Source organism: Cyprinus carpio, chromosome A2, assembly GCF_018340385.1.
Source record: "Cyprinus carpio isolate SPL01 chromosome A2, ASM1834038v1, whole genome shotgun sequence".
Classification (NCBI taxonomy): Eukaryota; Metazoa; Chordata; class Actinopteri; order Cypriniformes; family Cyprinidae; genus Cyprinus; species Cyprinus carpio.
In genome coordinates, this window is record NC_056573.1 from 10,198,833 (window position 1) to 10,343,011 (window position 144,179).

General features: G+C 36.9%; 8 protein-coding genes across 18 annotated transcripts; 6 read left to right on the top strand and 2 right to left on the bottom strand.

Annotated features, from left to right (window-relative positions):
• Positions 1-4,325: 4,325 nt before the first annotated feature.
• LOC109074022 (2-lysophosphatidate phosphatase PLPPR4-like) lies at positions 4,326-20,250 on the top strand. Its single transcript, XM_019090082.2, has 7 exons — positions 4,326-4,828; positions 9,974-10,159; positions 12,646-12,775; positions 13,041-13,236; positions 14,606-14,663; positions 14,797-14,970; positions 16,966-20,250. The coding sequence occupies exons 1-7, from the start codon at positions 4,751-4,753 to the stop codon at positions 18,457-18,459; spliced, it is 2,316 nt and encodes a 771-aa protein (XP_018945627.1). The 5' UTR covers positions 4,326-4,750; the 3' UTR covers positions 18,460-20,250.
• Positions 20,251-36,963: 16,713 nt separating this feature from the next.
• On the top strand, positions 36,964-45,836 carry LOC109053521 (paralemmin-2-like). 2 transcript variants are annotated; one of them, XM_042771877.1, is made up of 9 exons: positions 36,965-37,094; positions 39,601-39,652; positions 39,961-40,041; positions 40,140-40,258; positions 40,998-41,112; positions 41,196-41,220; positions 41,327-41,443; positions 41,887-42,762; positions 45,217-45,836. In XM_042771877.1, exons 2-9 carry the CDS (start codon positions 39,608-39,610, stop codon positions 45,255-45,257), a joined length of 1,419 nt encoding a protein of 472 aa, XP_042627811.1. In that variant the 5' UTR covers positions 36,965-37,094; positions 39,601-39,607; the 3' UTR covers positions 45,258-45,836. The 2 variants fall into 2 exon arrangements, with proteins under 2 accessions (XP_018926444.1, XP_042627811.1); XM_019070899.2 differs by lacking the exon at positions 45,217-45,836 and having other exon boundaries at positions 36,964-37,094; positions 41,887-43,227.
• A 1,053-nt stretch (positions 45,837-46,889) lies between these two features.
• Positions 46,890-53,873, top strand: si:ch211-153l6.6. Of its 7 annotated transcripts, none has more exons than XM_019070906.2 (4): positions 46,890-47,063; positions 50,633-52,676; positions 52,766-52,854; positions 53,071-53,873. In XM_019070906.2, exons 2-4 carry the CDS (start codon positions 50,744-50,746, stop codon positions 53,164-53,166), a joined length of 2,118 nt encoding a protein of 705 aa, XP_018926451.2. In that variant the 5' UTR covers positions 46,890-47,063; positions 50,633-50,743; the 3' UTR covers positions 53,167-53,873. The 7 variants fall into 7 exon arrangements, 5 of the variants coding, with proteins under 5 accessions (XP_018926451.2, XP_042627820.1, XP_042627816.1 ...); XR_006161918.1 differs by lacking the exon at positions 46,890-47,063 and adding an exon at positions 48,514-48,828 and having other exon boundaries at positions 52,738-52,854; positions 53,044-53,873; XR_006161917.1 differs by lacking the exon at positions 46,890-47,063 and adding an exon at positions 48,514-48,828 and having other exon boundaries at positions 52,738-52,854.
• LOC109053544 (putative ferric-chelate reductase 1) lies at positions 53,853-60,486 on the bottom strand. The gene is made up of 15 exons (XM_019070927.2): positions 60,038-60,486; positions 59,771-59,910; positions 59,181-59,275; positions 58,887-59,031; positions 58,620-58,802; positions 58,408-58,506; positions 58,098-58,245; positions 57,148-57,261; positions 56,746-56,861; positions 56,456-56,542; positions 54,963-55,060; positions 54,780-54,838; positions 54,508-54,651; positions 54,209-54,267; positions 53,853-54,027 (listed from the first exon to the last, which is right to left on the bottom strand). Exons 1-15 carry the CDS (start codon positions 60,294-60,296, stop codon positions 53,935-53,937), a joined length of 1,839 nt encoding a protein of 612 aa, XP_018926472.2. The 5' UTR covers positions 60,297-60,486; the 3' UTR covers positions 53,853-53,934.
• Positions 60,487-61,013: 527 nt separating this feature from the next.
• Positions 61,014-89,579, top strand: LOC109053523 (glycogen debranching enzyme-like). 4 transcript variants are annotated; one of them, XM_042771907.1, is made up of 34 exons: positions 61,014-61,135; positions 62,025-62,168; positions 65,700-65,910; positions 66,009-66,178; positions 66,676-66,879; positions 68,629-68,810; positions 68,912-69,023; positions 69,101-69,227; positions 69,326-69,428; positions 69,503-69,600; positions 69,713-69,852; positions 70,700-70,887; positions 71,923-72,046; positions 73,498-73,661; positions 73,742-73,843; positions 73,942-74,097; positions 75,108-75,258; positions 75,452-75,576; positions 75,888-76,000; positions 76,812-76,946; positions 81,279-81,409; positions 81,525-81,661; positions 81,819-81,952; positions 83,475-83,650; positions 83,827-83,929; positions 84,320-84,545; positions 85,129-85,240; positions 85,331-85,466; positions 85,591-85,703; positions 86,193-86,404; positions 88,111-88,208; positions 88,297-88,384; positions 88,469-88,602; positions 88,963-89,579. In XM_042771907.1, the coding sequence occupies exons 2-34, from the start codon at positions 62,090-62,092 to the stop codon at positions 89,078-89,080; spliced, it is 4,602 nt and encodes a 1,533-aa protein (XP_042627841.1). In that variant the 5' UTR covers positions 61,014-61,135; positions 62,025-62,089; the 3' UTR covers positions 89,081-89,579. The 4 variants fall into 4 exon arrangements, with proteins under 4 accessions (XP_042627841.1, XP_042627836.1, XP_042627849.1 ...); XM_042771902.1 differs by lacking the exon at positions 71,923-72,046 and adding an exon at positions 72,304-72,427; XM_042771915.1 differs by lacking the exon at positions 71,923-72,046 and adding an exon at positions 72,304-72,427 and having other exon boundaries at positions 61,077-61,135; positions 62,057-62,168.
• Positions 89,580-93,986: 4,407 nt separating this feature from the next.
• On the top strand, positions 93,987-95,689 carry si:ch73-14h1.2 (putative defense protein). The gene is made up of 5 exons (XM_019070939.2): positions 93,987-94,107; positions 94,247-94,436; positions 94,649-94,773; positions 94,999-95,093; positions 95,328-95,689. Exons 2-5 carry the CDS (start codon positions 94,247-94,249, stop codon positions 95,500-95,502), a joined length of 585 nt encoding a protein of 194 aa, XP_018926484.1. The 5' UTR covers positions 93,987-94,107; the 3' UTR covers positions 95,503-95,689.
• A 216-nt stretch (positions 95,690-95,905) lies between these two features.
• Positions 95,906-118,078, bottom strand: LOC109053559 (ADAMTS-like protein 2). Its single transcript, XM_042771938.1, has 18 exons — positions 117,895-118,078; positions 114,693-114,829; positions 112,680-112,755; positions 112,355-112,454; positions 111,890-112,038; positions 111,278-111,401; positions 110,675-110,755; positions 110,400-110,575; positions 109,854-110,271; positions 108,361-108,700; positions 106,988-107,091; positions 106,782-106,908; positions 106,423-106,636; positions 105,400-105,555; positions 105,133-105,303; positions 104,178-104,354; positions 101,505-101,649; positions 95,906-96,411 (listed from the first exon to the last, which is right to left on the bottom strand). The coding sequence occupies exons 1-18, from the start codon at positions 117,991-117,993 to the stop codon at positions 96,290-96,292; spliced, it is 2,916 nt and encodes a 971-aa protein (XP_042627872.1). The 5' UTR covers positions 117,994-118,078; the 3' UTR covers positions 95,906-96,289.
• A 3,858-nt stretch (positions 118,079-121,936) lies between these two features.
• LOC109053545 (olfactomedin-like protein 2B) lies at positions 121,937-129,292 on the top strand. The gene is made up of 8 exons (XM_042771919.1): positions 121,937-122,346; positions 123,054-123,320; positions 123,661-123,768; positions 125,068-125,220; positions 125,651-125,840; positions 126,783-127,205; positions 127,307-127,483; positions 128,374-129,292. Exons 1-8 carry the CDS (start codon positions 122,203-122,205, stop codon positions 128,970-128,972), a joined length of 2,061 nt encoding a protein of 686 aa, XP_042627853.1. The 5' UTR covers positions 121,937-122,202; the 3' UTR covers positions 128,973-129,292.
• Positions 129,293-144,179: the final 14,887 nt, after the last annotated feature.

Below are 144,179 nucleotides of genomic sequence, written 5' to 3' on the forward strand. Positions count from 1 at the left end.
GCAAAAGGCCCTAGAGTTGTCAGGGATCCTTTCAGTGAAATGTGTGTAATGCAAACTGCAGCTACTTCATGAAAGCCAAAACAGTAGTGAAGTGTAAAAGGAGCAGCGATCATTTAGACTTTAGTGTACCATAGCGATTATGCCAGAGATTGTCTTACTATAGGGAAATGAGAGGGTCTGTACTTACTATTGGAGAAAGTGTAACGGTCAACTTGGATCACGTGTGCCATAATAACCAATCACATCACAGCCTTGACATCATTGAATATCAGTCAGAGTTGTGCAACACTCAATCGCTGTTTACGGATAACATAGGAATGAATGAGACGTGCCGTAAGCTGAATCCCACCTGTCGCAAAAAGTCAATGACTTCTCTTATTCAACAGCATTTTTTTTTGGTGTAAACTCTAAAAAAGTTAGATCCAAAAGTATTGTTTTGTGTAAAACATGTTGAAGATTAGCCGATAGGCTGCCGATTTATTAAATGATAAGCTATTTATTCAGCATAGTGAATCCTCTCCTCCATTGACACCCATTCCCATGTACTGCCAAAGCAAAAGCATTAGTATTAGCCATTAAGCGTCTTTGGCTAAAGGTTACAGGCTTGCCTTCTAGTGGCTTTGGTTATGCTCAACAAACCTCTGTATTCTGTTAAACAGGTTGGGATGCTTCCTGTTCAGGTCTTTTGTATGTGCTTTGTCAAATATGGGACTGTTTTACTCAAGATGCCTTCAAAAGAGATACCAAAGATGATCATAATGTCCATTACACTGTTACGAATGGGTTTGTGTTGTCGCGCACATTAATGTCAAAATATACTGGTAACCAGCTTTTGACTTTGGCAAAGGGCCAACACAGTCTAGAATAAGATGCTCAAATGGCTCTCCCATAACCAGAATAGTCTGCAAAGGAGCTGGCCAAATGATTTGATTGGGTTTACCAGCGAGTGGCTAATTACTTTGATTGGCCTGGTTTAAGATCTGCTGTATCAAGATATTGTCATTTATGTCATACTTGCCAGCTCGCTGGTAAACCAAAAAGATCATATCTCTGGGGCTACCAGCAACTCCACCAGTTCTGGAAACCATGGCTGATTGGGCCATTTTGGTGCCACCAACAGAACAGATTTTCTTTCCTCTCTGATTTTGCAAAGCAGGTGAGGGAGAAGTTTCACTGGAGGAAAGGCATACTTGCATGATTTTGGCCAGCTGTGAGCTAGTGCCTCAACCCCCAGGGGAGATTGTGTCAGTGAATAAAACAGTGGGCAGTGAGGGTTCTCTGCATATGCTTCCATGCATTTCATGAACGTATGATGGGCCAGAGAAAAACTGAAGGGTAGGACCATGAATTGATATGCTTTCCCCTCGAATGCAAATCTCAGGAAGCGCCTGTGGTGAGGGGGTTGCTACTGTAAATGTGATAAAGAGAGATAAACCAATCTCTCGGTCTGATGTGTAAGAGGTTTTGCCTCAGCATAATCATTTTGAATGAGCGATATGAAAGTGCACAATTCAGCGGTCTCTGATCTAAGATTGGGCAGAGTCTGCCCTCTTTCTTTGTTACCAGAAAATAACGACTGTACAGTAGAAGCATCTCGCAATTTGCAAGGGGTACTGTCTATACAGCATGTTTTGCGAGAAGGTTGCGTATTTCCTCTCGCAGTACTGAGGCATTCTGCTCCCATACAGTGGACATTAACATACCGTTGAAACATGTCAGTTTTGGGAATAACTGAAGCGTGTAGCCATTCTTTATTGATTTCATAAACCATACTGATACACTCCACTCCACTGTGTGTTAGGCATGGTAAACACACAGTGGAGTAAGCATACTTCTTTAGTGGCTCGTCTTTGGCACTGGTGCAGCTTTCCTCCTCTAAGGGAATGCATCAGGAATGCGGCTTTGTTTCCGGTGCAGGGGGTCTACTGTCTCTGTCAGCGTGGGGCCTCTGGCTCTTCAAGCCCTGATGATGCTTCATCCACGGCTGTCTTGGCTTCACCGTCGGTTCATACTCAAGCCGAACAGCAGGAGAAGGGATGTGCTGTCTTCCTGCGCGCTGTGCTGAGGAGGAGCGGGAATGCAGGAAGGAAGTGACTAATGGCCTTTGACTGTTTCTACCCTTCAGCGAAGCCCTCTGTGAACATCTCCACTGCCGCGCCGAAGAGACCTGAGGGATTCATGGGTACGTCTAGAAGGGCAGTTTCTCTGAGTCCTTTAACTCAGTTACGGTAAGCCACAGGTGACGATCTAGCGCCACAAGATTTACCATGTTGTGGCCGATAGTTTGAGCTGTCACCTTCGTTGCTCTGAGGGCCAGATCCATGGTGCATCGGAGCTGTTTGAAAACTTGTTTTAAAACCCCACTTAGTCAGCGCCATCCACAGAAGACAAGAGGGAGGATCCCGGATTGTGCATTCGACTGGTGAGCGGCGCATTCCACGACTTTGCTATCTCGTCGTGCACCTCGGGGGGAAAAAGGGCCGGGCCTACGCAGGGTGTCCTTCCAGCTGTGGTCCGACTGGAAGTATCATTTGTCCAGATGGCTTCTGGCTAGCTTGGCAGGAGGTGCCCATTTCAAACCAAGCTCATCCACTGCCTTGGACAGGACACGTAGGAGCTTGACATCAATATAATGGAAGTCTAGTGGTGTATCCAGTAGAATGCAATGTAATCCAGTGGGCTGTTGGACCATTCCTCTCTCGCAGACTAGGGGTGGGCGCTATACCGGTTTGAAAGTGACTACCAGTATTATGTTGTTCCATGCAAAATAAACCTCTGCAGGGTGATAAAGACTACACTGTATAATTTTCCCGCCTGTCATGTGGCCACTTGCCTGATAAGTAAATAATTGAGAGCAAAATATTAATTGGGTATATTTTAATTACCTCAACATGACTCGCAGTAGCGAGCGCTCCGTTATTGGTTGTAGAAGTTGTGGTTGTATCAATAACAGACCACTAGATGGTGCGATTGACGAATCAGAGTTGTATTTCAGGGAGTCATGTAGAAATATACTTTAAATGACCGATGCATGTTTCTGCTCTAAGCGTCTACACCAGACGAGAGTAGCCTTTATGTTAAAACATTCAAATAGATCATTGAAATTGACAATATTCACAATATTACAGTGTTTACTGTATTTTTAATAAATACATGTAGCCTTGGTGAGCATAAGAGACCCCCCCCCCCAAAAAAAAAGAAGGGGGGTGAGGGCTTAAAAAAAATTCTCTACAAAAGGGGGGCCCGGCAGAAAAAGTTTGGGAACCACTGGCCAACTCAAACACTTAAACACTGGCCAACTTTTTTTTATCATATCACAATATAATATCGTTATCGCCTGGACAGTGTAAAATATCATGATATGAATTTTAGCCCACCCCTAACGCAGACGCTGCCATCGAAATGGTATCATCCTCTTACTCAGTGCCCTCCATAGCACCGAAGGAGTTTGTTCTTACCAAAACAAAAAATAAAATAAATAAATAAATAAATACATTTGCTTCCTGTATATTTTGTTCTCATGGTACAGTTTTTTTCATGTATGCTTATTATATTGCAAATAAATACATAATAAATAAATAATAAAAACTTATTGACTGAGGTTATTTTTTATTTTTTTATTTTTTTTTTTCAGTGGCTGATCATTTGGAGCATTCATTCATTCAGGCTTTTTATTTATTTATTTATTTATTTATTTTTTACCTTAAAGTATATTCCTGTGCGCACCCCGCTTGCAAACTTTTGCTACATATTGATATCCAGTGACACATCAAGTAGAACGTACGAATAAACAAACTGAATCATGTATTGGATTTGGGGCAGAGAAAATCATGATGGGATTGAGCACTTGAAAGGCTCAATTTGTGGAGTTTATGAAACGTCATTCAGTCAGTTAAAACAGTAGCTACCATATTTGGCTCTGCTTTAAAGCTTACTTGTAAAATAAAATTGGAAGTAGAAAAAGACCTTATTAAAAACTGAAAGCAATTTATTTTGTATATTTAAAATATTTAGTCATTTAATATCCAGTAGATGGCGCGTGAGTGCACTGAAACAAAATTCAAAGCAGGATCATGTTAATTTTATATTTCTTAGCTTTCTTAGCTTAGGTTTTTTTTTTCTCCATATCCATGATGTTTAATAGTCTAGCGGTGAATATGAGGTATTTTACAATGCCGAATGCCTCATGACTTGTTACTTGCATCCTTATCCAGTATATCAGTAATAAAATAAATTTACGCCTTATCTACAACCTCTCTGAGCCGTGTTTTGAGCAATTTGACAAGCACGATAGTGTGAACAAGCGTGAACGCCCCCACTTCTCTCACACTGACACGCACACACGCGCACACACACACAGACACACGTACGCACGTGCGCGCGCGCGCGCTAGCTTCTGGTGAAAATGGGTTTTTGGCACACCTCTGACGTCATCTAGTCAGCATATTGCCTTTAATAAGAAGGTTGAAGGTTGGCTTGAAACATTAATTGGTGTCGGACATTGTTAACATCTCCATCGGCCCGTCCTTAGGGGATGGTGATTGTGTTGTCATGGTTTCAGTCATGATGTCGGCAGGTTTGATACAGCATCTTTCCGTCTGTCTGCATCCGCAGTAAAAGCGCACTTGGGGATGGAGAAAGCGACAGCCTGAAGGAGCGCAATTTCTGCACACGGGGAGAAATTACACCAGCTGGGCTTCAGCGTTCCTCTCTTCGCGCATCGGGTTTTTAAAGGGACGTACCGTTTATCATGTCTGCGAAGGAAAGACTCAAAGGCAAGATGACCAAAGACAGCGTTACCTTGCTGCCCTGCTTTTATTTCGTGGAGGTGAGTGATTCTAGAACACACTGATAGAGCTGTTCTTGTTGTATTATGTCTAATTAATAGAAGAGAGTTGATGGTGGTCTTCATTTACAAGATGGTCACGTTTAAAAATCAAAGCAATCAAGCAGACTGGAACCACAGTGTTCATTCTGCATGACTGCTCGTTAACTTTGCATGCATATTGTATGCAGTTCTGGTCGTGAGAAGGGCAAATCCATAACACTTGTTGTATATCGTGTTAATCTTAAGGGAGTATAAGTGATAGTGATACAAATTGTGTTCTGGCTTTTGCGCATCCATTTTTGGCTTGCTTCTTGATGTCAGCCATTCAAAAACAATATTTTCCTGATTTTAAGATGCAATATGCATTGGCACAGACAACATGGCCTTAGCAGAGTAATACTTAAAAACCAAAGTGAAGAAAATCATCCACACTGATAACAGGACTGTAAACCTTCTGAAAATATGTCTGTGATTTAAACATTTATTTATATTTAAACATTGCTTTCTGTCACAGAATTAAGAGGGCACTATTAAATATAGTGGGATTGGATTATGGACAGTTATTAAATGAAGGCCAATCTGACATGGCCTAGATATCACAAACAAATGAGTGCTGATCACTGGTGTCATGGAGATAATGGTAGTGGTCTTTGATCTGTCTTGATTACTTGTCAAGCTGCAGTGCTGAATTCCCCGTTTCTTGAATATTAAAGACTATTAAAACATTCTGTCATATGTATTAAATGTCATGGTCATGAACTATAAACTACTGCTTTTCTATTCTGTTTAAACAGTTCATTTTAGAGAATGAGGGGTATGATGAACTACTACATGATTTTTATATTTTATTTTTTTTCTAATAAGATTTGTGAGTGCCTAATTGTAAAAATGGAATGAATGACACAAGGCTTTAATCAAATGTGATGTTGATAAAGGTATAACTTTGTTTTCATTAAGATTCATGTATGATCTTTATGTCATGGGTAGTGAGAAAGATTTCATGATACATACATGTTCCCATCCAGACATCAAATGTAAGGTCCTACAACTTACCAGGAATAGTCTCAGTTTTGTCAAATCAGAGAGAATCAAAGCTTATTGGCTGCACTGAAATGAATATCATGTTCCCATGTGTGACCTGGTTACCTTCTATAGAGTAGCCTTGTTGCAGAGACCTTGTTTCTGTCCTAAACTGAGAACAAATTAAAAATGAAGTAATTTAATATGCTTCGCTTCACTAATTTTGCCTAATTAACTTCCCTGTTTCACTAATATTTTTCAGTTTACTAAATGAACTACAAGATGGCCAAAAAGTTTAACTTGCCTTCTCATGAAAAAGATCTCAGTTTAGGTTTCAAGTTATTACGCCTTTGACATTCTACACTGGTGTCTGGCCAATACTTTCCAATTTTCTATACAGTATGTTCCCACGATTACTTTCCTAATGATGTAAATATCAAATTGTTTCTTGTTCAGTTGTTCAGCCATGATTAGCTAGCAAGGTTAATTAAAAGTTCATAATCTAATTTTAATTTGGGCATTAGATACAGATGCATTGATATTAAAACACAGATAAGCTGATAACAATTTTAGCACATAAACAATAAATAGCAGGTATTTAAATCTTACACTGTTTTATATAATTACATTAAAAGCTCTAAACATCATATCGTATCAATATTGTGCATCCCTACTTTATTTAAAGGCATTAGCACTCTTTACTATTTAGGTTTGTTAAAACTAATTTAAAAATGTATTTTTTTAAGAAAAGGTAAATTGTTGCATTATGCAAGTTTTGTTGGCTTAAAAACAAGAATAAAACTTTGTTTACCTTTGTTGTGTGTATATAGTATGCAAGTATTGCATTGTAAGCTCTGTGGTATTGTTCTAATAACTTAAAATAGAAATGAAAAATGAAAAATGTTAAAGACGTTCAGTTGCAATTCACTGCTAAATATCTGTAAATGCACAGTCAAACTACAGAATTAATTTGTTTACTACAGAATTAATAATAGTTATGGGTGGACCATTATAGACTGATATTTTTAGTTTGAAGCTCCAATTGGTCCAGTGAAAATGTCATAGATGTTATTAGTATTTGTGCTAGAAGATGCAGAATCACTAGGAATTTCGACCACAGGGGCTTTTTCTGCAGATGTTCTCCCCTGTTTAGAAGGGACTTGATTACAGTAATTAAACCCCCTACCCCCACTTTTGATCTTCATGTTGTCCGCTCAAGTTTCGTAATTATTCAGTACGATAGCATATTTCCACTTTGCGTAGCACAGCGCAAAATATTTCCTCCTGGAAGCTGCAGCAGCAAAGACATCTCCAGTTGATCCTTGTTCATTGAGATATTATTGGGTGAACTGTGTCAATGACAACAGTAATTCTAGGATATCTAAAGAAGTTCCTTGCATATTCACCTGAGAATACCCTTCATTCTCTCGTAATCACATATCTTCTGTCTAACCTTAGCGTGAACCCAGTACCGTTGACAAGTGTGAAAAGCCTCAGGGGATGGAACTCCAGCATAGTTTCATCCAAACCCTCATTATATTTATCGGCACTCATTTACCAGCATAACGCTGATCGTAGCAGTTAGCTTGACAAGCACCAATACACAGCCATTGTCATTTAAGTTTTTAGAAGCAAGTATCTCCCAATGCATTTTACACTTCAGCACCAACTGTTTTTTCTTTTTTAGGAGAAAAAATATGGTATTACGAACAAGTATTATTAAATACAGGATGATTTAAAAGGATAGCAGCTGATCTGGGGTGCATTTCCCATTAGACAACTATAGTCACTAGCTCTGCTATTACTAACATATTTAATGATCATTTTTGTTCCCGAAACCATTGTTCAAATGAACATTTGCAAACAGCATCGCAAACTTACCAGGTTGGAACTACAGCTCTTGAATTATGGCTAGAAGCGTTGTTTCTTGTTAGTAGGACATGAAATATTTAAATAGATCATTCTCTTGGGCACAGCAAGCAAGCTAACATGCAGTGCATTCTTTACTGTTCAATCCATTTGAATATATATACACTCTTAAAGCAAAATAATTGGCTTCTATTGTTCCATGAAGAACCTTTAAAGGGTTACTCCATCCCAAAATGAAAATTTTGTCAAAAATCACAATAATCACTTACCCCCATTTCGTTCCAAACCCGTAAAAGCTTCGTTCATCTTCGGAACACAATTTAAGATATTTTGGATGAATACAGGGAGGCTTGAGACTGTCCCATAGACTGCCAAATAAATAACAGTGTCAGTGTCCAAGAAAAGTATGAAAAGCATCGTCAGAATAGTCCATCTGCCATTAGTGATTCAACCGTAACGTTATGAAGCGACAAGAATACTTTTTGTACACAAAGAAATCACTAATGGCAGATGGACTATTCTGACGATGCTTTTCATACTTTCCTGGACCTTGACACTGTTATTTATTTGACAGTCTATGGGCCAGTCTCAAGCCTCCCTGTTTTCATCCAAAATATCTTAAATTGTGTTCCGAAGACGAACGAAGCTTTTACGAGTTTGGAACGACATGGGGGTAAGTGAATAATGACAAAATTTTCATTTTGTGATGGAGTATCCCTTTAAAGTTCTTTATGGTGTAAAAAAAGGTCTTCAGATTCTTTTAATGTTCTTCACACTAAAGTTCACACCACCGGCAACACGCAGCAACAAAGCAACATGATCCCCTGCATTTTCAGTGGAGAGCTGGCGACTTGCGGTGACATCAGTGACAATGACCATTGAATGTAGGTGTTAAGTGACATGAATCACACAACAAAGTTAAGAAAAGTTCAACTTGATGCAAATGAGCAGCAAATTTCACAACCGACAACCAATAGGAGTGAAGACTTTGTCAATAAAGGCCTGTAGTGCAGGAAAGATTTTCGCTGTTTTATTTGATTTCACTGTAACCACATACATGGATTTAATAAAATGACTGTCGTCAGTCTTAGGGAGTTTGATTTATACATTGATAGTTTGTGTTGTTAATATTTGATTCAGTGAGCAGTTTAGCATTGTTGCAGTTCATATGTACTGTTTCCCCTGTATAATGTTGATTATTAGTGACAATTGTTTTTTTATTATTATTATTTGTCAAATTCTAATGATGTTTTAGTAATTTTTGAGCACAGCTGTAGTTTATATAACAGCACTCTGAATGCTACTTTAGCAGAATGCTAATCCTTTCAAGTCTAATGAGAATGTTCATTAATGTTTTTAAATTAGATTAGAATGGTATATTATTTTTCTGCAATGTGTATCATTTGTGATTGCATTTTATAAACATATGGCCAGATATGCAGTCTACCAATAACATTAGAGTGACAGCATAGGAAAGCCCACAAGCGTCTTCACAGTACAGAGACTAGCGGCATACAAAGTGGCTGGCAGTGTGAATTTTTAAGAAAAAATGGTTCTTTTAGTAACTTTATGGCATTGCTGCGAAAAGCTCCATCCGGAACTTTCATTTTAAAGAGTCTATATAATATAAATATTTTAGTGTGTGAACAATCAGCACCGCTTTTAAGGAGTGCACTTGTGCACAAACGTGTAAGGAAACCCCTGGAGTATGACATAAGAGAGAACCTTCGATGAATCCAAAAATAATACAAAATGACAGGGAACAAAAATGTTACCATGTTCGTTACAGCAGCATCTCAGAAGATCTCGAATCAGTTAATTAGCGGAATTTATTGCTCTACCACCTGTGTGTGACATCATTAACCACAGTCCTATATTGTTGAACCAAAATAGTTCAAAAGATGGAGGTGTGACCATGTTACTGTGGTTTTGTGAAACAGTTGTGAATAGTTGGTTAGCTTCTCCAACGATGCACTGTACTAATCAGTGAGTTATATCCCAGGTGAGTTCAATCCTTAATGTGAGTACCTCCATTGTGCTATAACTGGCTGATTACCATGTCAGTGGAATAATTACCTCCTATCATGTTAGCAACTGTTTGCAAATTAGTGTGGATGAGTTAAACTAACTATGGGACAGTGCACCATTTGTGTAAAAGAATTTGCATAATTTTTATTGCTGTTCTCTACTCATCTTGCATATTTAGTAAACAAGACACATCTAATATATCATGTTCCTTCTGTTTTATCTCTACAGCTCCCGATTCTGGTGTCCTCTGTGGTCAGCTTATACTTCTTGGAGTTGACAGATATTTTTAAGCCAGTGCGTTCGGGCTACAGTTGCAATGACCGGAGTCTCAGCATGCCTTACATTGAGCCCACAAAGGAGGTCATCCCCTTCCTCACGCTCTTCAGTCTGGCTTTCGCCGGGCCAGCGGTGACGGTAAATGCAAGAGTGACACTTGCACTTTTGTTTAGTCTAAAGGGCACTCTTACTTATTCATGCACTAGTGTTTGGTCTCAGTTTAGAGGGGCAAGAATGAATATTTAAGGTTGTGACGGTAAATGCAAGAGTGACACTTTCAATCTATTTTTTGATGGTCAATTATTTCCATTTATTTAGCAGACTCTGTAGTCACCTGAAGTTTCAAGCTAAATAGTTGCTAGCTTTGCACACAGGAGCACTATATTTAAGTGAATATTAAAGACCTATTTTACCTGAAGTTGTAAATAGTTGTTAGCTTTGCACACAGTTCATGTTAAAGACCCTATGAAATTGATGGATGGCTTTAGCTTTTTACAGTGTGTCATTCTTATTCTATGGTTTGTTTTTTTGTAGAAGCATCTGTGTAGTGCAGGATGAGTCATCATTTTTTATTTTATTTTTTTGATGTTTTCAAAGCTAATAAACAGATGTGCATATACATCTATAAGTAATTAATAAAACAGTAGTATATTTACATTTATGCATTAAGCAGATGATTTTATCCAAAGTGACATAAAATGGAACAAAAGCAATTTGTCAAAGAGCAAATTTGTCAAACTAGCCTAAAAATTACACAGTTCACTTAAAGTATAGGTTTCTATGCTTTCACCTCATCTAAATTGTTGTTGGCATTTCTATTTGTGTTCTCTTTCTTCATTTTTATTTCTTGCTCTTTGCCTGACTTGCATGTTGTCTTCTCCCCAAACTGTCAGTGAAGTTTTGACTGCCGCCCACCCGGCATGCATTTTGAACATCAGCTGGGCGACAAGGCGCTAAGCCTCTCCAGGCATGTTGTGAATGTAATATCAAGACCCTAGGTGATGAACTCATGAGTCTAATAGATTTCCCTCAATTGCATTTTACCATCTGTATACATGGTGATGTTTACAAGAGTGTCATTGCAGCTCGGTGGAAATATCTCCAAAACCTGATGTCACATTTCTTCAGAGTTTCAAAAGTTGGAAGTTCTTTTGAGAGTCGTATTTTAACTACACTTCAATAGTTTGGGGTCAGTAAGATACAGACATTCTTTTGAATTTTCTATTCTTAAAGAATCCTGAAAAATGAATGTATCATGGTTTCCACAAAACTATTAAGCAGCACAACTGTTTTCTACATAGCCAATAATAGCAAATGTTTCCTGAGCACCAAATCAGCATATTACAATGATTTTCAAAGGATCATGTGACCCTGAGAACTGGAGAAATGGCTGCTGAAAATTCATTACTTTTTTACTGTAGTTTTGGTCAAATAAATGCAGCCTTGGTGAGCATGAGAGACTTTATTCATAAATTTCAAACTTTTGAGTGGCAGTTTAGCTTTTGAAAAAAGAGGTCACTGGGTCAATGACTATTTAGGCTGTCCAAAAAAGAAAAGGAAACAAATCTTTAACAATTTCAACTCTTAGCAATATACTCTTTGTATGGTTTTGAAAAATGTTTTAATTCATTTTCAAGATAAGGTTGAAAAGCTTTCTGTCATTGCCCCAGTTGCTTGTAATATTCCACTATGGTTTTAAAGTTTGTTATTCCAATGTTGGTCTCATCAACATCATCTTAGAATTGCCTCGAGCTCACTCCACCTAAATTCATCAGAGAGCAGATTTGTTTAATGTTTAATGACATATTTGTTTCATCAGCTTCCCAGCACGTCGCTTGGGTGTTTTCATCACATTAGGTGCTCCACCATTCTGCCCTAATTAATTTTGCAAGGTGGCTATGCTCATTTAAGTTCTATCATTGCTGCTTATCCTGTGCATTTTGCATTTGTCAGCCACTGTAAATAAAGTCTGCAGTTGGTCTGCAGTGAAGCATGTACAAATGGCCACCTCATCTCAAACATTTGAGTCATCATTTTGACTTCTGCTTCATGTTTTATCACTCAGCAAAACTCTCTCTATGTTAAATCACCCAAATGAGTTTTGGGCCTCGGTACTGTATGGGTATTATGGCTGAGCCTTTACTAGCAGGCGGTGTGTGAATGTTTATCCTGCTGATAGCTCCAGCTGTTATGGTAGTGCCTGCTGCACTCGAGTGCTGCACTTGACTGTAGATGTGTGGCAAGTGTGATCTCAGAGGGGTTTGATCACTTGTTCATTTCTCGCACTCTCTATCACGTCCTCAACTGCAGATGCCCCCTTCAGGGGTTTCTGCTTTTCATTTACATGGAATTAACAGTTTAGTCATTGCAGTAGTGGAGGCCTGGATGACTTTCAAGACACCTCCTTCCCTCAACAATTTTTTAGTTTTGGATGAAATCCCTCTCATATGGCTATGAATGAATGGACAGACGGATTGGAGTGATTACTTTAATTACAGTAATGGAGTTGATGTGTCAGTGACTGTATTAAAAATGACCCCTGGAAGCCACTAAAAAGGGGGTGGGTGGTGGTATAAGGGGGGTGCTGTATGTTTGGGTAAACACAGATGACCATCTTCCCACAGATTATGATTGGAGAAGGGATCCTGTACTGCTGCTTGGCCAGAAGAAACATTGCCATCAAAACAGAGGCTAACATAAATGCAGCTGGCTGCAATTTCAACTCTTACATCCGAAGAGCTGTGAGGTTTGTGGGTGGGTGTATATATTTCTGATCTTTGAAAGCCATATAGCTTGTATAAATATTATTTGGAATACTTTTTTGATCTTGGCTCATTCTGTTTGTTTTATAGTTTTGTACTACTGTATATTGAGTTTGATATTAATAATGAAAGCTCCATCCATTGTACTGAAAGTTTATGAAGTCTTCCTGCTCCTTATGAAATGTAGTAGCTGCTTTATATGACTGAGGAAGAAGCTTTGTGTGTATTTTCTTTTGTGCTTTTTGTCTCATTTTCAGGGGTCCATGTGTTTGGCCTGTGTATCACAGCACTCATCACAGATATTATCCAGCTGGCCACAGGATACCATGCCCCCTACTTTCTCACTGTGTGCAAGCCCAACTACACCAGCCTCAACACTTCCTGTGATGAGAACTCTTTCATTGTGGATGACATCTGCTCTGGGCCTGATCCAGCGGCAATAAATGCTGGCAGGTCAGAAAGCAGTATCTGTGTCATATTGTAGTTCGTCAAGCCTAATGCATAATCATGCCCAAAAAAGGTCTAAATTTGGACTAAGTATGACATACTATTTTGAAGTCAACGTGAAATGTTGTTGGCAACCCATTTTACTTCCATATTGTGATGCATTTTTAAAGTGAAACAGGATATTAAACCAGCAAAAATAAAAATAAAAATGCAGGGCAGGATATAATTTTATCCATTGGGAATTGTTTGAATGGGCCTTTTATACCAGAATGGAGCCATATGGAATGCGTGTTTGCCAAATAGTGTGTAAATAGCTGTGTGGCTAATGGTTAACATTGTCAGATAGCCTGTGTGATCAAAGAGATGTCAGCAGAAAAGGAAAGTTGTTTTAGAGTCAGAGCAAGTTACTGTTACTAAATATTTATTTATTAAAGATTATGAAAATGGAATAAGGAATTTTTTTTTTTTTTTTTTTTTGAATAACATCAACAAGTTAATCACAATTAGACAGCTAGAGATCAAGATTTCTCATCAAGAATCTACAATTAAAATACCTATGTCATGCAATGATTCAAGACTTTACTAAAAGCTCACTCTGAAACTCAAAAGTCAGATGATGGAGTGTGGGTGATTAATAATATACCCAAACAAAGATGATTTGACAAATGGCTGACCAAATTTAAATTGACCTGCTGCACAGCAACTCTACTTACAGTAAAAATCATGGTTGGATCAATAAATTTATGTTTAATCTCTGCTTTAAAAGGTGTAGATAAATGTGAAGGTAGCAGAATGAATGTGGCGCTGTCCTCTGGCACATGGCATTCCTGTAAAACCCACACAGACTTCAGTCTTGATGCTTTGCTCACAACCCGGCTGCCCATTCCAGCACACCCACACACATCCATTTGCGCAGCTCTCCTTTTCAATCTTCCACTCATTTCATGCACTCTCAATAGCTGTGATTATATGTTGTGCAGACATTTTGTATAACGTAAAAATTAGACGTAAAGAGGGTCAGTTTGGTGTGTGTTTGTGTCAACGAAGACTTACACTTCTGTTACGCATACTGAAATGTGTCTCTAGAACAGGGGTCTCCAACCCTGCTCCTGGAGAGCTACCATCCTACAGATCCCTGATCTAGAATATCTAGCACACTCTAGCATATTCAGACATATCTGTTGGTTTTATGAGAACATTCTTGGAAATAAGAAGCTCTGATGCTTTTTGGTGCACTATATGAGTTAGAGCACTATGGCATTATTATCTGTGGCTTTCCATTCCCATCTGTCTTTTAGCATGGTACACTACTTCAAATGTGTTCAGTGTGAAAAAGATCTAATGATCTGACCATGCTGTCTGTCTCTCATTACAGGAAGTCCTTCCCATCTCAGCACGCCACTCTGGCAGCTTTTGCGGCTGTGTACATCTCCGTAAGTAATCCACTTGACTCATGGCACAGTTGACTCAAGCGATATGTAACTGCATGCCAAATAATCCAACTGTCCTTTCAATTCTTAAGCATTTTCATTAAACTTCAGTCAAAAGGCTGGTCTCCTTCCACAGATGTACTTTAATGCCACTCTGACTGACTCATCCAAGCTCCTGAAGCCACTCCTGGTGTTTTCCTTTATCATCTGTGGCATTATCTGTGGCCTGACTCGCATCATTCAGTTCAAGAACCACGCCGTGGATGTCTACAGTGGCTTTCTCATTGGAGGGGGCATAGCCATCTACCTGGTGAGTCCTGTTGTGACAGAAGCTTTCAAAGGCACTGTGTGGATGATAATTCATTTTTCATATTAAAATGACCAGTCCATATTACTCTATGAAACCTGACTCTGGAGAAGAATCACAGAGAATTGGTGAGGTGCTATAAGACAATGCTGTTTTAATTGAGATAAAAATAGCTCACACATGCAAATCCCATGTGGCTTCTTTTCTGCTCTCCACCCCCCCACATTCCTCCCACCATTTCTTTCTTTTCCTCTCACTCACTTTCCTTCTTCCCTGCTCAATCTGCTCTGAGGGCTACGTACACCCTGTGATTTTTAACACCAGTAATAATGCCAAAAATTATTTATGAGGAATTAACGCAGATGAGGTAAATCAGTAAATCAAGTCTTGATTTTATTGTTTGCTTAGCATAGTGTACACTAATCAGGACAAGCAAATTACTATGTAATGCTGTTTGATACTCTGGCTGTCTATAGATCATAGACAATAAAACTACTAAAAAGTTAATGTAGGCTCATGGTGGACTTTAGTCAATGTAGGCACCATATGTATTATTTTTTGGAGAATGAAAACAAGGCTGTCAATCATTCAGCTAATGTTAATGTTGAAAATATATTTTGGCAAAGCAATTACTGGTGCCAAAAAAAAATGTGTAAATAAGGATGTCAATCATTCAGCTAATGTTAATTTTGTTGTGAAAAATGACATAGGACCTTAGGACAACATTGCTGAAAAAATCAAATCTGGTCAGACTGGTCTGTTTACTGGTTCTAGTGGGGTTTGTGTACTTTACAGATGGTCAGGCTGAGAGACTTGCTGGCTATCCAGCTAAAGCTGCGGACACAGTTAACAACTAGCTGAAACATTCTAAGACAGGACTCAACACATTTTAAGACTGTTTCCATCAGCTGGAGAAGATTCTAGTCTTTGACAGTCAGAAGTGAGCACAAACCTAATGACCTAATCAGTCAGTCCACTACATGCAGTGCCTATAGAAAATCATACCCCTTTGAAAGAGTTACTTTATGTGTCATACAGCCTGAAATCAAAACCCATCCCCCCCAACCCAAAAAAAAAAAAAAAAAAAACCTTTTTCAGCTTTATTTACTAAAAAACTAGAATAACATTTTTGGAAAAGTCACCAGTCCCCTGATTTAATACTTCATATAGATAGCTTTTGCTTTAATTACAGCCAGTAATCTTTTTGGATATGTCTATACTAGCTTTGCAAACCTAGACTGGAGAATATTTGTCCATTCATTCTTTGCACAATTGCTCAAGTTCAGTCAAATTCTGTGTTGAGCGGCAATAGACCACTCTTTTCAAGTCCATCCACAAATTTTCAATGGTATTTAAGTCAGGGCTCTGACTTGGCCACTCGAGGACATTCATCTTCCTTTCCTTAAACCATTGCGTTGTTCTTTTCCCGGTATGATTAGGATCATTATAGTGTTTGAAGGTGATTGACCTCGCCAGCTTCAGCTGTCTAGCAGAAGGATGCAGGTTTTCCTCAAAAATTTGGATGTACTTGACAGCATCCATTTTCCCTTCAATTTGATTAGGATGTTTATTTTGCTTTCAATAATGATAATTCTGCCACGAGTTTGTTTTGAAGTAGGTATGGTGTGTTTTGTGTTGTGTGTTGTGTTTTTTTTTGTATGTATGGTGTGTTTTGGGTGGTGTTTTGTTTTTGATTTGCCACACACAGTCTTATTTGTGCTACACAAAAACACACCTGTAAGACTCTAATGCCATCAGGCAAAAGGTGCCATGGTCTGATGATACCAAAATTGAAATTTTTGGACTGAACTCCAAGCACTATGTTTGGCGAAAAGCAAACACACACAACTCAAAACACACCATACCTACTGTGAAGCATGGTGGTGGCAGCATTATGTTGTAGGGGTGTTTCTCTTCTATCTCTATCACGACTAAAATCTATATGGTATCTATTGATTGATGCTGCTGTAAATTTTCTTCATTTTTGCACTACTGTAGGGTCTGTATGCAGTCGGAAACTTTAAACCTAGTGAAGACACATCCCTGAAAACACATGTACATCCTCCTCTCCGACAACCGCAGCCACCGCAACCTCCACCACAGCCCCAGCCTGTGGTGCCTCCACCTGCCATGCGGGAACCTCTGAGACCTTTACCAAACCTGAACACAGATCCACCACGCTTACTTCCACCTAAGAGCCTGAGCATGCGCGAGCGTCCCACCTCAGCTCGCTCCGAGAGTATCCTCCTACGTGGCCCATCCCACAGAGAGAACATGTCCAGTTTGAAAAGGGCAAGCACAGAGGTAGAGTGCATTACGCCACCCAGTCCCCTCTGCAAGGAGAGTTTTGTGACATTCAGTAACACCTTGCCCCGGGTGCACTCAACTGGAATTGAAGAACCAGTGCCTCGTCGCCATGCTGCTATCCATGCCTCCATGGACTCCACACGTTCCAAGCAGCTGCTGTCACAATGGAAGACCAAGAATGAGAACCGCAAGCTGTCTCTTCAGGTGATGGAGGCCGAGGCTGGACAATTGTCTCCCCAGCGAAACATGGAGCTCCGGTGCAGCTCTGAACCCTCAGCCATGGGCTTAGATGGTGAGCTCCGTGGTGGACCTCCTGGACAGTACATGAAGCTAGCTGCTAGTGCTTTGCCATTAGCTAATAATAGCTCTGGTGGCCTAACTGCTGGCGCTAGGGTATCAATCCAGTCACGACCAGGATCATCCCAACTTGTGCACATCCCTGAGGAGACCCAAGAGAACGTGAGCTCCTCACCTCAGGAGGATGATGGGGAGGTGAATGATGGTGGGGGAGGTGGCGGGACTGCACGGTCAAAATGGCTGATGGTGGCAGAGAAGAGTACCGCCTGTCGGACTAACAGCCAGCCACGTATCATGCAGGTCATCGCAATGTCCAAGCAGCAGGGCATGTTGCACGGTAGTCCTAAAAGTGAAGGCAGCACCGTGAGTTGTACCGGATCCATCCGTTACAAAGCCCTCATGGATCAGGAACCCAACATTGTTCGAGTGGAGGCCCACCCTGAGAACAGGCCCATGGTTAAACCACCATCTACAGATGGCAGTGGGTCCTGGAGGTGGAAACCGCAGGAGCGGGGCAGCATCCGGCAATCCCTCGAACTCAACGACTTAAACCGGGACTCCGAAAGCTGCGAGTCATTGAAAGATGGCTACGGCTCCATAGATGGCAACCGGAGCCTACCTGACATGAGCAACCCCCATCATCCCCATTTCCACCATCACCACCACCAACAGAGTATCACCACTATCCGAGTCACACCGGTGGAAGCCAGCAGTGAAGCCACCTCGGAAACTCTCTCCACCACCTCCAGTCGAGACTCCACACTACGCAGAAAAGGCAACATCATACTGCTCCCCGACAGAGGACCTAGTCCTGATAATGCCAGAAACCTGCCTCACTTTTTCAAACCCTCTCCTACACCTCCCCCCATTTTGACTTTCAAGGAGTGAAAGAAATCTCTTTCCATTCCAATCCTAAGAGTTACCTTGCTCTCTGAACTGAAGATTGGAGGCTCTGTTAGGGGACTGAGTAGAGCCGGTCATTCTGCATAGATCTACATTCCCTGACAGTTAGACACAACTGCACTCTCCAGAACATGTAAGGCAACATTGTGCATTGTCAATCTACATTCTGTAGGACTCGTTACTATAACATAAGCACAAAATGTGAAATTTGGGGCTTTTTGGTAAAGGTGATTGTTTGATTTGCCTATTTCATTTGGATTAGCTTCGAATCCATTGTCTTATCGGAATTGTCTGTTGTCTCATGGCAACGTGGGTGCTTTTAAAACTTTGTAAATTTATAAATATTTTCTCAATATAAATATTTGTATGTATTCTGGACAGCTCGATCACATTTTTCATGCTTAGGGATAATAATTGTTTTCACTATGTCGATATGAAATATTTTAGCCACGCTTTAAATCAGACTCTTTAGACAAATAGGAGAATGTTATTGTGATGTTTACAGAGGGATTTAGCAACCATGTATTAACCAAATGGATGTTTTGTTTAGGGGGCTTGTTTAACCATATGCACTTAGTGTTTTGGTGACCATGAATGAGCTATTTTCATTCAAACAGCTGAAAGTGCTCTTTGCTGGCATAGAGACAATGAATTTATAGAGACTCAGCCTTTGGCATTGTAATGCAGAGAACAATACATTCTTCAGACATTAATGTCATATTGCCTTTGTGTAATATAAACTTTTATTTGGTTCCATAGGCCAATGAGCACTATTTCGCTTTGTGCTTTGAGTACAGGTATAATTGTGTTTTATGGCCCATTGCTCTATGTTTACAGTGATGTATTGTGCATCATTTTCTTAGTTGTCCCCCCATTTTGCCTGGCAGAATGGGGTTATATAGCTACTGAGGTGCATCGTCCTCTTCATTTTTAAGAGTGTGGGCATAAACAAATGACTCATACTTCACTGCACATTGCAGAGAAGCATACACAATATGAGAGCAATAGGAGGCCCCCAAGGTACTAGTGGGAATTTATTGCTTATTTTTGTAAACGTCTAAAAAAATACTAATAATCATATTCATAGAGTGCCTCAAAAAATATTATATGCCTATTAGCTAGTGATAACTTAGCTCCTTCTTGCAGTAACTATACAAAAATGTTGCAGATGTAATGATTACGGTGCAGAATTGACAGATGTTCACTGACTTTGCTTTAAATAACCAAAACGGGCACAGTCACGCCATAATGACAAGTGTTGCATAAACTAAGAACTAAGGATTCGTCCTGTGTGGCGTGTGTATTTCTAAACAGTGCTAAACTGTGTATTTGTATTTCTAGCTCATTGTTTACATCCTTGTTAGGACCACATTGTTATATATACATAATATTTGTATATATTATGTAATATATTTATATATATATAAATATTGCCAAATAAGAATGTATGTTGAGCAAGGTGACAGATACATGCAGTTAATTCATGTACAGTGTCATTTTTATGATGTTGGTTATTTTTGATTTTTTTTTTTATTGAACTAAGACTATATATATATACACACGCACACACACACGCATATATATATATTTTGATGTGTCTGTTAAGAATGAATCCGAACCAACACATTTTGAAGTTTCATATATGCTTGTACAGTATAAATGTACCCCACATTATGGCTTTAACCTGTCCTTAAATATGCATGGTGACTTAAAACTGTAAGTACTGTAACTAAAGGATTTGTTTTGTTTTGCTTTGCTTTTCATTATTTTTATTTTTTTGTATTTTTTTGTTTTTGTTGTGTTTGATGGTGATTTGATTTATACTCTATTTCATTCTGCGGAATCAACTGAATAATCATTCAATCTTTTTACCCCTGTAAATAGGTATTTGTAACTTTGCCAGCAAACTGTTGAAATGTGAAAGAGATCAGTGGGTTATTATTGGAGTGTCATAGAGACACTTGCTTTATTAGTGCTCTAAACCAGATATGGTACATCAGAGAAATGGCTTTTGGGTTGAACCTGTTGACAGATATTTGGAAATTTTACCTTGTGGGGTTTTGTTTAGCGATGTATTTTGACTGAGGATGATATGTCTTAATATATATTGAAATAAATGTTTGGTATCACAACCAAAATAAGCATTTTTTTTCACACTCTCCTGCATGGTGTCATAAAAGATCTAAATGTATTTAATCACTTTTTTATATATGGCTTTTTGTTAAATGGTCTGTTTATTTTCCTATTTATAGCAAAAAGTCCTTCTATACATGACAATACCTATGCCCACAGACCACCCACATTCTGTTCACTAATCATCTGATGCATGTTGCAAACGAAACTGGTGAGCACTTTCTCGATCTTGTTCAAATCTGATTTACTTCTCAATTTCTATAAAGGACAGATGATTCTTTTTTTATCAGTTCTGAAAATAAGTTTTTTTTTTTTTTGTGCTAGTCTGTTGTTTTGGTATATTATAGCTCAGTGTAATTCTGTCATGACAACTCTGAGAGTTTAGCATGTTAATGTACATGACAATGGTAAAGTGTCTTAGCAGAACAGATCTGCTATGCTGCTGCTGTGGCAGAGGAAGTAGCAAGACTTGCTACTGCCAATACTTTCACAGACATGCTGCCGTGAGCATGTAAGAAATACTGCTGCTGCAGATTGATCATATATGAAATAATCCCCATATATAATTACATAAAATTACCCCAGATCTATACAGGTGGAGCTGGGGAAGGTGGAGGATTTCTGAAGCGCGCTGCAACTGCTACAGCAAGCACTAGCCAAATATTTGAATGTTGAGCATTAAGCTCATTGACTGCTGTTGCGAATAGAAACCAACCAGCTGTGCCATATGAATAATGATGTGATTATATCAGATTGAGTTAGAACCTATCGGCCTGTGCCATCTAGAGTTTCAAAAATTGCAAGATATAAACTCAGAATTCTGACTTTTTTCCTAATTCTGCGTTTATATCTCACAATTCTGAATTTTTTTTTTACTCAGAATTCTCAGTTTATATCTTACAATTATGACCTTTTTTCTGTTTTATTTGTTTGTTTGTTCGATAACAGTATTTAAAAAATAATTGTGACTTTTTATCTCACAATTCAGACTTCTTTTCTCACTTATTTGAGTGAGTTTATATCTCTCACTTCTGATTTTTTTCTCAAAATTGCGAGATATGAACGCAGAATTGATAGATATAAACTCAGAATTGCAAGGGAAATAATGTCAGAATTGTGAGATAAGCAACCTATCCTCCAACTAATACGCTCGTATAGGTCGTTTGTCCAAATCCCTGAAATACGACCCATCAGAGCGTATACTACAATTGCGCCCCTATCGGCAAAAGGTCGTGTTCATATTAATGTTTTGTACTCTTTTATTTGCACCGTGATTTGCGTTTCGTGTAGCTCAGTTGGTAGATTATTGCGTTATACCTTGATATGCAATCATGCTATCATGGGTTCGATCCCCGAGAATGGACATGCACGTAAAATGTATATGCTCAAAAAATCATAATTTAGCATGATTTCTTGTGTGAGGGTTAGGTTTAGGGGGTGGGGTTAGGTGTGGTCATTCGAACGAATAAGCCTCCTAGTAAAATATGTATGAATTACTGTGAGATCAGTGTAAAAAGTCCACACATTGCATTTAAATAAACGTGCGTTTTGATTGGTAATGACGTTATACGTCATTTCATGACGACAGACGCAACGTGATACTGTCATTATTTTTACGCCCGCTAGAGGCCGCTTAACGTTAAAACGTAAAAATAGGTCGTAATAAGGTGCTTGCACAAACGACCTATATGGTCGTTTTTTGTTGGAGGACAGGCTGGAGATAAAAGTTGCAATTGCCTTATTGTTTTGTTTATTCTGTGGCGCAAACGGGCTTCCATAAAGATTGCATCGGTTTGTCTGTGCTAAAAGCCAGTGAGCTGTAGTATCCATGTCTTTGTGCAAGTATCCAAGCCTTGTCGGTCCTTAGGGCACATCTTAAGTAAACACAATGACCAGCTCCAACAAATGACCGCGCATTTTGTTTATAGCTGGAATCAAAGGTCACCTTTTACTTCACAATCACTTCATCTTAATTTATATGCTCTGTCAAGCTCAGTATTTGACTCTGCGTACTGTACATGTGGAATTTTGGATTAAACACATTCCTCTAGGAAGTGTCGAAAGCCAGGAAAGTGGGTCTGGATAACATTGCTGAATCCAATCAGTGTGTCCTAACTAGGTCAGAAAGCTGACCTAAATTGAGGAAGAGATTCTCCCTCCCTTTCATTTTACACAGCATCCCCTGAAGACCAGATGCATTGTGTTGAGAGGGGAACAAAGCGTGAACAGAGACCAAGACAACGAGGAAAAAGAGGCAGCTAAAAAAACTAATCAAACATTGCTGCACATAGATGCCTGATCCATTACTTTCATTGGGCTGATGCACATCATGTAATTGCCCTGAAGCGAAGAGCCATTCCTCACTAAAAATACTGCAACATGAAAAAACATTATGTCACCTAGCTAATGCAAACAACAACACAGCATCTGTTAAAATGAAGGTGAGCAATGGTTGAGTCCCTTATCATTCCAACATTGGAAAATACATAGTGTATTTTTGAAAATCTTGTTTTTTTTTTTTTTTTTTTTAATGTTTCTTTCATTTATTCCATGAAACTGTCATTTCAAACCTGAAAACTGACAATGTAAAGTACATTGTGTTTATTCTGTGTTATGTGTTATCAGCATGTCATTTGGCAGAAAGAAAATATTGAATGTAGTATGCATCTAAACCATCTGTCTCCTAGATTACTTGACCAAATCAGCATGGAATATAGGTTTATCCCATTGACCAGTAACAGCAGACTGCCTATAATAAGACTGATTTCAGTACAATATGTGCTCCTTTATTTTAATTTTAATTAATGTAAGTATTGATTTATTTTATTTTATTGATTTATTTTAACTGATTGTTTAAAAGCTGTTATAGGGATTCCGATCCTAGATTATGATTGGTTTAACCGTGCGTTCCATACATTAAATTGATCAAAGTGACAATAAATACTTTTACATTGTTTGAAAAAAAAGAGGTAAATGCTGTTCTTTTGAGCTTTCTATTAATAAAAGAATCCTAAAAATCATGCATCGCATATCATGTATCAATGATAAGAAGTGTTTCTTGAGGACAAATTCAGCATTAGAATGATTTCTGGAGGATCATGTGACACTGAAGATTGGAGTAATGGCTGCTGAAAATTCAAAAACAACAAAAAGCTTATTGTGTTCGAAATTGAATTCTGTATAGGTACTACATTTGGTTTTTGACTGTTAAAAAAAGTATGTTTTATATATATATATATATATATATATATATATATATATATATATATATATATATATATATATATAGTTTGAATGTATATAGTATGAGTGAAATTTGGACACCTGTGCCATGTTGTCACTGTCATGTGACTAACAGCATCACTTCACTGTCATTCACACTTAATAATATTGTCGGAAGTAATAAGTCATCCAGGTACTTATTGCCTACTGTTTCATGAATACTATGAATTCGGACATACAGTTGACTCACAAGCTAGCTGTTTTCAACTTCCACGCATATTTGAAGGCAAGGCCTGTATAAGTAAAAAAGCAGGTGATTGGCTCTTTTATCTGTAAGGCGGGACTACAGTGGCCACATTTTGTATTAGTTTCTCCCAGTCTCATATGTACAAATTGCCCATTAACTCCCATTGTAATGTCTCTGCTTTCAACAAGTACTTCATAGAGGTAACTTTAGTGATTATAAATGTGAAAATGTGCAAACTTGCTTTGCATGGATGGTCTAAGCAAAGTTTTTATTCAAAAACCTGCTGAATACAGTCCACTGAGGGAGACAGATGGAGGGGTCATCTGCCAGAGATAATGCATCTGCAAATCAGCTGCGAGAGGGAGAGATAATGTGAAGTTCATTTTATGGCTGTCAGGCATGACCAGTCAAGGTGATGTCAAGGTGGTTTCTCCAACAGAGAGGGACAGACGTGACTGTCAACAACAATAACAACAACAAAAAAGGCTCCACATAGCAGGCCTCTAATTATGCTTTCTATTTTCTGGACTATATTGTGTGTTGCATTCCTTTTAAACTTTATTCAGAGGTAACAATAGCGGCATGGAAAAATTCTTTGTTCTTTTGATGTCTTATAACACAGAATGTGACTTGTTAGCAGTTAACAAGGCACCATTATGTCACATCTAATGAGCTAGAAACAAATTCAAGTGAGCTTTAGACATAACCAAGCAAATATTTAATGACTACAATTTATCAGCAGAATGCAATCCTATAGGAATAGTAGGACCAAAAGACTAAAATGAAAATTCTTCATCATTTACTCATCCCCATGTTGTTCTAAATCCATAAGACTTCAGGTAATCTTCGAATACACAGATGAAAATCTTTTTAAATAAAACCTGACAGGTACCTGTCGCTTCATTAAAAGTCCAGGTAACAAAAACAAACAAGTGAATGAATGAATGTAAAATGAATTCATATGAATCAAGCAGTTTAATCCAAATCACGTGAAGAGACACAATCGCTTTATATAATAAATAGATTTAATTTAGGCATTTATTTACATCCAAATAATAATCAACGCACATTAGAGCAAATATAGTAAACAACATTATGGTAAACAGAGAATCTCTAACGTGTGTGTGATGCACAAGAGCCGATGTGGTTTGTTTTTCTTTGTTTACCATATGTGATACACTATGTATTTATGTAAATTAAAGCCTTAATTAAATCATATAGTTCAATAAACCACTCAATTCATATAGTTTTGGTTACCCAAACTTTTAATGGAGGTACAGAATCCTCTGTTTTCATTAAAAACATCTTAAAAGTAACTCTATGTTTTTGTTGTTGTTGTTGTTGTTGTTGTTTTTTTTTTTGTTTGTTTTTTTGTTTTTTGTAATGGGTGTCAGTGGAGGAGAAAGTTCAGTATGCTGAATAAACTGCTTTTGTGGGAAAACAACATTTAATAAATGGACAGCATGTTGACTAATCTTCAACATGTTTGACATTAAACATTAGATTTGGATTGATCTATTTTTGGCGTTTATGCTGAAAACTCTGTGTTGCACAACTGGCAGAAATTGTGGGGGCTTTACACACGCTTCAGTGGTCTACATTACACACAGTTTAGCATTATGTGATTCATTTACAACAAAACAAAAGAAAATCTAATGGCTTCACCTCAAAAATCTTTTCCTTTTTTGGGTCTTGCATAACAGTGAAATGGAAAAAAAAAAGTATGAAGGCATCAGGTATACAGGATGTTATGTACTGTAAATACTGAATACAGACATGCTTTGATGCCATCCTACCTCTGCATATTGCCTCAGAAAGTAGTATTTTTCCACAATCACATATGTACCTACATAAACAGATATATGCAGAGACATCCCAAGTGCATGTATCTAACATCATCAGGTCCAGCCATTACACAGTGCTATCAACACAGGACAATTCTGTCCTATTTAACCAGCACCAGACGATGAATCTGTGAGGCAAAGAACTGCAAGTTTGCCATCTCTGCAAGGTTACCATGGCAACTCCGCAGCAGACTCTGGATAGAACGAGAGTGTTTCCAATCAATGCTCTTTTTCCCCTCTAAGATGAGTGAGAGAGCACATTGTGTAGCCGATGGCCTTGGCAGTGCTACTTCTGAATCTGAAAAATAACGTATTTTAGACACAATTCATACCCTCATGGTTGATGTAAACAAGGTGCAAAAAGCTTGTGCAGATCTCTTGAGGTTACCAGAAGGACAGGACGCCTACGCTTATCCTCAGATGAAGATTATTTTACACATTGTAGCTCAAGCCACTGAATATTTGCATGTCTACAGTGTATGCCTCTTCTTACACCACATTATAGTGCGAGGCAATAGAGGCAGGCAAATAAAACTTTTAATGGAAGCCAGCCCATTATGGTGAGCCTGGGGTTTAACCGCAAAATGAAAACTCTCTCACGAGCTAAATAAAGAAATTGAATTTCTGTTTCCTGCAGAGTTTTTCTTAATTTAATGGGATCGCCCTGGGAGGCGCAAAGAGCTGCTTGGGAATAGTGATGTGTAAATAAGTTGTAAAAATGTATTCATCCACAACCTGGCATGTAAATGAAGTCGTTTGGCTATTATGATATTAATCTTTCCCATGTGAATCTAGGAGAGACTGTGGATGTTGATGTCTAGATGTTTCCTGTGGGATGCTGCATTAATTTATCTCTCCTATTTATTTGAATCTTTATGGTTCCTCACAGCATGAGCAGAAGAAACAGCAAGTTACTTTTCTAACAATGACATATTGTTTTTGTGCAAAATATGGTATGAGTTGATGTGTTGGTTGCCTGTGACATCCTGTTTCTGCCTCTAATCACACAATGTGACTTTGTATCTCACAATTGCAACTTTATTACTAGTAATTTTGACTTTAAATCTCACAATGCAAATTTACGTCTCACATTTGCAAATTTATTTCACATCATTTTGAATTGATATCTCACACTATGACCAAAATTCTCACAATTGCAACTTTATTTCTCATACTTTTGACTTTATATCTTACAACTTCAACTTTATTTCTAATAATTTAGACTTCATATCTTATAAGTGCAACTTTATGTCTCATTTTTGACTATATCTTACAAGCAACTTTATTTCTCATAATTTCGACTTTATATCTCACAATGTCACCTCATGTCTCACAGTTGCAACTTTATTTTTAAGAATTATGACTTGTATCAAAATATGACCTTATATCTCAAAATTGCAGCTTTATTTTTTTCCTAATTTTGGCTTTATATTTCAGAATTAAAACTTTCTTTCTCCTATATCTAACATTATTACTTTATATCTCACAAGTGGAACTTTATTTATCATAATTTTGAATTTATATCTTACAGAACAACTTTATATCTCACAATTGCAGCTTTATTTCTCATAATTTTGACTTTATATATGTGGCCTAATATCTCACAATTGCAACTTTCTCGTAATTTCGACTTCATCTCTCACAATGTGACCTTATATCTCACATTGCAACATTATTTCTCATAATTGACTTCATGTCTAACATGATCTTATTCCTCACAACAGCAACTTTATTTCTCATAATTCTGACTTTATAGCTTGCAAAATGAAGTCAAAGCACAATTGCAAAGTGCCATATTGACAGCTGGAGCTGCTTGAAGTGTATTAGTAGTTTTGCTTCCTCTGACAAAATCAAGAGGGCAAAGCTTGGGGTATTCATCTGAGATTGCTTAGGGAGTGTAATGCAGCCATACATTTCTTTAAAAAGACAGAAAGTTGTTGCATGAGTGTGCGGCAGACCTGATTTTTGGTTGACACTTTACTGCTGAAAAAATCAATCAGATAATTTTACGGTAATTTACTGAGCTGAATGTGTGAAAACAGCTAATGACACCGGTTTACCAGCAGAAATACAGTAGGAGGGCATCCAAACACCTCCCTCGACTCCAGTCTGGCTGCTGTCTGCCTGTGAATTTGTTGAGCCCATCCAAAATCAAATGTGCTGGTAATGAAGTAGTAGACATCATCATTCAGTCTCATTCATTCTGCTGCAGGGCTGTTTTCTTTCCCTTCCTCAGTGGATGGATCAATCCTGCTGCTTTTTATGCTTCTCACCTCAGTGTGTGAGCACCAAGTCATCAGAACAGACACAAGTTTGTTCACATCACAGAGTTTTGTCTGCTTTTCTTCTGTTTTGTAAAATCAACAGTCCATTTATGCTTTTCACCCTGGGCATTTGTTTTTGTTATGTCTGTTTCGCATTTTTCTCAGGCTTTCAAACGTAACTTCAAAGCTGAAAGGTCATAGCAGGGTGTCATTTCAGCTGAAACACCTGAAACTGGTGATTGTGGAAAAGGTAGGTCATGTGAGACCCTCAAATCCTGTTACAAGGATTCTCAGAGGCTTTGGGAATGCAAAAAGATCTTGCTGTTTATAAGTTTTGGGCCTAAATCCACCTTATCAAGTCTGAGTTAAGTCAACCAATTGAATGGGAGACATTTATTAATGTCTTTTTATCTTAATTTTATGTTGTTACTAATTATTATTTTTTATTATTATTATTATTATTTATCTTTCATGTTGCACATGACGTGGATTTCCCTGCACTCTGAAAAATTTCTGCGTCCAAAATGTCAGAGTGCAAGTTCACCTGAGTCCGAATTTGTTCATAATTGCAGTACAAGTACAAGTCCTGGGTCCAAGTACCCCAACTCTGATGCTTACTAAACATGCTGATCCACTTTGTCAAAGGAATAGTTAATGCAAAAATGAAAACTTGGTGAAAATTGACTAACCCTCAGGCTATCCAAGATGTAATTAGGTTTGTTTCTTCATCAGAACAGAAATTTAGCACTAAGTTCCTTGCTCACCAATGGTTATTCTGCAGTGAATGGGTGCCATTAGAATGAGAGCTGATAAAAAAACAACTGATAAAAGCATCACAATAATCCATCAGTTAAAAGGACATGAAAATCTCTGTGTTTGTAATAAACAAATGTCATTAAAACGTTTTAACCTCTAACTGTTATTTCCAGCTATTGTTTCCAACTTCTTACCATATATATATATATATATATATATATATATATATATATATATATATATATATATATATATACAGCTATTGTTTCCAACTTCTTACCATATATATATATATATATATATATATATATATATATATATATATATATATATATAGATATATATATATATATATATTGGTATATTGGGTGAACTATTCCTTTAAAAATAGTTAATTAATTCCTTGAAATTTAAAATTAAAATTAAAAATGTATTTTCAAAACCTGGCTTATAGGCTACAATAGAACATGTGCCTTGTTTTCTCATTTACACATTGAGTTTAAGGGGAATTCTGTAGATGTAAAACTTGATGTAAAATGTAAAATGAACATTATTTTGTGTATTTGGTGTAATGAAATTTGTTTATGCGGTTTAAGGTTAAAAAAACACATTATTTTCCACATACTGTACATTATTGTTTCTCCTCTATGCCCCGTCTTCTGAAACGCATTGATTTTTACAAATCTCATCGGTCTGAAAAGAGAGGTGTGCTGTGATTGGCCAGCTATCCAGTGCATTGTGATTGCCTGAATACCTCAAGCATGTGACAGAAATGTTACGCCCCGTAACATATTGTGATGCCCTGTCCGGCCAGAGCGATGAGACATAAATATTAAACCCCATTATAAACGTGATATAAACATGATTTCTAGTCATGTCATCTTTTGGAAGGCCAAACAAAGTAGTTTCGCTTTCTCAATGAAACAACATCACACACTGCGGCCTTGAGTGAGTGAAGGCCAGAGGCCTAGAGTGGCGGATTCTACGAAGGAGCTTGCAGCAACCACATGTGACGACCCCGGGCTGGACTCCGCTTCATCCACGGTGAAAGCCGATCCAGCGATCCACACTGCAAAGTTGATGTATTTCCTCAGAGACCAGCACGGATCAGCTCCAGGCATGACGAAGAGGATATCGTCCTCTTTTGGAAGGCCAAACAAAGTAGTTTCGCTTTCACAGTGACACACACAGCGTCTATACGACATGGCTGCGGGGGCAACAACAATACTACAACGAGAATAAATGGTACGCCTTCTTTCTTTGTGTGAACATCAGGGCAGCGTTATGCAAATCTTCCCACATAGTGACGTACTGTAGAGATGTGGGGGGCGTGTTAGAACGAGCCGTTTTAGGGTGTGGTTGACTGTTAACTTTTATAAAGAATATATCTTTGGATTGGAGTCTTTGCAACTTTACAGATCTTCTTTATGCACCAAGAACTTTTAACACTCCAAAGAGAAAGGAAAAACTGAAATCACATCATATGACCCCTTTAAAAAGTGCCAAGAGAACTATATCTCCTTATTTTTAGCTAATGGTGGACGGTAATGAACTATTGTTTACTCTATTGTTGTACTTGCATACATTTTTATGTATATGTTTCTGTACTTTATCAGTGTATTGATAAATCCATTCACAACACACCAAATTCGCCATTAGCAAGTATTTAAATTTGAAAATGAATGACAAACACTCTAGTTATTGGTTTATATGTCATATTTTGTTTCTGCACAGTGCCTCTGTAACATTGAAGAGAAATGTGTATAGTGTTTGCGAATGATCAGCAGGTGGTTATTTCATTGCCTGCAGGGGAAGAAACTGTTCTCATGCATGTGAACATGCAGCAGCCTTTTTGTAAAAAAAAAGAAAAAATTTCTTAGCCTCCCCCCTGCTGGGCAGCACACACACACAGAACTGCACAGAACTGGCAGAAGCCTGTATGTAGGAAGTTGCGCCTTGGCCTGGATGAGAGTCAGAAAAGTTTGGATTGAGTGGTAAAGTAAATGTGTGTTACAGGCTGTGATGGAAGATCTCAAACCCACAAGGGCTGTAGTACCCACGGCAAAATGGATATAAAGCGTTCAATTATGTAAAAAGTTTTTTTATTGTGTAGTCATTTCCAGGTCTTTTCAGTCTTGTATTAGATTTATTCTTCTGTGAAACACAAAAGGAGATGTTGAAATGCTTGAGCTTCTGACGTCCATATAAGGAAAATTGGATTTACATACCATTCAAGATTAATAGTTTTATTCAGAAAATATTATTAGATATGATAACAGATGTTAAATTGATCGAAAGTTACAGTAAAGGCATTTATACATTTCTATTCATCAAAGAATTCTGAAACTACATATATCACAATATTTCCACAAATATTAAGCAACTGTTTTAACACTTCTTAAGCAGTAAATTAGCATATTAGAATGATTTCTGAAGGATCATGTGACACTGAATACTTGAGTAATGATGCTGAAAATTCAGCTTTGATATAACAGGAATAAATTACATTTTAAAATAAATAAAAATAGAAAACAGTGACTTCAAGTTACAATAATATTTTACAATATTACTGTTTTACCTTATTTTTAATCTAATAATTTCATCCTTGGTGAGTATAAGAGACTACAAAACTACAGTACATTAAAAACTCTTACCTATACCCCAAACTTATGTTATAGTTTATAATGCCATGCACCAATATGACAAAAAACAATATACCTGGTCCATACTGCACAACTAGTCCACTGTTTTCAATGTCTTCTGAGATCATAAAATAGTTTTTTGTGACTGAATGTTTTGCCATTTTTCACTGATAATCCCATCTGAGTTTTTATATCTAATTTGTGCTAAACAGCATTTATCATGTGACCTGCTGTATCATGATGGGCAGGTATGAAAGTTACTTTCCACTTTCATTTTATGGAAAGAAGCAGTTTGGACATTCTGCATAACACTTTGTGTTTCGTGTAAAAAATAACATACAACTGGAGTGACATGAGGGTTAGTAAATGATGAAAGAGTTATCTTGTAATACATATACTGTCAGTCACAACCTACAGTATATGATTTATCACATGCATCATTATTATAAGTAAAGTGGGGACACAAAAATTATTAGATTTTTCCAACAGCTTTCAACATTCAGCTTTCTTATCACAGGAATAAATGACATCTAAAAATATATTCAAATAGAAAACAGTTATTTGAAATTTTAACAATATTTTGCAGTTGTGCTGTTTTTATTTTATTTTTGTTTTATTAAATAAATTCATCCTTGGTGAGCATAAGAGATTAAAAAAACATTATTAAAAATCTGTAAAAAATAAAACATAAAAATAAAATGGTAGTGACTAATCAATAATGATTTTATTGTAAAGCAGGTACAGTAAATGCATTAATATGGCTCTCTATGTTATTATAGGCCAGGCGTGAAATGCAACACACAGTTTTATACAATATGTACAGTATACAACATGACAACAGCACTTCTATATCAATGTGTTTATATAAATGACTCTTGAATGGGTTTCTGGTTCGATAGTGTCTTGTCTGATTATAAATAATGTTCATATAATCTAAGAAAACTCTCTTTATAATTGAGATCCAGGAGCAGAGAGAACCAAAGTGCCGGAACCATGCTTACAAGGTATAAAAGACCTAATTTTTTTTCCATCCTTTTTTTTTTTCTTTTTTTTAAAGCATTTTCATAGTTAGCTGCATGACATACTGTGGAGGGCACTAGAGAACATGCAATCCACTGTTGCCCATGTGAAAATTCACCATAGCAACCATGCCACTGAAGCAACTAGAGCGCCATTCACTGAAATAGACGACTCAGCTTGACACAGCTCAGACCAAATACAGTCACATCCCTGCATACTGCAGATTAATCTTTTAATATGTACAGTATACTTTGCATTATTTATAATATAATTAATTATGCATTCAGTTCATTCAAATTGCCATGCATGTTTTGGCACATATTATTTGTTTACTAATGTGCATAATGACAATAGGCATTTGTGTGTGTGTGTGTGTGTGTGTGTGTGTGTGTGTGTGTGTGTGTGTGTGTGTGTGTGTGTGTGTGTGTGTGTGTGTGTGTGTGTGTGTGTGGAAGAGTGGAAGTGTGCATATGTGAATGGGTAGGCAGGTGTAGGTGTGTTATTATCACAACCCCTATCAAAGAACACTAAAGTGTTATTTGGAGCTGCCCCAAAACCCTTTGTTAAATCAAACTGAAGTGTGTGATTAAGGCTACATCATAGGCATTAGCATATTAAAACCATCTGTTCCGGTGGTGAAGCTAATCCATTGCTATGTTTAAGCTCAAATGAGTCTGGACAGACTGAATGACAAGGTGAGAACTTTAAAAAATGAAAAAACATAATGTAATAGTCTACAATAATTCACATTACTGTATTGTAGTCATGCCTGTTTTCCTATATCCACGGCATGAAAATGTTTGAAAGAATAGCTCTTGATACATCGCTGGAGTGAGGCAGCTGTTCAAAACTACTTGCTCTTATATCAACTTTTGCAAGGTCAACACACTTTCAGCATGTGGGACGTTTTATTTCCATGATGCTATTGCACAACTGATTCATCAGACTGCTATCAAGAGCATCACTGTCAGTGTCAGGCGTAAAAGATATGCCGCTGATTTTTCTTTATTTTATGAGCAATCCACCTGTTTTGGGCATCTGATGCAGAGCAGTGCCATCTACTGGAACTTTGAATAAAGCACAATTTATAAATCACAATTATGAAATATTTTCACCTGAGATATGCAAATTATTTTTTGACGTCTTTGAATTCAGATTTGCATGACTGAAGCTGATCAATATATTTTACTTAAACTGTTTTATTTCAGACAATTATAATGTAGGCTTTACTTATTATTTTGCTTTAAACACATATTCCTGCTTAATCTATCATTACCATATAAAGTATTAAAAATATTACACAGTTATATATTTTATTTTATTTGATATACAGTTATGTAATAAATAAATATTTTTATTCTTTGTTTTGTGCTGTTGTTTGTGATTCATTGAGTTTAGACACTTTTTCTGCATATAATGAAGATTTTGTGTGTATTTAAAATTATCTCACTATTGAAACAAGAGATCATGTTTCTGCAAGCATATCATGTTTTCTGCAAAACTGTTGTCCTACATATAACACTCTCTCACTATTGAAACAAGAGATCATGTTTTTGTGATTATATGATGGTGAGATGAGGACAGGAGATAAATTCATTCTCTTGTGCAGGCTGTAGGTTTTAGATTTATATTCATTTTACTAAAAGTAGTACCAAACTCATCTGTCAATGACCAGTTCACTGTGAGAGACTAATGACAGTCTGCTAGAATGCTAGAATGTGGTGTCCATGGCAATAGAAACAACAATGAACAACAGCTTTTAGATTTGCCTTATTCTCATTTGCTGTTGAATATGGGTAACACTAACACCTTGGAATAATCTGAAAATGTTCTTTTTATCACACTGCCCTGTATCAGATATTAGAGCTTCACTAGAAAAAATAAAAAAATAAAAGTTCAGCTTTAGAATATCCACTTAAACTATATAAAAAGTACTTTCTCACCTCTCATTACATTCCTGTCACTGTTCTCTCCCTTCTTAGTGTTACGTCACAAAATGTTCTTGAGAAGGAAGGTCTCACTGAAGTCATCTTGTATGACTTGACAACCGAGCTCGAAAATCAGATGTCCATTTTTATGGGGATGACCAGACTTTGGTTGTCTCACAAGAACCCCACAAATGCCTTCCTGCTGTGTAACATGTGGCACCCATAGATTTATGAGTTAAAAATGACAGGTTGTGGGAAAATAATAGTGTATGCTTATCATAAGGAACTAGAGGTCTCATCTCTAGATGAGCCTGTAAGTCTTCCATGATTGATCTGATCAGTGAATCTTGTATTAGAACATCAAATCCACACTAATTATTCATTCATATTCATAAGAAAATGTATTTTACATTTATATTTTATTATATTTTGTTGGCATTTTTATTATTTATATCATTTAATATAATGATATCAAATATCATAAAAAATAATGATTATTATATCAATATATCATTATCATAATTTTACCATAATATAATTTTATTTTGAAAAAAAAAAAAATCTTTCATGCACATCCAGTTTTACAGTTTAAGAGCAACATTGGCTAATACTGTATCACATATATTTCATGTCACCTCAAAAATAAAAGTCATCAGTAAAACGACAAGTAACAAAATTAACCAAAGTCTAGAATGTGGAGACTCTATCTTAACTTTTACAACAAATATAATGGTAACATTTGTTATCAATATCCTATATGAAGCAGGCTTGCAGTCCGTTTTGTTCTGGAGGTCTCTGTAAAAGCACTGGGTGACCTCAGCTGTCAGTAGGGCATGAGCCTGTGAACGCCCCACCTCACACACCCTAAATATCTAAATGCATGTGTCATATGATCAGAAAGTAGAAAGTATGACAGATGCTCCTGCAGGGAGGCTTGAATCATTTTGTTTTACATTTGCAGTGTCATACACACAAAAGTGTACATTTTGAATCTTAATATTTTTTTTTACTTTAACTCTTTTGGTGAATTGGCAATTTTTTGATTAGTTTTAATGAGAAAAAACTCATCAGCTACATTCAAATAAAATATGCATGTTAATGCTTGAAATGCATGGACCATTAAGGATACTGTGTGTTTATAGGTGATAATTGGGTATTTTAAAGGATTTAGCTCCCTTCAAAATTTTCAGCCTGAAATGAAGACGGACACAGTTTTTGTTTTATCCAGCTGTATTTACTCAGTGCAACTTATAACATCCAAGTGAAAGATATATCACCAACATGTCAAATAAAAAAACAGAATCACTGAGTTGGAAAAAGGATTTTGTTAGTATTTTGTTGAACCACCATTTCATTACAGCATTTAGTCTGTTGGTATATGTCTCTACTAACTTTGCAATATTTACCCACTTATCTTTGCAGAACTGATCTAGTTCAGTTAAATTTGATGGTGAGCATTTGTGGACTGCAGTGGGGGTTTTAGTCTGGGCTCTGACTATAAGCCATGCAAGGACATTCACTCTTTTCTCCTTCAACCTCTGCGTGCTCAGTTTTGCCGTGTGCTTTTGGGTCATTGTCATGTTGAAAGGTAAACTTTCTACCCATTGACCACTTTTTGGCAGAGGGCAGCAGATTTTCCTCAAGAATTTGATGGTATTTTTCTCTTCATTAGATGCAGCAGAAGGAATGTCCCATTCTGCTGCGGGTCTCATTTTCTACAGCTAGTGTGAATAAACAGTATGCATGTAGGAATGTCTGACACTTGACTGCAGCTTATGAGTCGCCCGACATCAACATGATTTGTGACATTGTTTTTCGGCTCAGAAAGCAGCTCTGAAGTGTATAGCCTAATGGTGTTTTGAATGAAGAGACTGCTGTACAATCTAAAGCCCAGTAAAAAGTTTTCAAATTAAATTAAATTAGATAAAAAAAAAAAAAAGCTTGCTAGTGAACCATCCTACTGTATATATTCTGCCTGAAATGCAATAATACACCAAAACATTTTTGTTTGATTTGATATCAAAGTTCAGACTCCCTTTTTTTTTTTTTATTCTGAGAATTTTTGAGCCAAAACTAGACAGATCAGAGATTTTGATTTTAGTCAAAACTCAGTTTTGACTAAATGTAGTTCCTATGTTTTATTATTATTATTATTATTATTATTATTATTAAAATGTTAATGTCTATATTTACTAAATAACCTTTGTGTTAGACAGTTGCAAGGTAAATTAATTGAATATACTTTTTAAGCATTTTATTATGGTGTGTTAAGAAAATGCTATTTCCTAAAGTTTGTTACCCTCCACAGATAAAAAACTCAGAGGCATAAATTGACACAAGCTTACACGGGTGTGGGCTGCCGTCATTCACTTCAAACATTCACTGACGAGACTATAGAGGCTGAACAACTGAACTGGCTCACTGGCATTTCATTGGCTCAAGGGAGGACTGTCAATCATTCCTACAGCACCTGCGCGCGCCTGAGCCATTAAATGAGCGCAGCTTGACGACTGCGCGTGAACTCAGAAAACCCTTCTGGATATCCGTTCGTTTTCAGCGGCCTGGTAAGTGTGTTTTCTGCCGTTTTTTTTTTTTTTTTTTTTTTTTAGTAAGGATACAAAGATAACATAGTGAGAAGGTCAATTAACCGATCTCATAACCTGCTGAATATTTTGAAGAGTTAATTTGCACGTGAGTCGATGGTCTCGGCTCATCTTAAAATGTCACTTTTTTAACGGATCCTGTGGATTTCACCTATTATTTTAACAAGTCATTAAAAAGAGTTGGTCATTTAAAATATTCAGTGGCATTTTAATCATTCATTCATTCATTAACAAATAGTTATCTATTTGTTTTTTATATATTGATGACTTTTGGATACAACTTTAAACCATTTTATAAAGTTTAAGATGTCATTCAAATATAATAAGTGTACGATTCCTGGAAGTTTGTCCAGTCGGGATATTGTTATGGGAGCAGATGCCACATGAGATTTACATCTTAACTGACTGGTGATCAGATTAGAGGAGATTAGAGAGAAACTTCCTCTAGATAAAACTGACAGGGAAACTGACCATGTGCAGGAGAGGCCTGCAGAGAATACAGTATTTACACACTTAAATAATATATCAGTCATATCCATACAATCATATCTGCCATTCAGCTAAGTTTGCTTTGACTCTGTGCTGTTTCTATAAATTGTCAAAGCTAACTTAATCTGTTTGTTGGTAAGAATTAATTTTGTGCCTTTTTCACTCTAATTACACAGTAAAATGCAGTGCAATCTAATTTATTCCTTATTTTATCATTTCACTATTGTTTTGCCGATTTTTGTTTTAACTCTGGCTTTTATGTTTTTTCATTTCAAAACATGTTTTGTGTCAGGGAGAACAGAGAACAGAGACCCAATGGTTTGGTGTGCCACCGTGTTAGATTTATTAGGCAATGTACCCCTGGGTGGCCTTGTTATTTTTAGATTGTGCCTGAGTCTAGTGGAATTCTGGAGCACAAGGGGTTACCAAACTCATCCATGGATCTGTGGATGATGCTTTGATATGAATTGAAATTATCAATCAGATAAAATTAAATTATGTCTCTCCTGGAAACATTTTTTGGACAGTTATTTTATATTTCTTTACATAATGCTAAGCAAGTATAAATGTCAAATAAATGCTGTTCATTTGAACTTTCTATTCAAGGAATGCTGAAAAAATGAATCAAAGGTTTCTACAAAATTATATATTAAGCAGCACAATCGTTTTCATGTATTTAACAATATTACTGTTTTAACTGTATTTTTGGTCAAATAAATGCAGTCTGGGTGAGCATAAGAAACTTCTTTCAAAAACATTTTTTTAAAATCATACTGACTTTAAACATTTGAATGATAGTGTATATACATGTATTAAGTTATCTTTTTTGCGTTAAAATTGATTGCATATTGATAATGCGTTTTCTCTTGTTTTTAATATGTTAATGAAATTAAAATTCTATGCCTGAATTGTGTGGGTTGAGTCCAGGGCAGTGAACAGCCTTATATCTGCAGCAGATGAGCAGGGTTGTGTTGAGTCAGCAGTGACTGTCTATGTATGAAACATGGACAGAGACAGGAAGTCTAGAGTCTGTCTCGCATTTCCTGGGAGAAGAAAAAGCAGCCTGGGCACCTAGAGACACAGGCCCTGCTGTCACTATAACATGACAGTGTGAGTGTTCTAGACAAGTACTTGTGTTGGTCAAAGACCTTAAATTAAAGTATATTTAGCAAAGATATGACTGAAAGTATATCAGAAGTACATGAGGTGAATTTAAATCTATTCTATATAGTAACTAATGGTGCATTGCAGCGTTTCCTGTACTTTTCCGTTGCTAAATCGACCATATTTTACCCTCGATATATATACTGCAAAATAAAACAAAGACAGCATGTCATTAAATTGGGTTGTCTTTGTGGTTGCATGCACAAATCAACACACAGCATAACTATTGTAGCTTTATGAGGTCAGAAAGACTAACTGAAGTCAACTGGAAAAATAATTCTGTAGGAAACATTGGTTCATTCATTGCTTTGTTTGTAACTTTACAATATTGTTTCGTATTCCTGCATTACAACTGATGTGACAATCACAGGAGGTCATATTTGGCCTATTGTAAGAGATATTTAGCTGGAAATCAGGTGAATGAAGCAAGAAGTTACTTCAAAGGGCAAGTTCTAGCCTAAAGCCTTACTTGGATGTCTATGAAACCTGGCTGGCAGTGTCTACAAGGGGTCACCCACTCAGAAACTGGGAACCAAACCCTGTCAGGCAGATTATTTGTGGTTCATCGCAGAGACTGTTTTACCACCGCTGCTGCTATTCGTGGAACCACAGTGATCTTTAGAAAGCAGGAAGCAAGTGGTGATGAATGGACATTAACTCATGTAGCCAAATATCAGTGTCACTGTATGCCGTTTGACCTACATATCGCCCAGCAACCCTTTGAGACATTAGACAGATGTCAAAATACAGCTAGTATGGATGATGATTTTATAGTGTCACATAAAGGATAAATGTTTCTTTTTTTATTCTCCAGAGGCAGGATGGAAGAAGCAGAACTCTTAAAGGAACGCATTCAGGCCATTACGGTAACCATATGGAAGTGTCTACTTATTTCAAGGTTCTGGAATGCTTAATTCTGATGGGTTAAACACTGCATTCTGTCCTTAAATATTTTTTCTAGAATGATTAATAAACTGTGTTATTTTAGTATTATTTATACACTATTATAATATTTTTTTATATTTATTTTAATTAAATTAATCTTTGATTTAATTAACTAATACTAATTTTATTCATTTTGGTTAACAGTTTTCAACAAGTGTATTGCAACGAATTACAGTACATAGCTATGCTAGTTCAGTGTCTCTATTTAAACTTGTTCATTTGTCCACAGAATAAGAAAAAAATCCAAGAAGAAATTGCCCACAAACGGCTTGAAATTGACAGAGAGAAACTAAAGCTTCAACATGTCAAGGTACCTTCTTGATGTTAGAAGTATAGTTTCCTGTTCATCAGCAATTTTCTGAATTGCTATGGTCTGGGATTTAAAGCATCTCTATATGTCTTTCATAGAAAAGGTCCGTGAGAGATCTGTGGCTCATGGATGGGATGAACAGCAGTAATGCACAGGAAACACAAAAAGCTCTTGAAGATGCACAACAAACTAAACACCTCAAGAGCAGCATACATCGGTAAGATGAAAGAATAAAGTTACATTTCTTGTAGGGGCTCATTACTGTATAATTATTTACACCATATTTAAGCCAGTAACTGATCTAAACCATTCTGCTATGTGCACTGACATCTCCTGAATACAAATCATTTTCGTTCTGAACACTGTATTAAGAGTTCAATCTCTTAAAAGCCTTTTTAACTCTGAGAACTTCAGGGCTGGTGGGATGTTTCTCAGCTAATGTCAGGTTCCCTGCGGTGCCGTAATGAAATCTATTAGAGTGAAGTATGAGGCAAGAGGTGTGCAATGCTTTGTAACCGCATTGCATTGTAGTAGCAATGATGCTAAAAAAGGATGCTAAAAAAAAGCTGCTACCATGTCCTTGAATGTCTGCTGCATGCAGGTCGCACCCTAACACAAATATTGCTGTTGCTTTCATTCTTAAATGATTCAGACTGACGATTCTGAATGAACACGTGAGAGCAAATTCAAATGTCTGCTATTAAATATTTGTTTATATTGCATTCATAATCACTTAACATCTCATTGCTTCTCGGGTCTAGCATGTCTATGCAACAAAAAGTGCAAACAGAGTGACAGGTGCTTTGTCAGGGATGGCACTCTTGTGTGACTTGACCTGGTAATAGAGGTCAATCTGTGCGTGTGTGTGTGCGTGTGTGCGCGCCAGGAGATCTGTCAAGAGGACTGCATATTTAGAAAATCTTATTTAAACAATTATTGTAACAAATTCTCTGTAGGATAGAGAAAGAGATTGAAGCATTGGAGAGAGAGGAAATGAACATTTCAACAAATGAGGGGCTGATTCTAAAGAGGCTAAAAGCCATTGAAAAGTCTCCAGAGGATATCATTAAGGTACACTGCTTTTGATGTTGTTATGTGATGGAAATTATCAGATATATAGACTTTATATTACGATTCTGTTTGTATCTCCACAGGCAGCAAATGCAGATTTCATATCAGGTAAATGCTGTAAAACTCCATAAAAGTACGGACCATAAAACAAATTGCTATCATGTTTTTGTGTTAAATTTTGCCATATTTATGATTATTTACACTCTTTTTGCAGAGCCGATCTATATTTATTCAACAATTCCAAATATGCTAAAGCCCAGCAAACCCCTATTAAAGCAGAGGAAAAAACAAGACCTGGAAACTGAAGCAAAAACTGACCAAACCAAACCTGGTAATCTGAAAGAAGACTTCAAACTGTACTATATACAATATTCCCATAATGTAGAACAGTAAAATAAATGTTTAAGATAGGGTTTCCAAACTGGAAAACTGGAATCTCTGTTTAAATATTGTGCAAAGATGAAGTGTGTAATTTCTGTGCCACCACCAATCAAAAAACCAAAAATAATAATAATTGTTCAAAAATTGTCAAACAGGTTTGCTTTACAGTCCCACTGCCATCAGTTGGTCAAACAGATAGTCCTGCCTCCAAACTCACCCCATTGGTTGAGCTAATGTTTTAACGTTGTGATGGCACAATAGCCACACTTTATGGACATGGACACATAAATGTCTTATTTACTGTTAATTTTGCATATTGAACTTGGATACAAGAAAGAATTAAACATTTTAAATCATTCTAATATATACACACATTCCATTTGTCTCTTACAGCTTTGTTCGCCATGGAAATTAATGTCCAGAAGGACTTGCGCACAGGTGAAAGCCAAGTTCTCTCCACCTCCACCATTTCTCCCCAAGAGCTCCAGCAGAAAGGCATCAAAGTCTACGACGATGGCCGGAAGTCCGTCTACGCCCTGCGTACAGACACCCACCAGCCAGGTGCGAATGGAGTGGATGAACTTAGTCCCGTGGAGGTCGAAGAGCTGCTGAGGCAGGCCTCTGAAAAAAAGAAGAGGTCCAATCAGGCTCAGATGGACCCTTCATATCCCTACAACCTCTCCCATGAATTACAAACAGCCACTGAAAACAGGGAGAGCAATGAATCCAATGGATACCAAGATCCCTACAGCATTGACTTATCGGCATGGCCTGAGCTTGTGTACAATGATGGCGTGTGCTATCCAGAGGACGCGGGTCAAGGACTTCCTCTCCTGCCAATCCCTAATTACAGTGACAGACCAGACGAATACTATCACAACAGCCGTGAGCTACACAGAGGGGAAAGACATGCACATGGACAGTATTACAACCGAAGAGAGAACCATCGGGGAATGCGGCATTTGGATTGTGACATCACAAAACACAGCCCGTGTTCAGCCTACTCGGAGGACTCCAAACTCAGCGTACTGAACGCCATGCCATCGGACGAACCCGTCACCATGATCTTCATGGGCTACCAGAATGCTGAAGATGACAGCCAGAGCTATGACGGCTCAGTTCGGGCAGAGTTGGTGATTGTTGGAGATGGTGAAGATGAAGCGAGCAAGAGCTTCAACCCCCATCAGAACTGCAATGCCAACAATGCCTTACCCTACTCTGCTGGACGGAAGGGCAAGAGAGACGGCACGGAAGACCCGTCAGCTACAGGTACCCCAAAAATCAAAAAGGTCAAAAGGAGACACAAGCACTGCTGTGTGTTGATGTAGTTTCACTAACACTCTATCAGCTCTTCTATGATGCAGCTTCTCACCAGACTGGCTTCTCTCGCTCTGCATGCTGGACACTGCTGTCTTACTTTGTGGTTTTCAGTTTTTCAGTGTCTTAACAAACTGCTTTCTATCCTTCATGATGGCATTTGCTTTTGTTTTCTGACAATGTGTGTAGAAAGACATTGTTGTATATGTGTAGCTTTAGAGCTGGGGTCTTCAAATGGTGGTACTGTAATCATTTAATCTCAATTAAATTTTTGTGGAATGTTGAAAAAAAACAGTATTAGGTTAACTAAAAACACTGCTAAAGTTAATCTAAATACACTACTGTTCAAAAGTTTGGGGTTGTTAAGATCTCTTGCTCACCAATGCTGCATTTATTTGATCAAAACCCCAGTAAAAACTGTAATTTTGTAAACTATTATTACATTATAACAATTCAAAATAACTTTTTTTTTTATTATTATATTATAAAATGTAACTTATTTCTGTGATGGCAAAGTTGAATTTTTAGCAGCCATTACTCCAGTCATATGATCATTCAGAAATCATTCTAATATGCCGATATGGTGCTAAAGAAACATGTTTTTATCAGTTTTGAAGATTGTTGTGCTACTTATTATTTTGTGGAAATAGTGATACATCTTAATCAAAAATATTTGGTGAACAGAAAGTTCAAAAGAACAGCATTTATTTGAAATAGAAATCTGAATAGAACTAGAGTCATATACTGTCATTTCTGATCAAGTAAATGCATGCTTGCTAAATAAAAATAAATTCCAATCAATTCTTTAATCCAGACCTTTGAGCAGTAGTGTATGTCAATGTGCCTATTAAGATGTATGTTATTGTACATTTTAATTTCACTTAATACAAGTGTGTGATCAGTATTGATTTTGAATGAATGTGCAATGTAAGCGTCATAGGTATGCAAATACATTCTATAGGGATTATATAATGGTCTTGGTTAGAATGCGTCCCTTAAATTTTACATAAAATATCTATTATCCACCAAGGGATCCTTGAAAAAGGTTGAGACCCCGGTTTTCGAGCTTTACCTCCCTCTAGTGGTGAAGGGATGGAAATTCACATCTCTACATGCAATATGCAACCACTCTCTTTTTTCACCTGCCAAACGTTCTATGCTAATACTTTTGACATTTTGCATATTTTAACCGTGCTTTTGCCATTTGCATAATTAGCATGACGGCATGCAATTTGTTGTGCAGTAGCAGCTGTGCTTGCTATCATGGATTGTGCTTCTTTTTGTCAAGCATCCTCTTTATTTTGCTATGACTTTGTGTATATGAATATTTTGTGAAAAGCATGACAGATGAACCTTTATAATAAAACTGACTGAATTAATGAAAATTCTCTTCTTTTTTAAAGGGATAGTTCACCAAAAAATATGTATTAATAGGTGTTATTTTTGTATTTATATATATTTCTTTTTTCCCATTGAAATTAATTTTAGCCATTAAATGTGCTTCTGTCTTTTTTATATGTAGCTTTAATTTATTTAACTTTTACTAATTTTAGCATAGCACTTCAACCTATTCATCTTGTGTTTTTTTTTCAGTTGCCAAGGTAAGTGTGAATTTGTTGTCACTAAATTGTTGTTATATTGTAAGAGCTGCATTAAGGTTTTTTTTTTTAAAGTTCTTTTGTGTTCCACAGGAAATGTAGTACAGTACAGATTTTGAAAGTCATGAGTAAATGACAGAATAATCATTTTTTTGAGTGATCTGTTCCTTTAATGCTGAAAAACAGACTTATTACAACGTCACCACCCACACAAATGTTGCATGAAAAGATAAGTGACACAACTTTTGACACCACACTAACTTAAAGCCATTATGGCAATATTTTGCTGCTATAGACTTGATATGAATGATGTCATTTAAAAGTATGTTTTATCTAAAGAATGGGGGACACACTCCCACACATGACCCCCTCTCTGTCATCTCTTCATTGTAGATTACACAATCAAGCCCTGTCAATCTTCTTCAGAAGCTCACACACACACTCCAGTGGTGGGCAGATAATTTGCTGTGCATGTCTTCCAACCTCTAAGAGGCTTTTAAGAAGGCTGGGTCATGTGCTGAAACACTCTTATATAATCAATCTTGGGGATTATATAAATGGGGATAGCTTGTTTCTGAGGACAAAATGTCTTTATAGCTAAAGTTTATTAAAATCATCCTTTTACTTAAACCTCACAAAAAGATTAACAGTTGAAGAAGTGTAACGCCTCTTAGGGCTATCAGTGAAAAGTTACTGGTGCTGGATCTGGTGTGCATCAGCATGTCCATGCGGTCCATAAACTTCTGTTTGGTTGGGAGGATAGTATTGAGCAGCTAAATCAATGTCTTTTCTTTCATGCTCCCTACAGCATTACAGATACAGATGGAGAAACTGGGCCAAACTGCATAATACACACATTTGGTGGCACTCACACTCTGGGAACTCTGAGACTCTTGCACGAATTCTCCAAAGCGGCCAGCGAAACGAGGAACGTGAATCCACATTTTGGCGGAGTCTTTTGAAATTGAAATGAGGATGCATGTGCTATTAACACTTTTCAAGAAAACATTTCACAAAAATAAGTTTGTTAAATTCGAACTCTAATTGTTTTATGCTGCTGTCAATTTTATTTATTCCCACACATAATTTAAATTCAATTTTAATGACAATAATGCTTGACAGAAATACTACACACATATCTGCTGTAAACTGTGACACCATCTATAGTTTGAAAGGACATGCCAGTAAACTCTATAGCTATGTGTCATTTTGAAGGCTCTGCCTTATAGAGGTTGCGTTTGTTGGCCACATACCTCATTCAAAAAAATTAACCATTTAAAATGTACTGTTATTCCTTGTGAGGCATAAATAACTGTAATGTCTTTCATACTCTGCAATGTAATGCTACTAATACTTTCCCTAAATGAGATGGCCTAAATGACGTATTCGGCTGACACATGTGAAATCAGGAGCTTTTGAATTGAGAGACAGCAAATATTATGAAAGCTATACATGAGAGCTATAAGGCTGAACCTCCAAAAAGGAAAATATTGCTGTGATATGTCAAAATACTGTATGAGGCATCCTTTCAGATGTGTTCTCCTTGTAGAGGAAAACCCAGAATGACAATCAAACCTCACAGTGTGTCTGTATATGTGGCTGACAGCTGTTTGAGACACCTCTATTACCTGTGCTAATGAATGAAGCTTTTGAGTCTTTTGTTTTTCTGTTCTTTTTTATCAAATGTCCATGTCAAGGTCATCTTTGTGAGTCCTTATTCGAAAACATCATCATTATTAGATAAAATAGTAAGTAGTGCCTTTATTAAAACAACTAACAAATTAAAGAGATATTTCACCCAAAATGAAACTGATAATTTTTTCAGCCTCATTTTTTATTCTCTTCTGTGAAACACAAAATTAGAATTGTTTAGCTTATTTTTTTAGATTTTATTTATTTTTATTTAATTACATTTTCAAAAAAAAAAAAGACATTTCTGATATTTTTAATTATTTTTAAACTTCTTTGTCATTCAGTGAAAGTAGTTTGGGACCAGGGATCGTTGTTACCATTCATTCTCATTATATAGAAAAGAGCAGCTTGTACAGTCTGCTAAATGTCTACTTTTGTGTTTCACAGAAAAAAAAATAAGGTTTGGTAACAACATAATGGTGAGTAAATGATGATGGAATCTACACTTTTTGGGCGAACTTTACCTTTTTACAAAAACAGAAATATTTGGACTTTTTTGATGAATAAACACCCTATAATGTTGTTTTTGGTCTCTCTAGTTTTGCAAAACTGATTGTAGAGTGATGTGGAAAAAAATAAATAATAAAATAAATCAGATTAAAGCTGATCCTTTAATACACTGAGCTTCTGTATTTGTTATTGTGTTTACTGGCGACTTAAAGCAAACTGTCTGATAACAGACGTCTGGCGGAGCTTTTTTTTTTTTCAGAGCAGTGAGGATTTTGTGCAAATATATTTTTAGGTATATTCTCCTTATGTATATGTGTCTGTGTATGTGAGAGCTGGAGCTTGTCATGTCTGTCAGTGGAGTAACTGTGCTGCCATTGGTCGATTCCCACGCATTCAATCACAGCTGTGGCTTGTGTCACACACATTCACTCACACACACACATACATGCACTCAGAGGAAGAAACGAGACCTTCACTGTTAAACAAGCTGACCTCAAAGCTCCATCACTGACAGTAAGTATACAGATTCCAAACTTTTCTATTGATGTCTATGGAATATGTGACACATCTGTCAGTCTCTGGACAGAGAGATGAGTCATTGAACACCTGCATCTGGTGAAAAGCATTTTTATGCATCTTTTTTAAGAGTTTAAAAAGGGGTCAGATATACACTTAAGAGATTTAGCAAATTTGTACGTTTTGGGGGGAAGGTCTTAAGGAGAAAACATAGGGAGGAGAGAAGACGATGCCTTTTTTGGTGTTACATTTTCAATTTGTTGGAGTGTATTCATGCTGCTTTGTCAAGCGTGTGGGATGGTATAGCTACAAAAACACAGAAGACTAGGGAAAAAACATGCAGAGCCCGAGCCAGTAACACAGGCAGCAAACAGACAGAATATCCTTCACCAAACTTACTGTTGTTATTTTTACCATGTTGTTCTGGAAGAAGATTTGAACTGCATATTCTGGGATAAAGCTTTGCCTCATTCCCTGGCACATCCAAAAATGATTTCAGTTTATTTACAATATAATGGAAATTTACATTTGTCAGTTTACAATCAGATCACCCAAGATAGATGTTAATAATAAGTAAACATGGTCTAAGGTCCAGGATCAGTTTGCACTAAAGGATTTTATGCATTGTCAAAACAATTTTTTGTCACTCTAAACTTTAACCCTTGCTAATCTTGGATTTTTTATTTCATTTTTATTTTTTTTTATTTTTTTTAAAGACATGGATATGAAGTTAGAATGTTGAATTACACAAAAGTTTAGAGTTTGCATCTCAGCTGACATCACTGCAATAGAACAGATGTGGCGGGTGAGTAATACAGATTTCTGAGTTATTCCTGGAAAACATGATGATATGAGGATTGATTTGGCTTAGAGTCTAAGTCCTTGTCTTTATTAATGGAGGATAAGTTTTGTCTACAGAGATGGTAAATCAATCAATCAACATACTCCAGCATCATATCTAACTTTATTATTCCACATGTAAGAGATATGTCTATGTCAGCAAAGAGGAATCAGAGTTGAAAAACAAAAACATCAGAGAACCGATTTTCTCTTTTATTTTCTGAAAAGGCACATATAAATACGTTATTTAATTTTTTTTTTAATTAGGATACGAATTAATATACATTCAGCTTGTCATAATTACAAAATTAACCTGTGCAGCAAGATCAAGCTCTGACTTGCATCAATTGTATTAAAGTTTTTTAAGTGTTATAAATTATATACGATTTTTTTTTGTTTTTTTTGTTGTGTTTTGTTTGGTAAATATATATATAGATTAATTGTTTTTTTTTTATTAATGTAAACAAATGTTTTATACCTAGGCTGTATAAACGTGAGAATAATGTTGCACAGCGAGAGTGACCTTGGTCAGAATTATGGACTGTAGCCTGTGTTCAAAATCTCATAGGCAAAGCCAAGCGTTCAATACTTGGTTGAGAAAGCGTGGGCGCTCAGAGGTACAGAGCGGATCTGTAGCTCAGTGCAACCCGTGCTGGCGGGGCTCAGACATTCAGTTGTGACCGTTTCTGTCAATATCTGTTCTATCTGCTCTGTTTCACTTTTGACAATCGCTGACGGATCGATAGGTCTGAACAGGAGTTCGTCGCGAGCTTGATTTTCCTTCTTCGAGTTCAACCATATGAATTACTCCCGACGCGTCGCCATTTGGTTACTGTCGTTATCTGTACAAATTATACATGCATGTGCGTATTGCGGCAAATTGGAGATGATATCCGTTTGGCTCCTGTTTTTAAAGCTGATGGTAGGTATGAAAATACTGAAGCTATGTGCATCTGTTGCATCCGTATCTGCTTTGGCGAACATCTGCATGCGCAAGGCACGAAGAGGGAATGATGCAGGAATTCAGTGTGCTGCATTTATACTGTCGTGTTTGGCCGAGTGTCCAGTGTATTTAAAAAAACAAAAAAAAAAAGAAAAAGAAAATTAAAAAAGTTGAGATGCTGCGTTGTCTCCATCCGACATTTCGAGACTGATTGATTCCATATCTGCTTGCAGTGTTAGTGTTGCAGTGATACAAAATATACACACTCCGATTTATCACAAATCAAATTCCCTTCAGTAGGCTATCTACCATTTACAAGAGAAGTTAGGGATAATTCACCTTCACATCAAAAATCAAACCCGTATTAAGTTCTGTAAAAAAGAAAAGGAGATGCTAGGCAGAATGACATTAGTCACCGTTCACTTTTATTGAATGGAAACAAGATGCATTGAAAGTGAATGGTGACTGAGACTGTTAGTCCATAATCCCTAGTCCCTACATCTTAATTTTTGGGTGAACTATCCCTTTAACGTAACAGTCGCAGTCACACTTATTGCATAATAGCTGATAACATCATTTTGCACGCTGCAGAATTCACCTCTGGAAAAGTGGATGTAATACGTTCAGACATCAGAAATGTATTTTCCAAATCAGGCAGGATGAGTCTGGGGTTAATGGTGGTCACAGCACCAGCAGGCATGCATAAAAGAACATCCCATCTGCTCGATATGAGCAATAGATTTGTTTCTCTCTCACTGGATAAACTCAGGCTGATAGCCATAATAAACCTACGGCATGGCACTTTGAATAGGTTGGCTCTGACTAGTAAGCTGCTTCTACATGGCTCATAAACAGGACAGCCTCCTCAGATCTAACATGTTGCCAAGCAACCACTACTTTTCAGGGGAAAAAACGCGAAACAGACTCTCTGAAATCATACTGTCTCTTGCCAATAAATTATGACTATCACAGTATCATATGAAATCCAATGTAAGCTTTATATTTTATGAGTGAAAGCACTGAAGCAGCACAGAGAAAGGGATGGCAAACTGCTAACTGATTAATGAGGAAACAGGAATTTACAATTATTTTAGGTAGTTCTTGTAACAAGTACAGTCATCTAATTAGATTTTGGATTGATAGCACTTTCAAGAAGGAAGTGTATTTCCTCAGAAGTGCTTCCCTTCACTTTGTTTAAGCTTAGAAAGTTGTGATCGCAACTAGCCATAGACCTTTTTGATGTAAGGGTTTAAGAATGTTTCTAGAGCACTGCACATTTCAGGAGTCTCTCTTATTAAACCCAGTTGAATTAACTCATCAGCTCATTTCATAGCTTTTATTTAAAATAACCTAAATTAAAATTAAAACAGAGTTGTGTTTTCTTTAGAAGTCTCATATTTTGTGGCTCTTACTTCTATGAGGCTACTAAAACATCCTTTAATGTAGATTGGTGACTGTTTCAGGCCACTTTGAGATTGCATGCTCTGTAAGAAACCACTTCTCGTGGTTATTTGCTATCAAAGAGGTCCACCCACATATATCTCACAGCATGAATACAAGAAGCTTGATCAAACTTAAAAGTGATACTGTGCAGTTCTGCTATAGAAACAGCTCAAGACTGGTTCTTCTAGCTTAATGTTGTTATATTAATTGCGTCCAGAACTTTCCAAGGAGCAAGACTAGGAGAAAAATTGTTAGTGTTTGACATGTTTAATGATCTCAGAATTCCTAAGTTTGGTGTTCCTTTAATTCTAAACAGATCTTTTCAATGTTACTTCCATAGAGAGCCACAGCTGGTGCACAAAGGTCATATGGAAGTGAAGTAAATGAAGGCAAAAGCACCTCTGTAAATCAGCAGCAAAAAGAGCAGGAATACCTCTCTGAAGCAGTTACCATGGAGACCAACCAGCTTTCAGAAATGGCTGATCTAACAGACTGTAAAATGAATCCTGGGTGCACAGAGGACCAGAGATGTCAATTCACTGAGGAGGTGAATGAATGTTTTGCCACATATTTCCCAGAGTGCCTGGACACCAAACAGAGCAATCCCCATGAAGATCTTGATGGGCAAGAAAACAAAGCCATAATTAATGAATGTGATAGCTCAGGTGAATCTGATGGGAGCACAGACTCTCAAGAAGGCATTACGGTAAAGGTCAAGGAACAAGATGAACCAGATGGCAGAGAATCTTTGGCCTTTGAGTCTCATGAAGAGCCTCTTGTGAAAGACAAACCAGAAGAAGAAATGGAAATCAACAATTTCGTTGATACCCAAGAGGAAGAACATGATGAACCTGAAGAGAGGCTGGAAGCACAAGAAGAATCTGTGCTGGAGCAGCAAATTAATGAGTTGGTGATTTCTGAAATCCCGATGGAATCTTGTCCAGATATGGATCGAGATGACCTAAGTGACTGCCTGCTAGTGGAGATGGCCATCATTTCGTCAGACAGTGATGCTGAAGAGCCGTGGAGGTCTTTGGCTTCATCAGCTGTAGATAAAGAAGAGATTGAGGAGAACAGTGATCTCTTGGGTATGGATGAAGCAGAGGTAAACTCAGAAGACCAAGCAAGGCAGGAAGACAATGACGTGGTTGAGAGCAATGCTGAACTTGAAGATGAAGCTCTGGCTTTAAACATTAATGAAAGTGAGATTCTAGAACAACCAGAGTGTCCCACTGAATGTGAGCTGCAAGATATTTCTTTGGACTCTTCGGCCCATTGCTGCAGTTTAACCAAGATTGCAGAGGATGAGGAAGAGCTTGGTAAAACCTCAAAGCACAACCTTCAGCGCCTGTCCTGTTCAACTTCAGAGCTCGACAAAAAGATGCCAAAAGACTTTTGCGTGGTTCAGGAAATAAGGAGCGAGAATGTCAGCACGGAGCATCTGGATTTTAGAGAGGTTCGCAAGCAGTGGCAGAAGATGGAAGAGCAAACAAAAGGTCTGGTGCACCGGCCAGCGATGAGGCAGGCATCTTGCCAGGGTGGACACAGCTTCATGTACACGCCTGTCCGCAACATTAATCGCCCCAGAAGAGACCCTGACATAGAGAGTCTTGGTCTGGGTGATTACCAGAACACTCAATTCAGCCCCTGTTCAGAGGACTCTGGTCTAGATGACACAAGCTATAGGTCTCCTTATGATGAGCCAGAAACTCCAGTGGAGAGGGAGATTCGTGAAGCTCTCGATCGAGAGGAGATTTTCAGACGAGAAAGGGCAATGGCAAAGATGTCTGCTGGCGACACTATACAAATTAAACCCAAGCCTGGCATTCTTCACCACAGCAGATCAGAACCTGGGGAGAAAAGACGGATGTTTGACACACCGGAGGACAGATGCAGGTCTCAGAGTTCTCCTAGTGCAAGAACTCCAACTTTGTCCATCACAGCTTCATCTGGAAGAAGTCCCACATACCATGAAATGACCGCCAACAATGTCATAATACTTGAGCCGGATTCGTACCCCAGCAGCCCACGGAACCAAAGAAAAGGTGGGATGCTTTCTCCAGGGATGAGCAGTTTTCAAGAATGGCCATCCGACATGAATAATGTCATTATCCTTGAGACATCGAATCTCATCATCCGAAGTGCCTCGGAATTCTGCCTGAGCACTGTATGTCAAGAGACACAAGAGAGCACCTTTCAGAACAATCCCTTTTTCAAACTGCGCTCCCACAGCACCCAGTCTCTGGTGGATCAGGAGATCAAGTTGGTGAGGCAAAGAGAAGAGGAGCTTAGAAGGCAGAGAGCACAACTATATGCAAAGGAGAGATATGACACTGTCCTCGTGTCCCCCAGCCAACTGCAGAATTTCACTTATGAGAAAACAGGTACCACATTTAGCAACCATTAGTGTATTTACTTCATTAATTTCATTACATAAAGATGTAGTCCTTTCTCTTATTTGGACACTTTACAGCAGAGGTGCCAGCAAAATCTAAGTCATCCCCCTCATCTCCATCTATGGCACGTAAAATGGATCACACCACTTTGTCCTGCGACCACAAGGTATATTATATTTAGGCATTCTATGATTCAAAGTTGTAAACTGTACATATTTTTCTGTTTGTCCTCTCATGTATCATATATAACTGTCATGAATTCCATTGAGGTGTATCTTTCTGTTTTTCATTCACATGTCTTTGACATCTCATTGATCTGTGCCCATTTCACCTTGAAACTGGAAACTTCATGCAGTTTTACAGGTGAAGCTTTCTCCTTTAGTTCCCTGAGGCGCCTTACCCTCGAGTCAGACGGAAAAGTGCGCTGGCCCAGAGGTGGGAAGCAGGTATCTTTGCCAATCATCAGCAACAAGACTGAATGATTTTCCTAAATGAAGCATCGAAGCACAAATCAAGGTTCCATTAAAGTATAAGCATGTGCAAATGGTTTTAGAGTAAAACATTCATTACTAGTACAAACCTGGAAATTAATAGGTGAGTAAAAATATTAACAACTGATGTCATACCTTTTTTAATTTTTTGGATGCTAGTATTTTCACTCTGAAATTTATCCTGGATATACTTTTATATTATTGCAGATGAAGAATTTATACCATAATGTATACCTAAATTGCACTATGTACAACAATTACGCCAAACATTAAGAAATTTATTATTCTAATTTCACATTGCGTAACATGTTATATTAACCATACAGTGGAGAGCAGAAGCAAATAAAAATACATTTATCTTTGATTTAATCTGATCAAAAGTGCAATTTAAGACAAGGAAGACCGCTGCTTGGAATGTCTAAGAGTATATTGTGGATGTAGCTTGCAGAGGTGTTACAAGAAAAGTAGCTGGCTTCTGTACAGTAATTACATTGTGAGCCTTTTAAATATTTTATGCTTTGATTGTCTGGATATAATGTGCATTTACTCTTCTGTGAAAATCATTTAAAAGATATGTGAATTTTACTTCATAAAATTCCTGTTTGAAATGTTTTAATAGATATGTTTCTTCATTGCAGGATGTTTTCAATGCAATATTCTGTCCAAACCTTGAATAAAATGAAACTGATAATGACTTGTCTTGCTCTATAAATAATTAGGTCTTCATTCCAGTTTCTGTACCACCATATGATTCATTATACATCTCCTATGGAGGCGAGCAGTGAGATACAGAATGCTGAGTTTCCGAGCACAAAAACAGCAAGGATAGCCACTCTAAACTTAGTATCCTGTGGAAGCAGAAATAAGAGCATTTGGTTAAGATGCTAATGTACAAGGTAGGCCTTGATGGTTAGTTTTTGTTGTGCATATTGCACCTGATTCCTTCTATGATTAATATTAAAAAAAAAGTTGAACAATCCATTAATGGTTAAATCTTCTCCTTTATGTTTGAGTAAAGTTTAAACTTACCCAGTTTACATCCCCTAAATTGTCTGAGAGAACTGGAAGTTCATCCTCATGTGCACTCCCTGTTGAAGCAAGAGACATTGCTAAACAACATGTTTTGCTTCATTTCACTCTCAGTTTGAATCATCTTGCCAGTTATGTCTGAACCACAGGCAGAGAGAACATGACTCAACAGGCACATACTTCCAGCTGAATCACATGGGAACTTATCACTTATGAACCAAAAACTTTGAAACGAATAAAATTAAAATACAGTTAAATAAGTCAAACTTATTAAATGTGAAATAGTTACATAAACAAACCTTTTATAATAACACCATTCTTATGAAGTTTTAACACCAGCTTTAACACAATGGTCCAAACCACAAAAGCAGAGAGAACCCCTGTGGTCCACGGGTAAGGCAGCAAAAGGGACTGTTGCTTTATTCCAAAAAACATGGAAACCACTGAAATAATAATAATAAAGTAATTTTTAAATATATTTTTTAAAAAAAGGTTTTGAATGTGATATTACTGATAGAAACTGACTTGAGATAAACCATATAAACTGCAAAATTACAAAGAGCAAATTCACCGGCAATAATTTCAGCAGCATTTCCAACACCCCAGTGTAACCAATTGAATATCCATCGCCTGAGAAAAAGAAATGATTGTCTTGTGTTATGTTTATTTCATTATGTTATTCAGTTTCGGATATGCAAGCAGAAGAAGTTAAAACTACCAAGTTGCAAATTCAAATTAACTGAGGAGTCATTACCGTGAGGAATCTGGAGCTGGTCTGAATGCAGCCATTATAGGCTGACAGAAGGTGAGAATCATAACAGTGCAGCCAAGGTATGGATGAGCACCAGCTCTCTGCACAGAACCAGTGTTGTTACAGTATCGTTATCTAAAACTACAACTATTACAAGAATATTTTTGTTAATTGAAATAAAGATTAAATTATAAAAAAATTAGAAATGTTGCCTTTGCAAGTAATGTAAATAAGTTTAAGTACTAAAATGACTAAAACTTAAAGGGATACTCCACCCCAAAATTAAAATTTTGTCATTAATCACTTACCCCCATGTCATTCCAAACCCGTAAAAGCTCAGTTCGTCTTTGGAACACAATTTAAAATATTTTGAATGAAAACCGGGAGGCCTGTGACTGTCCCATAGACTGCCAAATAAATAGCAGTGTCAAGGTCCATAAAAGGTATGGAAGTCGTCGTCAGAATACTCCATCTGCCATCAGACGTGCAATCTGGGTATATAAAGCGACAGGAACACTTTTTAAGTGAAGAAAACAAAATTTATGACTTTATTCAACAATTCCTTTGTCAACAGTCTCCTCTGTGTCTCTCCATATCACTGCTGACAAAGGTATTATTAAAAAAAGTCATTATTTTTGTTTTCTTTGCTTACAAAAAGTGTTCCTGTCACTTGTTATTTCATATATTGCAGGTTTGATGTCTGATGGAGTATTGTGTATTTTGATTTTGTATTTTTTATGTTTTTTGGAACTGTTATTTATTTGGCAGTCCATGGGACAGTCACAGGCCTCCCGGTTTTCATCCAAAATATCTTAAATTGTGTTCCAAAGACGAACGAAGCTTTTACGTGTTTGGAATGACATGGGGCTAAGTGATTAATGACAAAATTTTGGGGTGGAGTATCACTTTAAATAAAAATATACTAAAGCTATATAGAAATATTTAACAAAAATAAATATATAAAAATGAGAATACCACATAACAAAATGATTAAAATTAAAATAGAAAAAGTAAAATAAAAATAAATAAAAAAACATAACAAAAAGTTTATGTTCAAATTATTAAATAAAAATATTGAATGAATAAATATGAATAAGAAATGGCAGAATTTTGCACCAATTATTTCAAAACATGCAGTGGTTTATCAAATTGCCAATTTTACATTTAACTGATGCATTATCTACAGCAACTACAATAACTTTTCAAGAGTACAGTGGTGATAATCCATGGATTGCCCATTGCAGGGTTTGAAATAAATAATACTAAAATAACTGCATAGAACCAAAATATAAAGACATATTTCAGAATATTTAACACAGGCTACAATATAACACCACACCACAATAACAAACACTCTCTGATCCTGGCATTGGTAATAAATCAAACAGGGAGTGAAACTGTGATATGTATTAATATATTTAATATCGTCACTGTTTTAAATATATATTTTATTACAAAGCATAGTCTCACAGGTAGAAAACACAGGCTTAACTCACTGTGCTCCATTTTCCTCTGTAGACAAAGGGAAAAACGAAGCCCACAGCTGCCAGCAAAACTGTAAGAGACATCAACATGCTATGCACCTGTGAACAGAAAAAAAAAACTATAAAAGAATATATGCAATTATGAAAAGCTGATAGCAATAAGCATATCAAATATGCAGAAAAGTATGAATACTAAGTAAAAAAAAAAAGTACAGAATATGCAAGCACCCACAAAAAACATAGATGCTGGTTTCATAGAGTTTATTGCAATAGAAGCATAAGTGTAGTGTATAAAAACATACCTGAAACCATATTTTTTGCCCAAACAATGTTTGTTCTGGCCAGTCAGGTTTAAAATAGGCAGCCATTAATTTTCCAGTGCTTCCTGCTAGCATCCAGGCAATCAGCATTAGAGCTCCTGCATTTAAATTATATATTTTATATTATATTTGGAAACTTGCAAATGACAGTATTTTGCACTTTATACCAATTATTTTATAACATGTAGTGGTTTATCAAATTACCAATTTTCCATTTAACTGATGCTTTATCCACAGCAACTACAATAACTTTTCAAAGGTACAGTTGTGGTAATACATGGGTTGCCCATTGCAGGGTTTGAACATAAACCACTTCCATTTCCTGACCATATATTTTACCATTCAGGGAATTCTCTGTATCTTGTTTACAGCAGAACAACATACCATGACATTTCATGAGCAGTGGAGATCGAGAACCTGTCAAAATCTCAGGAGGGCCGGTAATGATCTGATGATGGGAAGATATCAGTGGCTGTCGCGTGTGTCTGTGGATCATACCTGCAGCACAACAAAACACAACAATAAAACTGATGAGATTAGTTGACTCAATGTCACACATCATTTCAATCATATCATAAAGATAGCATATTAAAAAAAAAAAGTTTTGAAAATTGCTATAAACCTGTGCTATCGTTCAGTACATCACCTGGTTAAAGTGAGTTAAAAATGTATTTGTGCTTGTTTCTATGTAAAGCTAGCTGTAACTATTTTATTCAGAGTGCACTCAGCGACCCTGTCATAAAATAAATGACAGGAAACGAGTCCTGATTGCTAAGGTCATCACAGACACTTGTTAATCAGTAAAGTCAGAAGTCCGGATCTGTGGAGTAACACGCAGTGGGGAGGCCATAAAAACAGTATCTGATGAGACACATAATCATTTGCCAAAACTTTTTCCAAGAAGGAGAAATACATCCCTTTTGGAAAATGCTGAATGGATGTCATGAATGCAAAGACAATTGCTAATTCATCATGCTGTAGAAGTAAAAAAAAAAAAATTATAATAATAATAATAATTCGTTTAAAGCTATCGTTTTATACACATAAGGCGAATCAGAAAATTTAATCTATCGTATCTTATCTATTCTGTAATAAGTCATGAGAGTCACTTTAGTATTATTTAAATGCTATTATAGTATTTATTAATATTTAGGATTTTTATATTTTCAGCTTTCATTTAAATTTTTGTCACGTTTTTTGTGCTTTTGTCATATTTATTTATTTTTAATGTAATATTTATATTTTATTTTAGCTGTATTTCGGTTAACAAAAGTTTCAGTTAACAGTTTTAGTTAACAGTAACAGTATGTCATTGATACAGTCAAAAAGCTTACCATATTCCGCACTCCCATGTGCTACAAACAGGTAGTAACTGTTGTTAAGGCTGAATCGGAACGGATCCTGAGGGGTGTAGATAGATCTAGAGAACTTGCACTGAATGACCCCATCAGAAACTCTCCAGCCTACATCAGTCAGCACAGACTGCAGGGGAAGTGAATCATCCTGATCACATTTACGACTGCATAAAACACGCTGCCATATTTTTGGACTCTAATGTTTTTATAGGTCTTTAAATTAAGTCGTAACATAATGCAATACTAAAAACAGTCAAAAAAGAATCATAACCATAAAGTGTTCTCTCACCTCGGATGATATCTCTGGATACGTCCGGCCTGTTGTATGTGCAGCTTCAACAGTAACACGACCCTTGTCATTTATGCACAAGTACGCATCATCATCACCCTACCAAACATCAAGATCTTCAGGGTCACATGAATATATCTAGTCAATTCATTATGATGCACTGAACACATCTGTAGGTCTGGAAGGTATAGTATGCATTTGATCATGCTCACCATCCATTCATCCTTAGACAGAGCAAAGGAGACGTATCCCTGTGCAGGGCCACTGAGCTCAAATGAAACTGTCTGGCCCAAAGCAGAATAAGAAAGGAAAAAGCAGTTTGTGTCCACAGAAGGGTTACAGCTGACCGGGTCAATGAGACAAGACTTCGACTTGCCACATCCCACTGAGGTGAACTGTAAAAGAATTCTTACAATAAAAGGCTATGTAATGACACTTATAGGAGCAAATATGTTTATAATTAGTATTTTGGCACGTACTGGCTGAGGCAGTATAGCGGTGTTTGCCGAGTTCGTAGACATGTCAGTGGTTGATCGAGGTGGAGCAGGTGTCACGTCACCCTGAGATATGACAGGACCAGTAAGCTTGAGCCAGAAAATCTTGTAGTGGGCAAGAACTGTGGCACTTGATGTGGAAAAAAAATAAATGAACATAATATAAATGAAACATAATAAATACGAATATGAATTTTAAAAGAGCTATTATGTATCCAGTAAATGGTTTGTAAATATTTTCAATATTGAAAGACAAAGTAAGAGCAGAATCGCACTCACAGAAACTGTACAGTGGGAGGAGCATTGGACGGGGCTTTCCAAATCAGCTGAATTTCTGTCTTTTTGGCATTGCTGGTGTGACTAACTGCAGAACCCTTAACATTAAAAGCAGATTTTGAGCCACATTTCTCTTACAAAATAGTTAATAGTAAACAAAATAATCCATGCCCATTATAATTTATACAACTTCATCATACAGCATCACCAAATGATATTAAGTACAACAGCACTTTTGCTCATATGATATTGCTTAAATACACAACCAAAAAAGTGTCTTATTCTCGCCAAGACTTTATTTATTTAATAAAAGCTACAGTAAAAACGAAATTTTTCTTATTTTATATTGCTTAAATACACAACCAAAAAAGTGTCTTAATACTGAATTTTGAGCCATTACTCTAGTCTTATTACAATAAAAAACACCTTTTTTCTGTTTTTTATATATTTTCAATATTAATTTATTTCTGAAATGACAAAGCTGAATTTTCAGGAGACATTACTCTAAAAATAAAAGTATTTTTACTGACTGTAATATTTTAAACGGTAATGTATATTGGGTTTATACCAAAAGTGGCCTTTACTATATGTACCTCTATGCTGTTGCATGTCAAACCCTGAGAAATATCAGGATCTACCAACGTGAAAGAGCCAATAGCTTGTCCATCAGGGTTTGTAGCATCTCGGGCCTGAATTAGAAAGCCCTCAAAGTGCTCACTTCCAGAGAGAACGACTATGGACATTGAAAGTGGTAATAAAATAAAGGCAAGGAAGCAATCAGTGTTCAATGTTACTCAAGACATCTAAACTGTCCAAAAATTATAATCATTGGTTAATTTATATAGGTTTTACCCACTTACCTCTGATATTGTCCCCTGGGCTGAACTGACTGGTATTCACAGTCAGTGTGTATGGACTGGCAGTAGTGTTGGGTTGGCTGTGATGTTCTGGCATCATGCTCGCACAAGACTTTTCCACCTTTCCATTTTTGTATCCACTTATAGAGGACAAAAAACACAAAGTCCAGAGGATCGCCAGAGCAGTTTGTAGATTCCACATTTCCAGGCAATGTGATCCTCTGTCCTGATAGAAGAAAAGCATGTGTAAAATGATGGACATTTTTTCCTGATGTTATAGTTTATACTTGCTCATTAAGATTCATTCTGGATACCCACATATATTGACTAATGAATTTCCAAGACTTTCCCCTTACTTTTACAGTTTTAAAAAAAATAATGCTGGGGTGTACTTCTATGTCAGTTACCATCCAGCAATTTTATAATATGATAAATATGCATTCACTGTGCCTTATGGAACAACAAAAAACACTAGTTAGTAACATTTTCAGCAAGATAAATGTATTTAAATTTGCATGACAATACAATGACAACAATGAAAATGTATAGTGTGTGTGTATATATATATATGTATATATATATATATATATATATATATATATATATATATATATATATATATATATATACATCCAAAATATGTTGGAAGCAGTTAATAGAGGTTGAAAAGTAAGCACTGCTCTTACCTTGTCAGCAACCTGTCTGCTCAGGTATTGCTGGCAGATAATAATTTTATGGTTTGAACATGAATGGGCGGGTCATGTCACATATAAGAACTCTGTAGGCCCATCGCCACAAGATGGAGACATTATCTGAAACAAATCCTTGCGGTTGTTTGTTGTTATCTATTTATTTACTTGTTTGTTTATTTATTAAACTAATTTAATGTCAATACGTGACAGGCCTACACTGGTTTTCTATCTAAACAACAATTATTTGTTTAAACATGCACTGTGTCTAAAAGATTTCATTCAAATGGCAAATATGTCCTGTATTAGTGTATTTACGGTAGAGGGAAGCGGAGAACTACAGCCGTGCACACGCCTCCTTCACCAGCGACAGGACGTCCTTAAGAACGGCCGAAAACAGGAAAATACACCGGTGTGTCTTTTAACTCTGCTGCTCTTTAACTCTCGTTTTGTCGTGCAAAAATGATCGAAATGTCTATATCAGTTGGGATTGCAGACTGTCTTGTATCAGAAGAGCACAGTACGCATGTTGCAGTGTAGCTATAGCCTACTGTCTTGGCTTGGCAAATGTTACTGTTCTCCTGATTACTAAACTTGCTCGGCCTTTATCCGCTAGATTCTTAACCTCGACCAGTCTGAGTTAGAGGATACTTTCTGGCAGTGCCTTTAAATGCCAGTCATGTTTACTGTAGTGATGGGAAGTATGACATTTCCGCCAATCGGTTCTTTCGAACAGTTCGTTTCACAGAACCGGTTCAAAAAAACTGATTCAGTGATTATTTTCGCTTTATACGAAAATAGTGCAGTATGTACGTATACCTGTTGATATTTATCATAGCTCCATCAATCAAATCTCTTGTTATCAGTTCACTCACCCCTTCTCGACTCATTACAAATTGGACATGTTCTAAAATACAGTGAACAAGTTCAACCGATTGAAAAGATCCGACTCGAACGAATGATTCGTTCGTGACGGACAGCGCTAATGTCAAACTACCGGAGGTGGTGATTGTGTGTTGAGCTTACTAACATACGGATACAACTCCTGACGGAGGTATATTCATGTATTACTGCAGAATTCTGTGGCAGTTCGTGTTGTTATAGTGCTCACTCGTTATTTCACGTTATATGGCTCTTCCATTTTGTCAAAGGGGAAAATGTTGTAAGAATTTGCCCTTGGAAACGGTTGCAATTATGTGGTTATTAAGAAACTACAGTAGGGATTGTATTAAACTGATTTAAATGTCATCTGTTAAGTAATACAGTGTGATGATTTGCATATATTTTGGTTAATTTTTCAGTGAAGGGGTTGTTGACTTCCTGATCTTCACAGCATTAAGGACGTTCTAAAATAAGGAGGGCAATCATGACAGCTAAACAAATAAGAGTGATGGTCCTCAATGACATGGAGAAACTCGACAGGACTCTCTTCCGTCTGGAGCAAGGCAAGTTTTAGCTCACCTTTATTGCGTTGCATCGTCCTGAAATATGATAGTGTATTGTAGGTTGATAATGTTAAGTGCAGAACATTTGTGGTTATTTATAAACTGTGTTGTGCTCTCAGGAGCCAACTTCATGGCTCTTTTCATTCATGCACTAATAAATAGTAAATATATAGCAGTAGAGTTTGGCACGTGACTATATGAAAAGGTCACTATAATGCTTCCATGTGAGAAATTTAATGCATTCATAATGGGACATTCCAGCAAAACAAATCATAAGAACTTTTCACTTTTAAATCAATGGACAAAATTTTGGAGGAGGTTATTATTTGTCTTTATATGTTGAAAATCATATGCATCCTCATTCTCAGATGCTGGTAATGAACACTTTCAAATGAGCTGAATATAGTTGCCATCTAATTTTTAGATTTTTGTAATGAACACTTTCAAATGAGCTGAATATAGTTGCCATCTAATTTTTATCAAAGTTTTATGCAAGATCTAAATGTGAAATCTGTGAGATGAGGAAGATTGTAGCCTATATGGAAGAGGCTTTTATTTGCCTCAGTAATATTATATATATAATACAGTAATAATGATAATAATTTAATAAGGACAATCGTACAGTAGATACATACTTGTTTTTGATGATAACAGTTTCGTTTAATTATTTTTCGATTGTATCATGCTAACACAATGCATTTTTGAGCTCTACTATAATGATAAATAATATGGAATTCATACAGTACAAATTACCATGGTTTTGTCATCTGATACCATTACTATAATACAGTACTACCATTTATATTTATTATTTCAGTGGTGCCAGACATGTGATGGAAATATACATTGGTATTATACCATTTTATTAGATACACCTGGCTAGTACTGGGTTCGACCCCCTTTCGCCTTCAAAACTGCCTTCTTTGTGGTATACATTCAACAATGTGCTGGAAACATTCATCAGAGATTTTGGTCCATATTGACATGATAGCATCACACAGTTGCTGCAGATTTTTTTTATCGGCTGCACATTTATGATGCAAATCTCCTGTTCCACCACATTCCAAAGGTGCTCTATTGCAGTGGTTCTCAATTCCAGTCCCTTGTTTGGATTTTGTGTGCATCTCTTATCACTTTAGACGTTTGTTCTATTCGACCATAAGTGCCCTGCGAAGTGGATATCACAGGATATTTTCTGCCTTGATTCCAGTTTCATTCAAAGGGCATTAAAGTGTGCAAGACATGAATTTAAATTGTATTTATTTACAGAGGTATATTTTGTCACATTTTACACTCCTCTAGTAAGTTTCATCTGTGTGTGAAGATGCTGCAGCCGTGGTGTAGCGCAAATCTGTGAATGAATGTTCCAAAGTGAAGTAAACTTCAACGGTTTCCTGTGCTCAAGGAGTAGGGAGCAATGAACACTGTGTAGGGACCATGTCAATCGGAAAACACAGTTAATTCATGGAGCTCTCTTCTAACGAACTGATGATCTGAATCAGGTGTGTTAAATAAGAGAGACATGCAAAATTTGCAGATCGGGGGTCGCGTGGACTGGAATTGAGAACCACTGTGGAATCTATCTGTGTATGGTAAACTCATTGTGATGATTTGAGCTTTGTGACATTACGCGTTATCCTGCTTGAAGTGGCCACTGTGGTCATAAAGGAATGGACATGGTCAGCAACAATACTTGAGTAGGCTGTGGGTTTAAACAATGCTTAACTGGTGCTAAGCGGCCCAAGGTGTGCCTAGAAATTAGGGCTCTTTCAATCGCTTTACGTATACGTCGACATTCCATGTCCATTATTGTGCAACCCGCTAGACACAACAAAAACACAGCTCCGATCACAGCGTCCTCCATCCTCCTGTTGTTAACGTTGTTCTTCGTTGTTTGCGTTGTTGAATGCTACGCACAAATGACGTCGCTGTCGACTGGCTTTGGTCACTTCCTAGTACACAATGTCGGTGCGAATGCAACCCTTTAATGGTACTTGGAAATAGTTCGTGCAAAATCGTCCCAGTACTTTAGTACTGTACATTTAGTTCTGGAACTAAAGCGGTGCGAAAGGCCTTATTGTGTGCCATTACACCATCAGCACCAGCCTGAACTGTTGATACAAGGCAGGATGAATTGTTGGTTATGTCAAATTCTGACACCACCATCTGATCTCAAGTCTCATCCAACTTTTTCCAGTATTCTGTCTCCCAATTTTGGTGAACCCACGCGAATTGTAAGAGTAGCATCCAGTGTGATCTTCTGCTGCTGTAACCCATCTGCTTCAAGTTTCAGTGTTTTGTGTGTTCAGAGATGTTTTTCTGCATATTTCGGTTATTAACAAGTAATTATTTGTGTTACTGTTGCCTTTCTGTCAACTTGAACCAGTCTGGCCATACTCATTCCCCAGAGATGATTGTGCATGAAAATCCTAGTACTGTAGATCGGCAGTTTCAGAAATACTTAGACCAGCCCGTCTGACACCAACAACCGTGTCATGTTCAGAGTCACTTAAATCACCTTCCTTGCCCAATTTGATGCTCAGTTTCTTCAGGAGATTTCTTGACCATGTCTGCAATGCGTAAATGCTACAGTTGCTGTCGTGTGATTGGCTGATTAGATATTTGCATTATTGAGCAGTTGAATAGTTGTACCTAATAAAATGGCTGGTGAGTTTATGTCATTAACAGTTTTGGGCCAAGTTCTACCATTGCTTATATTAATTCAGGGTTTCCTCGAGTCCTTAAAAAGTCTTAAATTTAGTTGTATAAAGTTTAAGGCCATTAAAAGTCTTAAATGCTACAAGAAAGTCTTAATTATGATTTCAAGAGGTCTTAAATTTGGGGACGAGAAACAAGAATTGCAATATGGCTTAACGATTAAACTTCAAAAGGCAATGATTAAATTAAATAAACATGAGCACTGGATGTCTTAGTCACGTGCTGCACTGCATTGTGTATTGTGCACAACCACTATATTTTTGCCCTTCCAAAAGTGCCTCCTGCTGGCAGAGAATGAATGTGCATTTCCAATAAGCCCGCATACTGTTTTTGTTCAGACCAATGTGAAGATCATCCCATGTTTTAATGTTGCAAACACGCAGAGTTGTAAATGTGAAGTGGTGAAGAAAATAATGCATTATAAAAATCTGAACAATTAAGACAGTAAAATATATTTTGTTATTTAATTAATTTAATAATTGATACTTTTGACTCTTCTATTTTCTTAAAAATGGTTTAAAGGCTGAAATGTGAAGTTATCAATGTTTTTATTTTTTTAACTTTTAGTTTTTTTGTGAAAACCTGTATCTGAACTGTAAATCATGCTTTTTACAGTCATTTTAAAGTTTAATATGTCACCATAGACATTGCCGTAGCCCACTCATACTGTATGATATTATTTGTGCAGGTCTTTAAAAGTCTTAAATTTAAGCTTAAAAATCCTGCAGATACCCTGTAGTGATTTATTATTTATTTATTGTACCCTAAAAACAGCAAAATATGAGTTGTGACTTCTGTTGTGTTTCTGCTCAGGGTATGAGCTCCAGTTTCGTCTGGGCCCCACTCTTCAGGGGAAGCACGTGCATGTTCACACCAACTACCCTGCAGAAGGGGAGCGATTTGAGCGCCACAAGTTCCGCGCCTTAGACTGGATTAACCCTACTGGAAGAGAGGATGATTCGGACAAGTTCTGCACCCTTGGCCTCAAGATTTCAGGCTCTTACCAGTATTACTTTGGCCATGGGTCAGTTAGATGCCTAAACATTTTTTAAGTATACTATCAGTTCTACATCTATATTTTAGTAAAACTGTACATCATATCATTTGTTTTTTACTCTTCAGAGATAAGGAGAAGTCTGGTGGTGGGTATATTGTGGTGGACCCAGTGCTCCGGGTAGGGGCGGACAACCACGTCTTGCCACTGGACTGCATCAGTATCCAGACATACCTGTCCAAATGCCTCGGGCCCCTGGATGAGTGGCTGGACAGGCTGAGAGTCACCAAAGAGACAGGTAAAAAGACAGCCGATGCTATTATGTTAGTTACTCTTTTACCCAATAGCTTACCAAAAATTTCAACTTTAACTGCATTTGAACTTTTCTTATCTCCTTAAATGCACAAATCAATAACCAACAAATAACCATGGAGAAACTCAGCAAATAAATGTAAAGAGTTTAAGTCAGTCCAAGTTAGTAGGCCGAAAGCAACTGTAATGTCTGCGTTCTTTATTTCAAAATAATAACAGTATGTAAATCATGTGTTAATTTGCATTTTTAACAGTAAGTCCTACTTGAAATCTAAACTAAATGATTAATGTTTCACATGAGCAGTGCCTTTATACAGAAGATTAATTTATGAAGTTATATTGCTGATTTACTATATCACAGTTTGCTATGAATTTCATTTATGTGGTTTCATCACATTGGCACATTAACGGAAATGTTTTATAACATTCATTAATAATCTGTTTCAAAGTAACTGATTTCGTATTTCATGTGCATCTTTTTAGGTTATAATATGATTCACTTCACGCCATTGCAGACGCTGGGAGAGTCTCGCTCCTGTTACTCTCTGGCCGATCAACTAACGCTCAACCCAGACTTCTCTCCTCCTGGACAAACTTACACCTGGACAGACGTTGGCAACCTGTTGGAGAAAATGAAGAATGAGTGGAATATGCTTTGCATCACGGATGTGGTTTACAATCATACAGGTGTGTGTGTGTGTTCATTTTCTATGATCATTTCTTTAAGTTTCTAGACACATTATACATTTGTTTTATGCTCCTTTTTTCAATTGGCTGACACTGCTATCCAAAGAATGCTGTACATTCATAATTATAAAAGAATTGGCAAACAGTTAAATTATTTTAGATTGAGTATAACATGTCACACCCACTGGACTTCCTATAAGTATTGCATGTAAATGATCCGTCTGATGGGACCAGCTATAGTGGGTTCTCATATTCCAGTGGAAAAGGCCACAGTTCCAACTGATTGACTGTAATCTGCTGTAAGCCCCCACTAAAAGCCTACGCATCGACTTCAATTCTAAAAATAGAACAGGAGCTGTTGGTGCAGCATTTGGCCTGTCTGATTTAGTGCTATGCTGCAGTTCAGCAGTTGCATAAAGCTGCTAGAGAGTCCCAATTTGTGAACAGAATACTAAAGAGAAACATTTAAAACTTTTATTCAGATCTGCTGACTGATTGTGGAGGTTTAGAGAAGACTGTGTTATAAATGACTTGCTGCAGGGGAGTTTGAAATGTTAACTCACTGTGCTTCTTCATTCTTCGTTCGACATCACTAAGGATGTCACTGTAAGACCATGTTTCTTTTTCCTTGAACTCTTGAACTTTGCTTAAATAGAAAGCAAAGTTCATAGTTCATCGCTTATACCAGAGTTCAGCAGAGTTAAAGGTCAAGGAGTGTGTGATACCTGATCTGAAGCTCTGTGCTAATGCCACACATTTAAACGAGGGGAAATCCAGTGCTGTGTGCTGTATGTGCATTTATACAGGTTATATATATATGCAGTGGGGTCCAAAATCTGAAGCCATGTTTTGATTTTGTGAATCAAAGTCAAAAAAAATTATAAAAAAAAATGCTGTGCCATTAAATAAATATAAACTGTTTAAAAGTTTGGGGTTGGTATTGGTAAGAGTTTTTAATGTTTTTGAAAGAAGTATCTTATGCTTACCAAGGCTGCATTTATTTGATTAAAAATACAGTAAAATCTGTAATATTGAGAAATATTATTACAATTTAAAATAACCTTGGCTTTTTCTATTTTAATAGATTTTAAAATAAAATGTATTCCTGTGATGGCAAAGCTGAATTTTCAGCATCATTACTCCAGTCTTTAGTGTCACATGATCCTTCAGAAATCATTCTAATATGCTGATTTGCTGTTTGAGAATCATTTCTTATTATTATAACAGTTGTGCTGCTTAACATTTTTGTGAAATAGAAGGATTATAAATGTCTTCACTGTCACTTTTGATCAATTTAATGCATCCTTGCTGATTAAAAGTATTAATTTCTATAAAAAAAAAAAATACTGACTCAAAACATTTGAATGATGGTGTAGATGATAAATAAATTAAAATAACAAATATTTAAGGTTTTGCATTATTTTGAAGCCGCTAATGGTATTATTAATATTGCATTAAATTAAGAAAATGCAAAATACACACATTTTCATTAGTGATCTTAGACTTTTGGACCTCATTGTGTATTACTTGTAATATATCCAATCATTGTTCATTCTGTCTCATTAAGGAGCTGCAATTTACTCTTAAAATACATCAGTACATCAAAGAAAGATAAAAAAATCAGCAAAAGTTAGAATCACTTATTCAGTCACTTTTCTGTGATGTCTCTCTCTTTCTTTATCTTTGTTCATTTTTGTTTATTTGGTTGATAATGCCATGATAACCTCTGTGTTTTCCTGCTTTTCTCAGCTGCTAACAGCAAATGGATTAAGAAACATCCCGAGTGTGGTTATAACCTGGTGAACTCTTCCCATCTGAAACCGGCCTGGGTGCTGGATAGAGCCCTGTGGCACATCACCTGTGCTATAGCTGATGGCAAATACGAAGACAGGGGTCTCCCAGCCCTAATCCAGAATCACGAACACCTCCATGTGAGTGAATCAGTGTCTGTGGAAGCCTTAAAACAGAATTCATTATGAAGTATAAGGTGCTCTTATTTCCTTTAAGACAAACCGTAATGTGTTTTCACTAGGCCATTCGTGGAGTTCTCTGGCAGGATGTGTTTCCTAAGATTAAACTGTGGGAGTTCTTCCAAATCAAAGTGGAACCGACGGTGGAGCAGTTCAGAGATTTACTCCAAAGTGGTGAGTTCCTGGGAGGTTCTCAGACACTTACGTTAAGAGAAATAAAAATGTTAATGTGTTTAGTGGTTTGTGCACAGGAGCCAAACCTGAGAGGAGCAAGACTGAGGGCAAACAGCAACTGAAGATCATCCAGGACCCTCAGTACAGACGTTTTGGTAACACAGTGGACATGAACTCTGCTCTAGAAACCTTTGTGCCCCATGGGTCAGTATGCTGCTGCATTGAGCAAGTGTTCACTGTAGTGTGCTTATTATTCTTTATGCACTGATTTTATGTTATACTTTTGTTTTATGTTGTTGTAGCAACAGTCCTGGTGCCATTGAGGATTGCTGTAACTGGCTGAGGAGAAGACTGGAGGAAATCAATGGTGAACAGTATCATGAAATTCGGCACCATCAGGAGCAGGTGAGTCTCTCTCTATTCCTTTACCTCTAATTTCTTTGGAATCCAATGCAGTGATGTCATTTATTTACCTTCAGGCTACTAACTGCATTGATGGAACTGTAAGCTATGAAAGAATAGCTGACCACGGACCCAAGTTGGGCCCCGTCACCAGGAAACATCCTCTGGTTACTAGGTAGCACAGTTCATTCCATCCGCCTCTGTTGAAGATTTAGCATCATATTCCTTTGTGTAATAAAGTTTGTAATGTTTGTAATGATATTTAATGCTGTTTTGTCTGTATGCAGATATTTCACTTTCCCATTTGAGGACGCAACTTTGGAACAGGATCTGGAGCTGATGAATCAACCAGAAAAGTCATGTCACTTCCTGGCCCATAATGGCTGGGTCATGGGGGACGATCCCCTGAGGAACTTTGCAGAGCCAGGTTTACCAGTTTGCCTTTCTGATCCACATAAAAACATAGAGCTGGAATAACTACAGCCATCCTTTCAGTGGCCAAAAAAGTTATTTTCTGGATATAAAACTATCAATTAATTGCATGTTTGTTTGTTTTTTTGCTTAGTAAAATTGCAATTTGAACATGAACATGTATTATTTTTTAAATAAATGAATGCTTTTATTCAGCAAGGTTGGAATTTATTTGATCAAAAGTGACAGTAAAGACATTTATAGTATTACAAATTAATTATATTTCATAAAATGACATTTTTTTTAAACTGTCTTTTCTTTAAAGTATCCACGGAAATATTAGGCAGCTGTTTTAAACACTGATAATAATAAGAAATGTTTCTTAAGTCGCAAATGAGCATTTTAGAGTAATTTCTGAATGATCACGTGACACTGAAAACTGGAGTAATGGCTGCTGAAAATTCATCTTTGTCATCACAAGAATAAATTGCATTCACCATTGTACTGTTTTTAATGTTTTTGATCAAATAAATGCAAACCTGGTGAGTAATAAGAGATGTTTCAAAAATATTACAACCCAAAACTTTTTCAGCTGCAATAATAAAAAATCACTCTTAAACCATATTTAAACCCACTCCTCAGAAATCCACATGTTTTCTCTTAAAAGTTTGATTATAGGCCTACTTGTACAAATTAATTATGTCACAGTTGATTTCTATGAGAGCAGTGATGTAATTGTGATTGTAAACACAAGGTGGCGATAGCAACACATTTACTCAACCTTAATCATTGGCAACACTTGCCCAGCCTTTTTGGCAGTAAGGTAAATCAAAATAGCTTTTTCTTCTCCTCATTCTGGTTAGGGTCCAACGTCTACATCAGGAGGGAGCTGATCTGCTGGGGTGACAGCGTTAAACTGCGGTATGGCAGTGGGCCTGAGGACTGCCCCTACCTGTGGGCCCACATGCAGAAATACACAGAGATTACGGCCAAGCACTTTGTGGGAGTGCGTCTGGACAACTGCCATTCAACTCCACTGCATGTGGCTGAGGTACCGTGACAGTGTTAAAATGTGGATTATTACTTTTGGCTAGATCACAGATGAATAACGTGTTTGAGATTAACGATGTGTAAAGATGAATATTAGACAAAGGGGTGCAGGATGTTTTTTTTTATTATTTTCCTTACACATTTTTATATGACAAGTTCGTTAGTTACTGTCTTGGTTCGTACATTTTGGATAGTGATTGTTCCCTATCCACTGATTGCTACAGCATGAGCTGTACTTAACACAAAAAAATGTGGCTTGTTCGCCATCCTTTGCTTATTGATAAACCGGTGATGGTATAACGGTCATGCTATGCAACTGATGCTATTTCCACTTTTAATATGTTTTTTTTTAAATTATAAAAGTTTGATAAGATTTTAAATCTTTCATTAGACAAATCAATATGTTTCAATCTTGATAAAATGCATTAAACCATCTGGTTACGTTGGGATTAGTCATGTTGATATTAGTTATATCTAAGAAGAAGACAGTTTTACAGTTTGATTTAACATTAATTAAGTAGTTTAATTAAACCTTGTGCTCAAGAGCATGGAACTACAAGTTAAAGAGGTCATGAACTGCCTTTTTTATTATTTTGTACTGTTCTCTGAGGTCCACTTAATGATATCCAAATTTTTACAACAAAAAAAAAAATCACAATTTAGAGAGGCATGTTTGCCTCTCTCGTTATTCATCTACTACATGAGCGAATCGGTGGGCGGGGCTAAACAGGCAGTAATGTAGAAGCAGATGTTGATCTTCTGAGGAGGTGGGGTTTGCATTTTGAAAAACTAATTGTGATAGAATATGAATGTTTCTACATTCCAATTAAGAGTGACCTGTTGTCAGAGGGGGCTGTGTCAAAGTAATGTCCATATGGCTGAAATGTACAGTTTTAAATTGGTTTATTGTTAAAGTAATTTTAACACGTTTGTATATAAGCGACTCAAATATCACCCAACAAAATCCTTTAGCATCAGTTCACAGTTTTTTAAGCCAGCAACCCCTCTCACTTTTAACTCATGTTGTGCTCTGCAGGCCATGTTGGCAGCAGCCAGATCAGTCAGACCCAATCTCTATGTGATAGCTGAGCTCTTTACAGGCAGCGAGCTGATTGACAATGTGTTTGTTAACCGGCTGGGAATAACCAGTCTTATCAGAGGTATTGGAGAGTCTTTTAGCATGACACTAACAATGTCTTGTTTATTTGTCTTTCTTTTTGCAATGCATCACCTGTCATTCTTTCTCTGAACTATCTCTCCTATATATATATATGTCCAAAATCTCTAATTTTGGCTTTATTTGAGGCATGACTCTCTCCCTTTCTGAACCTGTTTTTCACACTCCATCTGACACACTAACAACCGTGGTTTGGTTTCCTCTTGGCTGTGCGTCTTGCCCTAACCCTGCTTGCTGCAGTACATGCTGGATGCTGCCCGAACCCTCAGACCTGACCTGTACGTGGTGGCCGAGCTCTTCACAGGCAGCGAGGAGCTGGATAATGTCTTTGTAACTAGATTAGGAATCTCTTCACTCATCAGAGGTACGGCCTTCTAATAATCCTAGTCTTGCATTGTGGCTATTTTGTTATAATGTTTTTGTTACATGAGTGTATGACATGAAATCTAACTCTATCAAACATTTTGAACTGTACACTATGATCACCAATCAAAGGTTTAGGGGCTGGGTCAGTAAGATTTTTTGAAAAAAAATCTTTTATGCTCTTCAAGACTGCATTTAATTGTTAAAAAAGACAATAAAAAGAGGAATATTGTAAAATATTATTACATTTTAAATAGCTAATTTGGTGCTGAAGAAACATTTCTTATACAGTACTTATCAATCACTTATGATTTTTTTCAGTATTCCTTAATGAAGAGAAAGTTCAAAAGAATAGCATTTGTTTGAAACAGAAGTCTTTTGTAACATTATAAATGTATTTACTGTCACTTTTGATCAATTTAATGCATTCTTGCTCAAAAAAAGTATTAATTTCTTTCAAAATAAAAATCTTAATGACCCTAAACTTTTAAATGGTAGTCAACGTGTACAGAAACTATTCTACCTAGCTTGAAAGCTTAACCACAAATGATTGAAATCTGTGTTCTTTAGCTTTTCATTATTTACTCACCTCATGTTGTGCCAAACCGCTATGACTTTTTTTCTTTTGGATCAGAGCTTTCAAGTTTAAAGGATACAAGTGCACCATAAAACAAACCAGAAAAATGTAAAAATAGTCCATATGACATACACACTATATTACAAGACTTCTGATGTAATTTAAAAAAAAAAATAGATTTGGTTTTGGAATTTGTAATTATTTTTAAGTCATTATTTATTTAAAAAATCTTGAGAAATTGCTTTCTTTTTTATTTTTTATTAATTTTAGGTTATTGTTAGTTTTTAATTGTTGATTGTTTTTTTGTTGTTGTTTTTATGTGTTTAGTAAATGATTTTTTTACATTTATTTGTGTTTTTTGTAATTTGAATTTTGTAAAGGTTTGCAATGTTGTGAATGTGAGTGAATACTATTTTTGGGGAGAAATAAGTAGCTCATATTAAAATGATTCCGCGTTCATACTTTGCATAATGTCGTTCTGTGTGCTGTTGTAGAGGCGATGAGTGCAGGAGACAGTCATGAGGAGGGTAGGCTGGTATACCGGTATGGAGGGGAACCTGTGGGGGCTTTTCTTCAGCCCAGTCTCAGGCCTCTGGTGCCCAGCATTGCCCACGCCATGTTCCTGGACGTCACACATGATAATGAGTGCCCTATTCAGGTATAGTGTTTCAAACACATAATACAGTATGCTGATGGAGCCACTTGAATGAGTTCTTATTTTGATGTTCTGTGTTGTAGATCCGCTCTGTATATGATTCACTGCCCAGCTCTGCTATTGTTTCTATGGCCTGCTGTGCCACTGGTAGCACCAGAGGCTACGATGAGTTAGTTCCCCACCAGGCAAGAGATTTAACTTCACACACACACCCACAAAACATGGATTGAGTTCATTTTCAGAGTACATCGTAAAAGTCCTTCTCTTTTGTATCTGCCATCAGATCTCAGTGGTATCAGAGGAGCGCTTCTATAGCAAATGGAATCCTCAGGCTAAGCCTTCGTCCCCTGAAGAGGTCAACCTGCAGTCAGGAATTATCGCCGGAAAGCTGGCCCTCAACCGGTTACACCAGGAACTGGCATCAAAAGGCTTCAACCAGGTAAATTCAAACTCAGTCTGAGGTTCTCTGGTGGCCCACAGTGACAGTTATGCCACATGGACTCTTGAGTGATAGTCCGCTCTGCAGCACCAATGCAGGTTTGGCAGAAAGGCACATCGTGGCTGCAATGGGGGCACTTGTGTGTAAATGAATAAAAATAAGAATGAAGGCAAAACCCTGTTTATTTAAAATCTTAATGGAAATCAAGTAAACACGAATATAAGAAAAACTGCAATTGAAAAAGAGTGGTTGAAAAATTAACAAAATTAAAAACCGCCAAAATAGATATAATAGTTTTTGTGTAATGAGCAATTTGCACATGGTTGAGGAGATCTGTTTACAGAGAAGACATCACACCTGCAGATGGCGATATGGGATGTAACACAAGTTAGGTTGCCAGTGGACCTTTTTCACATATCCGGGTTTCTCAGCAGCAGAAGTCGTCATAGTTGGGTTAACTTCTATAGCAGTGAATGGGAGACTACCACAAATATATTTTTTGCATTCCTATTTCCTCAAATAGCAAAAAAAAAACTCAATGATAGTGTTTTCATTACTTTCAAAAAAAAATATATATATATGAAAGAAATAGAGAGAGATTGAAAATGGCAGTCAGTAGAGAGAATCACTCGTGTAGCCAGAAAAGAGACTCTGGGTGTGCATCAGAAAAACATTTACTGTCAGATTAATGTGCAAAAAACCCTGAGTCTGCGTATCACTAACGTTACAGAATAGACTGTGCTGATGTGTAAAACTATACTCAGGCTCGCCACATAACCATACAAGTATATAAAATTTTACACTCAGGATTGCCAACAACATCGTCACTGCCTTTAATAGTGTCTGTAACCATACAGCCTATGAATGAATGAAAATGCATATTTTTAATTAAAGAGAACTTAGAGACTGTGGGCTACTTTTGATGCTTCATTTTGTGCTTTAAAGATAAGGTCTAAATATGCTAGAAGTTAAAAAATTTTAAATGTGTATTTTGTTCTCTATTTTCTTAGGTGTTTGTGGACCAAGTGGATGAGGACATTGTGGCGGTCACCCGTCATTGTCCCAGTACACACCAGTCAGTGGTGGCTGTGTGCCGCACTGCATTCAAGAACCCCAAACAACATCGCTACACAAACGAGGTTCCATCAATGTGCATCCCAGGTGTGTCAAAGATTCGCTTCTCCTGATCAGAAAGGCTGATCCTTCTTCAGGTTTAACTCAATGAGATTTCCTTTCTACCTCGCCCTCAGTGAGATTCTGTTCTGGCATCTGCTTTTATTCTGTCTCGATTATGTGTCCTTCGACTAATGCCTGACTGGAAGCCTAACCCTGAAATCTCTCTGAAATCTCACAGGTAAGATAGAGGAGGTGGTGCTGGAGGCGCGTACCGTGGAGAGGCAGGAGGGCTCCTACATAAAAGATGAGAGGAGCATTAATGGCATGCCTGGGTACACAGTGGAGATTAAAGAGCACATCCAGGTAACCTAAATGCAGTGAGACCGCTCTAATTATAACTGTCCTAAGCCGACACAATGGCCTCTGCTGAGAACACTCATTCACAAAACAGCAAAGCTCAACCTACCCTGCAGTTTAAACACCACATCCCTCAAAGGGCTCTGGTTTTATCTCAACAACTTGTTTTGGTAAACCTCCCCTTTCCTGCTTGGTTGTAAATATCTGCCGCCTGGACTTGCATGGCCTTTTGATTGCCTGTACTGTCAACACTGCAGCAGTCAATCTTATCTTTTAGTCTCAGAGGTTCCTTTGTTTGCGTCTCTGTCTTTTCTCAGCTGAAGGACAGTAAGGTGGTGCGGCAGGCTGGGGTGACGTCTCGAGGGCGCAGTGAATATGTGCAGGAGATCGTGTTTGAGCAGCTGACGCCTGGAAGCGTTATTGCTTTCAGGTTAGACTTCAAAAGCTTTACTGTCCCTGTACTGAATCAGGATTTTGCAATAAAGAGGTTATCCAACATTATACCAAATTTTTTTTTTTTTTTTTTCACAAAAAGCAACAAAAACTTGTAATTTTTAAGTTACTATTAACATGAACTGCATAGGCTTAGGCTTTTGACTTTTTTACGCAGGGATTGACATTAAATACTATTGGATAGTTGCCTTGATTGGACACAAATGTTGAAAGTGTTTTCATTTGAAAAGTGTGGGGTTGGTAAGATGTTTTTTGAAAGTAGTTTTATTATGCTCATCAAGGCTGCGTTTATTTGTAAAAGCAGTAGTATTGTTAAATATTATTACAATTTAAAATAACTGTTTTCTATTTGAATCTATTTTAAAAGATAATTTGGCAAAGCTGAATTTTCAAAAGTCATTACTCCAATCTTCAGTCACATGTTTCTTCTGAAATTTATTTTAATATGCTGATCTGGTGTTCAAGAAACATTTCTTATTATTATCAGTGCTGAAAACAGTTGTCCTGCTTAATATTTTTGTTGATTTTTTTTAAGGATATTTGATTAATAGAAATTCATCAAATATCCAGAATGAATAGAAATTTAAAAGAACGTAATTTATTTAAAAATAAAAAACATTTGTAATATTATAAATTATTTCCTGTCACTTGTGGTCAATTTTATGTCTTTGCTGACTGAAAGTATTAATTACTTAAAAAAACTTACTGACCACTGATTTTAAACAGTAGTGTTAATTAAGTTGTTTTTAATTATAAGTTTAAAAAGGTGAAGTGTCTTTCTTTCTCAGGGTGAGTCTGGACCCCAAATCTCAGGAGCTGGTTGGTGTGTTAAGGCACCATCTCATTCAGTTCAATCCGCTGTATAAAGCAGGAAGTCTGACTGATCCAAACATACCTGACATACTGAAGAGTCCACTGACAGAGTGAGTTCACGTTTCATCCTCATTTATGCTTTTCCACCATCATGGTGCTGGAGCTCTGTCTAGATCCTTTTCTGGCAGCCATCATATGATCACCTGTTATTATTGGACGATTGTAACGTACATGCGTGTTGCCCAGGTCAACCCTTGGTTGCTGAATTTTGTAACAGTTTGGAATCTTTTGGTTTCATGCAACATATAAATGGAGCAACCCATGTCCATGGTCACACACTCTGGATCTTATTTTGTCTTATGGTGTTGATGTAGAAAATGTAAACATAGAAGATGTCTCCTTCTCTAATCACAATCCTGTTGTTTTTAATGTGAATGTTGTGAACTCTACAGTTGTAAAAAAGCATGTGGGCCATTATTCTCATTGCAGAAATTAATTTACTCCTTCTCAGTTTAGTGAAATGTACAGTATCTTGCTAATGCTGTTGAAGTTTCCATTTTTAATGCTGTTGAGTCTTCCACTGGGCCTGATAAACTGACTTCTCTTTTCTGTTCATCCTGCTTTAATATTTTAGATTACATTACACCTTTTAAGTTGAAATGACCCAATAAGAAGTCCTATTATTGGTTGGAGGATATTGCTCGCTCTCTTAGGCAGGCTTGTCGCAAAGCTGAGAGGAAATGAAAACATGATTCTGTAAGGATCCACCCGCCAGCCCAAAAAGCGGAATCCAGCTGCCTGGTCGAAGGTTTAATGCGTATTCGGTCTTTTATTTGCGCTTCTGGGCAGGCTTGTCATTTAGTTTGAATTTTAGTCTAGCTCCATGTTTAATCTGACTCCAATTTCACGTGATCACTAAATTTAGGCAATATTCTATCAAAAGCTGATGACAGATATCGATTGTTTATTAATTTAGATATTTGAGTATTCTGAAAATCCCATACTTTCAATTATTCGTTCACTGCAGACCCGGTATCGCGCTTAAAGTAACATTTCGGCCGATTGAATGCTTTTCCCGGACACAAACTCGTCAGTCTGATCTTAAACATTGGATGCAGGGTAAATATCTCTACCTTTAAGTCGGTCGCGCCCTGCTTACTCGTACAAAAAGCATCGGTTTTTATATATTTACGAAAAACTGCAACTTATTTAAGACAGTGATAGTCAGAAATCGAAATGGACTCAATTGATGTGCCCCATGCTCCATCTATTAAAACCTTTCGTATGAACAATCCTGAACACAGATTTGAGGTAATACCTTCGCTTTAATCTACTAGTAATAATGAATTAAGAATAATGCAGAATAAATCAAATATAAACAATTTATTATCAGTCAGGTAAAAATTGTATCATGCCAATTACATAATGAAAATAATTAGAAGCCAATTTAGAAAGTAGTGTAATTGTAAATCACATTGTAGTTGTGTTGCAACTTTGATCCTGCACAAAGACACTGTAGCCATATTGGGAACGGCCAAGTGATCCATGCAGGAGGCACACAAATTTAACAAAGTCACACATGTAACAGTTAATTTAAGACACATGGTCTAAAGATGCATAGCAAAGCACTCAGGTGTTTTAGAGAATAAACTTACTAGCCAATGTGTACATGGAGTAAGCACAAACAACTATACAGTGTGCTCTGTAGGCACAATGTGTTTAACACAATTACATAATAGTATACCTGACTTCAGGGAGATACATAGTATGGAGCATATGAAATACACTCCACACTACGGGCTTTCTGGCAACAGAATTGCCCAGTAGTGTTTTGTCACTTCCCTTAAATACTCAGACCAGACAACAAATAATCTTCAACTCAGCTGTAAAAACATAAAAGACCTTTTGGTTTTTTAGGCTCCCGTGATCACATCAGGGTCACACCTGGCTGGAGATAAACATTCTCACAGACCCCTAAAGGGGGACACACCCCCTTCTCAGCAGAACACAATTCTACAAAAGTTTTCAGTCTTTCTTATAATACAAGTGACTACTGTGAAATTGAGACCATTTTACCAATCACACAAAGACCTTTAAAATGATACCAAACATGAAAAGTTTACACTCATGAATCCTCTATAGTAAATGTTTTATGTGAGCGTAACAACTTTTAGTTGCTTGGACCATGTGCAGATGGATTAGGTACCAAAGAGCAAATGGTCTTTCTTCCAGATCTTCCTATCTGTTTGTTTGGCTCCACCGGAGAATAAAAGCCCATTGTTTTTGGTGCATCTGCATTTGCATTGCGAGAGTTCCTGAAAGTCCGGCTTCACAAAGAATTAATTTCATAAGGAAATAATTTCACTCCTTACGATTCTTTAACTGTGTCTTATGAGTTTTTTTTTTAAGGAGTGTTTGACTAACTTTAAGAATGCTGCAAAATCATCTAGGTCAAGGTATTTTTCAGATTTGATTACTACGCACTCTCATAGACCTCTGATTTTGTTTTCAACAATTAACTCAATAACTAATCCAGGTTGGCAGTTTCATGTGGAACCCTCAACTGAACTTTGTCAAAATGTTTTGGTGTTTTTTTTTTTCTGATAAAGTGTTAGCTATTCACTCCTCTTTTACCTTGCAGTTATCAGATCTGTCACTGTTTTCACTGGCCAGTCCAGCTTCCTTTTTTTGCTTTCAAAACATTTCTCTAAAGGAGCTCAATGATTTGGTCAATAAGATGAAGAAAACTCTCTTCTCTTTATGTAATTCCTGCAGAGATTATTAAGGCTTCTTTTTCTGAAATTGGTACTGCCATTCAGTCATTGATTAATTCATCTCTTGCTGCTGGGACCTTTCATTTTTATCAAAACTTGTATACTCACAATTGATCTCATTTTTGAATGTAGCTAAGTTAACAGAACATCTCCAATCTGGTTTCTCTGTCCATCATAGTACCGAGTCTGCTTTGCTTAAAGTGTTTAATGACATTTTACTTGCAGTTGATGGTGGTAAAAATACAGTTCTGATGCTTCTTGATCTTACAGCCGCATTCGATACAGTTGATCATAATGTTCTTCTTTGGCGGTTAGAGCATTTGATTGGTATCAGGGCTACTGCTTTAAGTAAGTTTTAAGTAAGTAATGTTAGGTAAGTTTTCTTCATCTATTGCTCCTATTATCTGTGGAGTACCTTAAGGATCCATCTTAGGTCCATTTCTTTTTCATTTATATATGCGACCTTTGGGAGATATTATAAGGAGGCATAACATTTCATTTCACTTATAACTTATATGCTGATGATACTCAGCTGTACCTACAGTACCACTGAAAGCTGGCGATTCCATTGAACCCTTATTGGCCTGCCTTGTGGACATTAAGAAATGGTTATCCAGTAGTTTCTTCGACTTAATGAAGATAAAACAGAAATAATCGTCTTTGGTCCCTCAAAGTTGAGAAGTGCTGTTATAAAGGAGCTTGGCAATCATTTCTCCTCAGTCTCTTCACAGGTCAGAAATCTTGGTGTCATTTTGGCCTCTGAACTTTGCTTGACTAAGTAAATAATTTCAGTTGTTAAGAACAGTTTTTATCAATTACGGATCATGTCTAGACTGACATTTTTTGTTTTGTCTTTTCATGACTTGGAGGAGGTCAATCATGCTTTTATTACTTCTCGCCTTGATTATTGTAAATCATTGTATTTGTGTCCCCCTCAGTCATCCATTGCACGCTTACAGATAGTACAAAATGCTGCTGCAATGCTGTTGACCAGGGCAAAGAAGACTGATCACATTACACCAATTTTTGCCTCCATACATTGGCTTCCTGTCCATTTTAGAATTCAATTTAAAATTTTGCTGTTTGTTTATAAAGCTCTTAATGGTCAAGCCCCATCTTATCTCACGGATCTTCTTACGCCTCTTTCATCCTCCAGATATTTAAGCTCTTCTGACAGGGCTTTTTTAGTCGTCCCTTGTTCACGTTTAAAAACAAAGGGTGATAGGGCTTTTTCAGTTGCCGCCCCGTCTTTGGAATCAACTGCCACTGGACATCTGCCTTGCACCTTCTATTGTTACTTTTAAAACAATGTTGAAACATATCTTTACTCCAGGCATTATAATTGATTTTACCTGTTTTATTGTTTTATGTTTTGTCTTGCTTGTCTTATGTTATAACTTTGTTTCTGTTCAGCACTTTGGCCAGCTTTGCTGAGATAAATGTGCTATATAAATTAACTTTACTTACTTACTTACTTTTCGGAAATTTCCACTGAAGCTAATGGACATCCCAATCCTGGTTTTGTTTTGCTTAAGAGCTACTGCAGCCTTATAGTCTAGATCTCCTACTTAGATTTTCTTACTGTGTACAGAGAACTGAACATTTATGTCTTCGTTCATTGTTGAGGAGTTCTGAATATGCTTTTTTCGTGTTTCATCTCCACACCAGGATTATGTCTAAGATGACTCTGGCTGATATGAACGTTCTTCTGTTTCGCTGTGATGCAGAGGAGAAGGAAAACGTAGGGGGCTGCTACAACATCCCCGGCTGGAAGCCCCTCAAATACGGTGGTCTGCAAGGTAGATTAAAGATACAGATGAAACTAAGAAAATATACATTAGGTTTATATTTTGTGGTATTAAAGGCTTTCCAGGTGTCTTAAAGAAATCACACTGGAAATCACACTTCTCACAGGTCTGTTGTCAGTGATGGCAGACATTCGACCCAAAAATGATCTTGGCCACCCGTTCTGTGACAACCTAAGACAAGGGGACTGGATGATTGACTATGTGAGCAGTAGACTGATATCACATGGGGGCACACTAGCCGAGGTAAATTAGTCAAGCGATCAAAATAAATGAATACTGTATGTAGCTGATAATCTCAGGCTGTTAGCTGCAGTTAAAGTCTTTGGAAAGATCCAGAGTTACCGATTGCTGCTCCTATTCTTAAGTCCAGTAGTTAAATCTGTTACTAACGTGTCCTTAGGTGGGTCAGTGGTTCCAGGCTATGTTTGCCTACCTGAAGCACATCCCTCGCTACCTCATCCCCTGTTATTTTGATGCCATCCTGGTTGGGGCCTACACTACTGCACTTGATGTGACCTTCAAACAGATGTCAAGGTTAGTGTCTCAAGAGGACTGAGAGAGATCATCCTGATGTTTGTGTCTATTCTGTCCTATTTTCTCTTATAACTCTTTTGAGTAGCTAATTGGTTCTCACAAGCCGGTGGTTCAGCCAATCAATCTGTTATGTAGCAACCTTTTTTATTTACTTTGAACCTGGTCCATCTCAGTACTGTGTGCCATGTGACTTTTCTTTAGCCCTCCTCCTCCCCAGCACCACCTGTCTAGATCTTCTTCTGGGTTCTATCTCCTTTAATTTGCAGTAGCAGTACAAATCCTAATCCATGTAATTAAGAGCATGTTCCAGCAGTAAGCCTTCTAGAGCCCTGCATTTCAGCCCAACTTCTTACGCCCCCTCGGGCCGGGCTTTGGGCCTGTTTTAGGCTTCTCCTTATTTTTATATTTGAGACATCCATCAATTAGTGATGAAAAATAAAATTGCTGGTGGAAACAACACGAGACCGTGCTTGTGCGCAATTTTAAGGGGTGGCTGGACGGTGTTTAGTGTCCAGCAGCAGCATGTATGGTGCGTGGTGCAGTCAGCGCAGCTGAACAGTTCTGCGTTCAAATGCAATAGCCTTAAGTAATTTTGCCCCACAAAGCATCGGCAAAAGTTTTTTGTGTAAGTGTGTGGGGGGAAGAGGTAAGAGATATTTGAATTATTTACAGTATATATTTATCATCTCTGTGAGGCATGTATTCGCTGAGATTTGGTTAATTTTTGTGAAGCGCTCCTGTTTAAGACCAAGACGGCAGAAAGCGCATCCTGTTTGTTTTCTTTATTTTATGAAAGCTCAGCGTTTTTTGATATTGTGAGTGCACACAAATAAAAGTAGACCCTTTACAGTTACGAATGATGTATTACTCTTACCTTTATGAGTAAAAATGACGGTGTATTCACTGAAAAAATTGCAAGTGATCGCGCTAGCGCCTCCATGACCTGCAAAGCGCGCTGTAGCTTGCACTCTCCGCATAAACTATTGGATACAGCGCACATTTATCTAGGTTTAATGATTAAAAATTGTTATATGGTTGAACTGTTTTATATCTATAGATTTTATTTTAGGCAAGTTGTGATGATTTGAGAAGGCTAAATTGATCAGACATAGGCTCACTGTCTGCCGCTGGCCGCTTGGTCATTACTTTAACAAACAAAAAATGCTCCAAACGTTTTTTCTAAATTAACTTAATAAAAAAACAAAACTAAATATAGTCACTTTGACATTACATACAAAACTGAATCATTTAAATAGCTGGAACAGTAGTATAAGCTATTTTGGGAGAAGGGGGAAAAAAGACGGGCTTGGGTCGGACTCGGGCTGGTAATTCTGATAAGCTGTCGGACACGGGCCGGGCTAGGGGCTGAGCATCTCGGGCCAGAGCCGGGCTAGGCCCTAAATTTGAGGCCTGTGCAGGGCTCTAAAGCCTTCACTCATCCCAGCAGCCTAGTTTCTCATATTTCAAGAAGTTTCTGTGGGCTGTTATAAGATTACCTTTATTGTGTGCGTGTGTGTGTTAGTTTTGTGCAGAATGGCTCATCTTTTGTGAAGCTGTTGGCTCTGGGATCGGTCCAAATGTGTGCCGTTGGACGTCTTCCAGCTCTTCCACCTCTCTCACCAGCCCTGAGTGATGTGCCTTACCGTGTCAGTGAGATCACAAAGCAGAAGGAGCAGTGCTGTGTTTCCTTGGCTGCAGGTAACTCCAAAGTAACCCACAGAAAAGTCACCAAAGTAAATGAATTGTTAAGTGTTGCTAGTCGAATAGCCAAAGTAACAGGGCTGCTAACACAGGATTGTTGGATTAATCTTAACAATGACCTGGTACAGTGATCTGTTATTATTCTTGGTCTTGATGACTTCCTCATTCCACAGGCCTACCTCATTTCTCCTCTGGAATCTTCCGTTGTTGGGGAAGGGACACATTCATCGCCCTGCGAGGACTAATGCTGGTCACAGGCCGTCACTTGGAGGCCAGGTACTCATTTCAATTCAGTTCATTACTACAATAATTAACCAAGACCAGTAGTCATAAGAATCTTTAGCAACTTGATTTTAACTCAGGGAATCGCTATCATATTTAAAAATGGCTCTCAAAGCATATCAGTTTTTCAGCAACAGTGCAGATGGGCACATTTTCTTGGCAAGTTTAGGAGTAAATTCAGCATATGCTTTTATAATTTATTAGTTTAAAATATCAATATCAATCCATCCAGAATCATTTGAGAATGAGTTGTGATGCATCATTTTCCCCCTCTATGGATGACATTAGATTTGAGAAAAAGATAAAATAATTTTATTCTTGAATGTCTAGAAATAAGATTTCTCCCTCTCAGTTCTTTTCTTTCCTCTTCATCCTGCTTTACAGGAACATCATCCTGGCCTTTGCTGGCACAATGAGACATGGATTGATTCCTAACCTGCTGGGAGAGGGTGTAGGGGCGCGTTTTAATTGCCGTGATGCGGTGTGGTGGTGGCTGCAGTGCATTCAGGACTACTGTACTATGGTACCCAGCGGCACTGACATCCTCCAATGCCCTGTGTCCAGGATGTACCCCACAGACGACTCTAAACCCCTGACAGCTGGCACTGTAGTGAGTACACCACCAAAACTTATTGTTCTGTTGCATGTTCTTACATTTCAGATGAACATTAATTATAAATGTTAACTAAATGTGTTCACTACCTGTCTAGCTATGTGTTTATGTCAAAATATACTAAAAAATGGTTTGTCTTTTAAAATGTTCTATCGCATTATTATATTCATCGAGTTGCCTCATGTGGTTTATGTTTATCGCTTCAGAAATGTGACGTAATTTCCAGTAAGGGAGCATAGTGAGCACCAATGCTCCCTATTTTTGATGGTGCATTGTGGGATTTCTCAGGGAGCAAACGTTCCAGTGCACTGGAAGGTTTTTGCGATTGAGACAGCCCTTTAAATGGCCAACACCCTGATCAGTGCCCTGACTACTGAACTAGGGAGCTGATTGAGATGCACCCTTAATAAACATTTCTGTCACATTTGATCAATTTTGTGTTCTTGCTGAATAAAAGTATTAATTTCCTTTTTTTTTTTTAAATCCATCGTAGTTATAATAGACTATATAATGAATTGTGAATGCTTTTTTTTTTTTCTGTTTTACAGATGTGTCATGTGTTTTTTTTTTTTTTTGTCAGGATCAGCTGCTGTATGAGGTCATTCATGAGGCCATGGAGCGCCACATGCAGGGTATAGAGTTCAGAGAGAGGAACGCCGGACCACAGATTGACTGCAACATGAGAGACGAAGGTAAAGCTTTTTATAAAATATTTCTAAGACTTTTTTTTTTAAGAGTCCTTTGAGAAAATGTTGAATCTGTTGTATTCTGAACCCTCTAAGGCTTCAACATTGTGGCCAAGGTGAACCCCGACACCGGCTTTGTGTATGGTGGAAATCGGTTCAACTGTGGGACCTGGATGGACAAAATGGGAGAGAGTGAGAAAGCCCGCAACAAAGGGATACCAGCTACACCCAGGCATACATTGAAATCTCTTAAATACATTCTATTTATAAGATGCCATTTATAAGTGGATCTCTTTTCTCTGCCTCACTTTCTGTGTCTGGCGCCTTTCAATATGACTCTTATGTTCCTAATGCAGAGATGGATCAGCGGTGGAAATAGTGGGTCTATGCAAATCTGCCTTGCGCTGGCTGGTGGAGCTACATAAACAAGGGCTCTTTCCTTACAATAGTGTGGCCATACACAAAGACGGTGAGCTCAGATGGCCCTTACTAGTACTCATAACATTAGTTTGTTCCAAAACTTAGCGAGCTGCCCTTCTATACAGTGTTTTAAGGCATCATCAGGCACTCTCTCAATGTGCAGGCTGTTTCAAAAGGTAGAAAGCAAAGTAATGCTGCCCTCTTAGATGCCTTGTTCAACAAGTTCAGTTAAAAAATTAATCCATGATTGCAGACAAGTTGAGAGTAAGGGCAACTATATAAATAAATAAATATATTTAATTCAATTCAGAAAAGTCTAAATAATGTATGGAAATAATCATTTATCATTTCTTCTCTTATTTGTGAGCATTTTAAATAACTTTCCGAGGTTCCATATTAAATCATAGGATGCTGCCTTAAAAGATAGCTGCCTAAGTAGACAGCAAAGCAGCTTTGGATCAAAGCTAATATTGGTGATTTACTCCAAAGGCACGAATACAGAATCTCTGAATCACAAACATGTACATTATACCTGTAGGCAAACAGCTGTCTATGTCCTATGAAGAATGGGACAGAAAAATCCAGCAGAACTTTGAGAAGATGTTCTATGTGTCCCATGACCCAAATGACCCCAATGAGAAGCATCCTGAGTTGGTTCATAAGAGGGGGATTTACAAAGACAGCTACGGCGCTTCCAGCCCCTGGTGTGACTACCAGCTCAGACCCAACTTTTCCATTGCCATGGTGGTGGTGAGGAATCAATCTTAAACTAACACACTTGATTAGATCTGAATATATATTAGATTTATGTTTGTTTTTGTTTGCTTATTTATTTACTATGTAGTTGCTTGTTTGTTTATTTATTATCTTTTGCATGTTTGCTTATTTATTTGATTACTTGTTTATGTGCTTTATTTGCCTATTTATTTATATATTGTTTATTTATGCGTTTGCTATATTTGCTATATTTCATAGTGTTTTATCATGATTTTTAGCATAATCTAAAATTATTTACAGCTGTTTTTGTGTTTTATGTTCATTTGATTCTATAATTAGCAACCATAATTACTCAAAACAGTTTATTTGAAATGGTTGTTCATTCTCATCAAGGACCCTATCATACACCCGGCACCAGGCGCAACGCAAGTGTTTTTTGCTAGTTTCAGCCTGACGCAGTTGCCATTTTCATGTCCTGCGCCACGTTGTTTAAATAGCAAATGCGTTTTTGCGGCCATAGGCGTGCTGATCTGAAAACGAGGTGTGTTCAGGCGCATTGCCGGCGTGTTGCTATTTTGAGGCAACTGAAATAGACTGTGCCATTGACCAACAAAAACCTGGTGTAAAGTCTGGTGCAATATTTTTTCTTTGTTATTTAAAGAGCGCGTTAGTAATATGCGCCTATAGGCAGGTGCAAAATGCGCGTACACTTAGCTTATTACACACACAGGGATCACAGCAGCACACAAACATTTTTAGAAATGAAAAATTAAATTCCGCCATGTAAACCCGCCATGGCGCGAGTGCAACTGGCTTTTAAAGGGAATGGGAGATGAGACTCTGATTGGTTTATGGCACGTTATGCCCAAAACACACCCATTACTCATTAAGAGAAAAGAGACTAGTCTTTTAGACCATTTCCTGTCCTTAAAGTAGCATAAGTGGATTCGGACCCGCCCTAAGCGCAATTGCACCATGCGCTTTAGACCATGCACTTAGATCGTTAAAATAGGGCCCCAAGTCTTTGTAAACTGGTGACATGTTTTTATGTGAGTAGGAAAAATATGCCATCATAATGTCCAAAAATATCAGTGAAAATCAGTTTTAGGGATTATTGTTTCTGCTTCCTTAGTTTGATGAGGATCTAAGTTAGGCTGGCCACACACAGATTTGAAGGCAGATTTTAAGCCTGATTTGCACCCCTGAACAATCAGGGGGGTGTGGCCCAATTCGAGGCTTGTCGCAAATGATTTTTCATCCAAAAAATCCTCTATTATGTGGTGTCATTCCGACTATTTAACTGCTCCCGATCGAGACAAGGTGTCCCCGAACTTAAAACGGCTCTTAATCATGCTGCCTCTGAGGTGATAGCCAATGAGAGTGAGCAAGCATCACCTACCAGATGTTGTGTGCTTCTATAGCTGAAATTTGGCAGCCACGAATGTGCCACGATAGTAGAGAACTGAGAAAAAACATCACCCATATTCTTCTTTTTGTCCCTGTGAAATCATTCCTACAATCAACAAGTGTGTGTGGTCTCGCGGTCTGGTCTAATCGTCTAGTGTGCGCGTCCAGAGGAGTATAAGGCTAAAAATCTGTTGAAACTGTCTTCATGTCTGTGTTCTCCCATGGATTTAAAATCGGTAAAGATTTGAAAACCATCTAATGTATCCCAGGCCTTAGTGAGTAAAAGCTTAATAGTTTGTAATTAGTATATTTCTAATGGTTTTCATTCCTAGGCTCCAGAGCTGTTTACTGTGGAGCATGCTTGGAAAGCACTGAACATTGCAGAAGAGAAACTGCTTGGACCTCTCGGGATGAAGACCTTAGACCCAGAGTGAGAGTCCTAAAATGAATTCTACCGCATTAGCTGTAACATTCTTCCTGCTTTCTGTGTGTGGCTCATGATTTGTCTGTTTTAATAGGGACATGGTTTACTGTGGCGTTTATGACAATTCTCTGGACAATGACAACTACAACCTCGCCAGGGGCTTCAACTACCATCAAGGCCCTGTAAGATCCATTTGTACTGCTTCATCGGCACAATTTCAGCCTTTTTTAGGATTCCTAACCTTTATATTTATTTACCCTCATCAGGAATGGCTCTGGCCTATCGGTTACTTCCTCCGTGCAAAGATCCACTTTGCAAAGAAGCTTGGAAAAGACACCTATGACGAAACAGTGTATTTGGTGAAGAATGTCCTCTCTCGCCATTATGTCCACATGGAACGGTAAACACGGCATGAACAATTATTGCCCTCAGAACCAGTAAACCATATCATCTCTTAAAATTAGTTTTAAAATCACTGGTGTCATAGCTGGAATAATGCAGATATTACTTAGTAAAATTTGAAGTTACCAAATGAGATGTACATAGATTTACGAAGATGTACAAAGTTTATAATTTTGGTGCCACCAAATAGATGCGGTTTCAACAACTACGCTGAACATTTTAAGTGTTTAAGCAATAATAAATGATTGCAAAATGATTATGGCTTGTAAAAACAGATGGTTAATACAGTTAGTACATGGAGATCTGCATCGTGTGACCATGAAATCAGGATCTAATATATCTGTCTTCTGTTCCTCAGGTCATCATGGAAGGGACTGCCAGAGCTCACTAATGAGAATGGCCAGTACTGCTCTTTTAGCTGTGAAACTCAGGCCTGGTCTCTTGCCACCGTGCTTGAGGTTCTTCATGATCTGTGAGCAGAGATCATGCACCCTTTTCTTCCACAAGTGTTTCTGTGTAATCATGTTTATGTGCTGTTTACCTAAACAGATGTGAGGACACGTTACAGCCCTGAAATCATAGCTGAAAGAGTGTAAAGTACAAAACAACTTCCCGTTCTTCAGAATTAGTATGAGATTTCCTTGTTCCTCATGTCCCCTCCCTTACTCGTCCAGCTTCAACTAGACTACTAGAGATTGTGAGTTTGCCCTTTATGTACTGTAGCTGAATTGAGGTACGTCATTAAAATGTTGATGTTATTCTGCCAGAATATTCAGAACGTGTCTAGTGTAATCTATAATTAGTTAATGTGTAGTGTTTGTCCTACTTCTTTGCACACAAACGTCTTTCACACTGATGTAAGTTTAGGATGCAACTTTTGGAACTCACTAAATGTTTTTGTTTGCATGTTTCGAAATGACTAAATAATTAGGAAAACTAAAAACGGATAAATGTGAAATAAAAAGAATGTTTAAATAGATATTTAAGTTTGGATTTTTTTTTTTTTTTTTTTTTTTTTTTTTTTTTTTTACTTTACTTTTTTGTTTTTAATTCAGAAAGCGCAGACATTTTTGTTGCCAATTATTTATTTTATTACATATTTAAAGTATTCACATTCTCCGCAGTTTGTTCTATAAATGCTATAAAACTTTTATGATCAGTTTTATTACTTTTAATCTAAAACAACTGTGTTTTTTCTTTAAAACTATTTATACTGATCAAAGGTTGATCAAAAGTAGAAGTGAGTGCAAAATTAGTGCATGGAGAATCACACTGAGCCACATCACACTCAAATGTCTGTTTTTATGGCTGGAACTCTGTTGGAAAAAAACATAAAACAACATTTAAGCACCTGATTATGAGAAAATGGGAGCATGTCTATAAGAATACTCACTGGTAAAGAACTAGTTTGCTGAGAAGCAGCTGGTGGTTTTATTATTGTAGATGCTCGGAGGGGACTGATTGCCAGTTGACCGAACTGTAGAGCTGTTCACCATGGTCCAAAGAGCTGTATAGTCTATGACAAATGTCACACTGTAAGGGCATTGAAATCATAAAGAATTATGATCAAGTGTTTAATTTTCAGAGATTATAAGTATATCATTTGCCTCTTTAAACAAGAGTTAAACACATGCAAGAACTGAATATCACCCAAGGAGGAATTTGCTGGTGCTTCCCATGTAGCCTCAGACTGGGATTTCTTGTCTGCAGATGCTTGGCCGAGAGTTGAGTTCTGAAGGCCAAAATCAGCGTTTCCATGACTCATGCCTCATTTTAGCGTTAAAGCATATACTGCGGCTAATATTTAAATGTCTGCATTGAATAGGAATGAGAAATGTTATGCATTAACTCCATCTTAAAATAACAATAAAGCACCTCTATGTTGAAGCAGTTCAAGGCACGGGATTGGTTGGTTTTTATTAATGTAAAGCATCCCACTGCAGTTTTTCCATTTATTTCTCGAGCCTGTAACATGAAGCCTTGGAATTCGGAGGCATTCTCTGCCACCTGCAGGGTTACTGAGTTAAACACAGAGATGTGAATTGACCCCTCCAGGTCTGTTGACATAACTTGAGTTGACCCCTGCTGCTAACGTAATCATGAGTTTTTCATCACTAAGGAAACTACAATGGTAATAATATGAGACCAAGAAATTGCCAAGTTCATCTGACAGGAAAGCATGGCTATTTTATGAGGTGGCGATTTCGTATTGAAATTCTTATAAAAACTTTTTTTTTTTTTTTTTGAAAAATGTAATTCACCTTTTTAAGCAGATTGTATGAAAACATGTGATTGACATTGTACAAATTCATACAAATTAGCCACCAATTCACCAAAGTGTAAAATAGCTACAAATTGCAATTGTTACTCTCAATAATACACCCTAATTTCAAAGTGTTAAGGTACTCATAAATAAATATAATTAATGTAATTAAAGGGATACTCCACCCCAAAATGAAAATTTTGTTATTAATCACTTACCCCCATGTCGTTCCAAACCCGTAAAAGCTTTGTTCATCTTCAGAACACAATTTAAGATATTTTGGATGAGGCCTGTGACTGTCCCATAGACTGCCATGTATTTTAAGTGTTTTCTTTACAATCAAAGCTAAATACACGTAGAAACAGCACATCCTTGTGGCACGGCTGATACAGAAGAGCATACCCAGCATACGGTGATTTGGAGAGACACAGAGGAGACTGCTGACAAAATAATTGTTGAATAAAGTCATTATTTTTGTTTTCTTCGCTTACAAAAAGTGTTCCCGTCACTTCATAACGTTACAGTTGAACCACTGATGGCAGATGGACTATTCTGACGATGTCTTTCATACTATTCTGGACCTTGACAGTGTAACATACTTGGCAGTCTATGGGATAGTCAAAAGCCTCACGGTTTTCATCCAAGATATCTTAAATTGTGTTCCGAAGACGAACTAAGCTTTTACGGTTTTGGAACGACATGGGGATTAATGACAAAATTGTCATTTTGGGGTGGAGTACCCCTTTAATATACACATTTAAAATTAGTCTTTCTTTTTCTGAAAAAAACAAAAACAAAAAAAAAACAAATAATGGTGACTCATCCTGCACTGCACAGATTTTTGTCCAATCAAATGCTCTCCAAAATGATAAAGTCCCTTCCCCAATACCATCTGCAACTGATTAGCATGTAGCAGATCAGGCTCATGGTTATGTCTATTGGCTATTCTTTGATATGTTGAGTTCTTTGATATGACCTACCTGAAAATTGTTTTTCATAGAAAATACATCAGCAGGAAGAAAACTCTGCATCTTGATCTTTAAAAATCTCTTTCATTTAAAGGAATAGTTCATCCCAAAATGAACATTTGCTGAAAATGTATTCACTATCAGGCCATCATTGCTCACCAATGAATGACAGTGAATAGGCGAGAGTCCAAACTGCTGATAAAAGTATCACTATAATCCACAAGTAATCAACATGACTCCATCATTTTAACTTTAAATTGTCACCAGTGTTTGTTTACCAATCCTTAATTCATAATAATGCTTCCTCAAGTGAAAAGGTACATCCCCTGTTGTCCTGTTGTATCAAAAAAAAAACTAAATGTATTTAGAACTGTTTTTGATTGTTTCTGTTTGTAAACAGTGTATTTCTCTCCTGATTCAGACATTTTTCGCAGGAGAAGGTAATATTATTTATATTTTAGCTGGAAGCAACCGTTTGAAGTTAAAAACGCCTTAACGATCAGTTTGTTTGTTACAAACAGCTTTTGAATTCACAAGACGATAACTGATGGACTGGAGTTATGTTGTGAATTATGTTGTTTTTATCAGCTGTGTGAACTCATTCTGACGGCACCCGTTCACTACAGAGGACCCCTTGGTGAGCAAATGATGCATTGCAAAATTTCTCAGAATCTGTTCTAATGAAGAAACAAATTCATCTACATCTGGGATTGCCTGAGGGCAAGTACATTTTAAGCATTTTTTCATGTTTTGTGAACTATTCCTTTAACAATAGATTACCAAAAAAAATCTAAAAACCCATAAAGAAGCAGCAGCAGTAGTTAGAAACTGCCCTCACAAGTTATGGTTTGTCCTGGTGTGAATGTGGTGCTGTTCACAGAGACTTTGTAAGGAGAGCTGCTTATTTGGGACTCCAAGGGAGTGTGATTGGGGGCCATGCTTTGACAGGACTCCTCCACTTGCCCATCGGGGAAAGCCGTGACCCTCCTCACCCTACACACACATCTCAGCAGGAGAATTTGAACGTGTGTCTTAAAACCAATAATAATAAATGCTTATTTGATTTGATTGATTGCTTGATTGATTGAACAGCATGAAATGGTAAACAAAGTTTGAGAACTGAGAACTTAAAGATAATGAAGCAAAATAAATAAATGACTTTATAGTTTGTTTACATACATATGTATCTTCGTAGCCATCAATTATGAAGTAATGGAACCAACAGAATATGTTTAAAAATGTGTAATTTACCTCTTTCTTCTATTGTTATTTATTTATTTATTAACTACTGAATGTTGATAAGACAGCAAAGTAAAACTTACTGTGTAAGAGTGAGACGTTTGCTCCTCCAGAAGCAGCAGTAGGATTGTCCAGTTGTTTGAAGGCTCTTTCTTGATGAGCAAGGAAAGGTCTATCCCATAAATACAGACTGAGTGAATTTCAAGTGGGTGTAAAAACTCCTGTTTGTGATTGTGAATGCATTGCGTGTGTCCCAACTTCATGTTGTGGCAGGTTTTTCCTTGTAAATGTATTGTGATTGAGACATTTACTCTCATTCAGCCAGTGTTTAGATTTCCCACAGAGCAAACACGTCAAAATTTCATGTTCGCTAAATATATCCTAACATTTATCTTGGAAGTTGTCCCAAAAGCCACAAAAATCATGCGCTAAATGTATTTTAGAATGTGCATACTGTAGTCCATGTCCTCACACAGGGCTGTTAAAATATACTGTAATAATAAATACATAGAATCCAGTTTTAACAAATAGTTAGTCTATAATAAAATGTAAAATAAATGCACCATGCTGTTCAACTTTATACTTATTCAAATGCTTCTTGAAAAAGCTGAAATTGACTGACTAGTTTACTGAACTGCTAAATGATGTGCTATATTACACTTGGTTCTACAAAGTGTTCTTGTCTTAAAAGCTAATATACTGTATGGACAGCTAATTTACTTCTAGAATTTTGTCCAATAAAATGTTTTCGTGTGGCATGTAAATAGAATATTTATAAAACCAAGATGCACATTCAGATCACTGTTATTTTTATATAAACACTGAACTCTATTCATCCATTATTATCTTTTTTATGATCTATTATCTATTTATGTCTTCATTATTAAGCGCTTTTACTTCCTTATATTTCACATATTTCGTTGTTTACCTTCCTGGTATCAAGCACTTATAAAAGCCTCTTATTCCTGATGCACATCAGCTATAGTGACATTTTCTGGAAAGCAACACAACATCGCTGCTTGATTTTGTGAAGGTTTGTCGCTTCTGTTGGAACCAATATATTGCACTTAACTTTTTTGTTTTCATTCAAATGTCAGTTATTTCAGTGTTATTTTTTAGAATTGTTATCAGTGTGCTATTAAAATGTAAATCTTTTTGATTTATCCTGTCAGATGCATGTACAGTTTTTCATCCTGGTTTTTGGCCTGAATCTTCATGCTGTAACTGCATACAGAAATGGAGTGGTGACTCAGGCATGCACGTCTATGACTCCTGGACATGGGGTTAGTGCCTCTACGTTAGAACCTCCATATACTGTTACTGCAGATGTCTCAAACTACACAGAGGGTCAGGTGATCACAGGTTAGTGACAGCACCATATCTAAAAACATGTCTAAATTGAATTTCAAACAAAATATCAAGCCAAGTGGCATCTGCAAACGCACAATATCAGAGATTTTATCAGAAATAATGTCACTTTTCCTAGCCATTTTGGCAATGGCTTTTAAGCAACTGAAGGTATGAGTTAGTTTCCCTCAAGTTCACAGTTCATATCACTGCTTTATTTTTGTCAGTGACACTACAAGCTAATGAAACCGGATTCAAGGGCTTTCTTCTTCAGGCCAGGGATGAGACAGGTCCAGTAGGACATTTCACAGTCATGGAAGGTGATGCCCAATTACTCAACTGTGGAACCGAGGTAAGATATAAAACACAGTTTGATCCAGAAATGAACATTCTGATATCATTTGCTCACTCTTATGCCATTCCAAACCTCTATGATTTTGGGAAACTTCCTTCAATCAAGAAGTTTTGCTTTGCATTGTTATTATCTCTGCTGAAGTGGATACATATTTACATATAGTAAATAGGAAATGCAGACAGTATTGTACACAGATGTGTACCAGCTTTCTTTATCTTTCAGGGCTCAGCTGTCAGTCATACTTTAAATGAGAACAAATCAACTATCGTGGCTCAATGGAAAGCTCCTAACAACAACAATGCAGATATTCGGTTCAGGTAAAACTTTTTCCACCTTTGTTCAGTCTGTTTCTCTTATATTTACATTGTTCTTTTCTGTTTTGATATATTTTTAGTATTCTGATAAGTAACTAAATTTCATGACAAATGGCTAAACACCCAAACCCACACATACATTATATATATACTGTATACACACTGCTTTCATAATGCTGCAAAAAAAGGGATTTACAGTTCACGTCATTGAAAGATGCTTTACAATGGCTTTTGCAGGGCAACATTTGTGCAGAATTTCTCTCTCTTTTGGGTTGGAGTTCAAAGTGATCCTGTTAGATTCGTGGGCACAAATACGACAGTCGCTCCACCCCACCACACAACTTACAACTCTAGTCCATTATTGTCTCTCACAATGTGCCTTCTTCCTTTACCTCTGCTGGCAATTATATAAAGACTGGACAAAGATTTGCAAAAATCAAATCACTGTGCAATCACTGGATTTAATATGCTTTTAGTTTCATATTCAAACATGTAATATATTTGTTGAAGCAAAATGGGACTAATAACACTTGGTCCCATAATATATGAAATAATATTTTAATAATATCTTGATTTTATATTATAATATTTAATATTTCCTTTGATAGAGCAACATATGGGTTCATTGTACACTACTGTTATATTTGCTGTTTATAATCAAGCTTGTATGAAATAAATGGATTTGTATCAAATGTTAAAATGATTTAGTGATAAATTCATGATAATACTGAATGGATGTTTACTGTATGCGTGAATATGTGTGTATAAAAAAACACAACGCAGATCACAAAACCACGTTAGTTTTATTTCTTCTACAACCAACAAAAACACAATTTAAAAAAACTTTGTTCATATACGGTGTGTGTATTTATTTCGAAATGTGTAAGAGCAGAATCAAGGCTTCTACAGTACACAGTACAGTTGTTTGATCAGAGGACTGTGTGTCTCTCATCAGTAGACTCACGGCTCCTCTGCAGTCCAGTTACAGGAGCTGCCTTTACCGGGTCCCTGCAGGACCACGACCAGGGCCAGGGCCCTTTTGATATAGCACCTTTCTTTATGGAGGAGAGATTGACAGCAATGTAGTTGGAGGACTGGATATGTTCAGGGAGGGGTACAGTTCTGGGTTCAGTGCGTCCAGTACATAGTGGAGGGTCTTCACATTAACTGCAAGGCCACAGTGAGGAGCCAGACAGCCTTCACTGGCTCTTGTTCCTGCAGGATAGACAGCAGGCCTTCCTGTAGTACCAGTGAGTGCACAACTTCACCCGCAGGACAAGGGCACAGTTAGCTGTCGCTTTATCCTGACAAGCATCCTCAGCTGGCAGAAAAATAGATATGAAAACATTATTCTTACATCATTCATTTGTATTAAATATCCAATAAATATCAAATAATGTATTTAAATGTTAAAATCACAATAGCAATTATTATGGATAAATAAAATAAATATTTAAATGTACTTTTTCAATGCTAGTTTAAAAAAGTTATATAGTGAACACATACACACATTTACATTAAATGTTCTCACATAAAAAAAAATCCTACTTAAATACAATAAATAAATAAATATTTAAAATGTTGAAATCCATTTAAAAGCAGATGAAGCTGTATAAGAAATAAATACATTTAAATATTTACATTTATTTTTTCCCAAGTTAAAATGTTTAATAACAGAAAATAAATAAATAAATAAATAAATATTTTAATAATTTAATTAAGTTGAAATCCAAGTTAATAACAGAATGCTATATGATAAATACATACATAAATTTAAATATTTATGTTTATTTATTCCCATGTGAAAATCCCAGTTTAATAACCAAGTAAATAAATAAATAAATAAATTACATATGAATGCATACATAAATTTCAAAAGATTAATTTTTTCTTTGTTTGAGAAGTAACGCTACAGTTTGGGGCAGGGCTATCTCTTTTTTTTTTACCTTATATTTTTAACATTTTTATATTCCTTTATTAGATAAAACAACTTAGAGGATACAGAAAATAATGAGATGGAACAGTAGAGATAGGGGGACAGGACAGTCAAAGGACCTCAAGCCGGGTCTCAAACTTGTGTTGCCTGCTGAGGCACAGTTGAACTATATTTCAAAGTTCTTCCCACAAGACTTGTTCCAATAAGTACTGTCTTTTTGTTTAAAAAAATGGAACACCGTTGAATGGGCGGAAAGTTTAGGAAAAAGTGTTTGGAAACAATCATGATTTTTGCAGTTCCATTGTGGCACAGACACACTTCACCTTTATAAGGCAAGTATTTGCAGATACATCAAGAAAAGTGCTTTAAGTAGATCTCAATGAACATCAGTTACGTACCATACTCTCTCTTCTAAATCTCTTAACAGAGAACAAGGAATATCATTGCTGTCCAAAAGCACAAAATTTGCTGCCAAATTGATGACATGCTTGATGCACTTGCCCTTCAAAGCTTAAAAACAACAAAGCATTAATCTGGTCTAAATTTTACAGGAATTAGCTTGTTGTGCCAAAATAGATCCACATGTGCTTTTAATTGAGCCAAGTGTTTTAACACACACTCGTTGCTGTGTTTCATTAAAAAGTACAGCGTAAACTACTTGCAACTGGCATGATCAAATAACAGCAATGCCAGAGTGTGTCCTTACAGCATCTTTCCAAATAAAGATAGATTGGATTTCTTTTCAGTTCAGTCAAGGCCTCTCTTGTTGAAAGTCTGCAATGCATATTTAAGCTTTAGACAGTCTCAAGTCGGTTTGGAGACCACTGAAGGAGGGAACGGAGACGTCGCGTCGGTGACCGGCGAATTGGGATCTTGCTTCGAAAGACCAATTACTTTGAGTGTAAACTAAACAAGCCAATAGAAATTGGCATGCGATGATTGCATCCAGTTGTTGCCTATCACTGCGTGAGCATAAAAAGGCAGCCGGTGCACCAGATACCAGGTTTTCGCTGAGGAGCCGAGACGGGAACCTTGCCGCTCAGCGGTGGTACAGCAGCCGTGGTGACAGGATGTGACATCTCCGTTCCCTCATTCAGGGAACGAGGGTTACATACGTAACCGAGATGTTCCCTTTCAGTCGGTCACTCTCGACATCACGTCGGTGACCGGCAAATTGGGATCCTTACAAAAAAGACTTGGATGCTGCCCCTTCCAGTGTCCTGTGGGAGCTGCCTGCGCCCCTATTTGGTGTAGGCCGGGGCTCGCAACAAGAAGGCCAGTCACTGTTGTCATAGCACTACCCACTCAGTGAGATTGGATAACACTTGGAAAACATACCCGCAGAGGTGTAGCAATGGGGCAGGCAAGGCAGGCGTACGCTCTTCTGTGTCAGCCGCACCACAAGGATATGTTTTTTACATGTATTTATGCTTTGGTTTGAAAGAAAACAGCGCATCAGAGCAGCATGGCTGACACAGAAGAGTGTAAACCGCCTGCGTACTTCTCAGATTTGCCAAAATGGCGCTACACTGATTTGGAGAGACACAGAGGAGAGGAATTGTTGAATAAAGTCATTGTTTTTGTTTTCTTCATGTACAAAAAGTATTCTCATCGCTTCATAACGTTACGGTTGAATCGCTGATGGCAGATGGACTATTCTGACGATGCTTTTTATACTTTCCTGGACTTTGACAGTGTTACTTACTTGGCAGTCTATGGGGCAGTCTCAAGCCTACCGGTTTTCATCCAAAATTTCTTAAATTATGTTCTGAAGACAAACAAAGCTTTTACGGGTTTGGAACGACATGGGGGTAAGTGAATAATGATAAAATTTTAATTTTGCGGTGGAGTAACCTTTTAATTCAAATAACTATTAGGCTAAATAATAAAATAACGAGAATTCACTGACCAATATCAGCTTGAAAATGCTAACAAAGATCGACCTGTAATTTTTTTTTTTTTACAATGAAAGATACTCTGTTATTTCATCAGTCAGTCATGGAAGTCTGGTGGTTGATGGGCTTCTGGCAACATTCATTCCAGGAGAGAAGACAATTATATAGATTTGAGTGCACAGGTTTGAGCGTGCACATCTGAGTAAGAGAGAGCGCACATCCTGTTTTGTGCATTATATACCGTTAGATGTGTTTTGTCTACATTTCTTATGTTGTATAATATCACTAGGTAACAAAGATACATTAACCAAAAAAAAAAAAATCTTTTAGAAGGGCCTCACTGATTAATTTTGCCTGGGGCACCACTTTATGTAGGTACACCTCTGCGTACCCTTACCACTTGGAACAGGAATGTTGCAGAAGCCCCATCCTTCCCGAAGGAGGTTTATGAAGAACTTACACATATGAACAACCGTTATAGAGGTGATTGTAACCCTCTTGGAAAATGGTAGAGAGTCTGCCAGGGAAACACAGGCTCTAAGGCTATACTGTGGACTTTACACATTTGGGATCCACTTAGGTCTCTACATATGGAACTCAGCCCTCTACCGGTTCTCACAAATTCATTGAGGTGCGTTCAACATCTCCCAAAGAGCAGATCCCTCCATCTCTGGGTCGCCTGTCTCAGGGCCACTTGTTCTTCCACTTACCACCAGGTTTGATGGGAGCCTGGACAGGTGGGGCGGCCAGCCTATGCCCGGTTCCACAGCGCTGCTTGGTTGGAGGCTGATACGGATGCGGCGTGGGAGTGGGGTCAGATGCAGGGGGCCACCCTTGATGACAAGCAGGCTGGGGTGGTGCGGCCAGTGGATGGGTGGAGGCAGCAGCTGCCCGCCAAGGCACGATGTGACGAATCACCTCTGTGCAGCCAAGAACTGCTGGGCAAAGCTCTCGACTGCGTCACCGAAGAGGCTGGTCTTGGACACAGGGGTGTGGAGGAACCGTACCTTGTCGGTGTCCCTCATGTCGGCCAGACACAGCAAGAGATGGTGCTCCTGGACCACACGTGTGGACACCGCATGACCCAGAGAACTCGCGCTGACCTTCGTCACTTGGAGCACGAGGTCAATAGCAGTTGGGAGCTCTTTCAGAACTTCATGATCGTGACCACCCATGTGCAGGTCCTTCAGTGCCTTGTCCTGGTGAACCTGCAGTAATGCCATAGCGTGTAAGGAGGAGGCAGCTTCTCCACAAGCCATTTAAGCACTGCCAGTCAGACCAGACAAATGCCTACAGGCCAGGTAGAGGAGCGACGGGTTTCCCTGCCAGAAGGAGGTGGTCTTAGGACACAACTGTATCGCTACAGACCACTCCACCAGGGGGATCGCCGTATACCCCCTAGCTGCACACTCGTTGAGGGTGGTGAGGGAGGAGGAACCTGCAGGCCAGTTTCTGGCAGTAAAAGGTGCCGTCCATGACCCGGTGAGCTCCTCATGCACCTCCGGGAAGAAAGGCACTGGGGCGGGGCGCTGAGAACCAGTGCAGGCCACCCCAAGAAACCAATAATCCAACCTCGAAGGCTCAGGATGCGGTGGAGGTTTCCACTCGAGTCCTACCCTTTTGGCGGCCCAGGAAAGCATAGTCACCACCCTGGAGGGCAGCAGCGTAGCCAAATCTTCCTCTCCAGAGAGCTCTCCCTCTGATGCAGTGATCGACATCCAGTCTTCGGGAAGAGCACTGAAGGATACCGCTGGTACTCTCTTAGAAGAGGGCCCAATGCATTCCTTTTGCGGCTTGACTGGCTGTGAAGCACTAGAGGAGTGGTGGGCCCCTGAGGTCTCCCTGGGTTAGGGTTTTGTGAAGGGTTTAATCCTCTGTATGCCTGTGATTGTGCGTGAAGTAGTCCTCACCTGGCTGCAGCCAGGGCAAACACTAGATCGCAGCAGATGCAATGGAGCTCCTCTGGAGGTAACAGAGCCTGTTCCGCAGCTCCAAGATGGTCATCTTCTCACAATGGGGGAATGGCGCAATCTACAAATGCCACCTCAGCATGTTTAATGCCCAGACAAGTGAGGCAGCGATCATGACCATCACCCGGCGCCAGGTAATGACTGCATTCAGAAAAGCATGTGTGACGAGTCGGCTGCCTCCCCCCTAATTATCATCATCACCCCGTCCCTTAATCGCGGCCCTTCTTCAAGCTCCCGACAGGAGTGGGTGCGTGAGAGAGGAGGGGCGCTGTAAGAGCCAGCACGACAGGGGGGTAGTGCAGCCTGAAGTGCTTCCTAGAGCGCGTTAAACTCGCAGTTCACACAAGATACTGGTAGGAGCAGGGCGATGTTATCGCTCGGCTCCAAAGCGAAAAGCTGGTATGCGTTGCATCGGCTGCCTTTTTATGCTCACGTTGTGTTCAGCGGCAGCTGGATGCAATCATCACATGCCAATGTCCATTGGCTCATTTACCTGTAGTTTACAATCAAAGTAAATTAGGCCCTCGAAGCGAGATCCCAATTCGTCAGTCACTGACGTGACGTTGTATCAATCTGTTTGTATCTCTAGTGCTGTGGTTTGCTATAACAGTACCTGGTGGCTCAGTAGTGCAGGGCTGCACCTCACAACTCTGCCTGGCCTCTGGTCTCAGCGTTGAATCACAGCTATGGCCCAGTTCTTCTCCTTGATAACACTTCACCTCTCGCACACGCACTCCTATCCCACATGTCTTACTGCACTGCAGGGCACAAATGAGAGAGGCAAACATTTTAATGAACCATTATCCTGGACAGAGAAATCCCACCCTATTTGTACCGATGACTTTCAAAGCGATGTGCAAAACTAAATATTTTCTAAAAAGTTGGTCTCACAGAAGCACTGTATCATAATTAGACTGTGTTAGAGTCATGTGCATCAGATGCCATAAGGAAGTGTTTCCTAAAACTAAGTTTAACACAGTGAATTTGACCACGTCAAAATTGTGTGGAACTTTTTAAACCTCACATGAACTTTTGCAGATTCTTATTGAAATGACTGAATTTTCATTTAGAAATTTTGCTGAGCAATGGTAAAAGTGATTGCACCTTGAGAAGGCGTTCATATTGGACATATTCTTTTGACTTTCTTATCTTATATAATTTTACACAACTTTATTTCTCACAACTGCAAATTTTTCCTTCAATTGCAACTTTTATTTCTTGTAATTGCAATTAAATTCATGATCTCATGACTGAAGCTTTATCTCGCAATTTTGACTTCATATTGTTTTACACAACTTTATTTCTCATGATTGTGACTTTAAATGGATACTCCACCCCAAAATGAAAATTTTGTCATTTATCACTTACCCCCATGTCATTCCAAACCCGTAAAAGCTTCGTTCATCTTCGGAACACTATTTAAGATATTTTGGATGAAAACCGGGAGGCCTGTGACTGTCCCATAGACTGCCAAGTAAATAACAGTGTCAAGGTCCATAAAAGGTATGAAAGTCGTCGTCAGAATACTCCATCTGCCATCAGACATGCAATCTGGGTTATATAAGGCGACAGGAACACTTTTTCTAAGCAAAGACAACAAACATAATGACTTTATTCAACAATTCCTTTGTCAACAGTCTCCTCTGTGTCTCTCCATACCACCGTATGCTGCGTATGCTCTTCTGTATCATCCGGGCCACAAGGATGTGCTGTTTTCTTTCAAAAATCACATCCTTGTGGAGTGGATGATACAGAAGAGCATATACAGCATCTGTCGCGTCTTATAACCCAGATTGCACATCTGATGGCAGATTGAGTATTCTGACCACGACTTTCATACCTTTTATGGACCTTTACAGTATTATTTATTTGGCAGTCCATGGGACAGTCACAGGCCTCCTGGTTTCTATCCAAAATATCTTAAATTGTGTTTCGAAGACGAACAAACCTTTAAAGGGGTTGGGAACGACATGGGGGTAAGTGATTAAAGGGTAACTAAACCCCTGGTCAGAGCCTGACTCCACCCACTGGCAATATTTGAAAAATGCTAAAAAGTGGGCAGAGCACATCGGAGATAGAGGGGACAAACCGAGGGTGGGGCGTGAACCACAGTAACGGATTGATTGACAGCTGCTGTCAGAGTCGCTAAAATGGAGAGGGACTGTAGTGACACAAGTAGCTTTGCAACAGAGCTCTTCATTTGAAGTAGAGGACTTTTCTCCCCCACCTTCACCTGAAGTGGAGGATGTCGAGGTGTCTATGGACACAGGGCCAGGGCCTGAGCCATATCAATTCGAGCTGCTGGCTCAAACTGTGGTCTTAGCTCCTGCATCGCAATCGGCATACGACGATGCTAGTGAAGCAGCCGCTACAGTGATTTTGACGGAACAAGATGGTTTTATACTGCCAAAGTGCGTGGTAGCTCATACCAAGGGCGTGGTGAGATGGAAACTGCTTATGTCACATGCCACCGCTTACGTCACGTACTTCCCCAAACATCCAATAGGAAAAATCAACTGCAGTAGCCACCGTTCAACCTGAAGAGGGCAGCACTCAGACGTTTTTACACCATATATTGTAGAATTAAAACACTTTATAATCAAATTTCAAAAAAGTTACTCAAATCAATGAACAGCACTAATAAAGCCCCATTTTTACAGATCATTAACTAAAAAAAAAGTTGGTTTAGGGTTTAGTTACTCTTTAATGACAAAATTTTCATTTTGGAGTAGAGCATCCCTTTAAATCCCAGTTTCTTGTAATTGTGACTTATTTCTCGTAATTGCTATTAATTCTCATAACATCTCATAATTGTGGCTTTACCTGACTTTTTGACATTATATCGCTCATACAACTTTATTTCTCATAATTGTAATTTAAAATTCCACAATTATTTCACAATTGTCACGATTTCTTATCATTGTCACTTTATTTCTCTCTATTTGACTTTATGTCTCACAACAATTGTAACTTTATTTTCTATTTTAAACAGGCTTCCATACTAAATGACTATTAGGTTATTGAACACAAACTCAATGTGAGAACAAAACTGATGTGAAGACACATTATTTGTTTAAGAATGGCATATAACATTTTTTGATGCATGTTGTATCATCCTTTTATATTGTTAGTATTTTGTCCAGTACAGCCACTGTATGAACTATGAACCTGTATGAATCTCAATGAATATGCTACACATGGGATAAAATTCTTGCATTCTGTAGAACATAAAAAGATTAATAAGAAGAGCTGCCAAACCAGTTAAACTATAATAACCTCTCCTAACCTGGGACCAGGATGTGGTGAACCACTTGGAGCAGGGTCTCTCAAAACAAGCCGCACTGTCCACAGGTCTGAGGGTTATGTTGCACATCCGTTCGGGGTACTCCTTGAACACACCACCTTCTAGCCCTGCACACACCAACTGACGCGTCTTCACCCCACGACCACATGTGGCATTACACTGGGAATGTTCAAGACAAAATATTACAGTTAACAGCTCATTAAACATATAGGAGCTGAGTTGCTATTTTTAAATAAAAAAAAAAAAATGTTAAAAAATGTTGGTAACACTTTAAAATTAAGTAATTAGTTAATGTTAAGTAATGTATTAACTAACATTAACAACGAGTAATACATTTGTTATATTATTTATTAATCTTTGTTAGCATTAATAGATAAAACTACAACTGTTCATTGTTAGTTCATGACCGTTAATTAATATTAACAGGTATAGCTTTGGATTTTAATAATGCATCAGTAAACGTTGAAATTAATATTAACTGAGATTAATACACACTAATACACAAAAAAGTATTTTTTATTGTTATTTCATGTTAACTAATGTAGTTAACTAATGTTAACAAATATCAACTTATTGTAACATGTAATATAATCATCAGAAAAAAAGCCATAAATGAATTGAAAAACTAGAAATGTTGCCAACTAACTAAAATAAGAGTTAAGGAATAAGAGAACTAAAATTAAGGCAGTAAAACAATTAATAAAAATGAATTGAAATAAATATAAATTAAAGCTAAACAAATATAAAATACAAAAAAAATAAAAATGATAAAAACATAAAATAACTAAAACAAACTCAAATGAAAACTCAAAATATAAAAATACAAACTCAAAATATTGATAAATACTACAATAGCATATAATTAGTGCTAAAATAACGATGCGTTTGTGACGGATGGGAAGAGTTACCATAAACTGTAGAACAAGGGGCAGCTCACCTGTTCCCACTCTTGCTCCACCCAGTGAGCGGGGCAGTTTTTGTCTCCGCATGGATGCACGGCCACCGGCTTGAGCTCTGGATCACACTGGCCATCAGAAATCACCTTCCCACTACTGTTCTTACACATCACATAGCGTCTCATCCTGCCCTCCCCACAAGGCCCTGAGCATTAGAGAAGGAGAAGCAAAGACACATAATGTCATGTTTAATGGACAATCTAATATTTTAAAATTCTATGTGATATTTTTATTTTTCTGAAACCCACCGGCCCCCACTCAGAGACGGTCCACCTGCGGTCACAGGGTGGCCCCTCACACTCTCTCTGGCTAACCGGTCTGTTGGACTCGTTACAGAGGCTGGCCTCCATGGAGCAGCGCACCTCACGGCTCCTCACCCCACGACCGCCACACCGCGCTGAACACTGTCAGAATGAAAAACATGATTACTGTCACATTTGGCTCACTATTGGGTCTAACTGCAACTGTTGCATTTGGTTTACTATTAGGTCTCAACTAAAACTTAATCTGAAAAAAAAAAAAAAATAATCATTACTTGAAATATATATATAAAAAAAGTAAATATATATAAACTTTCGGATAGTTGCTAAGGAAACATTTCGTATTTCAATTATGTTTTACTTCATGTACTAAAATACTAAAATGTATAAAATGTATAAAAATAAAACTTATAGAAAAAAATATAGAGAGAGAAAAGACAAAGGAAAATGGCAAAAACACACAACGAAATTAATAAAACTTTAACTAAAATTTAAAATGAAATGAAAAAATACAAAAATAAAAAATTATTCAATATTTTTCTAAAAAAATATATAATTTTCATGCATTTGCACTTTACATGCATTTTTAAGATGCATGTCACATTCGGTTCACAATTAAGCATATTCTTTATTATTTCTGTAATAAGTGCTTTTAAAAGCAGGCTAAAGAGTACTTCTTTTTCACAAAAGTTTTCTTTGTAAAGCCGCTTTGGAGCAATATGTATTGTGAAGACTGTTAAATAAATTAACTGAATTACAATCAAGGCAACGCTAACTGGCAGCTAATATTCAATTCAAATGACATTTATGCATTTAGCAGACACTTTTATGCAAAGCGACTTATAGTGTATTCAGGCTATAAATTTTTTCCCCCCTTCTTCAGTATATGTGTTCCCTGGGAACTGAACCTACAACCTTTTGCGCTGCTAAAGCAATGCTCTACCATTGGGCCACAGGAACACTTTAAACATTTAAAATAAAGTCTTGAGACTAAAGGCTTTACACACTGACCTCAGACCAGTCTGAGATCTCCCACTGCGGCCCGCAGCTTTTGCTCTTGCAGGCTTTCCGTGTTATGGGCTTCTGCAGCTCCACAGCCAGACACAGCTCATCATAAACAGAGCTATCAAATCCCGGCGCCATCATCTTCCAGCAGCGCACCGTGCGGAACTGAAACCCCTCTCCACATGTCCGGGAACACTCGCTCCAGCGACTAGTTTCCCACCTGCCACAGAATACAGGACACAACAACTTTAGATCTGTTATCAACAGCATCTGCAGCTTCCAAACATCTATGATTATGGATTTACTTATAATAAAGCAAATTCTATCAAAATGAAAATAATCAATTGAAGTTTTCAGTATCAAACCTGGGCAGGCACTCTTTCCCCGTGCAGAACTCATGTGTGGGCTCTGGCCTGGTCAAAGCGTCGCAATAGCTCTCATCCACCTCTGACCCATCATAGTTCACACATAAGGCATAAGATGCGCTTATGCCTACAGTAACAGAGTATAATGTCAGGTTGGCTGAAAAATGCAAATGTGTCTCACTCTCTGTGTGTGCTTGGGATTTCACCTGTTGTACACGTTGAGCTGCAGGGCGCATATGCAGAGACCTTCCATCTGTACATGTCGGACATGCTAATATCACGATCTAGAGAGTCCACCTCAAACTCATTACTGAGAAAAGAGAAAGAAAAAGATGGTGAGCAGTGCTGCTCATTATTTTTCAACTTTTACTTATGTCACACAATTAAAATATTATATACTTATCTTATAAAATGTAAAATGTAAAAAAAAAAAAAATCAGTTAACATATGAATCAACTATTTATTCACAAAGAAAAACAAGTCTGTTTTAACAGTGAAATTAGACCCTTATATGCTATCATGCAGCATATACTTTTTGTAGTTATTGTTGTTTTCACAAAGATAAATTTCAATTTCATTATAGCTGTATAATTTTGCACATTGTTTCACATTTTTTGTAAAGTAAATAGTTTTGTAAAAAAAAAAAAAAAAAAAAAAAAAAAAAAACCTTTTGTGGTCGGAACAGTGAAAATATTGGCAGGCCCCCCCCCAAAAAAGTATCCTATTTTTTCCTCCGGAATTAGTCATTTAAAGCTGCACTCCATAACTTTTGGCACTCTAGTGCTAATAAACTGAATAATAAGTCTGAATATAAAAACTTATTAAAGGTCTACCGTAGTGATTCAGGATATGCCAAAAACAAGGCTTGGAAAATGGATTCATGATGTACTCGCTTATAATATTAATTTTGTAAATTTTGAAGTTACGGACTGCAGCTTTAATTATGGCGACAAAATATACACCTAAGAAATTGCCACAAGAGTTCATATGCCGTTTGACTGAATAAGGTAAGATTGGAATTTATCAGCCCATTTTGAGTCGACTTGTGGTCCTTTCCCAGTTCTGTTCTCCTCTCTTTTTTCTCCAAATGATTCCTGTTTCGATTCAAACTGTCCAAATAAAGCTAGAAAAGCCAAAAATATAGATATAAAGCAAATTAAAGCTTGTTATATTAAAGTAAATCGGCTAAAACAAGTACACTTATAACTCAGACCTTGACACTTTGTATGTTTGCTTAAGTCTGAACAAGAATTTGATTAATTGAACTACATTATCATCAATACAGTTACTATAGCAGAAAATGTAAATCCCCTGAGTTCCTGCATATCCATAATTTAAGAAAAGGGTCATTTATTTTTCATAATTCCATGTTAACTACCCCTTTGAGAACTGAAGGCTGGGAAAGGAAAATATTTCTACCTTTTTCTGCCCTAAAAAGCACATCTGTGGAAGGGATGCAGTGACGTTTTGAAAGATTGGTGCACATTTCCATTCATAACAACTCAAGCCAGACAATGGCAATAAATATGTCAGAGCATTCATCTAAAGGCTCAATCCACTCATATGCCCTCCGTCTGACCTCTCACTGTGGGGGCTCTGCACTGGCTCCACCTGGTGGAGCTGGAGAAGGTTGGACCGTTGGTTTGTTGAGTCATTAGTCCTGGGCTCAAATACAGGCTCTCCATCTGGGCCGTGCATTTCCAGGTTGCCCGGGTAGATCTCCAGTGTCAGGCTGTTATCCAGTGAAGAGTTGAGCTTGAGTACGGCACAACCCATGAGTGCAGAACTGTCTTTACAGGGCTGTCTGGAGCCTGATGGCCATGATGCTCCATCATAGAAGAGACCCTTCAGAACTGGTGTATTGGTGTCATTGGAGTCACTTATAGATGAATCACCATCAATCAGGTTTGAATCAGGGCCTGGACAACAGCAAAGCATGTTTAAATATGAAATCAATCAATCAATACATGACATTTTAGCCAAGATTAGCTTTCCTTTAAAGTATAAAAATGTCTGTACAATATACAGTAACTTAATATAAAAAACAGTTTTCAGAAATTTTAAATGGCTTTTATAGAATGTACTCTACATTTAACAACATATACTCTACCATTCAAAAGTTTGGGGTTGTAAGATAAAAAAAAAAACTTACATTAACACTTTTATTCAGCAAGAATGTGTCAAATATTTCTATTTCAAATAAGTGCTGTTCTTTTGAACTTTATATCCAAAGAATACTGAAAAAAAAAAAAAACTGTGATGTTTTCCACAAAAAAAATATTAAGAAACACAAAAGTTTTCAAAATTGATAATAAAAAGAAATGAGGACCAAATTATATTTATTTCTAAAGGGTCATGTGACACTAAAGAATGGAGTAATGTCTGCTGAAAATTAATTTTTGCCATCACAGGAGTAAAATAAATTTTAAATATATATAAAATTTAAAAAAAGTTATTTTTAATTGTATTCATATTTTACAATATAACAGTTTTTTATTGTATTTTCATCAAATAAATGCACACTTGGTGAGCATAAGAGACTTCTTTCAAAGACATTAAAAGCATCTTTCTGAACCCAAACCTTTGAATGGTAGTGTAGGTAAGTGTTTTGTATTAAAAAAAAAAATATTTTTTTTTTTTTTATTTTATGTTTTTTATTTAAAGTAAATATTAGCATATTTTTAATAAACCCTGCAATGCTAGTTTACAGTAAAGCTAATATTAACTGATTTTTATATCTATAGCTACATCTGTAATAAACTGTAATACAAGCTGCTTTCACACTTTGCTTTTTTTCACACAACATTTACTTGAGTTTGAAATCATGTTTCATATTGTCAAAATATTCTTGCATTTACAACAGTCATGAACCACACTGTAGTTCACAACAGAACCATTTTCCAAAAAAACCCAAAAGCAGTTTTCAAGCAAAACAGCTTTTACACAAATCAAACAAAACTAAACTTTATGGTCGGTCAGTAGAACCCTTGTCCACACCAAAACCTCTAGTGTGAAAGCAACATGAAATGCCAACGAATGAGCCCCAAATGTTTCCCCCTAAAGCTTACTTACCAAAACTGCCTTGTGTCTCAAGATGGTGCATTTCAGCATCTAGCTCGTTCTGGAGAACCTCACTGGCAGGTCTGAACAATACCAGACCAGGCAGCTCACTGAAGTTTACAGAGGCCTGAAGTTCCCACAACAGCTCCTCATGGTCCACATGCACCTCCACATTATCTTGAAGTCCCAGTGAAGTGCTCTGATTGCCTTTCTTTCCATACTCCTTACGAGCCTCGATTTCATTATGAGTGGAGGACAGCTCTGTAGAGGACATGTTAACCTTCTGCTGTGCTTCTGTCTTTGACATCAGGTTGCTTATTTGCGGTTGCTCAGGTGTAGAGGCCATAGGAGCTGCCGCCCTCAGCTCCGGAGCTCGAGGAACTGTGTACTCATATGTGATGTGAGGCATCTTTCCATTGAGGTTGTAATACTGAACAAAAAGAAAACAGGTACTTAGAAAAGACAAAAACAAATATACTACATACTACATGCTGGCTGAGATATTTACACATGAGATAAAAATATGGTTGTGATGATGTTACATACCTATATACCTACCATGACATTCAGGGCCTGATGGGTGGGACCCTGAGCCATGATGTACTCAAAGCCATCCGAGAAGAGGTTAGCCGGCCTCCTATACTTAAAAACTGTCCCAGCAACATGGAAGTTCTGTGGATTGTCAATCACACTGTTCCCATTGAAGAAGAAGTGACCAGCTTCATCAGACAGAGCTAGAAAATTATGAAAGTTATATTTAATCATTTCTCTCTCTCTGTATCTCTTCTTTGTTCCCACCTGAATTTTGACAGATCAACCCAAGAATCTCTTACCCAAGATATTTTCAGTTTTCCGCCGTTCTATGATTTGGATATCAGTAGCACCAACCGGTATATTGGTTATGAACAGATAACCTAGGACACAAAGACAAATTAATACATTTTAAACCATTTGTTACATTTAATTATTTGTACATAATGTTTGTGTTTAATAGGTGTCAAATGAGACATCTTTGTTAAAGTGATAGCTCAGCTAAAGGTGAAAATCTTGTCATTACTGACTCTGATGTTGTTCCAAACATGTATAACTTTATTTGTTCTGTGGAATACAAAAGAATATATTTTGAAGAATGTTGGTAACCAAACAGTTTTGGTTCCCAATGACTTCCAATGAATGTCAAAAAGTATAATGGATGTCAATGGGAACTGAAATTGTTTGGTTTCCAACATTCCTCAGAATATATTCTTTTATGTTCTACAGAACAAAGTAAGTTGTGACGGTTTGGAATGACAAGGGGGTACATAATGTAGGTACATAATGACATAATTTTCATTTTTGTTTGAACTATCCCTTTAATTTATAAAATACATGGATAAAAAGCAACAAATTTGGCCAGAGATGGTCTATTCAACCCTTAATGCTAACATAACGTATACCTAACTGTGTGATCCCTTTCCGGTAAGATCCTGAGACACGATAACAAGAAGCTCCGTTTCCACCACAGACTCCACATTTGTCTATGGTTTTACTGGAATACAATTTCCCATCACACCCTACCACCTGCAACCAAGAGAATAGGACAGTTAGCGCTGAGCATAATCTCACAAACACAGGTCACCAAAGAACTGATCTCTGTCCCATTAGATTACACTTACCCATACAGTACCTCATATTTAGAAGATATCAGATTATTCATTCTCATTTCCTCTATTATTACATTTAGATGATCTAATTAATCTTTAAAAACAGTAATAATTGAATAACCTTCTTAAATCTCAAAATAAATATATATATTTTTATAATATATACATTTAAGCTTAAACAGATTCCATGTTTCTATGTCTGGTTTTATTATAAATTTTGAAAAAAACTGATGACGATTCATGATTTTTCGGTATCAACCAATAAAGCGTTTGTCAGTTGAAAGACTGCTTTGGCTAGAATGTCAATCATCCTAAATATAGCATTAATGTAACCTTCTCACCTTACAAGACCTTGGCTGCTTGAAGCTTGGAATAATCTTTTCACCAAATATTATTCTGACGCACCTGACACTGGCCCTCGATGCAAACACCCTGATAGATCCCATCCCTGCAGAATGTCCCGTCATGGGCAGGCACCAACAGCTGCCTTTCTCCTGTACTTGTGGTGCACTGGAGGTCACATGGCTTATTGGAGATGTTGATGTAATCATCTGAACAGGAGGTGACATCAGCAAAACATCATTATGATCTCGGCTTTAGAGAATTCCTCTAGATATAATAGGTCTTCATGGCATTGAGAGGCCTCTTTTGTACATAGGGGACTATGGGCTGAGGAAGTAAACCTAAAGGGGCATCTGTGAGCTATAATAGAGCTGGCCAGGGGCCAAGACAAGAAATTCAAAGAGTCTAGAACACTAAAAGGCTGAAAGACTAGGAAGGAGAGTGAATTAATTCAGAACACTAAAGCAATTTGTTTGAAAAGAGAGGGGGGTGGGGTGGAGAAAGAAATGAGTGAGGTTTTTTTTTTTGGATGGATTGGAACCCACTCATAGTGCTTCCTGCCGAAGGCTTTGGCATTGAATTGAGAGCACTGGTGCTGTTTGAAGCTGATTCTGCTGTTTGGGCACGGCTAGGCAAACATCCAGACAACAATAAAGACACAGCTCGTGAGCCAGGCAGCAGGTCAAACAGCCTGCAGATATTAGAGCTTCAAGCCAACATGTGTAAAAATGCACAGTTATGCCAGTTGGCTTGGATGGAGTATTCCACACAGTAACACAATCATATTATTATGGATTATCCTTTAATTATACACAACCATCTTTATGAAGATCTCATAAACTTTAGGCCCTACCTGATTTGTACACAGCTGATACTGTTTGGACGGTCCCATGCAGAATGAACTGTTGATGTTTTGGGTCGACGTCAGTCTGAAAACATGTTACCTGTATATAAGTCCTCCAAATTTTGATGGGACATTCAATTCAAAATTCTACAAATGCATGAGCTGATTTTCATTTTACTGTTATAGTGGACAACCAACACATAGCCGATATTAAAAGAGGGATCCCAGTGGCATATGCTGTGGGTATGGATGCTGGTTTCCACTATTAGATGCTGAAGTATTCTTGTTCACAGCTAACACTATTTTAAAAGACTCATTCCATCCAGCACATAATCTGTTTGAACTATTACCCTCAGGTCAGCGGTACAGGACAATAAAAGCTTTTGCAATACTAAATGAACACTGAATGTAACTGTCTCTTTTGTCCAATGTCCCGTCTTGTCTCAAAATATTGCTGCTTAAAGTATATATATATATAAGTATATATATATACTATATATATATATTGAAGTATTCTTGTTCACAGCTAACACTATATAGATGTGTGTGTGTATATGTATATGTGTATGTTTGCTCACATATATACACATTTGGTCTTTTATTTATTTATTTATTTATTTATTTTTTTGGTTTGAAATAGGATTGCACATAATTTTGTTGTACTTTATGTATAATGACAATAAAGATTCTGATTCAGATTCTGATTAAATTCTATTTTGTCTTAAAAATAGTATAAATAAATTAAATTAAATAAATCACTTAAAACTTGATTCAGTCATTTTAAATGCTACAAGTGAATTTAGGCATCTCAACATATAATAAAAAATGGATATTTATTTTGAGATTTCTTAAAGATTGCATTTACCATTGTTTTTAAATTATTAGTGTTTTTAAAGATAAATTTTAAGTGAGTGCAAAGACAACATAAATGTCAAAATTAGAGGAAATGAGCTGCATAATTATATATCAAACATCAGACATTTCAGATGAATTTAAAATAAAATAAAAAAACTTAAATATCCTTTGAAAATTCACATCTTAGTTGTTGTTTTTTTTCTGTTTTTTTTTTTTTTTTCTGTTTTTTTTTTTTCATTTCTACTGACAAAAAAAACCTGCCTACACCACTACTGAACCAAACCAGTCCAGGACGGTTTATCTAGCTGGGGACCAGTGTTAGTTTAGTATCATTTATATAATATTTTTAATTAGCTTTTAATTTCTCCACTTTCAGTTTTCATTTTTTATTCAATTGTTAGCAATTTTGTTCTGTGCTTTTGTCATTTTTATTGTTTTCTTTTCTAAATATTAATGTATGGGTTTAATGTATTTTAGTTGTTTAGTTTAGGTTTTATTTATTTCCAGTTAGTAAATTTAGTGATTCAACTTAATTCTGTATTTCAGTTAGTTGCCAAAGAAATATTTCAAATTTTTGTTTGTTTAGTGTTATATATATTATTTCAGATAAATTCCACTTTACATTTTTTAAATATAGTTTTAGTTTTAGGTACTAAACTAGTTAACTGTGAACAAGAATACTTCAGCATCCCATAGTGGTAACCAACATCCATATCCACAGCATATGCCACTGGGATCCCTCTAAACGTTTCCATACATGATTCTCCTCATCTGTCTAGCTCTCTCTGTCCCCTCCCCCAGGGCCCCACGCACACACCTTTCGCTGCCTCCAACATACTGGGAAGTGCTAATGGGAGCCAGCTGGACTGGCTCAGCTAGGGCCCTTATCTCCAGTGGAATCTCCTCAAAACATTTGACCATTTGCTCTAAAAGCCATTTTATAAATATGATTGTCATTCTGAGCAGAATGCCCTGTGTCATGTGGGCCAGTGGATTGATGTTCATTCCACATGACATTCCTCTGGGTGCTCTGGAGGATATAAGTCAAGGGGGAATTCTCTCTCACCCTCTCTCATGTCACTTCTGATTAATACAGAATCAGAGGGTCATTTTTCCTTGGGTGAGCTGTATCTGAATGAGCTTGTGTAGCAGTTGAGAGCGGTTTACCTCTGTTGCAGACAGTGACGCTCTTGAGAGCGCACTCCTCCTCCGCAGGTACGGGAACAGGTGGACCAGCTGCTCCATTCACCCCACCACTGCGCTACTTCATCTGGCTGGAAATCCTCCCTCCCCTCACTGCTGTCCTGGCAAAGACAGAGACACAGTGCTTCACTGCTGCACACTTGCATGATAACATGGAAAATCTGTAAACAATGGCAATTATTGTCAGACACAAGCACTTCTCTGTGCAACTTGTGGGTAAAAGCGGTCAAGACTCTCAAGACACTTTTAGTTTTAGGGAAGAGATGGAGTCGAAGGTGGATGGAGCCCCCCTAACAGCCCAGATGAAAGGGCCAGTGACTGTAGGCAAATTAAGCAGACTCCTGTTGTCTAGACAGCAGGTTAATCGCTCCTCTTCAAGCCGTGCATCAGTGAACTTTAACACAACACAGGCACGGCTCCATGGAAAGTCTTGTGAAGCTCTCAAAGAGAAGAGCTGCCCAGCATGGTTGATCTCAAACCAGCTTTAATGGTCAACATTGGATTTTGATATAAGGAGGCGGATTTACACAAAGACCATTTCTTCATATAGCCCTATGCACCCGTTGAACCATCTTGAATAGTGTGCTGTTTAGTCCACAACTGACATTTGGAAACTTATGGTATATTTAAGAATGAAATCCACTTTTCTGAAAGTGATATTTTGACATGGATGTCCACTAAATGTCTGGTATGTATCTTTTGTTTGGAAGGGGATGGCTGTAAGTTATGTCCAATGATGATTTAAGTAAGAACACTGGTTTTTCATGCTTGTTTGTAGGATAGTATGTTTGTTTTGTGTTTGTTTGTGAGTTTGTTTGGCAGTTTCTTTAAACACAAATAGTTTGGCAAGAGCTAATTCAGTGTCCCCCGCCCCAAACACAGGGGTCTTGTCCAAACAAGAGTCTGCATGCCCATATGTTTTTTATCTGAATGCCCTCTGGATGTTTAGATTCTAAATAGACAATAGACTTTTTCCCACTTTCTAATGCATCCTAAAACATAGACCCCCTAGGGAGACCACATGGGCCCGATGAGTTTCCAAATGTCACTTTAGTTGAGTTTAGTCTGCTGATGCTTGCCAGTCAGGCGCCAGTCAGGTCAAACCAGTCATAAATGTGCTGAACTGAGCATCAAAACATATTTTTTAGCACAACAGTAATATTGCTTTCAAACAGCATGTATGAATAATGCCCCTAAATGTTAGACCAAACAGATGAGGGAATGACAATGCTCTGTTTATGGACTGCTATAGCAGAATAAGACTAAAGATTTACATTGTAAATTATGTTTATTTTGTTTTGTAGCATATTTTGTGTGATGCTGATTCTGTTAACCTGTTCGAATGATTCCTTCATGAAGCAAAAGAGCAGGTAGTAGTTTGATGATGCCGTGACTGAGTGTGGAATCATGGGAGTTGTGGTCTTCATCCCAACAGCCGATGCCATCTCAGACTCGGCAGAAGTCATATTCATGGATGAGCTAATGATTTATTAACCTAGTAGAATGAAGCAGGGTGAGGCTGAAAGCCGTCGGAGTAAAACGAGGCCGCTGAACGAGCGTGACACACGGCTCGAAAGCAGCGGAGCTTTTATAATGCCACAGTCGACCGCTTCCGCTCTTCCGGTCGTGCGTATGTGGGGGAAAAAAGCAGCTGTGTTTTACGTCATTGGCAGGCAACACAATGACACTATGGACACAATCTGTATGCATGTATGAATAACTGTGTCACTAGTTAAAATTGTTTATTTTTATGGATTTAAACATTCTTCGAAACATTTGGGATAATGTAAGTACACAAGTCAGTAAAATATATAATACTGTTCTTGTGGTTTTTGGATATTCTTTGGAAAATCTTACATATTGTGCCTTTAAAAAACAACCTATTTAAACTTTTTTTCAGATGAGCCAGTATAAATTCTATTTATGATCTAATGATTGTGATAGGATATTTTATGAGATGAATCATAGCAAAAAAAAAAAAAAAAGATAATAAATTTAGGTTATAAAAACATTGTGTGAACATTGTTTTGAAATGTTTCTAAAACTTTGAAATGTCCAGTCTTTTTGTCATTATTCCAATGCTATTTAAAGTTTACAAAAACATTTCTTCCAACAGCCTAACTTTATTTTCACCCAAAATGTGTTATTTGAATGTTTATTTCTAATATTTTAAAAACATAAATGTCCAGTTTTCTTGCTGTGATTAGAATTATTTATATATATATATATATATATATATATATATATATATATATATTGTATAATATATTATATATTAGAATTATTTAATATATATATAGATATATATAGCCTATTATTTTAAGGTTTCTTAGAGCATTCATCATAGGACTACAAATAACATCATGTTGATCTCATAACGTTTTCTGCCAACGTTATTAGAACGTAAATTAAATGTTAATAATGTTGCAAGAACGTTCCATACACATTACTTTAAGAAAGTTTTGTCCAAACATTTATAAAACTTTCAAAAAACGTGAAAGTCGTGAGAACGTACACGGTAGATGGGAAGAAATTAAAAGAAACATTTTAGAGTATGTAAACACAGGATAACAGTTTACGTGACAACTGGAATACATACATTTTAATAAAGTTCTTTGAAACTAATTGTTCGAAAGAATCGATTCGCGGAAATGAGTCGGAGTTCTCACCACTAGATTCACCTCGATTCAACTCACTCTGGACTCAAACATGCAACAGCAAGAAAAGTTGTCATCGGCACGGAGTCCAGAAGCCAAGTCAAAACGAGATTTTCAAGAATAATAATTCACTTTTAATTCATTATTAGCTCGCGAATTGTTAAAACATGCTCTCGAAATATCAAAACGTGCTTGCAGTTTTAATAAATCGCTATTAAAATCCTAAAAAAATAATCTACAGCTTTAATTTGGCTAATTCCAGACATAAAAACTCAGCTGGGCTTTGATCTCAGAACACGAAACAACGCAAAACACGGTAGAAAAGAGCAATGCCTTGCTCGTGGACGTGGTCAAAACCGTGTTTTGGTGTGAAAGTTTAATGTTACGCCCGCCACAGTGGCTCTTCTCGTTTCCCGCATTGTAACCGGCATTTGTAACTGAGCGCTTATTCAAACCAGCGTTAGTAAGAGTGTTTCACAACGTTCTGTACAAAAATGAACGCGATTTACCTTAACATTTGCACCTGCTGCCGTATTAATAATCCATAAGTGTAAGACAAAATAGTGTAGTACAATATGTCCGAATCTTGCAGTCCAGAGACAGTACATGGTTCATTTGAGAACAAGGAGACCTCGCCCCCCTGATCTTAACCAAAGACTAAAGAGAGAGAGGGGCTCACACTTTGAGGTCTAACGGTGAAGGAAACCCTTGATGCATTAATGGCTTTACAACCTGCTGGAAGAAAAGAAAAGGGGGTTGGTCAGACCCACTGTGACTGACCTTGTAGATTTCAAAGTAGCCTACAGCAATCCATCTCCTTGAGGATCCAGAAACAGAAGTTTGCCTAAATTAGTAATGTAAACAGTCTAATAATTACAGGACAAAGTTAAAAATAAAAAAAAAAGCCTTAGGAATTACCTGGCATTTTGTAACAGTCTTATCACCTGATCACAACCTGTCAGTTTTATGTTATTGCCATATTTTTCATAACGCATCCAATTAATGAGTTACAAACATAAAGAAATGCAAAGACAGTGTTTTTAAGGGGTTATTGGTCCATTTACATGTTTTTTCCATGCATACAGTTGCAATGAAAAAATTTAGGTCTAAACACCAATTTGATGCAAATTTACATTTAAATTACATAATGTCTGTTGTTGTTGTTTTTTAACAGCCAGAACACCAGAACATTCTGGTTAAAAGCGTAGTGCAACTATAACAGACACAAAGATTAAGAGGAAAACAAAATGCTCATTATTGTGACTTGGACGTGTTACAATCACATAAATGAACACTTTAGATAATGAATCTATGTTCTTATGCAACAGTAAATTTAGGTCTCTGACAATAAAAGCATGTTCAGACACCCCACCAAAGAGCCTGTCACACCACTGATTTCCCTGACTGTTCATTCCACTATTCTGTTGCTATTACTTACAATATAAATGAGTATTCAATTTGTTAAATAAAACCACATCAATCCACTATGTAGCATAATAAGTTGCAGTCAAAGTAAAAACACAAAAATAAAAAATTGCTTTAAAATTTACTCAACCTCAAGCCTCATCCAAGACGTAGATGCATTTGTTTTTTTATTGGAACAGATTTGGAGAAATTTAGCATTCCTTGCTCACCAGTGGATCCTCTGCAGTGAATGGGTGCCGTCAGAATGAGAGTTCAAACAGCCGATAAAAACATCCCAATAACTCACACGACTCATTTGTTTTCATAATAAACAAATCCATTAGGACTTTTTTTGTAACGTCAAAATGCCTCCTCTATCCATAATATTGCTTTCTCCAGTGAAAAAGATGTCTCAGCTGAATCAGGAGAAAAATGTGCACAGATCAAGCACTGTTTAAAGTTAAAACACCTTAATGATGGAGATGTTTCTTACAAACACAGTTTTACACTTCACAAGATATTAACTGATGGACTGGAAGTCATACTTCTGAATTATTGTGACGTTTCAATCAGCTGTTTGGACTCTCATTCTGACGGCACCCATTCACTGTAGAGGATCTATTGGAAAACAAGTGATGTAATGCTAAATTTCTCCAAATCTGTTCTGATGAAGAAACAAACTCATCTACATTTTGGGCGGCCTGAGAATGAGTACAATCTTTCTCTTACAGACACTGACATATGGACATTCCCACTAAAATAATATAAAACGTAATCATCAAATTACTAAACACAAAGAGCTATTTTAGAGTATCCAGGACACCCCAAAATCCATGACACTATGTGAAAGTCGTGACATTTGCCAAGTATGGTAACCCATACTCAGAATTGGTGCTCTGCATTTAACCCATCCAAGTGCACACACACACAGCAGTGAGAAGTGAACACACACCTGGAGCAGTGGGCAGCTATATCCAGCGCCCGGGGAGCAAACACAGTTTTTTTTTTTCACGGGGAGCAACTGGGGGTTCAGTGCCTTGCTCAAGGGCACTTCAACCATGGGTATTGAGGGTGGAAGAGAGTGCTGTTCATTCACTCCCCACCGACCTACAACTCCTGCCAGCACCAAGACTCGAACCTGCGACCTTCTGGTTACAAGTCCAATTCTCTAACCAATAGGCCACAGCTGCCCCTATGATTATGTTATACAGTTATGACAGTGTTGGATTAATATGTATACATCTATTCCATCATGAAGCAAACCAGTACAGTGTAAGAAGTTTATGCTTTTGTAATGGAAGCAGAATTAGAAATGATACACATAGACTACCCAATCAATATTCACCATTTAGAATTACACTACAGTGACCCTAAAATTGTATTTGGACACTTTGGAGTTTTTTGTGGATTAGATACAAAATAAAAAAAAACTAATAAATATACTACAACTTTTCTCAGAACTGTCTTCTTAGTTCCTAGTTTTAGAAATATTTGCAGTGACTTTTAGCTAAAAGTCAGTTTGCCTCAGGTTACAAGCATCTTAGAAGAGTATATCCACTGATGTACTACAAATTTTGACAACCAGAAAGTGTATTAATACTCTTTTCAAAATTCATTATAAATATATGTTGGTTTATTATTTAAGACCTAACAGACATTGTCTTTGGCTGTTTATTTATTTATTTATTTATTTTAATTATTATTTAATGTTTTGATTGAAAAATGTGAATGTGCTCTATGAAAATTTGAGTTTGTATCATGCTCAGGTAGTCATTACTAACAAATTATATGCACTTTAATAAGTTGTTTTGGTAAGACTGGTTCTGCTAGAAACAAATGTAAAAACTGAAAGAAAGAAAGAAAAAACATTGGCAACAGTACTCTGGTCTGTTATAGGGTGAATTAAGGTAATCTGGGAATTTTCCCCACTTTTAACTTCTGCAATTCACTGTGATGCCACTCCAACACTGTATGAAAACAAATGACTGATCTGAAATTAACAAAATTACTTACGTATTTAATGTTTGCTTTTGGTAATCCAGGACAGTTCGCCCCCTAATTTAAGTGTTCCTTTGCAGTAGTGAGAGTATGTGTACATGAGAAATGAATGAGTGAGTGAGAGAGGAAGAGACAGAGTAAGATGCAGGGAAGATTTAAAATGACAAATTAGTTGCATATCCAGTTTTACATATGTTGCAAGGGTGTCTGAATAACATTTATGAATTATGAATGTAACATAAGCATATCCCTGAATGCCTTCATCTTTAATATGTGAGTCTCTTAGAAAAAGAACACCAGGTCCTCTTTATTAAATAAAGAGAGAGTCATGTTTGAAATTTCAACACAGTTTCACTGTTAAAAAAAAAAAAAAAAGTTAATAATAATAATAATTTATTTTTCATAAATTCATCAAATTAATGTTTGCCAAATATTTGGAATATTATTTTAATTACATTTTGTATTTTACCTTAAAAATAAATTTGAAAATATTGTGTATCTGGCCATTGCGGGGGTCCTATTGTACAAGTTAGAGACATTAGCCTAATGTCATCTCAATTACATCAAAGCCCAGATAGAATATAGTAATGTTGCCATTGATTTGCTTATGATGTACGAAGAAAAGTACACATCATATGTCTTATTAATAATCAGTGGGGAAAAAAGGGCATTTGAGGACCTGCAATTAATTAAATTGGCAGTAGATGGCGTAAAAGCTCTGCTTCAGAGGCAGCTTCTTCGGTGTTATGAGAGTTTTATTCAGTAAATTATGTCTTTATATATTCTTTATTTTTTTTATTTTATTTTTTTTTTTATAAACAATTACTGAATTTATCTAAAACCTCTAGAGAATTATTTCATAAGACATGTTGCCATAATTAATTTCCCAAGAAATGATTTTGAATACTTTGTATGAACATGGTATTTTGTTTACATTTACACCTGTGCGTTTTTTATTATTAATAATAATAATAATAATAATAATCATCATCATCATCATCATTTTTATTATTAAATAATGTGTAATCTTTGTAACACGTTTATTTATTGTGGAGCAGTAAAGCGTGGGTTTGTGTCATTGATCTAATGGCAGAACTCCTCCCTGTTTTTAGGTTCCTCCCCACCGACTTGAAGCAAACCTTTCAAATGTCCATTCATCACCCGCAATCCAACACACGGGTCTTCTTTCCGTCTGTAGAAATCATAAGCAACTGCTTTCACCAAACCTAGGACCTTTTCGACTTCATCAGGGACACTTTACATATTAATTAATTTATTGTCTATTGATTGACATATGAAAGTACATAGGTTACATAAAGAGTAGCCTAATTGCATTTTTGTCTGCGACGAAAACAAAACACTTAACCTTTACTTACTAAAAATTAGCAACTCTTCTTGTCTGATCAAATTGCATAATGGAATTATTGTTTTTTATTTTTTGCTGTGGTGCATTTTGTTTGACACGAGCCAATGTGATGGAGCAACAGACTGCTGACAATATAGACAACCGTTCAACTCTAGAAGATGAAATGGACAATCAAGAAAACATCTTAACACAGGTAATTTTTCTTGATTAAAAATTAAATGATGATTACATGGACATCAGTATGAGAGTGTATTTTGTATTATTATTATTATTATTATTATTATTATTATTGAAAAGTATTATTATTGTTGAAATTCTATGTAAATATTAAATTATATAAAGTTATTTCTGAGCCCCCCAAAAATATGTAGTAGTAATAATAATAATAATAATAATAATAATAATAATAATAATAATAATAATAATGTGTTCGATTATTTACATTTCTATGTAATAGGCTATATAAGTTATATAAGGTGGGTTTTCACCACACAGTAAAAAATAAAAACCTTTCCGACTCAAAATTTTCTAGAGACTGGTTACATCTAAATTTTTCAATTGGCCTAATTGAATTTATGAAATTAAATTCACACTAATTTAGTTTGGCCAACTGAAAATTTAGATGTGATCAGTCAATAGAAAAATTTTAGTTGGAGAGGTCTTACATTTTTTTTTTAGTGCAAAAATAATTCATAAAATATGTATGTAAATCTAATAATATCTATAAGCCAGTATTTTAAACTTTAATTAGGGTTGATACACACACACACACACACACACACACACACACACACACACACACACACACACACACACACACACACACACACACACACACACACATATATGAATATATATGAAAATGATTTCCTTATTCACTGTCATTATTTACTCCAATAGCTCATTGGGGACTATGATAAAGTTAAGACTCTGTCTGAGGGCTCAGACTGTCAGTGCAAGTGTGTAGTAAGGCCTCTGAGCAGGAGTGCATGCAAGCGCATTGAAGAGGGCCATGCCAAGGCTGAGGACTTCTACACAGTGGAGACGGTCACTGCAGGACCTAGATGTAAGAAGTGTGCCTGCATCGCCCCTCCCTCTGCCCTAAATCCCTGTGAGGGAGACTTCAGGTTTAAGAAGCTGCAAGAGGCTGGACAGGATGATGTAAAGGTAAAGAGTTTTGAAGGGTTCATGGGGAGACAGAGACAAGATTCATGCACTGATGTTGAAAGAAGATTCTTAATAATACTGGATAAGTTATAAAACCAGACTTGTACTATTACATTTGCTGACTTGTTTTAGACTTAAACAAATTAGTCAATATTATAAAAACTTCTACTAAGCCACTCTGTTAGCTCAGTCTATTAACTCAGTTACTTTCTATAAATTTTGTAAATGAAAAAAAAAAAAAAAAAAAAAAAAAAAATATATATATATATATATATATATATATATATATATATATTAATTTCTTAATATATATATATTTATTTATATCTTGATGTTTCAGCTCTCAACCATAATGGACCTGCTAGAGGGAGCATTTTATGGGATGGACTTGTTAAAGCTTCACTCTATCACAACAAAACTTCTGGAACGGGTTGATACTATAGAGAAAGTGAGTGCAATATTGATACTTGTTTTCAGAAATATTAGCATATAAAAACGTTTGTGAACTATAAACTAGGGCTGCACAATTATGACAAAAATCATAATTGTCGATTGTTCCCTTGAAATTGTAATTACAATTATTAATTACGATTGTCACAATTTACATTGAATGATATTTATACCATTGTTTGATGCAACGGCATGCCATATTTTTATTTGAAAATAAACAAGCCGAAAACACTCTAACTGAAAAACTTTTAGTGCTTTTTTATAGTATTAAGCCTCAAATGTCAACTATACAGTACATCGGATTGGTTCTTCTTTAAATTATAAAAAAGTAAAAATATGAATGGTATTATAATGTTATACTAAAACTAAAATTTAAATAATGGTATAAACCCTTAAATTAACATGTAGAAAGAAAAAACGCACCTTAAGCGTGCAGAATAACATAAGGGGACTATGAACTATTAATTGCTGCTTTGAGCAATTATGTAATTGTGGCATCAGTAATTGTAATCTTGATTAGAAATTCGATTAATAGTGCAGCCCTATTTTATGTAGTTGTTGTGTGAGTAGTTGTGTTTTTTATTATATATTGGTTTTATGGTTATGTGGTAAATTTAATTTATAAATGTACATGCACACACACACACACACACACACACATATATATATATACACCCTTAAAAATAAAAGCTCTTTATTGCCATCCATAGTTCCATTATCCATGGAATATATTGCATTAAAGTTTTTTTTTTTTTTTTTTTTATTAAGAATTCTTTATGGACAAAGGTTATTTTCTTTATGGACTTAGGAATTGTACACAAAAATTTCTTTAAGAAACCCAAAATGGTTTAATAAATAAACATTAATAATTCAATTAATCAATCAATTAATATAGATGTTTTATTAATCTTAATTTTTTTTTTTTTTTTTTTTTGTAGGAGTGTATATACCCACACTTTTTGACACAGTATAATTTGGTATCATTTAGAGCCTCCTTTTCCACATTAGCACCATCACAGGAAGACCAATCCAGTCATGGTATAAATATATATTTATATATATATATATATATATATATATATATATATATATATATATATATATTATATATATATATACAATCCAGTCATGGTATATATATATATATATTTATATATATATAAATTCAGTATTACCATGGCAACAGAAATCACTGTCTGCTTTCAAATGTTGCCACTGAACAAAGTAGAATTGAGTTAAGGTGGTTAGGCGGAACTGCCACCCATGGACCTCTATTGTGTTTACATTATCCTTACAGTCGTTTTCCAGAAACCTGACAAAAGAGAAAGTGAGCGTGAAAGGTGAAAAAGTGCAAGGGAAGGGCAACCAACGGCAAGAGAAGAAGAAACGTCTCAGCGTGCTGGAGCCCTCACTGCAGAAGAATGCGGCAGCTGCTTTTGCTCACACTGAGGTACAGATACAGACACACTAGCTCAATCCATTAGAAATGCCTTTATAGGCTCATATTAGTCTCACTTCACACAGATGACAACTGCCAACATATATGCACAAATACACACTGCAAATGTCATCTACATTACCACCAGTACCAAACTCTGCCCAGTGGAAACAGTGGTCAAATTTACTGTTCCAGAGAGTCTGGAAGACATGTCAGTAGAGAAATAATTAATCAAAGCCATGCAACTTTCCCACAACATGCTCAAGTCATTAATACACCACAAATTCCCCTTCATCTCATTCAGGACATTTATGCAGCCACAAAGTGGGCGATTTGGAAAGAGACAATTAATGCTTCTTTTTTGATACAGTAATTTGAATCAGGTTAATCACATACATTTGTGAAGATTTAACTGATAATTCCACTGTTTCTTTCTGGCCAGAGGAAATACGAGGAGAAGTTTGTTGGAAGTCAGGGCTCTAGTAAACCTGTGCTGAAAAGAAGCAACTCTGAGCGTCAGGAGGAGAAGCATAAACCTGCAAAGACCAAAGCAGGTCCCAATGGCATGACCATCAAAAGCATGACCTTCTACAAGGCCAACACAATGGAGGACAGCGAAGGGGAAGAGCACAGTGAGTGTCCGACCGCTCATTTTACTGTAGAATGACTAGAATTACAGCTTTTGTGGTTGCAGCTCTTATGGATGTCAGCGGAAAAAAATACTGAGAAGGATCAACAACATGTTCCTTTGTTTAGGGTTAAAGTTTAGTATGAAAAATGTTGAGAAGCTAAATGCAAGTTATCATCACTTATTATCATTACACAGTGACCATTTTTTCAGCAACCTTGGTTCCAGAAGTATTTTCCCCGTTTATTTTATCTATAGGGATTTTAAAAAAACACAATATTTGATTTAAAATACAATTTAATTTAAAACAAAAAGTTATATGAAAATGGGGGGTGGGGTGTATTACTTAACATTTGCTTAAATTAACTACATTCCCATAATGCACTGTAAATGACAAAATCAAATTATACAATATACAGCTATTCATTTATAGTCAACAGTACATTTCATTTTTATTTATGTACTATTGCATATAATACATTACTGTATTTTAATATTTTTTTAAAGAAGTCTCTAATATCTTCAGCAAGTCTGCAGTTATTTGATCCAAAATATACTAGTTTTGAAAAAAATATATTAGTCTAAAAAATACTAGTCTTCGTTGTCACATCTTTTAGAAATCATTGCTGATTTGGTGCCCAAGAGACATTTCTTATTATTTTAAATGTTGAAAACCATTGTGCTGCTTAATATTTTTGTTGAAACTTGATATTTTTTCAGAATTCTTTGATGAATAGAAAGTAGCATTTATTTGAAAAAGGAATCCTTTGAAAAATAGCAAATGTTTTACTGCCAATTTAATGTGTTTTGGCTGAATATAAATATTAATTTAAAGAATGTAAATTACTCTGACATAGTCAGCAGCATTTTCAGGTTATAGGTGAAACTGTACAAACAAGAGTAGGCTGAGGTTAAACTAAGCAGTTTGTGTTTGTTCTCTCCATAGCCACAGCAGCACATGAGGTTGTGAGTAGTGATGGCTCGGTGGATTTAATAATTGAAGACCAGCTCCATAAGCAAGAGCCGTCTGCATCCGTTACAAGACCTGGAACCGCTGCGACAGTGACCCAGACACCATCACCGACCCTCAACACACAGAATAGAGACCCTACTGCTGCAAACATGCCAAATGTAACAAGACAAACTAAAGAAGAGAAGTCAAGCACAATTACAACAGCAAGGGCAATCCTGCCAACCTCAATCCCTTTAACTACCATGATGTCACCAAGCACCAATGCAGCAACCGCAACTCCTCTTGTAGTACCACAGCTGGCCAGTGTTACAGCACCTGCAAAAAAATCCAAACTTAGCTGGGATGAAGCTACAACTCAAACAAGCACACAGCCTCCAAAGAAGAGCAAAGAACAAGGTAAGCTTGATTCCACATCAGGTTTGGAAGAAAATAAACTTAAAAGAGTTTAGAGGGGCTGTGATATATAGATGCTTCTCTTCTGGTTTTGTTGTTTACAGGGATCTGCAAGGACACATTAGCAAGCATTGCTGATCCTGTTACACACAACACATATGGCAAAAATGAAGGTGCGTGGATGAAAGACCCAAAGGGCAATGGAAAAGTTATATATGTGACTGACTACTACTATGGAAACAAGCTTCTGGAATTCCGTGATATGGACTCCTTTAAACAAGGTACATGTAATGTTTTTTTTTTTAAGAGGATATTTTTTCAGCAACCTTTATATTATTACAGTTTGATTCTGTTTTTTAAAGACTGTTTGGAAACCATAACTGTACAAAATAATAACAAATATGCATATACACTGCCATTCAAAAGCTCCGGGTTAGTACTTTTTTTTTTTAAATCAGTACTTTTATTCAGCATGGACACATTAAATTGATCAAAAGTGACAGTAAAGACACTTATAGTGTTACAAAACATTTTTACTTCACATAAATGCTGTTCATCAAACAATGATGAAAAAAAATGCATCATAGTTTCCAAGAAAATATTAAGCCATTTTCAACATAGATAATAATTAGACATGATTAATAAATGATTTCTGAAGTATCATGTGACACTGAAGACTGGAGTAATGATGCTGAAAATTCAGCTTTACCATCACAGAAATAAATTATATTTCAGAATATATTCAAATAGAAAGCTGTTATTTTAAATTGTAAAAATGTTTCATAGTATTGCTGTTTTTACTGTATTTTGGATCAAATTAATGGACCCTTGATGAGCATTAGCGACTTTCAAAAACATAAAAAAATTCTTACAGACCCCAAACTTATGATCGGTTGTGTAGTTTTCTGGAGGGGGTCTCATATGTCTCATATAAAAACATACATCTTACAGATAATATCTGAATAATTTTGGTTAGTAGTTACAATATAAAAAAACAATTGTTCAATTTTGGAGACAACATGTCATACTTATTTTTCTCACATATCATGAATGAGTCTTTATACTTGCAAATATACAGCTACTTTTATATTTTATGAAGGAGGTCCCTTGCAGGAGCATCATGAGCAGCCCCTGCAGTATATGACATTTGTTCCTCTTCTTTTTCTCACAGGGCAGTTTAGCAACTCCTACAAACTCCCATATAACTGGATCGGCACTGGGCATGTGGTCTATGGTGGCTCTTTCTTTTACAATAGAGCCTTTTCTCGTGATGTAATCAGGTTTGATCTTCGTCTCCGTTATGTAGCAGCCTGGACCACCCTTCATGATGCAGTATTAGAGGAGGAGGAGGCTCCCTGGAGTTGGGGAGGACATTCAGACTTTGACTTTGGCGTGGATGAGAGCGGGTTATGGTTAGTGTACCCAGCTCTGGATGAAGAGGGATTTCACCAGGAAGTGATCATCCTGAGCAAGCTCCGACCTTCTGACTTACAGAAAGAGAAGAACTGGAGGACAGGCCTAAGGAGGAACTACTATGGAAACTGCTTCATCATCTGTGGTGTTCTGTACGCTGTCGACAGTTTCCAACACACGCAGGCCAATATTTCCTATGCATTTGACACGCATACACACACCCAGATGATTCCCCGCCTCCCTTTTGTAAACAACTACACCTACACCACACAAATTGACTACAATCCTAAGGAACGTATGCTATATGCATGGGACAATGGCCATCAGGTGACCTACGATGTGATATTTGCTTATTAACGGTAATTTAAACACTTTATTAAAGTACTGCGTGCAGCACTTTGTGTATAAAATAGTCAAATTATTATGTGTCTAAGTGGGTTGTAGATCAGTCTACATGACAAATATTTTTATAGATATTTCATTATGCCTTTAATTTTGTCTTTTTGTCTGTTTGCATGTCTTTTGTATTTGTTTTTTAGTGGATGTTTATTGATCTCAAAGGGGTAAAAAAATATGGTTGAGCTATTCATGACAAGGTTCTCACTGCTTATATGAAGTGTAAATGTATGATGTATATAATGTAATTAAAAATAAACCTTATAGCAAGCTCCTCTAAACCTGTGGAGTGTCATTGCTTTAGCTTCTTTTAAGGTCAACATAAAACGTCATTAGCAACTAATTTAACTTCCATAAAATGGCATACTCTAAAATGAAACGAGATACTCAAAACGAGGGGAAAAAAGTAAATTTCCCTTAGAAACTGACTGGATTATCAAAGATAAAAAATCTGAGGGATTTGTGATGCCGAATGAAATCCTTCCAGACCATGAATTGTGCATTAAATATTGTGCATTGTTCCTAAGGACTGGTCGATGCTATACTTCAGAATATATATGCTGTTAGCAGACTCTACTGTATATCCACTTTCTTGCCTTTCTCCTCAGAAAAAAAAAACAAGCTGAGAAAGAGGAATGATCTTGACAGCACCTTGTGGAATTGACAAAAAATATCACCATTACAAAGCACTACTGTTTTTACAATACCAAAATTTCAGTAGTTGGTATGAATGGCAGTAAAATTTAACAAATTTTCTGTACAAATTTGGGTATGAAAGCAAAAACTGTTGGAAATTTTATTAAACAGTTAACAGTTCATTTCAAAATTGGTACCAAGTACTGTTCCTTTGACAACACTATAAATTTTCAAAGATGCAAACATATAGTGGGGAGAAATAGTAACTTACATGTTTATTCTGGTACCCTTATTTGACCAGACCATGTATATTATATATTATATATTGTATGTGTTATATATTATATTAAAGGGTTAGTTCACCAAAAAATTTAATTATATCATTAATTAGTCACCCTCATTTCGTTTCAAACCCGTAAGAGCTTCGTTCATCTTCGGAACACAAATTAAGATATATTTGATGGAATCTGAGAGCTGTCTGACCCTGCATAGACAGCAACGCAACTGAAATGTTCCCAAGTCCAGAAACGTAGCAAGGAGATCTGTAAAATAATCCATGTGACATCAGTGGTTTATCCGCAATTATACGAAGCTACAAGAATACTTTTTGTGCACAAAAAAAAACAAAAAACGATTTTATTCAACAATTTGTCTCCTCCGCATTACCTTGGTGCAATTTTGGAGAATATCTGCTGGACGTATGGTGTTCTGTGCCAGCTGCTTCACAATGAATCTGTTTCCTGTTGTTGTGATTTGATCTGAACGGAAATAGCGTATCGGCGTGACGCAGCTGACATTATTTTACAGATCTCCTTGCTACTATTCTGGACTTGGGAACATTTCAGTTGCATTGCTGTCTATGCAGGGTCAGACAGCTCTCAGATTCCATCAAAAATATCTTAATTTGTGTTCTGAAGATGAACGAAGGTCTTACGGGTTTGAAACGAAATGAGGGTGACTAATTAATGATAATGTGGCTGTCCCATAGACTGCCAAGTAAATTACACTGTCAAGGTCCATAAAAGGTATGAAAGTCATCGTCTGAATATTCCATCTGCCATCAGACGTGCAATCTGGGTTATATGAAGCAACAGGAACACTTTTTGTAAGCAAAGAAAACAAAAATAATGATTTTATTCAACAATATAACTAAATAAATTGCAATAATATTATCACTATTATTAATTTATTTTTTATAGTTATATTTGATGGGTCACACTATGTGCTGTGTGAGGACCAAACCAAATCTCCATTTCTCATATGAGAACCAGGCTGAAAAAATGATGTGCACCCCTGCATATATGACAACCTTGTGGTTTAAATCACCTTAAAGCATTATGAGAATGAGAGAGAAAAACATTAGCTGTGCTGTAGGGCCGTGGGGAATCATTCAGACAAATACATATTAACAGGCTTCTGAATGGTGGCCACATCTGCAGAACTTTGGAGAAGTAGGGCTTCAAACCCCAGAGGTTTCCACAGAGGCTTTACTTTGGCCAAGTCCACCGTCTGTATGGGCGAGCTGATGGTGTAACGCTAAGAATTAATATGCTAACGTACTCTGATGTCAGCCAACACATTCATTCATTCATGTTGATTATGGGGTTCCCTGCTCTTTTCCTTCTGACTTAGTTAATTATTATTTGGATTGTTTTGAATTTTGTTCAGTTGGTTCAGGCCCTTCTGTTGGATAGCTCAATAACCCTTTACCATGAACCATAGACAGTTAGGGTCCTAAACTTTGTTCCCAAGTCCAGAAGCGTAGCTAGACAGTTAGGGTCCTACAAATTTGCTTTAAAATTTTGATTTAAAATACGGGTTTAGATATCAGTTAATTGCCAATTTGGTGGTAATTATTGACTATATGTTTTAAGTTGGACTGGACAAATGATAAAACAATTTAGAGTATGTATTGGTTTTCCGTGGTGAAGGAAAGTGTATCTAAGCCCATCATGCATGCTCCCTCTTAAGAAGGCATGTCTTCACAGTAATGGGTGCCACTGAACTTGCCTGGGGAATTCTCTGGAGCTAACAAAACATAAATTAACAGGCCAAAGATAGTGACCCATGTCAATTCAGCTATAATTCTCTAACACACTTCAACTGTACTCCATATGAACAAGGTTAAAGATGTCCTGCAGAAAAACAAGGTAAGATGAGAGAGGAAGGTCATGAATCCTACTGTCAAGAACTTTAGAATTATGTTTGGGTTTTTGTTCTGGTTCTTACTGTGGGCCTTTTCAAACTCAAATTTACCAGCTGTTTTTTTTTTTTAATGGAGCACTAATATAGGCCATGAAAAAACAGCTTCAGACTTTTAAGATCATCTTTATAGACCATGTGAAATGGCTTTACAATGTCCTTTCCTGTGTTGACACATTTCCAAGTGAAATAGGATGTTGGGGCAGGACATTCTGTATCATTCTATTTAGTCCTTGGCTAGATCAATATGCCTCAAACTACAAGGACTGTTGTCACCAAAGACATTTAGCACATGTAAATTCATACATACTCACTGGGTCATTGGACATGGAAAAACTCTGAGCCAGTTACATTCAGCCATTATGGAAAACAGCGTCTCGTTGGATGACTGTATTTTCATGACTGCTCTCCAACAAAGCCTTTAGGTCCAGCTTTTCATTCCCAGAGCAGCTTATTACAAAACCAATGCGGTCCCAGTCTGTGCTTTCTATCACTGCAGCAGTGGTATACTGTACGTGAATGTGGTCTGGCTATTCAATCAGCCCATGAAGTTTCTGAGAGCAGAGCTTCTTTTCTTTAACTTGACCTAAGAGGAACTGTCTCTTGTCTCCTAATACTCTAATTCACAGATAAAACAACTGGTCATCCAGACCTGGAAAAGTACCATTCGGTTTAAGCTTTTGTGCCACAGTCACTCAACATATGGCTTACTTATACGGTATTTGCCAATTCTTTTTAAATTCAACATGAATTGGAAGTTGTGAGTGTCTTTTTCCTATTGTGACCTATATCTGGCTAAAACGGCTGAAAGTAGGGCTGGGCTTGATTTTATTTTTTTGATTTGTAAGACAGAACTGTATGTTGTATAAGCAGTCAAGAGCATTAAAATAAAACACACACAAGAAACTACACACATGCATATAAACCTCATAATGGAACTGCCACTCTTGGAGACTTAAAAAGTCCAGAGATTGAAATCAGACATGGTGATTTTCTCTCATGAGTTCCCATGAGCCCCCTTCTGGCATATCATCAGACAGAAACACATTCGTCTACTCATCTAGAAGTCATCGACTCGAAATAACACTGAAAATCAGGTCTGAAACCTCAGAGGAGCTGTCTGAATAAAACTAATTGTGGGAGTGTTATCCCTGCATGGCATTAGGACTCCTTTCACTGTGAGACTCAATGGTGATTTATCAGATTAGCATCAAGAGAATGCTTTTACCAAACCTCATTGGACTGTTTATGCAGCCATCAAACACACAGCATTCCTGGAGACCGTTCAGAGTGGAACTCAATACGCTGTATCTGTATTAGCTCAGGTATTACAGATAATTCTTTGAAGTGAATGTAATTATGCTCATTTGGGCTGAAAGGAAGGCATGCTTTTACTAGCACTGAGCACTGCAGGCTCTAAAAGGCAAAAAAGCTAGCCAAACATTTTTTTTTTCAAACTGTAATCAATTTTAAATAGTGTTTTTGTGTATTTTGAGATAAGTGTTAATTCTTACATCAATTGTACCTGAAGAAAAACCAAATGTTAGTAAAATATTAAACAACTTCATTGAAGAACAAGTTTTTTTTTTAATAAATTATTTTAAAGTAAATTAAAGAAAAGCACGAAACAAAAGAACAACCAAAGTATTTGTACGTTTATTCAGTTTTTCCATATTTCCAATGCTTCCACAGACAATCACCAGTTACAGCAGCTCCAGTGCCCAATTAATTAAAAAGTAAAATAACTTAAAATTATGGAGCTTGCAGACATGCTTGTATAAGAGCTGATTCTCTCAGTTCCACATTTGCTCATAATTATATTGATTTTTGAGATTGAAGATATGATTGTAAAAGTTTGTGATCTGTAAAACTTTTAAATAGTTCAATAGTTCAGAAAGGATACACTGAACTGATCAAAAGTGGACATTTATTTTACAAAAGATTTCTATTTTAAATAAATTATGATCTTTTGAATGTTCTTTTTATCAAAGAATTCTGAAAAATAAATGTCAGTTTCCATAAAAACATTACGAAATGTTTCAAATCAACATTTTAGAATGGTTTCCGAAGGACCATGTGATGCTGAAGACTGGAGTAATGACTCCATCATTGCCATCACAGAAATAAAATACATTTTTAAATGTATTAAAAAAGAAAAAAGCTTTTCATTTCTTTTTTTAATTGAAATAATATTTCGCAATGTTACTGTTTTTACTGTGTCGTTGATTAAATAAATGTAGCCTTGACGAGGAGACTTCTTTAAAAAAAAAAAACCCTTGAAAATTTTTACTGACCCCAAACTTTGAACGGTAGCATGTAAAGAAGCAGACAAAGAGAAACAAACTTGAACATTAACTTTTACATTTATGCATTTAGCAGATGGTTTTATCCAAAGCCACTTAGCTTGCATTCAAGCTAAATTGCATTCAAGCTTTTTATAGCTAAATGCTTTGTAACACTAGTTAGTTTCAGATAATCAGTCTCTAAATATAATTATATTTATATTATTATTTACATGATTTACATCTAAAACACTTTGGAAGTCAGGGCACATTCGGATGCAGCTGAATTAACACATGGTTACTGATTTTCAGAAATCAGGCCTCATCACGTCCAGGATTTCACTGACATTCTATGACCCTCTCAAGACTCTCCAGTTACACAGAAGAGGGGGATTCTTCCGCCTGCAGCCGGTGGAGAATGATGTAGAGTGACAAACACTGGTTACAGGGTGATTAATGAAATAACAGCAGGTGGAGAAAAGGACTCCCATGTAGAGTCTCAGCTGTGAGATCTCTGAAAGGAGATCATTTGTCAGCCTGATGATTGTCTGACGAAGCTCTAATAGTCTGTTTAAAATGAGGCACCATGTATTTGATAGTAGTGAGAGAGTTCTGCTGGCCAGCTGTGTGACACGTCACCAATATACTGCTTGAATGCATGATTTTGCTATATATTACAGTTATGTGCCTGCTGGGGCCCATGGGAATGTTTAGCACGGATGAGAGTGTTTTTCAAGCCTGTCTGTGATTTGAAGAACCACATGTGCATAAGATTTTTATTTCTCTCGGCTCCTGCCCTCATACAAGGCAGCTGGAAAAGGCGACGTTTATGCTGATTTACAAAGCTCCTTAAGGCAGAAACAAGTGAAACTCTCCAAGCCTGTGCTTTACAGAGCATTTCATTGAGCTCGATGGGGTGTTAAAGCTAAGGACTAATAAAAGCTTGATATTTGTAAAAATCATTTACAGGGTAAACTTCACCTGAAACTGTAGCTATAGCAAATTCATATTACACCAACAAACTAGTGGAAAGGCTTGGATGAGATAAGAATTCAGTAAATGCCAGATGTGTAATTTACACAACAATATTCATTCTAGCAAAAAAGACATATATAGGCTGGCAGTGACTGGCTAACTGTTGCTAATATAGCTAATAAACTTTCATCACTCAGGGTCTCCATGCACATATAAATAAATCTACCATTTATATCTACATAATTATATATATATATATATATATATATATATATATATATATATATATATATATATATATATATATATATATATAAAATGAATTGAAATGCTTAATTGCATGTACATTTTATACTCAAAGTAATAGTCCAGCCAAAAATGAAATATTGTTGAAATTTTATTCACCCTCAGGCCATCCAAGAGTTTGTTCCAGTGGATCCTCTGCAGTGAATGGGTGGCATCAGAATCAGAGTCCAAACAGCTTAAAAACATCCCAATAATCCATCCAAGTAACCCACATGACTCCAGTCCATTAATATCATCTTTTCAAGCAAAAAAAAAAAAAAAAAATGCATGTTTTTATTTATAAACCTATTAATCACTAACAAGTTTTTAACTTCAAACTGTTGCTTCTAGGCTAAAATATGAATCCCCTATATGGCTATCTCTAGTGTAAAGCGAATCTGCCAGCATCCATTCCCTACAGATGCAAAATTTATAAAGCAAAACATTTATATATTATATGACTTTTATATAATATTTTTTTTCTATAATTCTAACACAAATGTAAACATCAGCTGTTGGAGCTTGTGTACTGATGCGGTAAGCTGTGGTGCTTTTGCTGCCTAAAACAGGAACAAAATTATTAACATTAGAAGATCATACAATATTATTTACTACACAATGCAAATTTTGTGACTTTAGAAGGCATGACTATAAGCAATAAATTGTGGCTACACAGCTGCATAAACTGCTAAGTCTAATCTTGTGAGTCATTTCATTTTTTTCCTCCAAGACTGGTCATAACGATTTTAATGTAGTTACATAAACATTGAGATTGGTCGAATTTGAATCTGAAAAGTAACTGATTAAGACAGAAAGACAAGCATAAAAACCAGGCCAAAAAGTCTTCTCTGCAGTTCTAAGATCATTACGTGTTTGGATGATACTGACAGCTGATGTCATCTGTTTACTGCTGTTTGACAGCATGCTTATACATTCTCCAGTTTGCAGAGAGATGTCCTCATGTGCTCTGAACAGTCCTAGAAAAGTACTTCAAAATAATAAAAGGGTTCCTAAGAAAAATGGGTCCAAAACTAAGTAGACCAGTATAACCACACTCCTGTTAGAGGTTTCTTGAACAATACAATCAACAGGGAAGAATTACACAATACCTCTTGCAGACATTTCCACTGTTAAATTGAACTCTACTGTTGACAGTTTGAACAACTGCAGCTTTGAGCAACAGATCTCATTGTTATAATAAATAAACTATGCAGAACTGTGTACAATATTAAGCTAACACTGAAGGAGTTTGGGGATGAAACAGAAAAAAGGCAATGAGTCAAGGTGACCTTGTGACTTAAAAAATGCTATCATTGAGATTCCTGTACAGTATGAAGGTCTGCGGCGGGTTGTGGAGTAATTTTGTGCCATCAGGGAGCAGCTCTACAGCAGAAGGGCTGCCAAAACTAGAAAGCTGGGTCATAACTCAGAGAGAGACTCACACTGGTTACATAAGCAGGTCCTGCTCTTAATGTGTTCTGCACAATCCACTTCTTCATCACCCACATTCACACAGATCAACGGCATTAAAATCTTCATACGTCACAAGAAGCCCAACAAACGCACCCCTGATGATTAGTACCCAGAGATTTACCAAATGTGCTGAGAGAGAAAGGAGAAAGACTGCTTTGAGATTGGCGATCCTTAAAAGGGCTGTTGTGAAAAAAAAAAAAAATGAATTCACAGACAAAGCACGCACTGACCTTCAGCTTGTTCAAATAACTCCACATATTTTCATATGGAAAAATCAGGTTTGAGTCCCAGTCTAGTCTGTTAATAAAAAGTCAACAGATGAGTGTTAAGCATTAGTTTTGCCATTAATATGTAAATGTCAAAGTGTAAATGAGAGTTAACCTCATGTTTTTTTTAATTTTGAATTTGCTGAAATTAGTCTCTAAATACATTTGCTTATTTAAGTAAAGACAACAAAATAATATGTAACAAAGATTCTTTCCATTATTTTTTTTCCATTGATGACGTGTTTCACTTCATTACAGTTTAATACTGATAAACAATACAAAAAAAAATACATTTTAATGAAAATATAAAATTATAAATAACTTACAAGACTATATATTTTTATGACAAAGTTTCTGTGCTTCAGGTGAGTACATTTCTGTTAAATATATTGAACTGTTCAGTTAATCTCAAAACACAAGTAAGCCTGACAAATAAGGTCATCTGTAAGCCAACTTTCAGCAACTTTAAAAGACCCTGAAAGACAAGCAACACCAGACAACATTCCAAACATCTGCTTTTGCTGTACATATAGACTCACACACTGATAAACACAAGTCCACAAAGTCACATGACTGACCTTCAGCTTTGAAGTAATCATGAGCACTCTTCTATTTGACTGGGGCACTTAACAAAACTTATAATGATAAACTCTGCAGGCTTTTGTTAATAAGCAAATACTTGACGGTCAGCGATGAGAGCAAACAACAGCGCTTGCCGATTAGCAGCACAGCCAGGAAAAGCTTACAGTACATTCGTTCTCTCACTGTAGTTTATTTAACAAACATTGGAGATGGATTGGAACTGAAGTGGCAGCTTGGGTTCGACTGAGTGCTTTAGTTCTAAATATAAGTGTGTTTGTTTCATTGAGCAGGGCTTAGTTGACGTCTCAGCATTCCGGGTTCTGAGAAGCCTGAGCGCATGGAAAGTTTGAGATGCCCAGAGTGCCGGTGGGCCAATTTTCCAGAGCGTCCGTCAAAAAATGCTGTTTCAAAGGTGGCTTTTCCACACTTTTGTGAGGAGAAAAAAATGAAAATATGAACTTAATTCAAGCAGTTTGTTCATGGAACAATGGACGACATGCAGCATTGAGCATCTCTCATATCACATCACAACTGGAGCATACTATCAAGAAACGAAAGTCAGACTTGAATTGGACTTCTCTCAGGTTTTCCACTATTTTCAAGATATTATATTCCAGGACATTTATGTAACTAAAGAGATTTATAATTAACATTCCATTAGCATTTCTGGTACAGGAACCACGGAAATATGCCATTTGAAATCTGCCATCTTTGCACATGGAACTACAGATGTTTTTGAGCAAACCACCTGAGCTAAAGTTGTGATCAATCACTCTGGAGCAGTTAGGGTTAGGGTTAGGGTTAGGGTTAGGAAAATGACATCATGATCGCTTTAACTGCTGACGGCACCACAAGTACACACAGACCAAAACTCTACACTAGTGACTTTTTTCTGAGTTGTGATGTCAAATAGGCAGAAGACAAATAGCGATTCCAAGTCCATTTCACATATTTAACCCTGTAAAGCCTGACATATCAAATTAGTTCATACTAGCAAGTAAAAGCCTTTTAAATAATGAAATATCAATCAGATGACAGAAGGCATATAGCTTGTGAACAACAGTTTTTTCAGCAAGTTTTGTTCATGTTAATAATTTAGAGGTCTTAGAAATTTGCATATCAAACATGATACAGTAGGTCTTTAAGTGTTAAGAGCCCTCTGAAACAGAATCAGATGTTAGTAAAAGATCTACAATAATGTAATTATATATTAGCAACAACAATTTTTTAAAAAAAAAATATTATGTTAGAAAACACGTTCTTACAAACACATTTTGGAGTATATCAGAGTAAAACAGGCCATTTCGGAAGTATTCAAGCGACTGTTTTTTCCAAGATATTTTAGTAATTTTAGCATTTTCTATGACTGTAAAACTGTATTACTGCACCCTTACCAGCTCACTATTTTCTACAATGTTCTCTGTGTCTTCTGGTTGTCAAGCCTTATTACAAACAATCAAGTTCAATTAAAAAGCTCCTGGCTTATTTTAGCTATGAATATTGCATTGGTGACAGAATTTCAAAGGTCGTTTAGGTTCTTTTCATGTGGTCAGTGTTTTCGGTCCGGGGTTCTGTGCTTGATGCAAATGATTCCTGTTGACTGGATGATTACAAGAGACTTGAAAAATAAAGCCATGCGCACAAATCAAAATCAGAGCCTGTAAAGCGGGATAAGTGTGACTGACAGGCTGGTTTCAACAATTTCACTGATTATAGAATCTCTCAGAGACTCAGACACACACATGCATGACATGAGAGATGAATAGCCATTTGTTTCTAAAATTCAGTGTGGGTTTGAAGTCAAAGCAAATTGGAAATTTAAGTTTCATGTTGTCATTTTCTACTCTGCACTCTCTAAAGCAAATAGAATGTGGCAAATCTCCAAACTAACCCTGAACTGTGGCCAGACGGCAGCTAAATCTCATTCAGCTGGTTATTGCATATGTCTATATTTTGCAGTGTCTTTACTTTGCACAAATATCGGAATATTAGAGTGAAACCTGACATTTTCTGAATAGACAAATGACTATCATCCAGCCAACACGTGGTATGATGAGTTACAGAACTATGCTGTAGAACATGTTCACAGGTAGCAGCATATTAAAGTCCAACACATGCTCAGTGATTCGTGTTCCAGCTGAAAAACAACACCTAACAAACAGGTGCAGCTGCAGCAATGAAAAGAATGACATTTACAATCATTAAATGTAGCTTAATTATCACAGCTTGTTAAAAAAAGAAAGCAAATTTCCCAAAAGTCCCATAGATATTAACAAGCATTATAGCTGTGGAATATAGTGTGGGATGCAAAAGTAATTTGATGTATTACCCAACTGGTTATACAGTACAGTTAGGTATGGATAAAAAAAAAAAAAATACTGGTACTACACCACCATTCAAACGTTTGGGGTCGGTAAGATTAATGTGTTTGAAAGAAGTCTTTTAATAGTTGTGCTGCTTATTATTTTTTTTGGAAAACATGGTAAATTTTTTAGGATTAAAAAAGCCATTGCTCCATTACAGTGTCAAAAGATCATTTATAAATGTTTTTAGTGTATTTTTTTTTTTTTCATAAATTTAAATAAAAATGGCTGTGTACAAGTATTACATAAATAAATAAATAAATAAATAAATAAATAGAAAATCTTACTGAACCCAAACTCTTGATCTCTCTCTATATATAGAACTTTTCAACAGAGCCATGAATGGATGCAAATTTTACAACGGCGTGAACTTTGAGATGGATTTCTATCACCAGTGAAGGAACGGGAAATGGACAACCCAGAGTGGAGAGATTACACAACGCTTTGGGAGGGGAGGCCAAATTGCTGGTGCTCCATTTCATTCACATGCTTTTATGCTGAGAAGAAAAAGAAAGAGAAAAAGAAAAGGGCCATCGTAAACATTTAGTTATGTCTATAGAATCCATCATTAATATGACCAGTGCTTCAGTGATCCTCACTGTCCATCTATTCACTGATACACACGAAAATTCAAAATAGAATGTATTCAGTGCCCTCCTGCAACAGAAAGCCCTCAGTCAGCTCATCTTGCTCTGGGGTCAGTTTGTGTAGACCATCTAATAGCCTTGACTTTAAAGCAGTTTGGGTTCCAACCACAATGTTGTATTTGGTTTCCAAAGAAACCTTTTCAAATCTGGGAGCACAGCCATCTGTGAGGTCCGTAGAAAAAAAAAAAAAATCTGGAATTGGAATAAAGGACTGATATGTATGAGGAAAAAGCCTGAGCAATCATGCTCAGCAAAAAATCCTACCCACTGGCAAAGATGGAGACAGGAACCTTATTCTTCAAATCATGCTTCTGTAAACAATGAGACGAACAGAACAACCTATTGATATGAAATTAATACATCTTGTTTAATTAAATCATAATTGCATTTTTAATGCTAATTTAAGGTCGTGCAAGTTTGTATATCTATTTGTTTCTTTGGAGCTCTGTTTACTGCAGCAAAACTCTTTAAAGAACCAATCCTCAATGTTTTTGGAAATACAAGTTTCTTCAATATTAGACTCTGAGGCTCTCCAATGACCTAAAAAGACCACCAACACAGGATGTACTGGATGTCTCCTGAGCCTTTTCGAGAAATGCCAAAATATTTAGACCTAATTGCACTTTAAAAGGGGTGAAAGAGTTTATAAGGCCACCCTGAGGGAACACTTTTTTCCACATGCATTCTGAATGATTTGATAACTGAATCAATTATACTGTAGTAGCACAATAACTGACTTAACCAATAGAAATGTCATGGTCACAGAGACTGTTTAAATTTGTGACAGAAGAAAATCCTTCCTTTAAAGAGAGAATTACTTTAGGGCTTTCACTTCTACCGCCTCAATAACCGCAGCAACAAATCTGCATTTCAAAGAGAAAGATGCTGTAAATTCTGGAGGACACAGGGGGATCAGAGTGCTTTTCCACTGACCGCATCCTCCATTAAAGATCAAACAGCTCGAGAGAAAAAACTATGAAGGACTATAAGATTATACTATAATAGGCTAAGTAAACAAATGCAATACCAAAGGCAAAAATACACAAAGCCTGGCAGTTTCACTCAAATTACATTTATGAGCATTAGTTGAATGCTTTATTGTAATTTATTAGAACCTTTTCAGTCTGGTTTCACTACTTATCACAGTACTGAGTCTGCTTTGCTTAATGTGTTCAATGATATTTTGGGTGCAGTTGATGGTGGTAAAAATGTGGTATTGATTCTACTGGATCTTACAGCTGCCTTTGATACCGTGGATCATAATGTCCTTATTTGCCATTTAGAACATCTGATCGGTATCAGGGGCACAGCCTTACGATGGTTCAGCTCATATCTCAAAGGTCTTTTTCTGTAGAGCTAGGCAAGTTTATATCATCTGCCCCAATTATTAGTGGAGTACCTCAGGGCTATATTCTGGGGCTGCTTCTTTTTATATTATATATATTCACCCTCTGGGGGATATTATCAGGAAGCACAATGTTTCTTTTCATTTATATGCTGATAATACACAGTTGTACCTCCCGCTAAAAGCTGGTGATTCCATTCAACCATTGCTGGAATGTATCTCAGATATTAAAAAGATAACTTCAGATAACTTTCTCCAACTCAATGAGAACAAAACAGAAATTATTGTTTTTGGTCCCCAAAAAATTAAAATGGATATTATTAAGCAGCTGGGCAATCATTTCCCCTCCATTTCCTCACAGGTTAGAAACCTGGGCGTTATCATAGACTTAGAATTATGTTTGTCCGAAAAAATTAATTCTGTCATTAGGAACAGTTTTTATCAGTTACAGGTCATCTCCAAACTTAAATTGTTTTTGTCTTTTCAGGATTCGGAGAAGGTTATTCATGCTTTTATTACCTCACGTTTAGATTACTGTAATTCACTCTACTCAGGTCTTCCTTAGTCATCGCTTTCTCGCCTCCAATTGGTACAAAATGCAGCTGCAAGGCTGCTGACTGGGTCAAAGAAAATGTCACTATTAACCATTAATGTTAACATTGATTTTGACTTGGTGAAAAGTAACACATTCCGTCATAAGTATTTATGTATTTAAATATTACAGTATTTTCTGATGAACATAAAGATGAAATGGTAAATTAAAGACAAGTCTGCTTTATTGTCAATTCTTCCACATGTACAGTACATACATACAGAGAATCGAAATTGCGTTACTCTCAGACCCCCGGTGCATACATATAACACTAACAGTAGAGCCTAAAAATCTAGATCAAATATAAAATATAAGATATAAGTATACAATAAGGGAGGTTAAGTTAGCGCAAGGCACATGGCAGATAGAGTGCAAACCAGTGAACAAACAGTGCAGATAAAAAGATTTTTAGTGCAAAAAAAAGCTTATTCAGTCTAATTAAAGTGACAAAAGGGCTCAAGAGCAGTTATTTTATTTAAACTGACTGATGAGGTGGTAGAATGACGTCATTTCCAAACAATTATTTAATTAAATTATTGGTCTGTGATACAAATAAATTGCATAACTGGTTATTAGTATGATGTATGTATAGTATGATGACCTTAGATGTTTAAAATGAGAGCAGCTTCTCATGCCAGATATGCTAAAGATAGAGCAGACAGATCAGCTGTGCTTTGTGATTTGATTAAATTTTCTGCAGCTGCTCCGTAGCCACTTACAGTATGTGTCTTTGGTTGAAAGAAGCATGTATCAATGCTATCAAATTTCTGTAGGAGAGCATTTGGAGACGTGGCATGAAGAGGTCATTCCCCCTGAAATTAATTAAAACTAATCCAAGGTTAATTTATTTAAGACAGTTTCTTAGTACATGCCATGTTTTTAATGCAGACTGCAGAACAGAGTTGGCTGGAGACACATGGACAAAATGGAATGTGCTGGACATATTTGAGAATCAGCTCTCGTCTTGCTGAAAAAAAGCTCATAGAAAACATTAACATTTAATATCTAAAGAGCTAAACTGTTAATTAAAAATGCAGTCTGGTTTGTAGTCAATTGATTTCTCACACCTGTACCTAGTTTTACATCTCATTATTTTGTCTAACATCTTGCCCTCATTTAGTTTAGTTTTTGGTTTTGTCTACAGTATACTGCCATGTGGTTTCTCCTCTGATTTTCTTTTTTTATTTAATAAAAGAACTGCAATTCTGCAAGAGATCCTCCTCTCCTTGTTTTCTTTTCTCGCTGTGACATAATAATTATTCTGATACATTAACAACAGTATTTAACCACAAGATTTGTGGTTTCAGTACTGTACAGTCTACATCTCTTTAAAAAAGGCAACAAGGAGACATTCAGGTTGCATTCGAGTTTTCTGCAGCTTAATTTGTTGTATAGGCCGGTTTGATGGGCTCAGAGTCCATCCATGTGCTCAACACCTGATCCACAGAAATCTGTGGTTTAGTATTGCTGTTACATTCAGGAAGGAGGGAAATTGTCTATCGCTTGTGACTCATTTGAGA

Excerpts from the sequence above, each read along its gene's own strand:
- LOC109074022 (XM_019090082.2), top strand. The coding sequence starts at position 4,751 with ATGTCTGCGAAGGAAAGACTCAAAGGCAAGATGACCAAAGACAGCGTT. Across the intron at positions 14,664-14,796 it reads TTGCGGCTGTGTACATCTCC|ATGTACTTTAATGCCACTCT; the intron begins GTAAGTAATCCA and ends CTCCTTCCACAG. Across the intron at positions 14,971-16,965 it reads GGGGCATAGCCATCTACCTG|GGTCTGTATGCAGTCGGAAA; the intron begins GTGAGTCCTGTT and ends GCACTACTGTAG.
- LOC109053521 (XM_019070899.2), top strand. The coding sequence starts at position 39,608 with ATGGAAGAAGCAGAACTCTTAAAGGAACGCATTCAGGCCATTACG. Across the intron at positions 40,042-40,139 it reads TAAAGCTTCAACATGTCAAG|AAAAGGTCCGTGAGAGATCT; the intron begins GTACCTTCTTGA and ends TGTCTTTCATAG. Across the intron at positions 41,444-41,886 it reads AACTGACCAAACCAAACCTG|CTTTGTTCGCCATGGAAATT; the intron begins GTAATCTGAAAG and ends TGTCTCTTACAG.
- si:ch211-153l6.6 (XM_019070907.2), top strand. The coding sequence starts at position 48,706 with ATGAATTACTCCCGACGCGTCGCCATTTGGTTACTGTCGTTATCTGTA. Across the intron at positions 48,829-50,632 it reads TCCTGTTTTTAAAGCTGATG|AGAGCCACAGCTGGTGCACA; the intron begins GTAGGTATGAAA and ends TTACTTCCATAG. Across the intron at positions 52,855-53,070 it reads CTTTGTCCTGCGACCACAAG|TTCCCTGAGGCGCCTTACCC; the intron begins GTATATTATATT and ends TTTCTCCTTTAG.
- LOC109053544 (XM_019070927.2), bottom strand. The coding sequence starts at position 60,296 with ATGTCCATCATTTTACACATGCTTTTCTTCTATCAGGACAGAGGATCA. Across the intron at positions 58,803-58,886 it reads CCGCTATACTGCCTCAGCCA|TTCACCTCAGTGGGATGTGG; the intron begins GTACGTGCCAAA and ends ATTCTTTTACAG. Across the intron at positions 54,268-54,507 it reads GAATGGTGTTATTATAAAAG|GGAGTGCACATGAGGATGAA; the intron begins GTTTGTTTATGT and ends TTGCTTCAACAG.
- LOC109053523 (XM_042771907.1), top strand. The coding sequence starts at position 62,090 with ATGACAGCTAAACAAATAAGAGTGATGGTCCTCAATGACATGGAGAAA. Across the intron at positions 66,179-66,675 it reads GAGAGTCACCAAAGAGACAG|GTTATAATATGATTCACTTC; the intron begins GTAAAAAGACAG and ends GCATCTTTTTAG. Across the intron at positions 69,853-70,699 it reads GAGGAACTTTGCAGAGCCAG|GGTCCAACGTCTACATCAGG; the intron begins GTTTACCAGTTT and ends CATTCTGGTTAG.
- si:ch73-14h1.2 (XM_019070939.2), top strand. The coding sequence starts at position 94,247 with ATGCATGTACAGTTTTTCATCCTGGTTTTTGGCCTGAATCTTCATGCT. Across the intron at positions 94,774-94,998 it reads TACTCAACTGTGGAACCGAG|GGCTCAGCTGTCAGTCATAC; the intron begins GTAAGATATAAA and ends TTTATCTTTCAG. Across the intron at positions 95,094-95,327 it reads AATGCAGATATTCGGTTCAG|GGCAACATTTGTGCAGAATT; the intron begins GTAAAACTTTTT and ends TGGCTTTTGCAG.
- LOC109053559 (XM_042771938.1), bottom strand. The coding sequence starts at position 117,993 with ATGTACTGTCTCTGGACTGCAAGATTCGGACATATTGTACTACACTAT. Across the intron at positions 112,756-114,692 it reads CGTCACTGTCTGCAACAGAG|ACTGACGTCGACCCAAAACA; the intron begins GTAAACCGCTCT and ends ACATGTTTTCAG. Across the intron at positions 96,412-101,504 it reads CTGCACTACTGAGCCACCAG|CTGAGGATGCTTGTCAGGAT; the intron begins GTACTGTTATAG and ends TTTTTCTGCCAG.
- LOC109053545 (XM_042771919.1), top strand. The coding sequence starts at position 122,203 with ATGGAATTATTGTTTTTTATTTTTTGCTGTGGTGCATTTTGTTTGACA. Across the intron at positions 127,206-127,306 it reads AAAGAAGAGCAAAGAACAAG|GGATCTGCAAGGACACATTA; the intron begins GTAAGCTTGATT and ends TGTTGTTTACAG. Across the intron at positions 127,484-128,373 it reads TATGGACTCCTTTAAACAAG|GGCAGTTTAGCAACTCCTAC; the intron begins GTACATGTAATG and ends TTTTTCTCACAG.